This window comes from Cetorhinus maximus, chromosome 15 (genome assembly GCF_964194155.1).
Source record: "Cetorhinus maximus chromosome 15, sCetMax3.hap1.1, whole genome shotgun sequence".
Classification (NCBI taxonomy): Eukaryota; Metazoa; Chordata; class Chondrichthyes; order Lamniformes; family Cetorhinidae; genus Cetorhinus; species Cetorhinus maximus.
The window spans coordinates 27979166-28123344 of record NC_135893.1 but is presented as its reverse complement, the minus strand read 5'-3'; the positions used below and the strand labels follow the sequence as shown (position 1 = coordinate 28123344).

At 44.5% G+C, this 144179-nt stretch overlaps 1 long non-coding RNA gene across 2 annotated transcripts; it reads left to right on the top strand.

Annotated features, from left to right (window-relative positions):
• The first annotated feature begins 60531 nt into the window (after window positions 1–60531).
• On the top strand, window positions 60532–119411 carry LOC144691196 (uncharacterized). 2 transcript variants are annotated; one of them, XR_013579053.1, is made up of 5 exons: window positions 60532–60566; window positions 64011–64091; window positions 64434–64556; window positions 75954–76196; window positions 77543–78365. It is a non-coding gene; the product is annotated as an uncharacterized LOC144691196 (long non-coding RNA). The 2 variants fall into 2 exon arrangements; XR_013579054.1 differs by lacking the exons at window positions 75954–76196; window positions 77543–78365 and adding an exon at window positions 119340–119411.
• The last annotated feature ends 24768 nt before the right edge of the window (window positions 119412–144179 follow it).

Sequence of the window (144179 nt, the reverse complement as noted above, 5' to 3'; positions counted from 1 at the left end):
AGCTCCTAATTTGTGCAATAACCTTTTATGTGACACCTTATCGAATGGCTTCTGGAAATCCAAATATACTACATCTACCGATTCCCCTTTATCAACTCTGCTTGTTATATCCTCGAAGAACTCTAGCAAATTTGTCAAACACGATTTCCCTTTCACAAAACCATGTTGCCTCTGTTTGATTGCGTTAATCTTTTCTAAATGTCCTGCTATTTCTCCCTTAATAATGGACTCTAGCATTTTCCCAATGACAGATGTTAGGCTGACTGGCCTTTAGTTTCCTGCTTTTTGTCTCCCTCCCTTCTTGAACAGGGACATCATATTAGCAGTTTTCCAATCTGCTGGGACCCTCCAGTGAACTCTGGAATATTTCGACCAATGCCTCCACTATCTCTGCAGCCACTTCCTTTAAAACCCTTGGATGCAGGCCATCAGGTCCTGGCAACTTGTCTGCCCTTAGTCCCATTAGTTTGTCAAATACTTTGTCCCTCATGATAGAGACTGTTACAAGATCTTTCCTTCCATTAACTCATTGCTTATCTGATATCTTTGGGATGTTTATAGTGTCCTCCACCGATGCAAAATATTGGTTTAAATTATCTGCCATTTCCCTGTTCCCCGTTATCAATTCTCCTCCAAGGGTCTCATGGTCGCTTTAGCTACTCTCTTTCCTTTTATATACTCGTAGGAGTTCTTGCTGTTTGTTTTTATATTTCTTGCCAATTTACTTTCATAATCAATTTTCCCCCTTTTTATTAGCTTTTTAGTCATCTGCTGCTGGTTCCTAAAAAATTCCCAATCCTCTGGTCTACCACTAGTTTTTGCCACTTTGTATGCCTTAGTTTTGGATTGGATAGTCTCCTTGACCACTTTTGTTAACCACGGGTGGTTCATCCTTCTCATCGAGTCCTTCTTTTTGAACGGGATAAATTTATGTTGAGTGTTATGAAATATCTGCTTAAATGTCTGCCACTACTCATCCACTGACCTTCCCCTTAGTCTATTTTCCCAGCATGCTTTAGACAACTCTTTCTTCATACCTCTGTAATTGCCGTTATTTAAGTTGAAAATACTGGTTTGAGACCCAAGTTGCTTGCCCTCAAACTGAATTTGAAATTCTACCATGTTGTGATCGTTACCCCCTACAGGATCCTTAATTACAGTATCTCTTATTCATCCCACCTCATTACACATTATACATCTTAAATAGCCTGTTCCCAGGTAGGTTCTGCAATGTATTACTCTAAGAAACAACCCCTGATGCACTCTACAAATTCGTCTTCCATGTTACCCCTGCCAATCTGATTTGTCCAGTCAATACACAGATTATAATCACCTATGACAATTGTAGTGCACCTCTTAGCTGCCTCCATTATTTCCCAATTTATACTTTGTCCTACAGTGAGGCAACTCTTCGGGGGCCTATAGACGACTCCCACCCATGGCTTCTTCCCCTTGCTATTCCTTATTTCCACCCAAACTGATTCCACGTCAAGATCTATTGAATCTATATCACTACTCACCACCGCACTGATACCTTCCTTTATTAACAAACTACCCCACCTCCTTTTCCTTTTTGCCTATTTTTCCAGAACGTTGAATACCCTTGAATATTGAGCTCCCAGTCTTGGTCACCCTGCAACCATAGCTATCAAGTCACATTCATTTATTTCTATTTGTGCTGTCAACTCATCTATCTTGTTGCAAAGGCTGCATGCATTCAGATAAAGAACTTTAAGCTTTGACTTTTTACCATTCTTACTTATTCTGGTTCTAAATTCTGCTGCACTCTTCTGCTTATATTTTCTGCCCCTTCCTGTCACACTTTGATTATCATTCCCCTCTTCACCACACTGCTCTCTCGTTTCTTTTTGATTTTTTAAACTTCCCTTCAGTTGAACCCTCCCCCCACTAATTAGTTTAAAGTCCTATCTACAACCCCAGTTATACGATTCTCCAGGGCATGGTTCAAATGAAGCCCATCCCAACGGAACAACTCCCTCCTTCCCAAGTACTGGTGCCAGTGTCCCATGAATTGAAATCCATTTCTCTCCCACCAATCTTTCAGCCACGCATTTACTTCTCCAATCTTATTTATCCTGCACCAATTTGCATGTGGCTCAAATAGTAATCCGGAGATTATTACTTTTGTGGTTTTAATTTTTCATTGAGCCCCAAGCTGCTCGTAGTCCCTCAGCAGAACCTCTTTGCTAGTCCTACCCATATCGTCGGTACCTACGTGGACCATTCCAGCTGGATCCTTCCCCTCCCACTCCAAGTTCCTCTCCAACCCAGAAGAGATGTCCTTAACCTTGGCACCAGGTAGGCAACACAGCCTTCCAGATTCTCTGTCTTTGCTGCAGAGAACAGTATCTATTCCCCTAACTATGCTATCCCCTATTACTGCTACATTTCTCTTTTCTCCCCCCATTTGAATGGCGCTCTGTACCACGGTGCTGTGGTCAGTTTGCTCATCCTCCCTGCAGTCTGAGCCCTCGTCCACAACCGGAGCAAGAACCTTGTACCTGTTGGGCAAGGGCACTGGCTGAGGCTCCTCCAAAGTTAAATTTTGGATCCCCATACCTGTTTCACTCACAGTCACACCCTCCTGTCCCTGACCACATTCCAAATTTGAAGTAATTAATCTAAGGGATGTGACTGTCTCCTGAAACACAGTGTCCAGGTAACTCTCCCCTTCCCTGATGTGTTGCAGTGTCCGCAGTTCAGGCACCAGCTCATCGACTCTGAGCCAACTTGCTGCAGATGTGGTCACCATGGATCGCACCGGCGTCCACCAGCTCCCACATACTACAGCTGCAACACATCACCTGCCCAGCATTTAACTAATTAATTTGGGTGTTAAATATTTTAAAAGTGAACTTCTTAACTGTGCTCTTCAGCTGTAATAACATCTGATTTAAATCACTTGGCCAATCAAAAGAGACACAGAAGAGATACCCACCAATCACCTACCTGTTTTCCTTTGACTTCACACTTTGGCTCTGACAGGTAGAAACAGGTTGAAGGGGTTCTCTGCCATCAGTTTTTATCTCTCTCCGCCACTGCAGTTCTCATGCAGGTTCGCTCTCCGTGTGCAGCTGGCTGTCATTGGTATGCGCAATGATGAGGTGCAGTATGCAACTGAGGAATAGATAGGAGAAAAGAATAGAGCTTTACCACATACTTCAGAGTCATAGAGTCATTACAGCACAGAAGGAGGCCACTTGGTCCATCAAATCCATGCTCATTTTCCTCAAGGCACAAAGATGGAGACACTTAATGGGCTGGGCCTCCTTTAACTCTGATTGGCAAGCTGCAAACGCTGGTTGAGCCAGTGCTGAGGGGCATCTCACCCATTGGGATGAGCAAGAAATCCAGCTTGACCACCAAGCTGACCCAGGGATTTGAACTGTGGGGAGGGAGGCAATCTCAGGGACCATGAGCATCTCGACACTGGGTCTCCCGAGTTTTGTGGGGCCCGAAGGAGCATACATGCTCTTAATTGCCCCACACAAATCTTTTAAAAGAATGGAAAATTACCTGTCTTTGGAGTGGCCTGCAGCAATCCCCATAAGGACTACTCGTTAGCCTGCTCAATGCCTGGTACCAATGGGTGGAGTTTATGTTGTGGTGATGCCCAAATTGTACCTCAAAATTGCCTTGGGGTCCAACATGCATCATGAAAACCTGATTCGACTCCCACTCGAAGCAGGTAGACATCCGGACCACAAAAGCAGGGGGAACTTTGCAGATGTAACATAGGTGCGATGTCAGTTCATCATAAATCAAAATCTTATTCTCCCTCTGACCCATATATTCTCCAACTGCATTTCACCATAATTTATGCCACTAAAGACAAGCTCAATTAGAGCTTATTTGCAGAATGGACAAAATTACCCTTTATAATAGAGTGGGCATTGCACATTTTTAACTATTTAGTCTGACTAGATTCTTGACAGAGCAACCGCAAGTTAATATAATGATATGTTTCTCAAGTAAGCACACTAAGTCTGTAACTTTGCAGTTCCCTAAAAAAAAAACCCTGTTGCCACTTTTCCAGTTTCCCTCCTGTTTTAAGGTGTTATGTGTGGTTTGGTAGGTCTCATGAAGAGGTTCGGCCTCTTGTATAGTTTAACAGGAAGTGTTTAATAACTACTCATATATCTGTACATATATATAGTGTAAGGTCTAAGCTAGGAGCTGTCTCCATACTTGTCTCTACACATGTCGCTATCCAGTCCCAGGCTGCCCTCTAGACTCAGTTCATGTGTTCCTTTACATCATACTGTGGGCGGTATGGTCCCCAGTCCCGCTTTTACCCTTTCTATGCCAGACCTTTATAGTACACCTTCTTCTGAAGGTGCAACTTCATGCTGGAGTATAGTTCCATGGACATTAAATACCCTCCCTTACCTTACCCATACTTTATATTGGGGCCCAAACAGTGAATGTCAGCAATCTTTTGAATCATGGAGGGTCATCACAGTGAAATCCAACCAAATTACCACACTCTCCAGCAGGAACTACCGCATTGTGTTCAGAAGTAGCAATTCTGACTGATTTTCTTTTCCCCCTCTGGTTAGCCCAGGAACAAAATTCATAGCAGTTCCACCGGAATCCTGGCTTAGATCAGTCAACTTAGGGCAGACAAAGGACTGAACTTGGGTTGATTCTCTGATCCCGTTTTGAGTGTGGCTCACTGTTGGAAGTACAGGATTGGTGAATTGTGCAAAATAGGGCAGTGCGCAGAAAGGAAAATATACAAACAATGATTAACAGGAAAAGATCTTCAGGTCTATCCAGCCTGTCCCATATAACTGTGATGCACTGTGTATCACAATGTATCTAAAATATATCACAATATATCTACAATATCACAATATATCACAATATATATACAATATATCATAATATATCTACAATATCACAATATATCACACTATAGCTACAATATCATAATATATCTACAATATAGCCACACGCTGCACCTCTACCCAGAAACCAAGTGATCTCATGGGAGACGAGGACCAGAGGCAAAAGTTCCTTTCTGACATTCTTGGGTGATCGGAATTCATTCAGGAGACCACTCTGGATCTGATTAATGTTGTGCTGTATCCATCTTTTGTACAAGGTGATCTCCACCCTAACCAGATACAGGTCCAGCTCTTGCTTCAAGGAAGATGTAGGAAAGAGGGAAGTTCCAATTATTTATGAATGAATGGCAAATGGATCTGCAAACACGACCAGGACATTGATCGTGTTTGCGTATGGGTGAACATGAAGCACGAGTATACTTCACACTTTTAAAAGAAAGTGTTGCAATTGAAATATCGGACTTCTCACATCAGATTTTTGTTTATTAAAATGCCCAAGTGATCACCCCTGAAACCAAACTATCTCGTTGAGACTCAAGCTGTATCAAGCATCTAGGAAACAAGCAATATATATGTTCGCTAAGCACGCTTTGAGAAATAATGTACCATTAATACTCTTAACTTGGGTGTGTAACTGGCTTTCAGATTGTCAAGGGTCTATAGCAAACCAGAAAGGAGGATGCTGGATTCAGATTTCATGCAGCAGGATTTAAAATGATCAGAAGGAACACAGCACTGACACACCAAAGGAAGGGGTAGTGTTACAACTGAGCGACAAGCCTGACAGTTTTTGAAAGAATTAATTAAATGTCAGATGAATGGAGGTCCGAATAAACTTGGGTGGAAGCCTGTGACACAAAAGGGAAGGAAATTAATGAGCAGGAATTGCTATAGACCACCAGAATAAGAGAAGGAAATTAGTGAGGAATCATTTCAGTAAAAGGAGAGAACATTGGGGAAAGGGAAGGCTCTAATTATAGGTGATTTTTGTTACCATGAATTGAAGTGAAGTGAGGGTGGCCGATTGCCTGAAAAGTAGGTGAATTCATGGAGCTAACGCAAGAGTGCTTCCTGGCATTGAGACCATGATGTGTGATATTAATAATGAGCCTCTTCATGCGATTGTATGAAATTCCATTGACTGCCACCTTAACAAAGATAATAACCCATTTATTTATGTTTTTCACTCGAAATCCAGCCTCTTTTGCATTTCATCTCCTTTCCATCATAGGTTATAAAGACTTCAGATGTCTTGGATCTACTCACTGTAACTCTCTCCCTAAACCCCTCGAATTCTTCTCCAGCTTTGAAAACCTTTACACAGTCCATCACTTTGACTAAGTTTAAGCCCCCATCCCCCAGTCTCTCTCTCTTCCTGTCTGGTTGTCTGTTTTCCTACCATCTATTTGTGAAGCACCTTGGGACATTTCTTTATGTTAAATGTGTTATCTAAATGCAAATTATTGCTGGCATTGTTAGTGTCCTTTGTTAAAATAGCAGACAAAAGAATATGAGGTAAAGGCGAATTTATTATTAAAATTGACAGCCTGCTTTCAGTCTGAATATGTTAAAAGGTGGACAAAAATAAACTACTTAATATGTACAAGCGGGCTCAATTTCAAATTCACCTCCAATGCCAAACCCGCCTGTGAAGGCAGTGAGCCAACAGAAGTTAACTACAGAGTCAATGGTAAACACTTCACTTCGCCCGTTAGTTTTGTTCCTTACCTCCAGAGGCTTCGCGCTGCCACCCACTAAGGCAAATGGCTAGGGCTGTCAAGGCTGCCATTTTATTTTGGCCATGCTAATGTGATTTGCTGCTTGCTTGCCTTTGCGAACCTTCGCCCAACACCAGTCACAGTCACACTCAAGGACTTGTTCCAAAGTTGTGTCAACCTCCAGTTCCTCAAGATAAATGGAGCAAATTTGGAAGCTGGGGAACCGGATCATGACTGGAAACAATTCCGAAATATAAATTTGCACACGCATTGGAATATGTATTAATCAGAGAACACTTAAAAGAACATTGAAAACCTTCAGGAACAAGTAATGGCCTAAAAACTTCACTTGCTGATAGATCTCGAACCAGCCTATCCACCTCCTCACCAAACCCTTCAATCAACTCTCTCTTCAGTATCACAACTAACTTGCCCTTATACTTATTTTTCTTTTTTTATTACTTGTTCATAGGATTTGAAAATCATTGCCAAGTCTTGTATTTATTGCCCATCCCTAATTGCTCTTGAGAAGGTTTTGGTGAGCTGCCTTCTTGAACTGCTGCAGTCTATTTGGTGTAGGAACACCCACAGTGCTGTTAGGAAGGGAGCTCCAGGATTTTGACCCAGCAACAGTGAAAGAACAGGGATATAGTTCCAAATCAGGATGGTATATGATTTGAAGGGGAAACTGGAGGTGGTGGTGACCCCTTGAGCCTGCTGCCCTTGTTCTTCTAGGTGGCAGAGGTCATCAATTTGGAAAGTGCTGCAGAAGGAGCCATAATGAGTTGCTGCAGTGCATCTTGTATGTGGGACACTCTGCAGCCCCTGTGCAACAGTGGTGGATGGAGTGAGTGTTTAAGGTGGTGGACGGGGTGCCAATCAAGTGAGCTGCTTTGTCCTGGATGGTATCAAATTCCTCAAGTGTTGTCGGAGCTGCACTCATCCAGGCAACTGGAGAATATTCCACCACACTCCTGACTTGTGCCTTGTAATTAATGGAAAGGCTTTGCAGGGTCAAGATTTTTTTTTAAATTTATTCTTTCATGGGATGTGGACACCACTGGCAAGGCCAGCATTTGTTGCCCATCCCTAATTGCCCTTGAACTGAGTGGCTTGCTAGGCCATTTTAGCGGGCAGTTAAGAGCCAACCACATTGCTGTGGGTCTGGAGTCAAATGTAAGCCAGATCAGGTAAGGATAGCAGATTTCCTTCCCTTAAAGGCATTTGTGAATTTGATGGGTTTTTATGACAATCGATAATTAGGTTTTAGTTCCAGATTTTATTAATTGAATTAAATTCCACTAGCTGCTGGTGGTGGGATTTGAATCCGTGCCCCAAAGCATTAGCCTAGGCCCCCGACATTACCACCACACCACCATCTCCCCCTATCAATGGTGACCTTCCCCCCACTGCCTCCGGATGTTGATGGTGGGGGATTTAGGGATAGTAATACTGTTGAATGTCAAGGGGAGGTGGTTACACTCTCTCTTGATGGAGATGGTAATCACATCTCTTCTGTGTGACCTTTCTTGTTTCATATCTAGGACCTTCTTTGTATCTTCCTACTCCTAACCTTTTCATTGTAACATGCGACTCCTGGTAATTGAACATTCACCAAAGTGGATTAAATTTTTCAAGCACATTCATCATGTTGAATATTTAACTATCAGTGATCATTACATTTGATACTCTGGCCAGCTCCCTGTTGACTGTAATACTGAGGCACAAAGATGAGGAAGGTTCCTGACTTTTGCTGAGCTAGTTGATTTTGTGTGGGTTGGTGGTCCAGCTATTGCCATTCCTCAGCTGATGAATCAGTGCTCCTCCATATTGAACAGCGCTTGGAAGGAGCACTGAGGGTAACAAAGGCACAGAATGTACTCAGGGTAGGGGACTTCAATGCCCATCACTAAAAGTGGTTCAGTTTCACCACTACTGACTGAGCTGGCCGAATCCTAAAGGATGTAGCTGCCAGACTGGGCCTGTGGCAGGTGGTGACAGAAACAACATGATGGAGAAACTTACTTGATCTCATCCTCACCAATCTACCTGTCACAGATATATCTGTCCATGACAGCATTGGCAGGAGTGAGCACTGCACTTTCCCTCTGGGGATGAAGTCCAGGCTTCACACTATAGGCACCCTCCATCATGTCCTGTAGTATTACTGCCATGTGAAATGGCATAGGTTCAGAACAGATCTAGCAGGTCATAACTTGGCACCCATGAGGTGCTACAAGCCATCAGCATCAGCAGAATTGTATTAAACCACAATCTGTAACCTCAAAGCCGGCATATCCCTCACTCTACCGTTACCATCAAGCCGGATGGGGATCAACCCAGGTTCAATGAGGACTAGATGTATTCTAAACAGTGGAAGTAGCATGTGATAGACAGAGCTATCAATTCTACAACCAACGGAACAGGTCACAGCTCTGCTGCCCTGCCACATCCAGTCATGAAACAATTAAACAACTAACTGAAGGCGAGGGCTCCACAAATATCCCCATCCTCAATGATGGCGGAGACCAGCACGAGTGAAAAAGTCAACATTGAAGCATTTGGCATTTGCAATCATCTTCAGCCAGAGGTGCCGAGTGGATGATCCATCTCGGCCTCCTCCTGAGGACCCCAGCATCACAAGTGCCAGTCTTCAGGCAATTTGATTCATCCCACATGATATCAAGAACCGGCTACATGCACTAAACAGAGCAAAGGCCATGGCCCCTGACATATCTCAACATCATGCTAAGGACTTGAACTCCAGAACTAGCCATGTCTACGGCTACAATACTGGCATCTAATCGCTTAAGTGGAAAACTGTCCAGGCATGTCCTGTACACAAGAAGCATGACAAATATGATCCAGCCTATTAACCGCCCCATCAATTTACTCACAATCATCAGCAAAGTGATGGGAGGGGTCTTTGACAGCCCTATCAAGAAGCACTTACTTAGCAATAAACTGCTCGTTGAAACTCAGATTGACTTCCATTGGGACCATTCAGTTCCTGACCTCATTACAGCTTTGGTCCAAACATAGACAGAGGAGCTGAAATTCAGAAGTAAGGTGAGAGTGGCTGCCCTTGACATCAAGGCAGCATTTGACCCAGTGTGGCACCAAAGGGCCCTAGCAAAATTGGATCGGGGGAAAAATCTTCACTGGTTGGAATCATGCCTAGCACAAAGGAAGATGGCTGTGGTTGTTAGGGGCCAATGATTTCAGACCTAGGATATCACTGCAGAAGAGCCTTTGGGCAGTGTCCTAGGCCCATCCATCTTCAGCTGCTTCATCAATGGCTTTCACTGCATCATAATATCAGATGCGTGGAAATTCGCTGACGATCGCACAGTACTCAGTTCCATTCGAAACTCTGCAGATACTGAAGCAGTCCATGTAGCAAGGCCTGTACAACATTCAGGCTTGGGCTGGTAAGTGGAAAGTAACATTTGTGTCACACAAATGGCAAGCAATGACCATCTCAATAAAGAGAATCTTACCATTTCTCCTTAATATTCAATGGCATTACAGTCACTGAATCCTCCACCATGAACATTCTGGAGGTTACCATTAACCAGAAACTCAACCCAACCGGCCACGTGAATACTATGTCTACAACAGCGGGTCAGACTCTGGGTATTGCGCAGTGAGTGAATCACCTCCTGCCTCCCCAAAACCCTTTCATCATCTAAAAGGCAAAAATCAGTAGTGTGATGGAATGCCCTCCAATTGCCTCAATGAGCGCAGCTCATCTCAGGAAACTCACTCAAGAAGCTCAACACCATCAAGGACAAAGGAGCCTGTTTTTCAGCCCCCATCCACCACCTTAAACCTTTACTCCCTTTACCACCAGTGTACAGTGGCAGCAATGTGTACCATTCTCAAGATGCATTTCAGCAACTCACCAAGGCTCCTCCGATAGCATTTTCCAAATCCACAACCTCTACCACCTAGAAGGACAAGGGCAGCAAGCACATGGGAACACCATTATTTCCACGTTCCCCTCCACGTCACACATTATCCTAACCTGGAAATATATCACCATTTCTTCATCATCACCAGGCTAAAATCCTGGAACTCCCTCTCTAACTGCGCAGTGGGAGCACCTTCACCACACGAACTATGGTGGTTCAATAAGGCGACTCATCACTACCCAGTCAATTAAGGTGAGCAATAAATGCTGGCCTTGCCAGCGATGCCAACCCCCTGTGATTGAATAAAAAGGACTCCTTGGTTCACATTTAGATGGGTGATCAACCTGTGTAGATTGAAAGGATCCAGGAAAAGGGGGAACACAGTTGTGGTGGGGGAAGGCAAATACGCTATGAGAAGAATCAGAATTGGATTGATGCTGAACATCTCCTATTCCATTGTGGGGTTCGCATGGTCAGCATTGGGGCTAAAACCATGCAACCTGATTACTGTGGATGAAGGTTCACGTTTCCTGCTCATGCAAACTTTTACTTATTCACTTTCTTCACATTTGAAAAGGACTATTCATTCCCTGTAAAACCTCTGCTGTTTCCTGTGTTTTGATTGGAAGCCAATGATCAAATAAAGGCATAAAAGTTGATAATTGTCACACCACATAATCTAGTTGGGCCCCTCTAAGCAAGAAATCTCCAAATTTCAGATGGAAAGTCAGCCTCATCGATAAGGCATGTGGATCTTTCAATTTCTTTCTCTCCTATCCCAACTCTTGGATATTGGACCAAACCTTCTCCCTCTCTTTTCTCTCTGACAAAGCAAGGTGAAGGTCTAGAGTGCGGGCCCAAATGAAAAGAGATAAATTGGGAAGTAGTCATTGAGAGACTGCAAGCTTGGCTTTTAGATGGCTGACATGTTAGGAAGGAGCAAAGATTGAGGGAGGTGTGGAGTTCCATAGTTCTGGAAAAGAATGGGTCAGGGGAAGAGATCGCACAGTGACTTTTAATTTTAACAGAATGATGCAGGGAGGGTGAAGAGTGCATAGGACGGTATATTTGCGACTTGGGAGGAACAAGAGCTGGTTTCCATTACAAGAACCAAACTGGGCTAGTAATACTGTTTGTCTTCAATCCCCTTTCTCCTGGTTAAGTCATGACCACCACCTCTAGAATATTACTCCCATCGGTGTCATTCAGCATGAAGGTTCCTCAGCGATGGAGTAATTGGAAACCTGGTATGAGTTCATTCATTTGTACCCAACCATGTGTGCTTGCGATTTCTGTGTAATTTCACTCCTGTGTCTCGTGTAAGTTCACGATATTTTAAGAACAAATAAAAAGCAAACAAGTTCTTATGGACCCTGACTCCGAGGTGGAATAGCTTAAAATGATTTATATTGCAATTAATAAGGTACATTGTACATTAAATAATCTTTCCACAGCATGGTCCCCAGGGTCATTTTAATTGCTTCCTTTTTCATAGGGATTTTTACTATAATTAGACCTGACAGCTTAATTGGTGCAGTGCCCCTGGAGCACATTGTAGTCAGTAACATACCCAATGGAGGCACTTTCCAATAACTCTTTAGAAAGCTGAAATACAGCTGGGGCCTATGAGTGATGAAAATGTCTCTTGCAAATTTTTAGGCATAGCGTATATATACGTAGCCAATGGCATTTAGTAAAAAAAAGATATTCCAAGCCTATGAATCTATGCAAATCTTGCTGCCATTTAAACACCCCTTTATTACCCTCCCTCCACACCCTCCCCTCTTGCTAGCATGCAGCCACATACCAAATAGCCCTGTAACTCTGTTCACCGGACAGAGTTGTCAACACACATTGGAGCCAGTTGGGGGATTTCCAATGAAAATCCATTATTGCCCCTGTGAGGATTTTAGTTTTCCAATGGGCCTAACTTGATCGAAGATAGATAGGTTGTCATGCTGATGAAAAAGATGACAAACATTATGTGGCCGTACCAGATATAGACAGGACAACCCTTAAGCCGCTGAGAAGCTCAGTTTCTCACCATGTCGGCAAAGAGTCCGAAATGGGGGCTCGGGGTACGGCACCAAACCCCCGTGTGGGGATTGTCAAGGTGGCAAAACAGAATGCGAGTCTCTACACAGTTTGTAATCCTTCACTTTCTCTGCAAGGAGGTTGAATAACATGTCCTCACATCAATAGGGAGCAGCAAATGGTTTTTAATTCAGCATTTATAACAGTCTAGTGTGAATTTTCTGCCTGATTTTATTACAAAAATCTGGTGCAGGTAATGTTATTCGGCACAGCTAGCGTTTGTGTGGTTCAACTGCCATTTTGAAGTCATTGTCAAGTTTCAGCTCAGTGCTGTACTGGAAGTTGAATAGTACAATAAGGACCTCAAGAAAAATGAGGTAATTTTGTTCATGTATATACGTGTATATGTAAGAAATAGTATGCATGTATGCACATCTATGCGTGTGCAATTTGTGCTCACTGGGTGCCGAATCCTGGAGTTAGCAAATTAGTAACCTCAATTTTGGGTAATTGCTCTCATCATTTAAAAAGAGGGGATTTTATAGAGCCTGCAAGAGTGGGAAATGTGCGGTGAGTTAATTAGGTGGGATGTGAAATTTTGATTTCCTGACAGCAGGTTGCGATACAGACATAAAGTCAACGGCATGTTTGTGGTGTATCGAGTATTATGCTGGCCTCTGCCATGTTTGTACTTCTAATGCATTTGCATGCCATGAATACGCATTGGCATGAAACAGTTTTTAATAAAGTCCTACCCTCGGGATAAAGGCAGCGGCACACGGGAATCTCATGGCATACAGAATCTCACGGCACACGGGAATCTCACGGCACACGGGAATCTCACGGCACACGGGAATCTCACAGCACACGGTTCGCCTTTGTTTAAAGGCGGCCTGCACCAGTCAGCTTTGTGCAGCTGTGTGTAAGGTCAGTGGGGGGGTTTTCCTTGTTGAATTCTACAACACCAAGGAAAGGAGCAGGAGAATGGCAGCTTGCATGGAGGCTTGGAATTGGCAAGGGTGTGTCAGAGGTGAGGGAGGTTGTAGGGTGGGGTCGGGGATGTGGAGCAGTGGAAGAGGGATCCAAGTAAGGACAGAGAGTGAGGTCGGAGGCATGGAGTAAAGTGGGGAAGAGCCTGGCGTCCTAGATGTGATAGGGGTGGGGGTGGTGCAGACAGTCAGCCAAGGTAAGTAAACGAGAGGTCTAAAGGGTGTTGTCAGTACTGTCCACATGTGGGTCCATCTCAGGGTGTTGGTTGGCAGAGTCCTTACAGGGCTTTGAGTTCACCTTCAACATTTCAATTACCCGCATTGGGAGTGATCTCACATAATTTCCTTCACAATGCATTGAAGTGAAGGCCAGTCAAGCCTACAAGTTCAGTCAGGTCCCACAGAGTGGCGAGTACTACGCTGGACACTAACATGAACATTCAATAAAGAGTGAATGAAAAAAACAACAATGTTTCCTTCAATGCGTACCTACAATGTGTAGATATGCCAGTACATTTAGCCCTCTAACCTAGCCTGAACAAATAATGATGATGCACACATGAATAAAGTGAAACTAATCTAATGTGAAATATTTACAAGTGAAATTTAAATTTGAAAAACACCTATGCCATCTTTATGCTCTCAGTAAGTCTTAGGTTAATGGCAGTGAAGTTAGGCAGGAAAGTTGTAGCTGTGATGCAGATCCTCCCTGTTTGACAAAGAGACTCTTTTATAGCCCACCCATATCTGCTGCATTGTTAGCTGGAGCTGGGGTTCACCAATGAAATCTTCCCCTGCCGCGGAATCGTATGTGTTTTCCATGCACGCTGCCGGCACACGGAATTTAAATTGTAATTTTAATCCTAATCACTTAGGGCAGAATTTTGCAACAGCGGGATTTTACATTCCCGCTGAAGTCAATGGGGTTTATAATGTCTCGCCGCATTTTATGGCCCCATCCCCACCGAAACAGGGCCGTAAAATTCTGCCCTTAGAATATTAATTGTAAACGGGAAAACAGAGAGGTTGTAAGTGGGGCACAGTTCTGATAATGACGTTGGGAATGGCATGCAGCTGACAAAATGCCAGCCCAGTAGCCCGAGCAAATTATAGCATTAAGGCGGAGCAAATCTCACTCTGCTCTCTCTCTCATCAATTTGCCTCAGCCTTACACTTAGAGGGACTGTACTGCACCTGTGCGATATGTTTACCTTTCCAATACCTTACCTCCGACTGAAATTGCCAATGTAGTATCATAGTTCATAGACTGTGAGCTAAGAATTGGGCAGAGACTGCCTGAGCCCATCACAGATCACTAACATAAAGGGGAGGCTTTCATCCCAAGCATCCAAGGAAGATTTACACTCAGGTCCCTGATGTGAAAGGCTAGCATGAGTCCTATCAACCAAATATGAAGGTCACAGGTTCTCTAAAGAAATAGGGCATCAACCAGGCAAAGGCATCATCTGTTAACTGGAAGCATTTCTCAGGAGACCCTATGTAAAGGGGCATGACAAATTGTACTTTTGGTGCCTGCACAGATTAGTTTCTGTACCATTTGCAATCAAAACTATGCATCTCTGTTTTGGCACTGGCAATGCCTGTTGTATGTGGCAGTGTGCTTTCTTTGGTGTAATGCCACAGGCGTGACAGTTTTTCAAGCAAGAGTGCAATAAAGATCTGGTTTATGCTTTAATAGATACGCGTAATTTGATTACATATTGGCATTGAACTTACAGTTACATTTGTTTATGAATTCACATCAGATGGTGTAACACATGTACCTAACCAACCACTCACTAAATCAACCTGTAGCTGTATTATAATAGCATGAAATGGAGAAATAAAGGAAGAATTTTCTCCCCATCGGTGGGGGGGGGGGGGGGGGGGGGGGTGTTGTGTGGAGGCGGGTGCGCACCCAGGCCCACCCAGCGTGACACGCGCCCGGAAGCGCTGAGCACTCCCTGTGCGGGCAGGACGGGGGTGCGGGGGTGTTTCCTGAGTTGAGAGCGTGCTCTTTCATGCATGCGCGCGAAAGAGCGTAGAAACCTGCCTCGGGGAGATTAGTTTTTAGCTTAAACAGTTCAATAAAGTGTTTAAAAAAATTTATCACGTGTCCCCTCATGTGAAACTGTCACATGAGCTGGGATGGGCGCATTCATTTTAAGTAAAATTTTTCCGAAAATTTTAAATCATTCATGAAACCTCATCCTGCCCATGGATGAGGTTCCATGAAAAATATGAAGGCCACCTGGGCTCTTCGCCTGCCCGCCAACCTTAAGGTTGGACAGGTAGTTCAGCTGATTGCTTTAATTGCTTTTTAACAGGCCTTAACAGGCCTTTGAAAGGTTTGAAATCTAAATGACGCGCAGTGACGTCGGGATGCTTGCCCAACGTCACCCACGTCATTTTACATCTTGGCAAGCGGGCCCTGCCCCCGCTCGCCGAGCTGAAGATTCTGCCCAAAGCATTTTTTAAGAAATGGCCATTCTGATTGACTTATCCTCCATTCCTGCAATGCAGTATGGTCTTTCAGACGACACATACCAACATACAAATTAGGAGCAGCAGTAGGCCACTCGGCCCCTCGAGCCTGTTCCGCCATTCAATAAGATCATGGCTGATTTAATTTTAACCTCAACTTCACTTTCCTGCCTACCCCCAATAATTTTCACTCCTACTTATTAAAAATCTACCTACCTCTGCCTCAAAGATATTCAAAAACTCTGCCTCAACCACATTTTGAGGCAGAGAATTCCAAAGTCTCACAATCCCCTGAGAGAAAAAAAATTCCTTTTCTCTGTATTAAATAGAATTTTACCCTTGGCGTGTGCGGGTGCACGCCCGACATGCCCGTGCGTGAAATAAAGCGCGGTGATGTCAGACGAGCGCCCGACATCAACGTGTACTCTCTCAATATTTCGCTAGGCGGCCGCGCGATGAGGACGGAGGCGCACCCACCATTAATTAAGTGGCCAGTTAAGGCTCTTGCGAGACCAAATGGCTCCAAGTTTACATAGGCCGTGTGATTTTCAGGCCGTCGCACGGGCAAAACGGGCAAGCCACAGTTTGCAAAACCCCATCCATGGGCGGGATAAGAGGGGTCAGTGGGCTTCACAAAGCGAATAGTGAGTAGTTTAGGATATCACTTGCTGCTGCTTGCTTCTGTGAACAGTACAGCTTCATTTCGCTTCAGAGCTGCATTCGGAGGATTTAGAGGCTTCAGTTCAGGACTCGGTGTTGTCTTCCAGACTCCCGGAGGATTCACACCGCGTGGGGCCTTCCAGGTATCAGACAGCCTTCCCTTATCCTGGTAATGGGGATTGTAGTCTCCGTTGGAGGCACCTCCTCTGAGGAGGAAGAGAGGGGCAGAAGGGAGAGGAGGCCGGGTGTCCCTATTCATCTTCCAGGGGAGTGACCTGTGGGAGGAGAGGCGCAGGCGCAAGGGGCGCAGGGCCAACAGGAAGGCCAAGGCTGAAGGGGGCGCAGAAGATGCCACTATCCTGCTGCCAGTGTTTACAGGCGATGATGCAGCTACCTCAATATGTCTGAGGTGCAATGCCGAAGGAGGCTCCGTCTCTCAAGGGAGACTGCGACCTCCATCTGTCATGTGATCGACCCTGAGATTAGCTCTGACTGTGTGGGTGGACACACCATGCCAGTGATGTAGAAGGTCACAGTGGCCCTCAATGCCAGGGGTCAGTGGGGAATCTTTGTGGAGTCTCCCAATCAGCTGTCCACAGTTGTGTTAAGCTGGTGACAGAAGCTCTGTTCAGGCGTGCATTGACTTTAATTCATTACCACACGGACGAAGCCAGCCAGACACAGTGAGCCAGAGGCTTTGCAGCGACTCCTGAGTTCCCCCGTTGCCAGGGTGCAATAGACTGCACACATGTGGCCATCAATGCGCCAACGGGTCAGCTGGGAGCCTTCGTCAACAGGGAGGGATTCCACTTGATGAACGTGCCGATAGTGAGTGACCACAGGATGCAGGTTCTGCAAGGTACCCAGGCAGCTCCCATGACGTTTACATCCTGAGACACTCCCAGGTGCCGGGGCTCTTCAGTGCTCCAGCCCAGCTGGATGGATGGCTGCTGGGTGAGAAGGGTTTTCCGTTGAAAAGGTGGTTCATGACACCTCTCTGCCGCCCAAGAACAGAGGCTGAGCAGCGGTACAACAGGAGCCACGCCTCCACAAGGGCTGTGGTAGAGAGGACCATTGTCTTCTCAAAATGCGCTTCCGATGCCTGGACCGTTCAGGGGGCGCACTGCAGTCCCTCCCAGATCGTGTGTTACTGATAGTGGTTGCATGCTGCACTCTCCACAATCTGGCGCTGGAAAGTGGGGGACGCTGTGGAGGAATAAGATCTTTCCGCAGATGCACAGGCCACAGACGATGAGTCCAGTACTGAGTCTGAGGATGAGCATGCTCAGGAGAATGCTGAGGGCATGGACGCAGACCTGGGTAACCTCCAGGGAGGCAGGGTCCCCCAAGAAGCTTTGACCCAATGCTCCTTCAGCTAGCCTACCAAATAAGAGCCACCATCACATGCCAGGGCTGCAGGCTCCATATTTGATCCCTGACAGGACCAGTTCCTTGGTCAACAATGTACACTATGTGCCACTGCAATAAAGTTTAAGGAGTCACATGTCCAACATAACATCACAGCTTTCCCCGCACCTACAGGGCAAATGAAGCATCCTGAGGCCTGTTGCAAAAAATAATCTCATTTACTTCTGAGTGACAAACATAGCAGAAAATAACATTCACTGGTGTTTTACATCATACTGTAAAAAAAAACAGAAAATGGGGGAAACAAATATCACTAGTGATCAGGCCATATTGCCCCCATTATCAATGGGGATTCCAGGTTCAAGGCTCACATCAATATGGAGACTACACTGCAATGGTTGCAAAAAGCCACATTCTCGCCTCAGTGCACTGCATTCTTACCTCCCTCTGGCACCCCAACCCCAACCTCACCGCAGCTGCTTGACCAGGCTGCATGGTGCCTCTGCAGCTCCAGGGCCTCCTGCTCATATCTACTGAGGATGAGGGGGTGTGGGGGTCCCCTGCCAGTCCGTGACCTCTCTGCATTGTTATGGGATGTTTTCTCCTGAAAGGGCAGAGAAGCATTGATTAGTCCACCCTGTACCTGCAGCGCCATTGCAGCCTGGCCAACCCCACCTGAGGAAAACCTTGCAGGGCTCAGCCGATTCATGACCCTGGAGCCGCAAGGCACTCAGTCCAAGCGCCCAAGGCTCTCCCCCTGGGTCAGATCCTGCATCATTGACATTTGTCACTCACACTCTAACACGGCTGAGGTCCACGGGCGGATGGGCAACACTTAGCTGTTCTGCAAAGTGACCCATGCCAACACGGTGCTCACCCTTCCCGATCGCAGGAGATCGTTAAAGCGCTCCCGGCATTGGATCCATGTGCACCTCACCACATTGTGGCTGCTGACCTGGATGCCACCTCCTCCCAGGCCTTTTTGGTGAGGCGATGGGACCTCCTCCTCCCATCCCTGGGTCAAGGGTTTCTCTCCTCACAGCCACCTCCTCCAGGAGGGCTGCGAGGCACTCGTCCGAGAAACGCAGGCCGAAAAATGGCTGACCTGCCCGCCCGCCTGCCTTGTCCACCCACTGTGGCATCCATGCACACAACTTCTGCGTCCTTCAGTTGCAGCTTTCCAGGAGCTGCCAAGGCCGCATTTAAATTGGCCGCCAGGTCACCATTGGACGTGGCTGACAGTAAGCCCCCCCTGCCCGCCCCTTCACGCTCATTTAAAGACCACATCTCACGCTGGGCAGGCCTTAATTGGCTTGTCGACCGCCCCCGCCAAGCCCGCACGCCAAGGGTAAAATTCTGCCCCTCATTTTTAAACAGGGACCCCCTAGTTCGAGATGTCATAAACCAAGGCCCCCTCTGCCTGTTATTATTGTAAGTTAAACCATTTCTTACTGTCACGTGACAGTGTAGGCGAATCAGACCTAAGCGCGGGGAAACTTAAGGGTGGAACTTTTTAGCCTTGGCCTTGGAACAAGCATGTAGCCTCATCATGGGTCTGTAAATAATAGTTTCTTACAAGAAACTAGTCCTGCATTCCAAGTCTATTACGCATTTCAAGTTTAGTGCACATCCTGGTATTTCGAAAATGAAGATGCTCGCACGAAGTTATATCTGGTGGCCGGGTATAAACAGCGATGTAGAAAAAATGATTAAACATGGTCTCCAGTGCCAGCAACAGCAGAAGTTGCCCGTTTCAGCTCCACTGAATCTGTGGGAGTGGCCTAGTCGACCCTGGTTTAGACGACATATAGACTACGTAGGCCCATTTCTAGGTGCCATGTTTCTGGTGATTATCAGCGCACATTCAAAGTGGATGGACGTGTTTGAAGTGGGATCGCCTACATCGTCTGCACTCATTGAAAAACTGCACCAGAGATTCAGTGTTCATGGTTTACCTGAAGTTATTGTGTCAGATAATGGTACTGCTTTCACTAGCACTGAATTCCAAAGGTTCGTGAACCTTAATGGGGTTAAACACAGCAGAACAGCACAGTATCATCCCTCGTCCAACAGGTTAGCAGTACAAACCTTTAAAACAGGCATGAAGAAACTATCAGAGGGAATGCCAGAAACAAGAATTTCAATATTTTTGTTCAGCTATCGCACAAATCCTCATGCGACTATTGGTTTAACCCCTTCAGAATTGTTAATGAAGCGCTGACTTCATGAAAGATTGAGTCTAGTATTCCCTAATTTAGAGGGTAAGGTGGAGAGAAACCAGGGTAGTCATAAACTGAATCATGGTGTTCACAGTAAAGGGTGAGAGTTTACTATGGGAGAGATAGTTTTTATACGAAATTTTGCGACTGGACTGAGATGGGTTCCTGGTACAATTGTCTCTGAAACAGGACCTTTATCTTATCAAGTAGAAGAGGAAAACAGGATTGTTCGGAAACAGGTGGATCATCTCAGAATTCGAGAAACCCTCCAACAGCCAGTTAATCCACCTGAAATCAAAATCGAAACTACAACACCTGAGGTGCCAGATCGACAAAGAATAGACATGCCGGATGTCTCTGTTGAAATAAATGATTCTGAACTGCCATTGTCTAAGGATGTCCCTGATGCTGCAGTTCCTGGTCAAGTTGATCCAATGGAAGAATCTCCAGTTGTAGAGTTGCGACACTCTACCCGAATCTGAAACCTCCTCAAAGACTAAATATATAATGGCATGAATTGTTTACAATTGTATATAATATGGGTTAAGATGTTTTTGTAAATAAGAGGGTAAAACAAAATTAAAGGAGGAGAAATTTAACAATTGTAAGTTAAACCATTTCTTACTGTCATGGGGATCATGTGACTGTATAGACGAATCAGCCCTAAGCACAGCGAACCTTCGGGGTGGCTTTTTAACCTTGACCTTGGAACAAGCATGTAGCCTCATCTGCAGTCTGTAAATAAAGTTTACTGTTTCTTACAAGAAACTATTTCTGCATTCCAAGTTTATTACACTTCCCATTTAGGTATACAGAAAAGATCCCAATCACTATTTCAAAGAATAACAGTGGATTTCTTGCCGCTATTCCAGCCAATATTTATCCCTCAACCAACACAATTAAAATAAACAAGACTGTCTGCTCATTATCTCATTGCTGTTTGTGGGAGCTTGCTGTGTGCAGTTGACTGCTGTGCTTCCGACATTACACTTTAAAACTACTTCATTGGCTGTGAACTCCTTTGGGACATACAAGGTGCTATGTAAGTGCAAGCCTTTCTCCCTTTTTACATTAGCATGTATGCTGCTCCGCATTGACTGGAAGGCTGGTCTATGTTCAAACCTTCAAGGGTCAAAGTTAGTTTTCTCAGATTTAAGCCTCCACCACCTCTGTACAAGCAGACAAATTCCATGCATCAAACACTCAGTTTAGCTCCCCTGATGGTTCAGTTGAGAGGTGGAAATGAATCACAAAGACCATGAAGCTCCCCTGATTAATCCCCAATCTCTGCGGATTTAGTTCACCAGGGCAGTTGAGGAGCTATAATGGGCAACAAAATACCCAGGCTACTGATGGGAAAAATGAGCCAGGGCTCCTGTCCTTACCCTTCCCTGCTGAAAGGTTCAGATATTAGGTGAGAACGAGTTTGGCCTCCAGGACCACAGGACCTCCTGATATTTGCACTCCTGATAGTTCACACTTGCAGGATGCTGGTGGTTGGCAGATGCTGCCCATGCCCAGTAAAAGTATGGCCAGGATTTTACGGCCCCTCCGTGGAGTGTCTCCCCCCACCGGTGGATACGGTGAGTCATTTAAATCTCTATTCAGTTCGGCGGGACCGTAATATCCCACCGGGAAAGAGGGGCCATAAAATCCTGGCCTATGTCTTTTCAGAAGAGATGGGGGAAAAATGCATGTCTGATCAACAACCACTAATTTCTAGAAAGTTAACAGCTTAATTTCATTTTGAAAAGCAGAAATAATCAAGTCCTGCTGTTATGCAAATGTACAGATTCCATTTTAGAACAAGCAAGTCAAGTTAATTAAAGTACAGCACTTCCTATTGCACTATGCTTTGACCAGTTACCTGACATCTAATCCGACATGGAATCTATCAATTTGCAACGCAGGGGGATGTTAGCATATGGTAATGTTCCTGCGCTAGAAATCCAGAAGCTCCAAAAGTTCAACTCCCACCTTTTAAATTCCATTCAATTAATGAACCTGCAATAAAATGCTAGCCTCATTAATAATTATCATGAAACCACCAGAATGTTGTGAAAGTCCATTTGCTCTACTAATATCCTTTAGGAGAGAAATCTACCTTCCTCACCTGATCTGGGCTACACATGACTCCAGATCCACAGCAATCTGGTTGACTCTTACCTCAAGCCCTCCAAAGCAGTGTAGCTAGCCACTCAGTTGCATCAAATTGCTACAGAAAAAGGCACAGTGCTTGTACCCGCACCACATGTGCAGTAATGGTTCAGAAAGGCTGCTCACCACCACCCTCTCAAACACAATTAGGGATGGGCAATAAATGCTGGACCTATCAGCAATGTCACACCCCAAGAATGCGTAAAATAATGTAGCCATTAGCAGCTGGTAGAGACAATTAATTCCAGCCAACTGCACACTTCACCAAATGGGGTACACCTGCATATCCTTTAAAAGGTTTTTTTTGTCAATGTTTTGTTAGTGTGTGTAAACCCAAACAGTGTCATGCCCCAGGCTTCTCTCAGAGTCCCCTGTCCATATTGCAAGGGTTTATGCTGGCAACCCTCAAGAAGGTGATCCCATTATTCAAACTACGTCAGTCTGGGCAGTCACTTATTGCAGACCAGTTCTTCCCTCACAGAAAATGGTGGAAGATGGAAACACAAATACAGGATCACAGATTCTATCAAAGATGCTATTATTTTTATAGAGGAGTTTTATCTTCATTTCTAAGCAGCATCTCTTTGCTATCTGACACTTAACATGAATGTTGAAGCTGAGAAAAGACCATTCAGCCCACCAAAGCTCATTCCTCTTGTACCCAGCTCTCTCACCATAGAACCCAAACTGTAGTTTGAATATTTCTAATGTTTTAATCTCTGCCACACTGTCTAGCAATTTGTTTCCTGCATTAGTGCATCTTTGAATAAAGAAGTTCTCCCCAACATTGATTTTTAACAGGGGAGAGGGAAGACTGCTGAACACCAAATCAAGTGTCAATTCACAACCAAGCCATGCTTCAGGGGCACATGGAGTAGTAACTCTGCTGAGACACACAGATGAAAGAGGAAGTGGGTCACAAGTGGTCCTCAATCCAAGCATGTGGCAAGTACCACTAGTGGAAAGTAAGCTCATTGGTGAGAAGGGTGGAGTTAAAATAAAGCTACATTTCCCAATGATGATCCAAAAATGCTCACTGTTATAAATGGTCCCTACCCATACACTCAAATGATCTCAGGAATATGCACTTGTAAGCAGATTCTGTTCTATTTCCATGGTAACTCTCATAACTGATTGTCAAGCACCGCATTCCAGTGCTCGGGAAATTGTTCAAATGATTTTCAAGCACCTAATTTCAATTTGTCTTTGGGGAGATGGGCACGAGGAATGACTTCTGACAACAGTGTAATGGCACTCTCGTGTAATGGTACTCCATTCTGAGATTACTTTCTGTCACTTCACCCAGCCTTCTATCATATAGGACCTTATAAATTTATACCACATATGATAGTTTCAATGTTACTACTATAAGTATATTCTAAACAATGCAGCCATGTTACTATTAAATGGTGCCACATATCATCCACTGCTCTGTCCAAAAGGACACCAAATCCTGGAATTTTCAATATCACCTAAGATTCTACCTGCAGCACCCACCACTTTCATTCTGTCCCCCTTCAGCACTCACACATCAATGAACTTACGCCTTACAATGTTTTTGAGCTGGTATAGTGTGAATTCTTTATGGCCAACTAGGTAAATCCCAATGATGCATGAGTACTGTTACATTCTTCTATTTAATGTCATACTGATCGTATGACAAGGATTGGTAAAACAATAATCTGGGTCCTTTATTTGAAGATAAGACTAAATACAATTAATGTTAACCATAAAGCGAAGTATTCATATCTGACTCCTACCATCTGCTGCTGTAGACAGAATACAAGTCATGGGACAACCATATCACATCCTGTCTCGGTGATAATGATTGACAACAGTTTAAGATATGCTCACTTAAAGGTACATGCACATCATATCACAACATCTTTTTTCTAAACTAAAGGTTTAACCTTAAAAAATCAAACTATTTACATGGCAGCAAAAGAAAATAACATTGTGTCTGAATAAACCATTATACAAAGCAATAAATTTACAAGTCTCGCTCACTTATCCATCCAGACTTGGTTACGCTGATCTTGGCTGGAGCCTACCGTACGTTTTCAGAATGTTAGTTGGGGGTGTTTTGTTTGTGTTGCTTCTTAGACTGTGTTCTGTTCACAATAGAATCACTCGGCGTTTCTGCATACGGCATTGTTCTGATTTGACATGTTTCATCACACTGTCGTGCCATTTGGTGTTCGTAGTTGATATGACCTTGGTTCTGGACATATGCTGATTATTTCTGCTGAATTCCATGTGCCATCAGTTGCCTGTTATGCTCAAACTTTCTGTCCAATGTTCAGGTTGGGTAATTCATTACCACATGCCGGTAGTGGGTATCTTTCATCTTCCCCTGTTTCTCAGGGAATGCATCTTGTACACCTGGGAGTATCGACAAGTGACGGCTGGGGTGTATTGTCCACACTTGTCTGCTGACTAGTAATTCTGCGTTGGTTCTGCAGTATGATACAGTGCACATGTTCAGAATGGGTATACACATTTGGTTCAAATTGTGCTGCTCAGCCTATTGGCTGATGATCTGGGTTGCAGAGTTAGGTGATCTTCTCCCAGTGTAAGCACAGGCTTTCCAATGGCACTCCTTGTGGTCTGTGGCCTTTGCTATTGTCTTGATGATACCATGGATGGTAACCAAAGACAGGTCCCTGCACGCCAGTCGGCCTGCTATCACTGGACCCGTGGCATCCACAATATAAAATATCTGGGGTGGCCGGGGTGAGTGTTTGTAACAACACCAGAGTGTAATGGATCTCAGGGATGGAATCTCCAAGCCATTGTACATGGCATTGCTTCATTGAACTAACACTTGCCACTTCTATGGGTACATATATTTCAGTGTACAAAACGGAAGGATGTTTACATCTGTACAGTAACTCGTTTTGCATATAGGTTATGCAGCCCTTTCATCTGTGGGTATATAATCCAGATGGTGGCAAAAGCTTGTGTTGGTACCACTTGCCTACACATTCTTTTATGTTTGCTGTGCTGAATGTCAGCTCACTTTGTGTATCAATGGTCAGATCATCCTCATCAGCTGACCATATAGCCTGGCTAGACATTTCATGGATCTTGCCTTTAGGCTGTTTGGTATGCGCTTTTGGTTGGTTAGAATGCTGTATCTATCTGACCTCTGGTTGTGGACTCTCATGATGTCAAACCATTTGTTTTGTCCTTTGCTTTCTGCTTTGCTGCTTCCAGTGTCCTCTGGTGCCACATGCCTTTCATACAGCATTAAAAACTGAGCATTTTCTGGGTGCATATATGAGGCTACACTGTCCACATTGCTTACTAGCCTTGCCTGCATTGGCTATTGTGTCAATGGTGGATGAATTATATATAATCTGTAACCTCTGTCCACCCATTAGTATGTCATCATACTTGTGTCCACTTTGCAGTAGAGTTTCCATGCTATAACCTTTAAGTTGGTCCAAGAGGTCACTTTGCTATGGTTCCATTGGGGTGGGTGCTACTGATTATTTTGTTGGCTAGCTTAGCTGCTGTAAAGTCACAATCACGTCCCTTGACAGCGCATTATGAATTGACCAATGGTCTGTCGGATGTTGCCTAATAGACATGAATTCCAGATGGCGTATTCGAAAGGTGAGCTTTACTCATAATTGATCTTTGAGTGTCAACCATATTTTATCTGGATTTTTAAGATGGTCTTCAGACAGAGCTGACATGTTAAGACTACGGAGGCTTTCATTGCCAATAGCAATTTTAATTTTAATGGGTTGTTTATCTGGTTCGAAAATATCAGGGTCAAGCAAACATAGCTCTATGCATTGTTAAAACAAAACAAACTCAGGTACAAGGTCTACTGCCTTCCAGCTGCATGTTGGAAATTTTGTGGTCATTATGTGACTTTTTGCAGGATTTTTAATGCTATCTGAAACTTTTGACAGTTATTCAGGCTATTTGGCTCCCTGTGTTGCAGTATCTTAAATGGCCACTGCCTTAGCTGGTGATAGGCGACTGCTTAACTGCAATGGTGGTGCTGTTAAGCTCTGTTCCTTCTTTCCTAGGCTAATGGAAGCTCTGCCCACACAGCATTAATTCAGGTTCGAAAATGCACTGCAGGCTTCAAAGATGAAATCAAACAGTGAAAAAAGACTTTTTTCAGGCTTGTTTTGGCTGTTAACTGCTGTGGGGAGCTGTTCTGGATGGACTTTTTCTTCCCAGCCCAGCCTGCAGTTTTTAACTTCCCCCGACTTGTAAGGACAGTAAGTAGCAGGAATGGATTCTCTCCTGGCTGTGGAATTCTGCTTGAAGATAGACCACCTGGAATCTACTGTTTAATATCTGTTCCTGCACAAACTTCACAGCAGGTAGACTTTTTCCATTTAAGGTTTCCAAAATTCAAACAATCTTACTGGGCCTGTTGTTGCAGAGCAAGGAGCGAAAATGACCCAGGATGAAGGTACAGTGTGTAGGATCCATACAGATCTGCAGAATCACTTGCACATGGTGAGTTCTTGAATAGTTGTTTGGCTTCCATATCTGTTCTTTTCTGGATATTGAATGGTTGAGGCTTGTATACTTCTCAATCAAACCGTCAAGAACCATACTGCCACCATGTAATGTTCTTCTATTCGACATAAGCATACCAATCATATGACAAGGGTTGGTACAACAATCATCTGGGTTCTTTATTTGAAGATAAGACTATATACAAATAATGTTAACTAGGAGGCTAAATATACATGACTGACTCCTATCATCAGCTACCGTAGACTGAATACAAGTCATGGGACGACCATATCACATCCTGTTGTGGTGGTAATAATTAACAGCACCATGATGCAGATCTCCATTGTCTCACCAGGGTGCCTGGCATGCACAGTGACAGTGTGATGACTTAAACTAATGACATGTTGTTGCTCTCCCTTAGATTCGCCAACACGCACTCGAACGCAGGACCCCGAAGAGCCACCCCTGATGCCAGATGTGGTAATCTGAGATGCAATACACCTTTAAGAGAATGTGAGCAGATTGACCACGTGACTGTATTACCCAATTGCTGTGTAGAGCGGGCTACAACCAGTAGTTTAGAATAGGGTCTGGTTTGAGAAGCACACGTGTTAGTGCTCTGTGACTTATGTTAATAAACAGCATGTACTTCACCTTACATTGGTCTCAGTGTCTGCAGTATCTTGTTTACCAACTCATTCGCCAGTAGATAGGTGTGCAACCGTGTTCGCTGAGCAAAGCTACCCGACAGAAGGAACATAACACCAAAGGACCGCCAGGCTTCACATGCACGTGCATCACACCTGCTCTCTGAACCAGGCACCAGCGTAGGTACCAGTACCTCAGTCAGCATTAGATCTTCGGCTAGAATGTCGGTGCACTGCAGTGGAGACATTTCACACTTGTTTGAGGAGCAGGCAGAGGCAGAGAGTGCCCAGGGCGCCGGCAGTCAGAGGACTGCCGGAGACCAGGACGATGCTGAGTCGAAGGCAGATGATGAGCCTCTGGAATCATCCATTAAGCAGCAGATGCCAATGTCCAGCGGGATGTGCAGGAAGATCTGGCGGAGGTCCATGAGGGTATGTGTGCCATGGTCTCCATTATGGAGGAGTCCATGGGGAGCATCAGCACTGCTTTGACCCAAATAGCCGAGCACATTACCGCTTCCATTGAGAGAGTGGCGAATCTCATGGAGAAGCTGCTCTAGGGTCAGAATCAGGGGTTCCTTGGGATGCGCTCAGACCTGCAAGCCCTCACACAGGCACTGACCTCAGGTGGTCAGTGTCAGTGTGGGAGATGGATGGGGCACCCAGTATCTCAGCTGGTTGCCCATACATCAATGGCAAGGGAGGTCCAGAGTGACCTCATGTCAGCACATGAGTTGCCTGTCATCTCTGCGGGCTCCTCTCAGGGCACTCTGGATGATGGCAGCAGCTCTTCCGCCCCTCTGCCAGTCACCATGGCTTCCGATGACTCTGCGACGACTGGGGAGATGCCAGCCATGGCACTGGCCACACCCTCCCAGGCAGGGTCAGCACAGGCTCCACTGGCCAGAGGGCGACTGCCATGGTCATCAAGGCCAACAAGGCAGCAGAGTCAGCAGGTTGTCTCCAATGCCGCTGCTAGCGAGGGGGTGGTGGGGGGGCACCAAGATGTAGCACTTGTAAACATAAGTTTAAAGCACCATGAGCACAAGAGGGGCAAGTCACGGGTGATCTTCTGTTGTGTAATGTTTTGTTTATGTTTTCTGGTCCTGGAATTAAGACCAGAGAAGGTGATGTTAACTTTTTTGGATTGTCAAAATCAGATAAATTTTGTTTTTGTCCTAATGGCCTGAGTAAGCTTCATCTTTGTATTTTTTGGTGCAGGGTATGCCAGTATGTAATGCTGGATGTGAGTGGCTCTGAACTTCATTGCACAGGCACTGAGTGGACTTTAGGTTCAAATGAAAGTGTCATTTCAGACATCGGGGATGGCGGCGACAGCCCTGGCATGAGGTGGAAGCAGATCTTTAGCGGCCTAGCTGAAGGAGCATTGGATCAAGGCATCTCTGGTATCCCTGCTCCCTGAAGGATACAGAGGTCTGCCTCCATCCCTCAGTGCTCTCCTCACGGTGCTCCTCTTCTGACTCTCTACCAGATTCATCCTCTGTGGCCTGTGGAGCAGCGTCAAGATCCTCTTCTTCTAGTGGGTTCCCCCTTGCCAGTGCCAGATTGTGGAGAGCGCAGCCACTATCAGTGACATGCGCTCTGGGAGCTATTGTAGTGCTCCCCCCGGATGGTCCAGGCATGGAAAGCGCATCTTGAGAAGACCTAAGGTCCTCTCTATCGCCGCCCTTATGGAGGCATGACTCCTATTGTAACACTGCTCTGTTCGTGGGTGGTGGAGAGGGATCATGAGCCACATCTTCAACGGATAGCCCTTGTCACCCAGCAGCCACCCATCCAGACGGGCTGGAGCACTGAATAGCCTTGGCACCTGGGAGTGTCTGAGGATATAAGCATCATGGGAGCTGCCTGGGTACCTTGCACAGAGTTGCAGAATCAGCATCCTGTGGTCACACACTATCCGCACGTTCATGGAGTGGAAGCCCTTCCTATTGACGAATGCACCGGGCTCACCTGCTGGCACCTTGATGGCCACAAGTCTATTTCACCATGGACGCGGGGGAAGCCAGCAATGGCCACAAAGCCTCTGGCTCGCTCTGCCTGGCTGGCCTCGTCTATGTGGAAATGAATAAATGCCATTACTCGCCTGAACAGAGCTCCTGTACCCAGCTTGACACAACTGTGGACAGGTGACTGGGAGATTCCACAAAGATCCCCCACTGAACCCTGGAAAGGGCCGGAGGCATAGAAGTTGAGGGCCACTGTGACCTTCAGTGCCACTGGCATGGGGTGTCCACCCACACAGTTGGAGCTGATCTCAGGCCCGATCCTCTGACAAATGGAGGTCACAGTCTCCCTGGAGAGGCAGAGCCTCCTTCGACATTGCACCTCAGACATATTGAGGTAGCTGCATCGCTGCCTGTAAACTCTGGCAGCAGAATAGTGGTGTCTTCTGCAGCCCCTTACGCCTTAGACTACCTGCTGGCCCTGCTCCCCTTGTGCCTGTACCTCTCCTCCCACAGGTCCCTCCCCTGCAAGCCACATTGGGACACCTGGCCTCCTCTCCCTTCTGCCCCTCTCTTCCTCCTCAGAGGAGGTGCCGCCAAAAGAGAGCCCATTACTAGGATAACGGAAAACTGTCTGATACCTGGAAGGTTCCACATGGTCTGAATCCTCCGGGGGCCATGGAGACACCAATGAGCCCTGAAATAAAGCCTAGAAATGCTAAGAATGAAGCTCAGAACAGAGATGAAATTGTCAAGTTCAAATAAGCAACCAGCAGCAAACTATCTCCTAAGCTCCTCACTTCTCACAATGGCAATGCTGATGACCCTCTTCATCCTGACCTTGGATGAGGTTTTGAAGAATGTGGGCTGCCTGCCTCCCGTTTTGCCCATGTGATGAGCATGAAATCGCCCAGGCAACATAAAATCTGCTTCAATTGGGTTTGTAATGGCTTTAAGTGGCCTCTTAATTGATGATGGGCACGTTTCCGACTCCCGCGCGCGTCCCCGAACTGAACATTGCGCACGTGGGGGATGACATCGGGACTCTCACCCGATGTCTCCTCGCGTTACTTTATGTCCGACCAGGTCCAGTGGCACCCAGCTGCGAGGCACAAAATTCTGGCTACTCATACACAAAAACATACACACACACACACACACACACACACAGCAAACAAACACACACATACAGCCCTCCCACACACAAACACACACACACACACACACACACACAGGCCCTCCACCCCCCACCACACACACACACACACACTTGCCCCATACATGCACATCTTCCCACACACAGCCCCCCTCAACACACACACACAGACACACATACACACACACACACACACACACACAAACATATACACATAAACCCTCCACCCCCCACCACACACACACACACACTTGCCCCATACACGCACATCTCCCCACACACAGCTCCCCCCAACAAACACATACACACACACACACAAACCCTCCACCCCCCCAACACACACACACACACACACACACACACACTTGCCCCATGCACTCTCCCTACACACACCCCCCAACACACACACACACACACTTGCCCCATGCACTCTCCCCACACACACCCCCCAACACACACACACACACACACATACACAGGCCAGGATTTTGCCCTCGTTGGGCGGGCCCGGTGGGGGCAAGCAGGAGTGGGAGCGGTCGGGAAGCTGACCGCTGCCCGCGATTGGGCTGTGACCGCAATTTCATACTGGAAGGTCAATTAAGGCCCATCCAGTGTGAAATGCAGGCTGCAGCGCTCAGTGCTGCCTGTGTTGTGGGGTGGGGAGGAGAGCGAGCGGGGAACTTCACACACAGCTGCCTCAGGAAGGTGAAAATTTTTGAAAACTTAAAAATAAAGAATTTTAACATGTTAAAAAACATTTCCCCTCATGTGTCTCTGTCACATGAGCAGAGACATGTTATTAATGAAATGTTAAAATTTTTATTTTATTTTTAATTGCTGTTGGAAACCTCATCCCACCCATAGATGAGGTTTCCTAAAAAATGCGAAGGCCGCTTAGCCTTTTCGCCTGCCCGCCAACCGTAAGCTTGGACGGGCAGCGAAGAATTTCATTTAATTGGTGCTTTAATGGCCTTTGTAGGCCTGTTAATTGTCGGCGGGTGCACTGCTGACTTCCATGTGCTCGTGCCGACCAAAATATCACGCAAGTGCACAATGACGTCGGGACGCTCGCCTGACGTTATCGCGTGTCATTTAGTGCTCGTTCAGGTCGGGCATGTGCCCGCCTGGCGAGCGAAAAATTCTGGCCATAAACACAGACGCCACACACACATGCACCCACACATACACACCATCCCTCCAGACACACATACACACACACACACACACACTTGAGTGTGCAGTCCCATCACAATGACATTGATTGCTAAGCATCGCACCCATGGCATGCAATGGTTGTCAAGCTAATATTTTGCCTTTTTAAAAAATCATTCTCACACACTCCCTGAAGTGCAACCCAGCAGCATTGAAGCGCAAGGAGTTCGTTGACTGATGGAACTGTCTTCAGGGCAAGCATTGTTCAATGACCAGACCACAATTCAATTTGTTTGATATGCCTCTAAACACTATGCAAATAATGAGTCAAATGGCCCAAAGCCTTGCACTGCCCATTTAAACAGGCCACCACTTTGAAGGACCCTTGAATCGTTTTGGAGGCCGCACTCAATAAAGGTGCTGAACCTGGTTTCAGCTTTTTTTGCAGCACTCAGAGCTGAAATCATTGTAATGAAAGCAAAATACTGCGGATGCTGTAAATCTGAAATAAAAACAGAAAATGTTGGGAAAACGCAGCAGGTCCGACAGCATCTGTGGAGGGAGAAACAGAGTTAACGTTTCGAGTCTGTATGACTCTTCTTCAGAGCTCAAACTGTGTTAGGGATATTGGATTCTGGGGTTCTTTTGCAGTTGCAGAGACTGCCTAACTCACTAACTGTGTCAGTATGTTAATTACTAAATAGCAAATGATCAGTATTGACACTGCACTGCCAGTGCAATTTCGGACTGCTTGTTTATTGTCATAGCCTCATTACACTGACAGGACTTTGCTCCAAATATTAATGAAATCAGTAATTTGTATAATTTTCAATTACAAAAAAGAATTGGCCCAGCACAGTTTGTACATGAGTCATTCGTTCCTAATGAGTCCACAGTTGTGATGCCCACAGCAGATTTAAAATGTGGAAATATTTATTTCTTTCAAACTTTCTTCAAGTAACTATGTGGTAAAATATGGCATCCTTTTCATTGAATGGTGTTTACATAACCAAACCTTCCAAATTACTTTTAGTTTATTTTAATTATTATTAAGTCAGAGTAAAATATCACAGTGTGGGTTGTGTAGCGAGCTGTAGCAAATGACCCAGGTACACAGATACCCAGGGATGAGGGGTATAGTTGACAACCTGCTCCACAAAAATAAACCTTAGGCAGCTTACAGTTGCCATCAGAATGCAACAAGATTTTGTTTGCAAAGTATAATTGGTGTGCCCAGGATTTGACCGTATAAATCCAGGCTACCAGTCCGAAGGGAGACACCACGGCACTATCTGAAGTTCTTCACGTAGCCTGATTAACAGTCATTCGTTAATTACCGTCACCAAAAAAAAACAAATGAATTGGTATTTTTCAGTTTGTGGAATCTTGCTGTGTGCAAAGTTAGGCTGCTGCGCTTGTCTCTATAATCATGACTATACTCCAAATGTAATTTATTGGATGTGCAGCACTTTTGGCCGTCTTGAATCCATACTCAAACACTTGCCTTTTTAAATTGGAAATCTCACATAGAGGCTAAAGCTTTGGCTGATGGGGGATATTGGAACATTGTCAGGCTGGTGGTGGAGGGCTTGCTCTTCTCTGGTTTGAACTGAAGCACACGATTAGGGTAGAGTGGATGGAGCTTTACTCTATACTCCAGCTAACACGCAATTTGACCTTGAGTACTAAAATTCACCCCATTTTTTAACTGCTTTCTCATAAAATAAGGTACTTGATATGGCTAATAGGCAATAAAAGGTTCATCTGAAACCCTGTCTGACTTGGTCCCATATTAAACTGATCAAGCCCCATTTATATTGGTTAAAGTCCTGATCATGTGTCACTGTGCCATTTCACTTTATTCTGTCATTTGTTAATATTTTTCTTATTAAGAAATTCAAACTCTACTTCAGCCTCTTGGCAGTGTCACTTGGGGAGGTCAGAGGGTGACCGGTATGGTAAATGGATGATATCACATTGGTGCAACGGGGAGAACTCTTCTAAGAGCGTTGATGAGGTGGAGCAGAGGGAGTTTTACTCAGCATCTAACTCTGTCAGAGCTGATTTGAAAGTCGCTGATGCTAACACTGGATGTCGGAAATGAAAAAGTGTCTAAATTCGCCAGTATCAACATATCCCACCTTGGTGAACACACATGCATCCCAAATTTAAAAGTTCAATAAAAATATTAGAATTGAAACTTGAAAAAGTAACAACTTTTTCCTTCTATGACATAACACTGAGGCGTGTCTGGACATGCAGCATACTAACAGTGCATCATTAATGGCATATGCCATACATTTAACCTGGTTCAGCGGAGCTTGTGAATTCTGGTCAAGTAAGCTATGACAGATACAATGGGCCAAAACTTATTAGAAAAATAACAGTGTGTAAACAAAGCACACTGTTATTCATGCACTAATCAGCTTGCAAATTCCGAGGAAGAAGAGAACACCGTGAGTTGCGAATCTCCAGAACTTGCTGGTCGATTTGTGTCACGCCAACATTTGCATCATGTAAACAACATCTCACCGTTAACTTCCTCATTATTTTTAAGCGCTTTCTGTGTTTGCATTTTAATTTCCCATTAAACTCACAATGGAAAATTAGAACACATTATTAATAGCATTATTACCCTTTTAATGACATTGATAAAGGCAATGACAATCCACCTATCTAGCTGTTGAGTCTCAGTCCTTCAGGTAGGAAATTCTTCTTAGAGTTTAAAAAAAAATCAAGTTTTCAATCCATCTTTCCTTCTATTTCTTTCTCTTTCAGTACCTGACTTGACTCCAATTCTTTATCAACCCTGAAATCACATTGATTGAGGGGATAAAAAATTCACAAAGGCCCTGGGTGCTCTGTTTCATTCGCTACGACATTATCAACTTGCACTTTCAACAAGTTATACCACAAATTATATTTCAGCTGAATAATGCAGGATAAAATATAACCAATGGCATATGTTCCAGTAAGAATTAGGACATAAGAACAATTGGCCCAATATACCCATTTTGAACTGTTTCAGTTAGTAGAAGGATGTTAATTATAAATTTACAATATTACCCTGGTTTACACGTTGCTGAAATATTAAGCTCACATAATATTTGTATGATTTTATATATTGAGTCTTATTGTGTAATATTGTAGCGTTCCATACTTGATGATCAATGTTTATATAGCAGTGGCTGGGCCTCTTTTCCTCAGGTCACATTGAGATGGGACACTCTCCTTTTATCACTTGCAATGGGAGTAGGAGGGGTGGCTTGATATTCCCATCTTGTCTTTGAGCTCAGTCAATTCCTTCCTCCTGATACTGTATTTATGAAGAAGGGTTGTTGTCCTGAAGTCCAGCAGTCAAGGAAAGAAAGAGCTTGTATTTATATAGCAACTTCCGCAAGCTTAGGACACCCAAAGGTGCTTTACAGCCAATGAAGTTATTTTAAAATGTAGTCATTGTTGCAATCCTGAAAACCAACCTTCAGCCAGCAAACAGCGATATTAGAATGACCGGATAATCTGTTTTGGTGATGTTAGTTGCGGAATAAATTGGGGGAGGTGCCCCGCTCTTCATTGAAATAGTGCCATCACGCTTTTTTTACACAGTGCCAGACTGTCTGCCATTTTCCCAGACATGGATGGATGCTGAAATTGCATATAGAGTCACAGCATTCGCCTTCAGCAAGAGGATGCATCTGATCTCTGGAAGCACCAATTGTACCAACCTGTGCAATACAGTGGATTTCTGCTCCTTGAATGGAGCCAGTTCTGAGAGAACTGCAAGGTCCATGTGGCAATCTAATCCACTGTCCAGAATGGGTGGGAGTGATCCTCATATCTGTAGATAGGACTGACACCTCCTAGTCATGCAGAACCGTTGGAGAAGCTGGATGTGTAAATTGGATATAATCTTTTAATACTGATGTTTGTTGTACATCAAAGTTTTCTTGTAGATAGCACTGCCTTTGCGCACTGACCAGGTAACTCTCAGACATTGAACTTAAGAGGGATGTGCAGTCAGCTTCATGGATAGATTCACTGGACTTCATTATTATTTTATTAATAATTATTATTTCCTGGGGCAATATTAGGTAATAACAATGTAAATCTCAGCCATACAGACCAAATGGTCCCAGTTCCTGAGCTAGTTCATCTCTCCCCAGGGCAACAGTTAGGATGCTGCAGTTGGACTCAATGTCCTCAAGCTTGAGAGGAAAGAATCAGCCGCAGTTCCTACTCCTGATCATGTTTTAGTGACCCCTCCCCGCCCTCCGCACTGGGCAGTGCATTTGTGCAGATAGCAACAGGGATGAAAAAGAGTTGTTTGGTCACAAGGTGCTTCCCTAGCAGTTGAATAGCTCACCAAGTATCGTTGCCTGCTTTCATATATTAAGAAGAACCACGTGGGTGAGGTGGTGGGCTTCTCACAACTTTGGATCCATAACTCAACAGGTGTCAGCACCTTTTTTGGTGAGGGAGAGGAAATTTTGAAGGAAGGCAAAAAATGCATCTATCCACAAGTGCTGATGTAACTAAATAAAACTAAATAACTAAAAGCTGTGGCATGACAAGCAGAATTCAAGCTGATTGCAAGTCTACATGAAGTAGTAAAATAAATCCCTTATAAATAACTGAATCAGCAAAAATAAAGCCCAGGAGCCAGTACGATAACAGATTTATTTCTGAAGTCTTAGCAGATGACTGTGGTCCCTCTGTCCTTTGCTGTTTGTTTATGAATAGAATTATGTATTTATTATTATAGATAATTATTATGATCTGGTTTTATTGTCAATATGCATACAAGCGACCATTTCACAGCAGGTGCTGTCAGTGCACAGTCGCTTTGATTGACACTCTATTCATGCATCAAATTCAAATGCTGAAGTCACCCTTACTGAATCCCATCACCACCAGCGAGCACATTCTGTGCATAGTTGGGAATCTTTCCTCAGCAAATCCTGATGACAGAAGCTTTGTGGCATATGGACCAAATTCCCACAGAACAAAAGATCCATGCAGACATCTATCTGCGGCCCTGGTACATAAAACCTGGGCCCGAGTCTGGATGCAGAACTGCTAAGCTGTCAGTGTTGGCTCTCCCTCACTACCAGCTTATGCCCCTCATCCCTGGCAGCCAGCCATTTAAAAGCGGCACTGCCTTCTCAGTTGGAGTGCAGGGTTAGTGGACAATTACAGACCTAGTCAAGAGTTCCAGGCTGTCCTGATGGCCTCATGCATTGCCAGATGCGATACTGAACCAAATAGGCCAAAAGTTCCAGATCTCCAGTGTTCAGATAAGCCCGAACACTACAGGCCAGTCAGTTCAACCTCAGCGGGGAAGCTTTTAGAAACGGTAATTCAGAATAAAATTAATAGTCAGTTGGGCAAATGCGAGTTAATTAATGAAAGATTTGTTAAGGGCAAATCATGTTTCATTAACTTACTTGAGTTTTTTTATGAGGTAGTAGAGAAAGTTAAGGATGGTAATGCTGCTGATGTGGACTTCCAAAAGGCATTTAAGAAAGTGCCGCACTACAGAATTGCGAGCAAAGTTAGAGCTCAAAGGGACAGTGGCAATATGGATATGAAATTGGCTGAGTGACAGGAAACAAAGAGTAGTGGTGAATGGTTGTTTCTCTGACTGGAGGAAGGTCTATAGTGGAGTTCCCCAGGGATTGGTGTTAGGACCCTTGCTCTTTCTGGCATTTATTAATATCCTAGGCCTTGGTGTGCAGGGCACAATTTGAACACTTGTGGATGATACGAAACTTGGAAATATTGTGAACCATGAGAAGGATAGTGTTGAACTTAAAAAGGACATAGACAGGTTGGTGGAATGGGCGGGCAAGCAGCAGAAGAAATTTAATACAGAGAAAAGTGGTGATTTTTTTTCGTAGGAAGAATGCAAGAAAGACAATATAAAATAAAAAGACTTGCATTTGCCTTTCATAATTTCAAAACATCCCAAAGTGCTTGAATTTTTGAAGTGTAGTCTCTGTTATAACGCCAGAAATAAGGCAAAAAGCTTGTGCATAGCAAGATCCCACCAACAGCAATGTGATAATGGCCAAACAATCTCTTTTACAGATCTTGACTGAGGGATAAATATTGGCTAGGACGCCAGGAGGCACTGCACTGGTGTTCTTCAAAATAGCACCTTAAAGGGATCTCTTACATTCACCTGAAAGTGCAGACTGGGGCCTTGGTTTAATATCTCATCTGAAAACTACCATCTGTGCAGCAGCCAACCCTCAGTAACACACTGAAATGTCAGCCTGGACTATGTGCTCAAGTCATTGCTGAAGCATATAACAAACATCTGCTGATTCATAATATATTTTTGAATATCTAACCATAACTAAGCCTTTTTACCTTCGAACCATAAGATTATAGTAATGACAATAATTAATGTGCTGCTCCTCATAATTAGTGGGCTCAAAAATACTCGGCAGATTCTTTAGAATTGAAGTCACAGAGGATTGGAATAGAGAGTCAGTTAAAACACTATCCTCTCCCTTTCATCAGGGTTTACATTCAGATGTTTGAAATGAATTAAGCCTGTCTCAATTCCAGAGGACGCCAGATCGTTGCACATTAATCGGTAGCACACTGGGAGTGTAGTTCTTCCATCCTTCGATAATAAAGAGAGCCAGAAGATCACCTCGTTTTTTTCCTCATGTGATCAATTGAAACCTACTCCTGCTCGGAAAGACCGTCTGCAGATTGAAAAGTGGATCCCGGATACAGCAGGTTGGGGATCTTGATCTATCGGGCGAGGCTTCCTCAGCATGCTTTTACAGAATCCGCAATGTCATGGGCCTCAGAGAAGGAGGTGCCTGCATGGATGGCTTCTTACCTTCCTATCCTGAAGGAGTTGTGTCCATTTAGGGACATCTATTTTGCACTATTGCAGAGTCGCTTTAGAGCAGTTTTCTTTCATCTTTTGCTGCCCATCACTGATTACTTCCCAGTCGTCAATGTTCTCTAAAGGATCTTTAGGATTTGTTCATTGGGAATCTTACTGGCTTATGAAATTAGAAATTTTTAATGAAACTCTCCTGTGGCTAGGGTTAAGGCACCTTGTTAGTCATGTATAAAGATAATTAATCCACATGCTCATCATTTATTTTCTAGACCCTGGACTTCTTGTTGCTAATAATGACTGCCAAAAGTGCAAAGCCGCTTTGTTCCCCGGCAGGAATGTTGCTCACCTTGAATAGCACCAAAGCTTTGGAAAAGTGAAAAATGATATAAAATGGGACAGCGCTGAACTGATAAGTCATCTCAACTCATAAAGAACAATTCATTTTCAGCTTGTGTCATGAGTACACTGTTTGAGCCCTCCATATCCCAGTACTACACTCAAATCAATGCCTCATCAAAAGTTTCCAACAGACTGTTCTTCCCACACTCTGGTTTTATTTAGCTCTCATGCCTAACACCTCCCTTTTAATTCCTGAGATGCCAAGAGGTGGGTAGAAGAGATGGACAGATAAAAGGGGAAGGGATATGCAAGAAAGAGCATGATAGGGACAGAGAGAAAGGTAAACAAATATAGAGATTGGGAGCTATAAAGTGTGTGATAGGGAGGAGTAACAGAGAGGAATAATAGACAGAGGCAGAGTGTGAATGAGAAACTGGGAGAAGTAATAGGCAGAGTGATAAACAGAGGGACAAAGAGACGTTTGGGGGAAAAGTGCTGGAGTAGTGAGATAGAGCGTGTGAGTGTAAGAACATGTATGCATCAGGTGTGGTTGAGGGAGAACGAATGAGAAGGGAAGAAGAAAAAGATATAGCACAAATTGTTATCTGCTCCACAACATCTGTCATTCCCACTCATATTGAGGCAAGAAACAAGCTTTAAGGGTCAGGATGTGTTCCTTCAATTGGCCTCCCCTCAAGAGGTAGCAGTGTGTGTCACCTCAAGGCTTCCATCTAGTGGTTTGGTCAAGAACCAGTAAAACCTTTTCGGCACATTGAATGGCAATAATGCTGAGATTCAAGCTTGGGTGCCCAGCACAGAGTTGAGTGCTACATTATTGGACCTAAACAACACTAGCAATTTATACTGTACAATTGTGCACTGGGAGAAATGTTTGTTTTCCATAACTCAACCACGTAAGATTCCAAGAGTGGCAAATATGGAATATAGATGGTAGGAGGGTCTTTGGGCGTTGTGACTCCCAAGCACTGTGGTTTCCTGGAACTCGAACACCTTCGGGTATTGGAGAAGAATTCCTAGAACTTTTCCCTAAGAAGGCAGAAGGTTTCTCCTTATATTCTTTTCTCTCACATGAGATTATATGGCAGCGCGAGTGATGGTAGGGGGTAGGTGTGATAAGCTATAGAAGTTACATTGTGCCAGGACCAGACAATCTCGATAGACCAGCTGCTCTTTTCCCATCTTGTCGCATATGTTAGATCACAACTATCAATCTCAGTACAGTCCTCAATCCATCTATTATTTTATAATTGTAGTTTCACCTTTGCTCATTGGAGCACCTGTGAAGAAGAGTATAGTAACTGATATGTTACGGATCACTCAGTCCAAGTTGCAGTGACAACATGCACTTTTACATGCATTTTGTAGTCAGGAGTCATGGAAAGTGGTGGTAAAGGTTCTAATGTTCTTTCCATCAAATGTCTGATCAGGAATCTCTCCCTCTCTTACCGCCTGCCAATGGCATCTGTTGGAAGGATATGCAGATTGATACTCAACCTGTTTGACCACATTATGAATGCACTTATTTGCTTGGCCATCAAGTCCTGGGGTGGGACTCGAGCCCAGAGCTTCTGACTCAGAGGCAGGGATGCTACCCACTGCATCACAAGACCTAGTTTCATAACTGGCAATTATTGAATTGCTACCATTCATATACTGTTTTTCTTGCATGCCATTAATAATGTCCCCATGTGCAAATGTGAGAGAGGCAGACTACTGCATTCTTATTCAGGGTCAATCTATCTGTCCTCAACTCACTGAACCGAATACAATGATTGGTTCTTATAGTTGATGAACATCTACCAGTTACTCAATCCTACTCCTCAGGAATACAACAATCTCAATGGAACATTAATGTAATGCTCCCAGCCAATGTTACAAGTGTAATATATTTGCAAATGATGTAATCAAAATTGCTGCAAGTACCATCAACTTCTCATCTGTAGCTCTCATTTGAATATTTTCTTAGATTACTGGTGACCTTTGCCTTTGTTTTAGCTCCCTCAGTGACAATGTTTATGTACAACATTCTATTCTATTGATTCTAATGGTTTTCCTATTCCTTTTGATTCCATATTCCCACAAGTTCACTCAGTCCCACATCACGGTGTAACAATAGCATCATTGGCTGACGACTGTGTTACAAATGGATAATATATGTTCAAAATTGGCTCATTTTCCACACTGTGCAGACTAGTCTTCCTCTTTTAAACACTGCTGTAAATTGGCCGAGGTTGAAGGAAGATCAAACACTGACCTTAGAATACATTTTATTCCCCAGTCTGTCGATGTCAATCAATCATTCGGCTTCACCCAGTTGCCACTTTTCCTCATAGCAATGGTTTAATTCTCTTACCTTCTGCTTTTATCTTTCCCACTTTGTTCTCAGAATTGCTGTTCATTTTACGAGTAAAACCTAAGCTTTGCTGCCCGTTAGTCATTATTTCCACAGTGTCTTGGTAGATTAACTGATTTCGACTCGACCTATTGCATTTCTTTTTTATTCTATGAAGGCATGGGTTTAAAATTTAAGCCTTGAGTGAGACGGGAGGTTAGAAAATTCAGTTTCCCACAGAATTACAGAACAGATTCCCAACAAAAGCAATTGATGCTATATTGACTAATTCCTTCAAAAGAGGAGTTGGATAAGTGTCTGGAAGGTAATGGGACAGGAATCTCTTGGGAGCAGTAGGGTTGGGGATGATCAAACACTTCACAGAAATTCGATTGGTTCCTCTGCTGCTGAAGCTGGTTTACCAGAAAGATGGCTGCCTGTAGGGAGTAACATCCCAGGGTAGAATAGTTGAAGTGTGATGAACTCTGGAAATTATGAAGTTTTGCTTGTATATCTTTGGGGATTGCGGAGCATTTATGATAGAATGCGCCTTGTCTACTGCATGGGGTAGAGTTTGTAATAGGTATGTTGATCTGTGGAATATCAGTGGCTCATTTTGATTCTCTGGTTTCTTCATTGCTCTTCACAAACATCCCACTCATGGCGTGAATCTAATTATTTTACAGCTTCATCACTTGTATGTTATTAGAGCATCCAATTCAAGTGATATAAATCGCAAAGTAAATTTTCCAATTGCATGGTCCATACCTACCCAGGAATATTGTGACGTGATAGAAATCCTCCAAGAAATGTGCACAATATTCAGTGTGTTAAGAATTGTTGAGAAGGTCATTTACATTTAAAGCTCAGCACCAAAAGTCGGTTCTCTCAGCCAATCAGAGGACAGTTCTGGGTGCTGTGCATTCCACCTCCAGAATGATTGGAGGGTCTGCCAAGTAAATTTAATGCTTAAAGTCTCCTGCTCTTAATTCAAAGTTTCTTAGGTCAAAACATCAATTCATTTTTGGAATGAATTTACAATTAAGTTTTAGAGTTCAAATAATCAGATAATTAATTTTTAGTGCAAATAACAAGTCAATTATCAGTAGACTGTAATTGAAAATCTAAACCAAAACATTTAAAGATAAATCCACAATCAAAACAGTAGAAAGAAAGAGAATGGAGATGAGTGAAGAATGGGAGGGAAATTGGATGGTGAGAGAGTCTTTTATTCTATGGAAAACATTTTAAATTAATTTAAGATATTTCTTTCAGCAATATGTAAAGTTTACTCCTAACAAGACAATTGTTCTGTTTCTATAATATTAGTCTTTGCTTTAACACTGCAGGTTCTGACACACAAACTGTCATTACTCAATGAGCCAGGAATCTGAAATTCCCTTTCAGTCAAAAATATATTCTAGGAGCCAAAGCTATTAGCCTATGTGGCCACTATGTAATTATATCAGACATTCAGCAGGCCATACATAAAATTTAAACAATGTTCCCATTAATTTTAATGGACAGTAAACTTTGCAAAATGTTCTGATCTCTGAGCAAAAATTCCCACCATGCCCTTCTGTGCTTGGAGTACTAATTTGTAAAACTGCACCATAGACCTAAGTTGCCTAGGCCTTGTGGGCTCTATTGCCCAAGGGCTCTAGTTTGGATATGCTGACTTACCTCACCTTGTCCCATAATACAACATCAGCTAACCTAAAAAAAATTATGGTGCTCCAAGCGTGTGATAGACTGGGGGAGCAATGAGATGGTAGGAGCTGGTTATTTAATGCCAGCAGCTGTTAAAGGGCTGCTGGCTGCCCTTAAAGGAGTGACCTATTTTTCATAAATTCGATTTATGAAGTTGGTCTGATTCACCAATTGTGATGGAACCCTTGATGGACAAGTCTCCCCGGAATTGTGACCTATGTGAAGGAGAGGGTCACCCATCATCAAACTCGAGGCGGTAATGATAGTTGATTGCAGCTTGAGCACTTGCTCTAAGTGCAATACGAGTGCTGTCCACTTCGGCTCCATAGTCTCTGTCTCTCTAGTCTATGTGTCACATGTTCTCCCACACACATACTAACACACACACAGAGAACAGAAGAGATCAGCAGAGAAATCCTTTGCAGGATTAGAAACATTAAGTAGTCTTTCTCCAGGGATATCACGCTTTCCAGGATAGTATTTTACTGAGCAGAAGTGTGAAAACTGAACCACCCCTAAGGAGTTGGTTATTTTGGAATGAAATGAGCACAACGGTCAGGATATTCTCCCCTCCCCAGCCTGAAGGCTCCCTCTGCAATAGAATCTTCACTGTGGCTGACTGTCTCTCAAACCCACTGATGGAACAACTCAGTGCAACTCCCAATATAACAACCGTGAAGTGAAAAAAGGAAAAAATCATAATTGTAGAAATATTCAGAGTGGACTATTTTTGTCATGTTTTGATTGCCCAGAATGCCTGGCATACTGATAGCTTGACTGAGCTAGCCTGCTGCTTTTAGTGTGTGAAAAGGGGGAGGTGAGGGAGAGTCCTGTTTGATCCAGTTCCGTGATGTCATTGTTAATGAAACGCCAGGCTAATTGCGCACAAAATGGCCACCTCCAACGTACATCAAGGGGTTGGCTACGAGGGTGGAATTAAAAACATTGCTGGGCTTTTATTGAGCATTCAGAGTAGCAGGTAAGCTTTAGTAATCTGCTTTTTCAGCTGTTTTCCCTGGAGTTTCCTTTTTAATGATTAATATTCATTTTGGAGGGTAATGGAGGATATGGAACTTTAACACCGTGTCAGTTGTCTCCGACACTAGACTTACTGGCAGAATTTGCACCTGTGCTAAGCGAGCTAAGAGAAGTTAAAGTTGGATTTTTTTTTTTCCCACACAGTTTCTTCAGTTCCATGCGTGCCAACAGACATTTGTTACCTTGTTCAAGCTTGCCAGTTTCTTTGTGAGTCTGGTGACTGAATGTCAGCGGGGCTATGAGAATGAGAGAGGGTTATCAGAATTGAGCCTTACCCTGTTTTCACTTGACAATTTTGTGCACGCATGAGCAAGGGTCACTAGTCAGTGATTTGGAATAGGAATCCTGACCAATATTTCCTCTCCCTTTGTTAGCAATGCAATGATATGTGGTAGTACCTTCACAGAGATGAGGAGGGAATAAACTTGGGATTGTCTTGGGCTGGATGTCTCAGTACTGTACGGTAGCCTCGCGATATTAGACTAGCGCACCACAGGTGATCGGTTCAAATCCTACCATAGCATGGTGCAAAATGGACCTCAATAAATCTGGTAAATTATGGGCCACCAGCAGGGAATAGCCATGAAAACGACTTGATTGTGGTAAAAATCAAACTGGCTCACTGAAGTTCTTCGGCAAAGGGATCCTATCAATTTGGTCTACTTTGAACTCCAGTTGTACACTGTGTGGTTGATTTTTAATGCCCTCCAGGCAACCAGGAATGGACAATAAATACTACCTAGCCGAGTACCAAAAAGCCCCACAGTGCATTTACTCACTGACCCAACAGCGATGAACTTGGGAACAGGTGAATAAGCCCAGATTGAGCCAATTTGGATTCTGATGTGAGTTGAAGAGCACAACCCTCCTTCATGTGAAAACCAAAGGCCTTCTTATATGATCAGATTCAGATATTTTGATCATGTTATATTTATTCCCATGACTGTATTCTAGAAATATATATTTTCTTGTCATTATCTATAAATGAGGAGACACCTGAGCAAGTTAAGGCCCATAGTGCCGGACATGAGCACGATGCAAATGGGCAATAAGGAACAAGGTATTGTGTGAAGGGTGGTTAGGTGATGCCAGGCTTAAGTTTTAAATGCCTTGGGGTTGTAGGAGGAAAGTAAGTGTGGGACAAAAGGAATTCCACATTTTATAGGTCTTGAGAATGAATGAGTGGGAGATGTTGCAGCGAGTCATGATTTCAAAACAGTGAGGAACTAGAAAGGAGGAATATCCATGTAGGATGGCTTATTTAAAGCTTAAGGGAGAAGTGTCCCACAGCAACGACAATAATTGCATTATGAAAGCAGAGACAGTCAAAGAAATTTACAATGGAGGGAGAAAGATTGGAGGCGAAATATAGATTCCATTCCAAAGAAACTTTGACTTGTACCCAGATGAGAATGCTAAACTGCATGGAGACTACCCAAGCTCATTTCACATAGGAACAGATGTTCATAATAACCAACAGGTAAAGGTCTAGTCTACTATCGAAAGCAAGTGTTAGTTTTAACAATTGACCATGAGGGGACAGATACTTTATGAACTATCTGCATCTCATTCTAGATTAATTATCTGTAATTATCTAGAATTACAAATAATTCTATTATAATAGAATTATACTATTCTCGAAGCATCGTATTTTTCAATATCATTTTTCAGTTCTGGATTCTTCCCTGGCCAATGGAATGCATGCTCTTCCCAAGCAACCATCTGTAGGATGAATGGATATGATGCATCATGCATTTTTCAGTCTATTTCAGGAGGTTGCTCTCTCTTCCCTGAGCAAGACATTATTCTTGATATTGAGTTCATCTCTACAAAATGAAATGACTGAAGCTGATCAATGACCTTTAAATTATGTTCTTTTTTTTGAGTATCTGAAGGTTTCACCTCTTGCATTATGTAACTCAATTTCTCATAGTGGTGACTTCTGCAACAGGCAAGTCTTCTATTAACTGAGTCCGACTCTTCCTGTGCAGTTGTAGGATCCATAAGACAAACATGCTCTACCGAACAAATCAAAAGCTGCATCTATTTTCCTGACTGGTAAATAATGTGTCCAGCTGAAGTCTCATTAAAAACTATTATGAATCTTTAAATCCAAATCAATGAATCATTGTGCACAACTTTAATCTTTCCTCATTTCAACATGTCCCATTGGTAGACCAGAAATAGTGACTTTCCTGTATTGCTCCACAGATCTCTGGGGTTGACAAAGATTCACATCTCCCAAGATTATCATGAAGTGGCAGTATGAACACTGTAAGGAAAAATTATTACATCCTCCATGATACTTTGACTGAATGTTAAATATTCTACTTTTCCATCATCCTTATTTCTGCCTACATTTGTACTGATACAGGCGGTTTCTGAACTAACTTCATAGATACTCACAGTGTCAATCTGCTCTCTCATCTTTTGCTTTATTGCCCACATCTTCTGTTGCTCTTAAAGTCTCCTTTAGAAAGTTCTGTTTGTGCTGTACTCATTTTGTTAAATCCATGTCTGTTTTGTTTAAGGTGTCCCTCGAGGTCTGAAGCTCTAATTTCATGCATGACCCTATCTGTTGATCAAAGATTTGCGCAATTCCCTAAAATTGCAGGTGGCTGCTAACATTTTCACCTTGGTGACATACTTCTCCAGTTTCTCGCCCTTCTTCTTGGTTGCGAGTAGAATTTCTATCACAACTAGGTCATTTACCTTGAACTATAAATGCTCACTTCACCTCTGTGAGGTGCCTTGATGCAGTTCCATAGCTGTACTGTATAACTATACTGAGTGCCTATTAGGTATACAGTCTTTACTAAAAGTATCAACTTATATTTTTTCATCACCACCAATCTTTACATGTTCTGTGTACAAATGCAGTTGTTCCTTATGTTTCCAGAAAAATACTAAGTCCTTTGCCTAGGTTCTTAGCTTTTCTGCTGCCTGCATCTAACCTTTACCTTTTTAGGCATTCTCACTCCACCTATCACAAAGTGCTAAGAACTGAACTATTGAGTATTAAGAAATTAGTCTTAGTTGGGAAACAAAGAGTATAATTTTCAATCCTAAAAATAACATGATTTTTAAAATTTGCTTCAGTTGTGACTTGCAATTTTGCATCTTCTTTCCTCTTTGCAGATCCTGAAGCCCAGTTTTAGCTCACCAATTCTTTATGACATCAGTCATAAATAATAATCCGCATTCCCAAACAAGAACATTATTTACAAGACCTTTTGCCGTCTCCAATACTGAGCCAACTCCTGTAATGAATAATGCTGGGTTGTAAAGCACACTTACTTGCTCAGCCTGCATATTGGATGGTGTTGTTCCGGGAACCTACATTTGCTAGTAGGGGTGTTGGTTCCTCGAAGGAGTGCAGTCAGAGCCAAGTTTGTGACACCACGGGCACTCATCTGTGCAGGAGGGGAGGAAGAAGAGCAGTAGTGATAGGCATTTGTTAGCCAGAGGAACAGTCAGGCATTTCTGTGGCCGTAGATGTGGCTCCAGGGTGGTATGTTGCCTCCCTGGCGCCAGAGTCAAGGATGTCACGGAGCGGCTGTAGGACATTCTTCTGGAGGAGGGTGAACAGCCAGAGGTCATGGTCCACGTCGGTACCAATGACTTAGGTAGGAAAGGTGATGAGGTCCTGAAAGCAGATTTCAGGGAGCTAGGAAGGAGATTGAAAAGCAGGACCCCTAATGCAGTAATCTCAGGATTACCCCCAGTCCCATGTGCCAGTGAGCATAGAATAGGAGGATTGATCGATTGAATACATGGCTTGAGCACTGGTGTAGGAGGGAGGGTGGGCACCTGAGGCATTGGACCAGTTCTGGGACAAGTGGAATCTGTACAAGATGAACGGGTTGCACCTTAACAGGACTGGGACTAACAGCCACACAGAGAAATTTGCTGGTGCTGTTGGGGAAGGTTTAACCTACATTGGCAGGAGAGTGGGAATCTGAGAGGGAACTCAGATTCAAGGGAAGCAAAACTGGTGAAGGGAAGTAGAAAATTAGAAAGCAGAAATAGAAGACAGACGAAGTATAGGCAAACATCAAATAGAATCAGAATAGAGAATAAAGTTAAAAAAGCAGAGTTAAAGGCACTCTATCTGATAGCATTCGCAAAAAGGTTGATGATTTGAATGCACAGGTTGAGGCAAATGAGTTTGATTTAATTGCCATTACGGAGACGTGGTGACCAAGATTGGGAATTGAATATCCAAGGATATTTGGCATTTAGGTGGGATAGGCAAAAAGGAAAAGGAGGTGCGGTAGCACTCTTAATAGGGCACGAGATCAGTATATTGGTAAGGGAAGATCTTAGATCGAAGGATTAAGATGTAAAATCAGTTTGAGTGGAGCTAAGAAACAACAAGGGTCAGCAGACATTGGTGGGAGTTGTTTACAGGCCATCAAAGTGTAGTGGTAATGTTGGGCACGGTATAAATCAGGAAATTAAAGATGCATGTAACGTGGGTAATACAGTAATAATGGGTGACTTCAGTTGACAAGTAGACTGGGTTAAACAAATCAGCAGCTGTGGAGGATGAATTCCTGGGGTGTATATGAGATGGGTTTCTGAAGCAGTACATTGAGGGACAAACTAGGGATCAGGCTATTTTGGAGTTAGTTTTGTGTAATGAGAAAAGGCTAATTAATAACCTTGCTGTAAAGGAGTCTTTGATAAATAGTGACTATAATATATTATAATTTTGCATTAAGTTTGAATGTAGTATAGTTCATTCTGAAACTAAGGTCTTAAATCTGAAGAAAGGAAATTATGAAGGTATGAGGGGCAAGTTGGTTATGGTGGATTGGGATAATACACTAAAAGATTTGACAGTAGACAGACAATGGATAGTATTTAAAGAAATACTATGTGGTCTACAATAGACATTCATTCCTCTAAGGCACAAGCACACAAAGGGAAAGGTAAATCAACCGTGGTTAATGAAAGAAGTTAGAGATTGCATAAAATCAAAGGAAATGGCTTATAAGGGTGCCTGAAAAAGTGGTAAGCCTGAGGATTGGGAGCAATTTAGGACCCAGCAAAGGAGAACCAAGAAACCGATTAAGAAAGGGAAAAGAGTATATGAATGCAAACTAGCAAGGGACATTAAGGCAGACTGTAAAAGCTTCTTTAGGAAGGTGAAAAGGAAAAAATTTGCTAGGACAAATGTGGGCCCATTACAGGTGAGGACAGGAGAATTTATTATGGGGAACAGGAAAATGGCAGAGAAACTAAACAGTTACTCTGCGTCTGACTTCACGGAAGAAGATACAAAAAATCTCCCAGAAATACAGACAACCAAGGGACTTGTGAAACAGAGGAACTAAAAGAAATTAGTATTAGTAAAGAGGTGGTACTCGCAAAGTTAACTGGATTAAAGGCTGATAAATCCCCAAGACCAGATGAGCTTCATCCCAAAGCGTTGGAAGAGGTGGCTAGAGAGATAGTGGATGCATTGGTGGCTATCTTTCAAAATTCTATAGTTTCTAGAAAAGGTTCCTGCGGACTGGAAAGCAGCAAATGTTAAGAAAGGGGGAAGAGGGAAAATGGAGAACTACAGACCTGTTAGTCTGATGCCAGTAGTAGGGAAAATGTTAGAACCTATTATAAAGCATGTGATAACTGGACATTTAGAAAAGAATGGTAAAATTGGGCAGAGTCAACATGGTGTTATGGAGAGGAGGGGATTAATTTGAACAGCCCTGATTTCTCCTCTCACGACCTATCTATAAACAGAAAGGTGTTTTTGCTTCTTGATTTCTCCCTTTATAAGTGGTGGCATAGTTTGACAAACTTGTTGGAGTTTTTTGAGGACCTTATTTGTAGCATAGATAAAGGAGAACCAGTGGATGTGGTCCATTTGGATTTTCAGAAGAATTTTGATAAGGTCCCACACAGGAGGTAAATAAAATTAGTAAATAAAATTAGACCACATGGGATTGGAGGAACTATACTTGTATGGATCAAGAATTGGTTATTAGACAGAAAGCAGAGAGTAAGAATAAATGCATCATTCCCAGGTTGGCAGGCTGTTCCTAATGGGGTACTGCAAGGATCAGTGCTAGGTCCACAGCTATTCACAATCTATATAAATGATTTGGATGTGGGGACCAATTGTAATATTTCCAATTTTGCTGATGACTCCCACTAAACTGGGTGGGAGCATAAGTTGTGAGAAGAATGTAAGGAGACTTCAAGAGGACTTGGATAGACTAAGTGATTGGGCTAGAACATGGCAGGTGGAATATAATGTGAATAAGTGTGAAACTATTCACTTTGGTAGAAAAAACAAGAAGGCAGTGTATTTCTTATATTTCCTCATTTCCTACCCAATCTATGCTGTGGTTTCTATGATTGAGATTGTTCATTTAATGTCAATTAGTGAGCAGTTAGGGGCAGCTTGTATCGTAGGCCCCTACCCCCGAGGAGTTGCATCAATACTCCCAAAACCCATCTCACTTAGGACTCTCGGGGGTTTAGGTTGCCAACCTATTCAGTTTGTCCATGAGTCTCATGAAATGGAAAAGCAAACTTCTGAACACTGCTATGAGGACTGTTGCATATGTGCCTTGTATCCCCTTGCGTGTAAGAAATTGAGGGTGACTGATTGAGGTATTTACAATGCTAGCGTAGATATGTAAAATCTGTTTCCTCTGGAGGAGGAATCAATAACAAGGAGACATAATCTTATAATTAGAGTTAAGCCATTCAGAAGGAAAATCAGGAGGCATTTCTTGGCACAAAGGGTAGTACATACCTGGAAAGCTCACCCTCAAAAAACTGGGGATGCTGGGACAATTGAAGCTTTGAAGACTCAGACTGAGATTTTTTTATTGATAAGAGTACCAAGGACTATGAAGCACAGGAGGGTAAATGGGGTTGGGGTGCAGGTCAACCATGATCTAATTGAATGGCACAGTAGGTTAGAGGGGCTGACTAGCCAACTCTGGTTCCTAATGTTTTCATGTTACGAACATTTGAAATAGGAGCGAGTAGGCCATTTGGCCTCTGGAGATTGCTCTGACATTCAATAAGACCATGGCTGATCTGTTTCTGTTTCAAGTTCGACATTCCCATCTACACCCGCTAACCTCTGATTCCCTTGCCTAACAAGAATCTATCTACCTCCGCTTCAAATATATTCAATGACCCTGTTTCCACTGCCTTCAAAGTTGCCCAACCCTCTGAGAAAATATTTCTCTTCATCTCTGTCCGATAAGGATAGTCCCTAATTTTAAAACAGAGTCCCCTAGTTCTTGACTCGCCTACAAGAGCAAACATCCTTTCCATGTCCACCTTGTCAAGACCATTCAGGATCTTATATACTCAATTCAAGTCATCCCTCACTCTTCTAATCTGGCAGATGGAGTATAATGTGGGAAAATGTGAAGCTGTTCACTTTGGCAGGAAGAATAAAAAAGCAGAGTATTACTTAAATGGAGAATGACTGCAGAATTCAGAGGTACAGAGGGATCTAGGTGTTCTCATGGAAACAAGCCCAGCCTGTCCAACCTATCCTCATAAGACAACCCTCTCATTCCATGTATCAATCTAGAAAACCTCCTCTAAATCGCCTCCAATGCATTTAACATCCTTCCTTAAATGAGGAGACCGAAACAGCAGACAGTATTTGAGATGTGGTCTCACCAATGCCCTGTATAACTGAAGCATAACATCTTTACTTTTATGTTCAATTCCTCTCATCATAAAGGATAGCATTCCATTAGCCTACTTGATTACATGCTGTACGTGCATACTAACTTGTTGTGACTCATACACGAGAGCACCAAGATCCCTCTGTACCTCTGAATTCTGCAGTTGTTCTCCGTTTAAGTAATGCTCTGCTTTTTTATTCTTCCTGCCAAAATGAACAACTTTACAGCTTCCCACATTATACTCCATCTGCCAGGTTTTTTCCCCATTCGCTGAGCCTATGTATATCTGTCTGCAAACTCCTCATGTCTTCTTCACAACGTACTTTCCTACCTTTCTTTGTGTCATCTGCAAATTTAGCTACCGTGCCTTCACTCCCATCATTTAAGTCATTGATGTAAATTGTAATAAGTTGAGTCCCCAGCACAGACCCCTGCAGGACTCCACTAGTCGCATCCAACCAATCAGACAAAGACCCATTTATGCATACTCTCTGTTTTCTGCCAGCCAGCCAATCCTCTATCCATGCTAATATGTTAGCCCTTACACCATGAGCTTTTATTTTCTGCAATTGCCTTTGATGTGGCACCTTATCAAATGCCTTCTGGAGGTCCAAGTACAGTATGTCTACAGGCTCCCCTTTATACACAGTGCATGTTACTCCTTCAAATAACTCTAATGAATTGGTTAAACAGGATTTCCCTTTCATAAAACTATGCTGACTCTTCCTGATTACCTTGTGTTTTTCTGAGTGCCCAGCCATTACCTCTTTATTGATCAACTCTAACACCTTCCCCATGACAGATGTCAAGCAAACTGGCCTATATTTGTCTGCTTTCTGCCTCCCTCCCTTCTTGAATTAAGGGGTTTTATTTGCTACTTCCCAGGTCTGATGCTGGAAATCAGAATCAGAGAATTTTGGAAAATTAGCACCAACACATCTACTACCTCATTAGCCACCTCTTTTAAGGCTTTAGGATGAAGTCCATCTGGACCCAGAGACTTGTCAGCCTGCAGCTCCATCAGTTTGCTCAGCTCTTCCCTAGTGATTGTAATTTCACCAAGTTCCTCTCTCCCCTCCACCTCCTGATTTACAGCTACACTGGAATGTTTTTATATCCTCTATAGTGGAGAGAGAAGTAAAATGTTTGCTCATTTCATCCACTATTTCATTATTATCTACTATTAACTCCCCATTCTCACTCTCTAGAGGACACAACACTTCCTTTTTGAATATCTGTAGAAACTCTTGCTATCCATTTTTACATTTCTAGCCAACTTCCTCTCATATTCGAGTTTCTTTCTCCTGATTAACCTTTTAGTCTTTCTCTGCCGCTCGTTATATTCTGACCAATCATCTGACCTGCCACTAATCTTTGCTCAGTTATATGCTTTTTCCTTAAGTTTGATGCTTTCCCTAACTTCTTTAGTTAATCACAGATGGTGGGTCCTCCCTTTAGAATATTTCTTTATGGTAGGAATATACATATTCTGAGTATTCTGAAATATCCCCTTAAATGTCTGCCACTGCTTCTCTATTGATCTATCCCCTAGCCTAGTATTCCAGTTAACTTCAGCTGGCTCAGGTTTCATGCCCACATAGCTACCCTTCTTTAAGTTTAAGATAATAGTCTTAGACCCATTCTTCTCCCTTTCAAACTGAATGTAAAATTCAATCATATTATGGTCACTATGACCTAGGGGTGCCTTTAGCCTGAGGTCATTAATTAATCCTGTCACATTACACAAAAGTCTAATATAACCTGCTCTTTGGTTGGCTCCAGGATGTGCTGCTCTAAGAAACTATCTTGAAAGCATTGTATGAACTCCACATGCAGGTTACTACTGCAATCTGTTTTTCCCAGTTTATATGTAGATTAAAGTCACCCATGATCCTTGCCATCCCTTTATCACAAGCACCAAATATTTCTTCTTGTTTGCTTTGTCCTACACTGTGGTTACTGATAGGGAGCCAGTAGATCACTCCCATTCGTGACTTCTTTCCCTTACTATTTCTCATCTCCACCCAAACCGATTCTACATCCTGATCCCCTGAACCAAGGTCATCTCTAACTATTGTACAAATGTCATCCTTGATTAACAGTGCTACCCCTCCGCCTTTACCTAGCTTCCTCTTCTTCTTGAATGTCATATACCCCTCAACATTCAGGACCCAATCCTTGTCATCTACAACCATGTCTCCATAATGGCTATCAGATCATATTCATTTACTTCACTGTGCGCTATCAATTTGTTTACTTTGTTATGAATGCTACACGCATTCCTATGTTGCTATGCTGCTAGTAAATATCTTCCAATTTTGTGTTTCGCACCTGCACATTTTCACTTCTTGGATTTATTCCAGCTTCATGTGCAGGAATTTGGAACACGCTGGCCATGTTGCACTCCAGCAAATAGGCACACAGTATGTGCCTTCAATGTCGAGCAGGTGAGGCTGATCTGGCTCTAACTGCTCAATGGCTTGTGCATTCTGAACCCCTCCATGGTACTGAGATAAGGAAGATTCTTGGGACTGACCTTCCAAACAAAACTTCAGTCAGCTTTTCTTGGATTGTTCACTAATATTAGCAATGATAATTTCTAGACGATAGTTCAGTAGTTGTACAGTACGCATACTGTGAACTTGTTAACATATTCACCAATAATTAGGACAACTCTAAACATAAGCACTATGATGTTGCTGCACAGTGCCACAATACAAACGAGTTAGCGTGGCAGCCATATGCCCACTGGACTGATTATGATATTAATATTGGATAGGTACTGCATACGGAATGAACGACTTTCTGCAGCTACCTCCCAACTTAGTTAACAACACTGGAAAGGCTCAGTCTATGCTGTGGCGAGGGAGATATGGAGTTGACCACTTGTCCATCAGCTGCAGAAGGCAACACTATTCAAGGTGCCCACTCCTGATTGCTATCCAATGGCTCACGTGGGAAAGCATTCTCAGTCAATGTGCCCACGAGAATGATCACCTGTGGGCGGTACACAGGGGAGCTGGAGTCCAGGGAGCCAAACATCCAACACAAACAAGCAACTGTGGGAGAACTAGGAAAACTGGAAGGGTTAAAAAAAGTGGGTTTTATTTTGAAAAGGCAAAATTTTTACGAACGAAATGTAGGTGAAAAGCGAATGGGTATTTTTCCAGGGAGTGGGTACAAATGGAAAACTCCCTGGGTTAAGGTCTGCAGCCTGTTGAGATCTATGCTAAAACCTCTGCAATATGCCTTCGAGAGTTAATCAGTGAGTGCATCAGAAGGTGAAAAATGAAACTGTCTTGTAGTGTCCTGAAGTTACTGATTCTGCTAATCCTTCAGTTTCTCTGCAAAACAGTAAATCTGTTTATTCTCGGGAGATGAGGGTTTCCCTGATTAATTAATTCAGGATTTGCAGGGGAGCACAAGGTCATACTTTTCTATTGTGAGGATTTTTTAGTGCGAGCACAAGCAGGTTCACATTTTTCTCCTTTCTCTCTGGGGTCACAGCGTGGAGACAGCAGGTGATTCTGAACTCTGGGTTGCCTGATAGGATTAGACACGGAGTTTGCAAAACTGTATAATCAATTTGTCTGGTTTTAGATACTCTGAATGTGCATTTCAAAGTGTGCCTAGCCAGTGAGGTTATTTTGGTTTATTTCACCCTCCACCCCAGCCACCATCCTCCCCCTCCCCTCACCTCCCCCAAACCCACCTCCCCAGCTTTTTCTGGTCCTCTTCTGACGATGCTGACTCATACTGAGATTGCCCCAGCCCTCTATTACCTCCCCACATGGCAATTCACTGTGTGTGTGTGTGTGTGTGTGTATGTGTGTGTGTGTGTGTGTGTGCGCGTGTGTGTGTGTGTGGTATTCCATTATAAGGTATTACACTGCTTCCTTTCTCACCCAAGATATGCACATACATATATCTCTATGGCAGGAGTCATGGGGCAGCAATCAGCAATGACTGGCTTCTCAGTAAATAGCTCAGGAACATTGAGGCTCACTACCCCACCTAAATATATCACCATTCCTTCATTATTGCAGGGTCAAATTCCTGGAACTCCCAACCTAATGGAGGGAGAAGCTTCACCATACAGACTGCAGTGGTTCAAAGGCAAGGCCCACCACCCCATTCTCAAGAGCAACTAGGGACGGGAAATAAATGCTGGTATATCCAGCGATGCTAGTATCATTTGAATGAATCTATTTTTAAAAACTACCGTGGCCCAGGAGCTGTCCCGACTGAGATCAGCTAACTTGATGGGTGATTGTGTTTGGGATCTTCCTGTTCTGTGTGGAAGTGTATTACACTAAGTTGTGTGATCCAGTTGGGTGAGGTATCATATTTGCTATTGGCAACGATGGAACCATCACCAAATAATAGTCGTGGCTTCAAAGGAGGAGGGGAAAAAACTGGAACAAAGAAAAGCAGATGAGAAGAGAATGGGAAGATCAAATTCTAGAGTAAAGACCTACAGCTGAAGCCTGGGATGACAATCTTTACTCAGTATAAAATTACTTTGTATCAGGGTAAATTTATGTTGCACAATTTCACAGACACAGATACCTATGTATCCCTTCTCAGTCATTTCAGAAAAGCCTGAAGGGCTACAGATTAACCTGTGATATTTGAATACAACTCTGATGAATTGAGAAAGCCTGGGACCTCAGACTTTTGAAGTAAATCACATTACACGCCCACGGCCTAAATACAACTCCGGAAAATAAAATGTCTTCAGCATTGTTACATACAAGACTCAGGAACCAGGGGCTAGGAATGGGACTTGTGCCTGAAACGGCCAGTGAGGCGACTGCTCTGCTTGCCAGTCCACGCAACTGGCACAAGGGCTGTGCCAGGTCAGGCACTGGACCTCATCTGTTAACTGGCAAGTTGCGGACCCCCATTGGACACCCTGATGCAATTTGCCCGTTGGCCAAGCTTCGATGTTAGCAATGGCCCTCGGGTAGTGGAGGGAGGCAGGACGAACTGCAGAGGGCAGAGGGTGAGCTGACAGGAGTCCTTTACTTCTGCTTTTGGTTTTGGTTGTGGGGAAACAGAATGAACGGGAAGAGGCCTAGAGGTTTAAAGGAGCACTTCTGTTCCTCCTGGCTTCATATTCGGGTAAATAGATAAAAAAAAGGGAAACATACCTTTACTTCAGCAGCTTCCAGTGATCCTCACAATTTAACCCTTTACGACCTGGTAACATTCTGGTGAATCTGCTCCGCGCCCCCTCCAAGGCCAATATATCTTTCTGAAAGTTCGGTGCACAGAGACACCTGCCCAATCTTACAGCTGCGTCCTGCTGATATATCAAAAAATAAATCTCCGAGACAACAAAGTGAATAGCAAGAAACATGAACCTCACAGACCGTTCAAGGTGAACAATTGACTGAAGGAAGTTTTTCACTGCTCAACACTGCTGGGGAGAAGGGGAATGGAATGATGGGATTAGAGAAGATTTATGTCATGGAGGTGAATAATTAACACCAAAGCATGTCAAATTGACACTCCTGCCATTTTGACGCATTATCCATTTTGGCCGCTCCGCCTGTCACCCTGAGGGCATGGCTTCATCAGTCTGTATTCATGAGTGCTTAACCAATTCCTGCAAAAGAACAGAATTTGCCCACTGGATTCTCATAAAGCCCACTTACTCGACGAGTATTTTAATTGAACATTGCTTTGCTGCTTTTTTTTACAACTTTTAGTTTGGTATGAACAGGGGCAAACATTGATACAATCGAGTCTCTCAACCTACTTATGCAGGCCGGCTTGGTAGGGTTACGCTCTTCAGGATTAGGGTGTTCATGGAGGAGCAGGGATAGGTTTAGTTTATCAGGCAGGGTGCACAGGAATCCCTCTATCTTGTTTAGGGATCATCTTATGGTTGCCTCACTATTCTTGCAGTGTGTTGATCAGCCACTTCCTGTGGTAGGTGAATGAGATAATTGGTGAAAATGTGCCATTCCAAACCCCCAGTGGAAAAGGTTCTGTAGTGTCACCTGTGTGTCCAGGTTCTAAATTCTTCCTATAATAAAAACAGAAAATGCTGGAAAACTCAGCAGGTTTGGAAAATTCAGCAGGTCTGGCAGCATCCGTGGAGAGAGAAACAGAGTTAACGTTTCAAGTGCAATGTAACTCTTCTTCAGAACTTTATTGTCTCAGCTTTGAAGAAGGGTCAGTTCGTAGGGAGGGGTTTTGCAGGGAGAGGGGTACCGGGGGTTGACAGCAAAGGCAGGGAGGTGGCCCCCAGCAGGCACCCCCCTTCCCAATGTCCAGTCCCTCGATCAGACACTGAGTGCTTTTGATCGAGGGACCCCTTTCCTCTCACCTCCCCCTCCCCCAGAAGTGACCAGGTACAGTTTTACCTGTAATGCACAAGCATGACAACAGACCCACCTGCAGCTGGGTTAATACCGGTGGCAGCAGGATGAGGCTCTTAAGTGGTCATTAATTGGTCAATTAGCGGCGGGGCAGGAAGTTCAACCATGGGCCTTCTCACCCAGAACTTAATTCGGGTGGAGGCGGGAAAGCAGCAGGGTTCAGGTACACAGCCATCCCACCTAAGTACGCAGCCTTCTGGCCTCCAAGATCGCCACCAGCAAGGGCACAAGATTCCGCCCAGCCTTTCCCTTACACAGCTTGCTAAATTAATTATAAAATTTGCAAGCTGAAAGTATTGAAAAAAATAGTTGCCAGGCTTTCCGAAATACTCATCTGAAAAGATTTCAGAGATCAACGGAAGTTGGCTTTCCATGTGGGAAAAATAAATAGGCTCAGAAATAAGTTCATAGCATAAGCAAAGACGCAGAAAAATAAAATATTCTGTTAGTTAAAATATTCTGTTGAAGTTTATTGGCAGGAATTCTGAGGCCTTTCACCTGGTGGAAATACCCCATACCTAACGTTGTTATGGCTGTCACAATTTTTTCCTCGGCCTACCACTGTGCTTCAGAGCATCTCTCTAAGTCTGTTAGTAGGCCCTTTTAAGATGTAAATTGGGGTCCTATCATGTACATAGGGTGCCATTTGTTATTTCAAATGTAAAATAACCAGACAGAGGTCAGTCCAGCCAAAGATGAGCCCAAGGGTAGGTTCTACTGTATTTTAATGGGGTTGGTAGGAACAGGAGTGCTATATAAAACCAGCCAGGACCACCACTGTCAGAGAGTCATCTGCCTCCTCCCCCACACGGCGAGATGGAAATATCCTTCCATGGAGTGTCCTCTTCTGGCTCAAAGGCTGACAGGCTGCCCAGGGTTACCTGGAACTGATGGAGGTCCAGGATTGCTCATTGCCACCTGCAACCTGCTGACTGAATGCTAATCGTGCCCTGCACTCAGCATGGACCCGCCTTCCACCAGAACAATTGGGCACCAGCAGGCTCATTCAAAGCCAAGGGTTTTTCCGCCCCCGCCTGCCGTCGGGATCATCCGGTCCCGCCGAAAGTCAATGGACTTTTGGCTGGGCTGCCGAATCTCCCGCGGTGGGTCCTGCCATGAGGGGGCCCAAAAATCCCGGCCAGAAGGTTTTGGGTTCAACTCCCTCTCCAGGGATCTGAGGAAGCCTGGGCTTTTAGGTGGACATAAAAGATTACATGGCACTATTTGAAAAAGAGCAGGAGAGTTCTCCCAAATGTCTTGCCCAATATTCATCCATCAAACATTCCAAAGACAGATTATTGTGTCATTATCCCATTACTGTTTGTGGTAACTTGCTGTATGCACATTTCCCCACATTACCACAGTGATTACGCTTAAAAAATAATTGGCTATTAAGTGTTTGGAATGTCCTGAGACCATCAGATACGCTATAAAAATATGCATTCTTTGTCTTTTTAAAGTCTGCAGCACAGAAAAGCCTACTCCATTGTTTTCAAATTCCCAATATACCTATAAATTCAAAGTATTTTTGATGTCTGGCTAGTTAGCCTACTAAGCTTCTCTTTAAGAAGTCGAGAACAAATGTAAAGCTTTACCTCAAAAAAATTATTGTTTACCCATCATTGGGGCAAACTGGAAAGGAAATACAGACATCTGTTTGCACTATAAGGGAAAACATACTTGCACTTGACTGAGGATAATACTGAGACACGCTGGTGAATGGCCTGTGGCATCTCCCATTAATTGATGGAATGATTGCCTTGGGGATTACTATGGGTGAAATTTTATGGCCGCTCCTGCTGGTGGGATCTTCCGTGCCCACCGAAGTCAATGGAGTTTTGAATGGCTCGCCACCTTTTCCAGCCCCTCCCCCGCCACACCGGGGCCGTAAAATCCCACGCCAAATGAAAGCCCAGACCTTTCGGAGAGGCTAAGATCTTCAAGTAAGCACATTAAGCACACTAAAGGCAATTTTGTATGAGTTTAATCACATAAAATATGTACTTCTTTATTCTACAAACCTCATTTTGATCTTTTAGTTGTCTGACTGAGGTGAATGGCTCCGAAAGAATTTTCAAAGAGTGGTTTGAGTGATTTGATTGGGCCACTGCTCTGTTTGAGTAGACTTTGGATATGTCATTTTTGACTTGATTTTGGGTAAAATGTTTTGTAAATTTTAATTGGCTATTTTAATTCTGACTTTCATAGATAAGTTGAAAAGCTCTTGAATTGTGTGCATTATTGGTTTATGATTGCCCATAATTTTTGAGTGAGTGAATGAATCTTAAGTGTTACACTGATAGGGCACAGTATGACATGAAGTGTGATGAACATTGAAGTGGGACAGTGACAGACAGAAAATGAAGCATGATGGAAGGGAAGTATGTGCAAGCATACCATTTTAATGTATAGATTCTTTTATTAAGTGAGTTACTGAAATAATTGGTAGACATGATGGAATCTATCCAATTCTACAATATGAATGAGTTGAATTAATATGCTTAATTGTAATAAAGGGGAGCCACAATTAAATCTAAATTCAGCCATTTTGCAGTGTGAGGTTCAATTGGTGATCTATTTTTTAACTTATTTTCCATCGTCAGTTTGTTTCAGTCACAGAATCCATCGGTAGCAACTTACGGTACTAAAGTTTCACTGACACCCTGTTTAAACGCAAAATCCAATTTTCAGCCTATCCTGTCTTCAAGTCCAATTAAAAGGTAGCTGCATCTTATTATGTTCTGCATTAAGTCATATTGATGGCCTATTTTCAAATCCCACTGATGCTCCTGAGTTATATTCTCCCTTTTTAATTTTCAGCTTCAATTGGTAGCTTCTCAAATTTGCGGGCAGGATTTTCTGGTCGTCGGCGGGCAGACCTGGGAGCAGCCACGAAATGGGCCTCCGCCCGCGATTGGGCTCTGACCGCGATTTCATGGTGGGCCAATTAAGGCCCACCCAACGTGAAACACACTCTGCACTGGACGGGAGGGGCTGAGCGGGGGTGGGGGCCTGTCGGCCGCCGGGTCCAATGGCAACCTACAGCCGGTTTAAAAACGGCCCAGGCAGCCCCTGGAAGGCTGCCATGGAGGGCGTCCGCCGAATCGGCACTAGGGACCCGAGTGCAGCTGGACATGGCAGGCCAGAGGGCAGGTCGGGTGGGCACTCAGCCCCCCGCTTCTCTGAATAGTGCCTCGCCGCCCTGTTGGAGGAGGGGACTGCCAGGTGTTCCCAGGGATGGGAGGAGGAGGCCACCGCACCTCACCAAGGCGGTATGGGAGGAGGTGGCAGCGCTGACCAGCAGCCGTGACATGGTGCGGCGCTCCTGGATGCAGTGCCGGAAGTGCTTCAATGACTTGCTGTGCTCAGGAAGGGTGATTACCATGTTGGCATGGCAGTGTGCAGATGTGTTGGCTGGCCATCCCCCCAACATGGACCTCAGGATGCTGGAGTCTGAGTGCCAACTGTCAGTGACTCCAGAGCTGGCCAAGGCTGGCTGCTTGAACTGAGTGCCTTGCGGCACCAGGCGTCATTTGCACCTGCGTCACACCCGCTCCCTGAAGCAGGCACCAGTGCAGATACCAACACCTCGGTGGGCATTAGAGCGGTGGCTAGTATCTCGGTGCACATTGGTGAGGGCACTTCACAATTGCTTGAGGTGCAGACAAGGCATAGAGTGCCCAGGGCACCGGCAGTTGGTGGACTGCTAGGGACCAGGACGATGCTCAGTCGAAGGTTGATGATGAGCCTCTGAAGTTGTCCATTAGGCGGCAGATGCTGGATGTCCAGCTAGATGCGTGGGAGGATCTGGTGGAGATCCTTTGTGGCCTGTGCAGCTGCGTCAAGATCCTCTTCCTCCAGTGAATCACCCCTTGCCAGTGCCAGATCATGGAGAGCACAGCATGCAACCATAATCGGTGACACCCGCTTTGGGGGGGTATTGTAGTTCTCCCCCTGAACTGCTTAGGCATCGGAAGCGCATCTTGAGAAGACCTATGGTCCTCTCTACCACCGCCCTTGTGGAGGCATGGCTCCTATTGTAACACTTCTTTGCCTCTGTTCTTGGGTGGCTGAGAGGCATCGTGAACCACTTCTTCAACGAATAGCTCTTGTCACCCAGCAGCCATCCATCCAGTCGGGCTGAAGCACTGAAGAGCCTCAGCACCTGGGAGTGTCTCAGTTTGTAAACGTCAGGGGAGCTGCCAGGGTACCTTGCACAGATTTGCAGAATCTGCATCCTGTGGTCACATACCATCTGCACGTTCATGGAGTGGAATCCCTTCCATTTGACGAAGGCACCCGGCTGACCTGCTGGCGCCTTGGTGGCCACATGTGTACAGTCAATGGCACCCTGGATGCGGGTGAACCCAGCGATCGTTGCCAAGCCTCTGTCTCACTCTGCCTGGCTGGCCTCCCCTGTACAGTAAAGAATAAATGTCAGTACCCACCTGAACAGAGCGTCAGTCACCAGCTTGACGCAACTGTGGACAGCTGATTGGGAGACTCCACACAGATCCCCCACTGACCCCTGGAAAGAGCCGGAGGCATAGAAGTTGAGGGCCACTGTGACCTTCAGAGCCACTGGCATGGGGTGTTCACCCACAGAATCAGAGCTGATCTCAGGCCCAATCATCTGGCAAATGGAGGTCACCGTCTCCCTTGAGAGGCGGAGCCTCCTTCGGCATTGCACCTCAGACATATTGAGGTAGCTGCACCACCGCCTGTAAACCCTGGCAGCAGGATAGTGGCATCTTCTGCGGCCCCTTCCACCTTAGACCACCTGCTGGTCCTGCGCCCCTTGTGCCTGCGCCTCTCCTCCCACAGGTCCCTCCCCTGGAAGCTGCTATTGGGACACCTGGCCTCCTCTCCCTTCTGCCCTTCTCTTCTTTCTCAGAGGAGGTGCCTCCAGTGGAGACCACAATCCCCATTACCAGGTTAAGGGAAGGCTGCCTGATACCTGGAAGGGTTCACACAGTCTGAATCCTCCGAGGGCCTTGCAGACACCAATGAGCCCTGAAATGAAGCCTGGAAATGCTAAGAATGAAGCCCCCAACACAGAATAAGTTGCCAAGTACCAAAAAGCAACCAGCGGCCAACTATCTCCAAAACTCCTCACTACTCATACTGGCAACGCTGCTGACCCTTTTTACCCTGCCCTTGGAGGAGGTTTGTGAAAATGTCGGCTGCCCGCCTGCCCGTTTTGCCCTTGCGAAGAGCTGGAAATTGCATGGGCTAGAAAAAAGTCACAATCAATTGGACTGCTAAGGGCCTTAGGTGACCACTTAATTAATGGCGGGCGCTGCTCCGGCACCCGCGTGCGCCCGCCAATCGAAATATTGCACGAGTGCACGGTGACATCAGGATGCTCGCCCAACGTCATCGTACACAATTTTACACCCAATCGGGTTGGGCACATGCCTACGGGAAGTAAAATTCTACCCTGCATGTTCCATTGGCCATAACTAGTCCGGGTCTTGTTCATCCAATTGCTCCTGTTGCCTTCCATCTTAAGTTCAGCAGCTCTGAAGTGATATCTACTACAAACCCAAGTATAACTCATTCTTGCAACTCATCCAAATGCATTTCAATCCATGATCAATCATTTCTTCCCATACTTTGGAATTTCAAATTTTCCACCCTCAATCTGATCTCAGAATGTATAGTTTCCTGGTAGAATTATGGAGGAATATCATTGATACAATTACAAGAATAGAGGGTACAATCTTAAGAGCATTCAGAATTTTAAATATAAAATATATATCTTGTGAAAACTTACTCTCAAATGTTGGTACTGCAAATTACATTGAGATAAAATATTCCGCAAGGAGAATGGACACAAGATTTCAATCTAAGACCAGCGAACCAAATAGGATGATTTTCTCAATGAATATATTGCCTGATGTATGGTATGTATCTACTGTTTTAACTGGTCTTTATTTCTCTGAATGCTATGCAAACCAATGAAGATTCATAATGCAATAGCACACTTATCAACACTAATAATATGAGAGGCCATATCAACTGAACAAGTTAAAGACATTGCACTGTGTGTTGGAATTATCAAAGCATTTGTGAAATTGTTCGAGTAGATAAGGCACTGATGAAAATTAACTGGAGCAAACAGAGTGATTACATTCTTATCGCTTACAGACACGAACAAGAGGGATACTTCAGGTCAATAGAGCTCCTTCCAAACTCTGTGCTCTCAGTCACAGCCAATCAAATTATTTCCAATTTATCTCTTACAGATTCTGAAGTGCAAGGGTTTCCTGACCAACCAAGAGTTTGCTTTGAATGCCAAAGGTCAAAGCTATCAAGGAAGAACTAAAGTCAGAGTAAAGGATCAGAAAGCCCTTGTGTTAAAGCAAAAGGTCAGTGTTCACAACCAATGATCACTACTCAAACTTGTGTCGAGAGTTGAATGCTAATAGCTTGATAGTACAAATTATGGGTGCATCAGATATTTGTAGAATTAAGTTACTTATTCTGTAATGGAACTATTTTTTAGAATTATAATGCAAAATATGAACATTACAATGATTGCAGGTAGCTTATGCTGGGAATGCCATTATTATCAATAAGTTGAGTAATATTTTATAATTGAACGATGATTGTGCCTATATTGGTAATTCTGTACAAGATGAAATACTTGGTCCGCTGAAATTCTATAATCAGACCCAGCTGTGTATTCATTAGCAATAATAATTATAACATGCTGAAACATTTCAAAGTGCCCAGAGCAATGAATTAGATTTTTTCAAATGCAGTCACTATTATTATGAAGATAAATGCAACATCCATTCTGTCTCCTAGAAAAAGTAATCAGACAAGTGATCAATCTGATCTCCAATGGCATTCATTGAAGGACAGGAACCAGGAGAACTTCCAGCTCTCCATCAAGTTTGAAATCTTTAATCTGTGCCAGAAGGACAGGATGAGGCTTATAGTTTAGCATCTCAAGAGCTACTCAGGGGTATCAGTGGTAAAGCAGGGTGTGAAATTTGCCATTTGAGACTGTTCCAATGGAAAGAGATGATAATTTCCAGTCATGTATATTTCTATGTTTCAAAGGAATTTGGAGTGTCGTAAATAACCATGGCCTCTTGGAGCTTAATTGATTAGCTAGGAAAGTCAAGATATGAATTTCCCAAGAATGAAGGCCACAGTTTTTATTTCCTCTGTTGTTCTTAACCCTGAACTTCCCCCTTTCCCCAAGGAGAGTGGTACACAAGGATGCACAGTTTGGTAAATAGGATGGGCATCAATGGGGCTGGCAGTCTATGTTTACTCATCTTTATGCGTATATATACAAATCAAAACCTTCAACCCTACAACATTACATCAGTACTTCACAGAAGTATCAATCTAAATTATGTGCTCGAACCTCGTTATGGGGACCATCTGACTCATTGATGAGGGTGTCAATAACTGAGGAAATCTGACATTATAGCTAATGCCAATTGTCCATTATTAGACTTGGGACATTGAGAGGAAAATTTTAAAAAATGATCCAGCAAGCACAATGTTGGGTGGTGACAGCCCATTAACAGAAGGGTCATAACATGGTGGGAGGCTTTAAATGATACATGACTTCAAACCATGTCCTTCCCTTAGCAAACGACATTGTTTAAATACTGGTGGTATCTACTGTTGTTGAATTAGGATTTATATATAGACCCTTCTTCAGAACTAAGTTTTGACGTAAGGACTACATCTGCAATGCTAATGTATCTATTCCCTCAACAAGTGCTAATAGAAATGCACTCGCAAGTCAAAGACTGTAGGCTGCCAGTCCCTCACCTGATGCCCACAACACACACTGCCCTATATAATTCTCTGCCACTACTCTTTACCCACCGAGACACCTTTTTGAGACACCTTACCCTTCTAGGGTAATCTGAGGTAGACTGGGCACTTTTCAGGACCAAAAGTGGTGGCCCTAGGCCCATTCATGAGTTTGTGTGATATAAAGCGAGCAATGGTCTGATTGGGGTAGCCATTATCCTGCTGGGTAGCATTGATGCGCCGTACATCAGCATCAAGCTTGCATAGTAAGCAAATGGCTCAGGCCCTATTTATGAGATTGCCAATGAGGTCAATCTTATAGCTTGTGAAACTATAGGAACCCCAATGCATATATTGACCAGTGAAGATAGGCTTGCAGTAGAGAGTAGTAGTAGAGCAGTAGCAAATTTCTCAACTAGCACATCAAGGAAAGGGAGCTCATTTGATTGCTCCATTTCAAAGGTGAATTTGAGCGCAATTTGAGTCTCAAAAATTTGGGCAACAGGCGAAGCTAGCCACTTCACGCTACTACTACGCAGTCGCAACACGAGGGGTATTCTCCACTAACAGGACCCTGCCATCAAGCAAAAAAGACATTCTGCCAATTGCACAAATGAGTTATGTGGTATATGAATTTCAATGCTGGTGTGATGCCAGGTATGTAGGCCGTACCTCCCAACAACTGGTGGATCATATCAAACAGCACGTCCCTTCAGCTGTGCGCAACAGGCAAAGTACCGACTGTGTTCAACCAGCCCGTGCTTGCAAAACTCAGGACATAATGTCCAACACTTGCTAAACAATCCTGGTTGCGCTAAGAATTACACTGACAACCAATTTAGGATTATCAGTCAGGCTCGCAATGTGGCTTGACTACACATACTAGAAGCTACATATATTCACACACGAGGCCCTGTCCTTTGCAAACAAAAAGAACATGTCCACGCATTGTGCCATTTTCAACTAAACAAAAGCCATTTCCTGGCTCATTCATCCCCTATGGCAATGCCTTGACCCATCAGAGTCGACTTGCCTGGTTTGAATTTAAACAAAGTTTGGCTGTTAACTGTTCCTTGGTGCATTCCCCATGGCAACACCTCTACCAATCAGACTTCAATTGTCAACCAATCAGCACCCTCTTCTCAAGCAGTATCAATTGTTGTTCTGTTGTGAATCTGCCCTGATGAGTACAAGATGAAAAGCTTTGACAACATACCTCCTTATTCAGTAATACTCAAGTTCTATACTGCCAAGCGACTAAGAGAGAGATAGGTAGAAGGTAGATACTCGAATTACAGATTTTAGAAAAGACAAGCAATCCTGTGCTCTATAATAGCATTTTCTTAATTAATAAAAAATGAATTATTTCACAACTGGTGGTATTATTAGTAGATGGGTTTTCAGTCATAACTTTTAAAAGTTGCACTCGTAGTATGTTCCTGAGGATATCCCAAAAGTGCATCACATCCAAACATATTACGGTCACTGTTATTATGTGGGTAAACACAATAGCCAATCTGCACAGAGGATGGTCCCACAAACACCAGCTAAGATCAATAGACTAATCTGTTTTTGTTCAGAATGGAATAGTGGTCTGAACAAAGCAGAAGTCCCTGCATTTCTTCAAATAGAGCTATGGGATCTTTTACATCTAGAGTCTCAGGTAGCTAGTTTAACATTTCATCCAAGAGAAAACATCTTCCACAGTGTAGTGCCGTGCTGAAAGGCCAGCTGAGACTATTTGTTCAAATCTTGGAGTTATGCTTGAACTCAAACCTTCTGTCTCAGGGTAAGAGTATTACCAACTGGGTCAAACTGACATCATAGATTCATAGAATGTTTACAGCAGAGAAGGGGACCATTCAGCCCTTTGTGTCTGTGCCAGTTGTCTGCAAATTCACCTAATGCCACTCTCCCACCTTTACTTCTTAGCCCTGCAAAGTTTTCTTCTTCAGATAAAGATCTAATTCTCTTCTGAAAGCCACGATTGAATCTAAATTGAATCACCAGGTCAACAAAAAGGCAGGGAACCTATGTCAGTCGCCATCAATATCATCTCCACTCTAATCCAGAACAATGTCCACTTCTACAACCGCCAGAACAAGTATAATTCTACTGAACATCTCTTTAGAATTTATCCGACCTCCTGGAGCACAAATTATTTATTAAATTAACTGATCTAAGCCATGTGCCTACAGTACCTTTAATTAAAGATCTTTCTTAACCCTTTACATGTCTTTGTTTTGTGTCCTGCCAGGATTTTTAATATTACAACTAATTTGCCAGGGTATTTATAACTGTCATGTTGAAAGGATTATATTTAATATAGCCAACAGTGATTAGACATTTTTACAATTTACTAATTTAGGTTACTCTTAAACTTATGTTCAGTGCTGGATTTGAGAACTTCAGGCTTCACACACTTGAACGAAGCACCTGGGAGGTAATACGAACATACGTAACGAATATGCAAACATCCAAGTTAGGAGCAGGAGTAGGCCACTCGGCCCCTCGAGCCTCATCTGCCATTCAATAAGAGCATGGCTGATCTCATTTTAACCTCAGCTCCACATTCTTGCCTACCCCCTTGCTTATCAAGAATCTATCTACCTCTGCCTTAAAAATATTCAAAGACTCTGCTTCCACCGCCTTTTGTGGAAGAGAGTTCCAAAGACTCACGACTCTCTGAGAGAAAAAATTCTTCCTCAGCTCTGTCTTAAATGGGCAACCCCTTATTTTTAAAAGTGACGCCTAGTTCTAGATTCTCCCACAAGAGGAAACATCCTCTCCACATCTATCCTGCCAAGACCCCTCAGGATCTTATACATTTCAATCAAGTCACCTCTTACTCTTCTAAACTCCAGTGGATACAAGCCTAGCCTGTCCAACCTTTCCTCATAAAACAAGCTACCCATTCCAAGTATTGTTATCCTTTAGGGAAGGAAGTCTGCCGTCCTTACCTGGTCTGGCTTACATGTGACTCCAGACCCACAGCAATGCGGTTGACTCTTAAATGCCCTCTGAAATGGCCTAGCATGCCACTCAGTTGAATCAATCCACTACAAAGTCTCAATAAAGGAATGAAACCGGACAGGCCAACTGGCATCAACCTAGGCACCGGAAACAACAATGTTAAACTCAGCCCTGTCGAACCTGCAAAGTTCTCCTTACTAATATCTAGAAGCTAGTGCCAAAATTGGGAGAGCTGTCTCACAGACTAGTCAAGCAATAGCCTGACAAAGTCATCCTCAGGGAATCATATCATATAGATAATATCCCAGACACCATCCCTGGATATGTTCTGTCACCGGGCAGGACAGACCCAGCAGAGGTGGTGGTTCAGCGGTATACAGTCAGGAGGGAGTTACCCTGAGAGTCCTCAGCGTCAACTCCGGACCCCATGAAGTCTCTTGGCATCAGGTCAGACATGGGCAAGGAAACCTCCTGCTGATTATCACATACCACCCTCCCTCAGCTGGCGAATCAGTACTCCTCCATGTTGAACACCACTTGGAGGAAGCACTGAGGGTAGCAAGGGTGCAGAATGTACTCTGGGTGGGGGACTTCTATGTCCATCACCAAGAGTGGCTCAGTAGCACCATTACTGACCGAGATGGCCAAATGCTAAAGCACATAGTTGCTAGACTGGGTCTGCAGCAGGTGGTGAGGGAACCAACAGGAGGGAAAAAGATACTTGACCTCATCCTCACCAAATAGCCTGCCGCAGATGCATCTGTCCATGACAATATCGTTAGGAGTGACCACTGCACAGTCCTTATGGAGACAAAGTCCCGCCTTTACATTGAGAATACCCTCCATCGTGTTGTGTGGCACTACCACCGTGCTAAATGGTATAGATTTTGAACAGGTCTGGCAACTCAAGGCTAGGCACCATGAGGCGCTATGGGCCATCAGCAGCAGCAGAACTGTACTCAAACACAATCTGTAACCTCATTGCCCGGTGTTTCCCGCACTCTACGATTACCATCAAGCCATGGGATCAACCCTGGTTCAATGAAGAGTTCAGGAGGGCATGCCAGGAGCAGCATCAGGCATACCTAAAAATGAGGTGTCAACCTGGTGAAGCTATAACACAGGACTATTTGCATGTCAAAGAGCATAAGCGCCAAGTGATAGGTAGAGCTAAACCATCCCACAACCAATGAATCAGATCTAAGCTCTGCAGTCCTGCCACATCCAGTCGTGAATGGAGGTGGGCAATTAAACAACTCACTGGAGGAGGAGGCTCCACAAATATCCCCATCCTCAATGATGGGGGAGCCCAGCACATCAGTGCAAAAGATAAGGATGAAGCATTTGCAACAATCTTCAGCCAGAAGTGCCGAGTGGATGATCCATCTCGGCTTCCTCCAGAGGTCCCCAGCATCACAGATGCCTGTCTTCAGCCAATTTAGTTCACTCCACGTGATATCAAGAAATGGCTGAAGGCACTGGATACTGTAAGGCTATGGGCCCTGACAATATTCCGGCAATAGTGCTGAAGACTTGTGCTCCAGAAATTGCTGTGCCCCTAGCTAAGCTGTTCCAGTACAGCTACAACACTGGCATCTACCCGGCTATGTGGAAAATTGCCCAGGTATGTACTGTACACAAAAAGCAGGACAAATCCAATCCAGCCAATTACCGCCCCATTAGTCTACTCTCAATCATCAGTAAAGTAATGAAAGGGGTCATCAACGGTGCTATCAAGCAGCACTTGCCTAGCAAAAACCTGCTCACTGGTGCCCAGTTTGGGTTCCACAAGGGCAATTCAGCTCCTGACCTCATTACAGCCATGGTTCAAACATGGACAAAAGAGCTGAACTCCCGAGGTGAGGTGAGAGTGACTGCCCTTGACATCTAAACCGCATTTGACTGAGTGTGGCATCAAGGAGCCCTAACAAAACTGGAGTTAATGGGAATCAGGGGGAAAATTCTCCACCGGTTGGAGTCATGCCTAGCATAAAGGAAAATGGTTGTGGTTGTTGGAGGTCAGTCATCTCAGCTCCAAGATATCACTGCAGGAGTTCCTCAGGGTAGTGTCCTTGGCATAACCATCTTCAGCTGCTTCATCAATGACCTTCCTTCCATCATAAGGTCAGAAGTGGGGATGTTCACTGATGACTGCACAATGTTCAGCATCATTCACGACTCCTCAGATACTGAAACAGCCCATGTCCAAATGCAGCAAGACCTGGACAATATCGAGGCTTGGGCTGGCTGACAAGTGGCAAGTAGCATTCATGCCACACATGTGCCAGGCACTGACCATCTCCAATAAGAGAGAATCCAACCATCGCCCCTTGATGTTCAGTGGCATTACCATCACTGAACACCCCAATCTCAACACCCTGGGGGTTGACATTGACCAGAAACTGAACTGGACTAGCCAAATAAAAACCGTGGCTACGAGAGCAGGTCAGAGGCTAGGAATCCTGCAACAAGTAACTCACCTCCTGACTCCCCAAAGCCTGTCCACCATCTACAAGGCACAAGTTAGGAGTGTGATAGAATACTTCCCACTTGCCCGGATGAGTGCAGCTCCCACAACACTCAAGAAGATACCACCCAAGACAAAGCAGCCCACTTGATGCCTGACGCACTGTGGCAGCAGTGTGTACCATCTACAAGATGCACTGTAGGAATTCACCAAGGCTCCTTAGGCAGAACCTTGCAAACCCACCACCACTAACACCTAGAATGACAAGGGCAGCAGATACATGGGAACACCACCACCTTGGAGGTTCCCCTCCAAGTCACTCACCATCCTGACTTGGAAATATATCGCCGTTCCTTCACGGTCGCTGGGTCAAAACCCTGGAACTCCTTCCCTAACAGCACTGTGGGTGTACCCACACCACATGGACTGCAGCGGTACAAGAGGCAGCTCATACCACCTTCTTAAGGGCAACTAGGAAAGAGCAATAAATGTTGGCCTAGCCAGCAAAGCCCACGTCCCATGAATGAAAGAAAAAAGGTATTAGTCTAGTAAACCTTCTCTGAACTGCTTCCAATGCATTTGCATAATACCTTAAATAAGGAGACCAATACTGTACACAGTACTCCAGGTGTGGTCTCACCAATGCCCTGTGTAACTGAAGCATAGCCTCCCTACTTTTATATTCAATTCCCCTCGCAATAAACAATAACATGCTCTTAGCTTTCCTAATTACTTGCTGTAGCTGCGTACTAGCCTTTTGCGACTCATGCACTAGGATGCCCAGATCTCTCTGCATCTCAGAGCTCTGTCATCTCTCACCATTTAGAAAATATGGGCCTGAAACTTGCGCGCGCCTGACCCGAACGCACGTAAAATTGTGCGAAATGACATTGGGTGTGCATCCCGACGTCATCACACGCATGTGCAATACTGAGGTCGGCAGGCATGCGTGGGAGTTGGAGCAGCGCCCGCTGATGATTAAAGGGCCAATTAAGGTCATTAAAAAGTCTATTAACCATGATTTTACATTGCCCGTATCATTTTTAGCTCATCGTGCGAGCAGAATGGGTGACGGAAATCACGTTTTGATCATTTCCTCATCCACGGGCGGGATAAAAGGCCCCAGAGCAGCTGCACTTTCTCTGTTATTGCCGGTTCGTTGCTGTGTGAGGACAGAGTTGTCCCAGAGTTTCTTTGCATCTTGTTTGATTGTCGAGCCTGCCTTTCAGCATCTCAGGTCCCCATCTTCCCGGGAAGGTTCCCCTGAGTATTACAGCACAGCGCTCCTTCATTTTCAAGGCACTGCTCCTCTGCATCCCATCTAATGGGGATAGTGTATTCCGCTGATGGAACCTCCTCTGAAGAGGAAGAGAGGGGCAAAAAATGAGCAACAAAAAAGAGAATTGAAATGATAAATTCTACTTCAAATTAAATTCTGACAGTTGTACAAAGGGATGCAGGTTCAAACTGATTTGAGGGACATTGTCACAAGGCTATGCTCTTATTTTTTGAAATATGATTTTTCAACTTACGACTTGCTGGAAATTTTGCAATTTGAACTGAGATAGAGCAAACTGCTTAAAAATGCAAGGCCACATTCCAAGGTGAAGATGACAAAACAAACAAATCACGTTCAGGGGAGTGTGAAGAGAGAGACATTTCCTATAACCCAGACACTCATTAGAACTCATAACTGTCCAAGGAAAGGACATTAAAAATGCAAAGTGCTGGATAATGAAACAATGGCTGCCACAGATAGGCACACCCAAACCCCTTGGAAATAAACAATGGGTGAAGTATTCCAAGGCAAAGCTTCCCAGCCACTAGAGAGAGATTGCAAGTGGCACAGGAAGTGTCAAGAAAGTCTTCAGCAGAGAAAACAGGCTGAAGGCTGCTCTCTCTCCCTCTCCCTCCTTCGGAATAAACATGTCACCGGTGTTCGAGAAGCCAGCTCTACCAGAAACCTACCAGCAAACTGAGATTTCATAATAATTGCAACATCTTCTGCATCTGACCACATCTTAGAAACCAGCTAACCCAAATCGGCCGCAGCCTTTAAAATGTACACCTCAAGGACAATCAAAGGACACTTAGCCATATATTCTTTTACCTTTTCTTCATTGGACTCTAGCTCCCCTTATGTGTGTGTGTGTGTGTGTGTATCTACGTATGGGCCTGAATAACTGCATGAGGGCCAAATGCTTGACATTGCATTTTCATTATTTTTCTCAGGTTTAGTGATTAATAAATTTGCTCTTTCTTTGACTCAAGAAAACCCTGCTTGATTGGTTTCTTATTGCTCAGAGCTTAAATAGTTAAATACGTCCTGATTTGGAAAAGGTGTATTCTCGTGAAAAAGAAACTTAAACCTTTGTTGTGGCCAACCGAGGAGGTTGAATAGAGGGGAGCCAGTTCATGCTTTCTCATCAGGTCCTAACACACTTTAAGACTGATGTTAGAAAGTTCTTCTTACAAAAGAAAGAACTTATATTTATATAATGCTTTAGCCAATAGCCTACAGCCAATGAATGACTTTTCAAAATGTAATCATTGTTGTTTTGTAGGCAGGCACAGCAGCCAATTCAGGGAATCTAAAACACGGGGATCACAGTCTCAGAATAAGGGGATGATCATTTGTCACTGAGATGAGGAGAAATTACTTCACTCAAAGGGTTCTGAACCTTTTGAATTCTCAACCCGGAGGGCTGTGGATGCACTATCGTTGAATACTGGGATAGACAGATTTTTGGTCTCTCGGTGAATCAAGGGATATGGGGAATGGGTGGGAAAATGGAGTTGAAGCCCAAGGTCAGCCATGATCATGTTGAATGGTGGAGCCACAAACAGCAAATGAATGAATGAACAAACAAAAAAATAATCTGTTTTGATAGAGTTGATTAAGGGATAGATATTGGCTAGCAGAGCAGGGCAATTCCCTATCTTTCTTCAAAAAAGTGCCATGGGATCTTTTATGTCCACCTAATCAGGCAGATAGTCCCTAAATTTAACATTCATATGAAAGACTGCATCTCTGACAATACAGAACTCCCTCAATACTGCACAATGCATCCAAGTGTAAGTTTAGATTTTGTGCTCCAGCTCTGGATTGCAGCTTGAATCTATAAATGTTAGGGTCAGAAGCAACAGTGCTTTCACTGAGCCACGCGAACAAAGAAGTAATCAACAATGTGGACTTTGACTTTCATCGCAGAGGCTGGAATCCTTTAGCGAGAAGTTGTGTGTTGTCATGGGAGGACTATAGGTTATTTCTGGATGGATGAGCTGAGATGTGTGTCACTTAAGAGTTGAGTTCTGAGGGTAACAAATATGTTATAATGCAAGAAGTCTGAGGCAGGTTCAAAAGAGTGAAGTACAGTGCCTAGCAGGACAGCGCCACAAGCCTGAGGGTCAAGTTCCAATGCTGCCTGTCAGTCAAATCTGGCAGCTGCATTTGAGTTAAACTTTGAGAGTTCTTAGAAGTACCAGTGGTGAGATTATCTTCCAGTTTTGCATCAATGCCCCACCCCCAGTCAATATATGTTTAGATCCTCAACATACATTCTAAATATGCAAATAAATTTCAATTTAACAAAGATGAGCAATTACACTTTACAAATGGAGACGGATCTTGTCTAGGGTATAAGATGTTAGATTACTTCTCTGATAGGATACCCTACACTCTTCAGGCAGAATTATCCTCCACCTACTGCAGGGTTAAGCCTAAGTTAGCAACAGGGAAAACCACTAGGATATTTTCATTTCCTCCTTCACTCCGTAATTCAGTGCATAGATAACTCCTGCAGCTTTAAAGGCTGGTGGTTGACTGACAACCAATTTTCTGTCAGCGGAGTTCATCTTTTAACTATAAGGAAGCTGCCCAATGACAAAGTTCCCTAGCCAACTGAAGACCTTCAGAAGGTTACACAAGAGGCCTCTTCCCCAGGGCCTCAAAACTCGAGGAGAGTAAAATCCCATTTGAGTGGGTTGCAAAATGGGCAATGTTGCATCTGCTGTCCGCCTTATGCATGCTGGATATTCAGACTGAAGTCAAGGGAACCAAATATTGGGCACTACATATAAGAGGCGGCAGGTGTGATACCGCCTGCTTTGCATCCCCAGCCAAGTTGAATTTCATTCAGAAGTACTTATCTTCTTCAGTCATCCTTTTCCCACTCATTTGAATCTTGATTTCAATATGGTAAGAAAAGCAGGAGAGGAAAATGTACAGGAGTCTGTTTGGAGCTGTGAAGTCACAAGAGACTAAAGTTCAGAGCAGCGTTGCTGTACCAAGGGAAGAAAGATTGCAGCAAAGCGAGAGGCATTGGAGGCGAGCAGTAAAGAGAAAGGATCCATCAGACAACTGGGCTTTTCTTATATCCTGTAAAGAATTGTGAGAGGGTTGCTGATGGGGAAGCATTATCCAGATTGCGAACAGAATGGGGTTTCCGAGGAACATGGCATAAACTTTCCGTTACCCACCTTGTTACTTTGCATGAAAAACTTCAATGTAGCCCACTTTTTAATTTTTCTCCTTCCCTCACAGCCACAGCTTGCACAAACTGCCAGCTATTCAACCATGACAACCTCACCATGCAAGCATATGAGATGATGCTCGATTGACATGATCTTGGAGGACGAGGTAGCATACAAGGAGGCGGCAGAAGCTAAACAAGATTAGGTCAGGCCTGCCTGCACATCCTGACCTCCAGGGAAGAGGCAGTCATGGCCATTATTGGAATGGCTGTTGCTGTGGTTGTGGCCAGGGGCGGGGCTGAAATCATTAAATGTATATCTGCATACATACTCCTCCTCCCCACATCCCATGTTCTCCTCATCCCACTGTCTTCTAATTTACAAGCTGTGGATGGTGCAAGCATACACCTCTTACTACCTCCGCCTCCCCCCACCCCCCCAATCGGATTGGCCGGCAGATCTCAGAGGCAGGACACCCTCCCTTATAAGCTCTGCTGAGTGTTAAATGGCTGCGGACAGTCAACATTGGCAGGGAAATGCTGATATCCGGAAAATCCTGCCCATTGGTTCCACTGCAGGGGACTCAGAGGAGAACTTTGTTGATGCAGCCTGCAGAAAATTGCTGGTGAGATTGCAGGACAAAATGCTTGGTGCATTGGGAAACCTGTTCGAAAGGGTGCGGTCAATGCCAAGGAGCAAGTGCAATAAGTTATATTTGTATAGCGCCTTTAACATAATGAAATATGCTAAGATGCTTCACAGGAGAATTATAAAACAAAATATGAGACTGAGCCACATAAAGGGATATTAGATCAGATGACCAAAAGCTTGGTCAACGAGGCAGGGCTTAAGGAATGTCTTAAAAAAGGAAATGAGGTAGAGAGGCGGAGAGGTGCAGGGAGGGAATACCAGGGCTTGGCGTCTAGGCAACAGAAGGCACAGCCACCAATGGTGCAGCGATTAAAATCAGGGATGCTCAAGAGAACAGCATTAGTGGGGAGCAGAGATCTCAGAGGATTGTCGGGCTAGAGGAAATTACAGAGGTCAGGAGGGATGAGGCCATGGAGGGATTTAAAAACAAAGATGAGAATTTTAAAGTCAAGAAGTTGCTTGACTGAGAGCCAATGTAGGTCAGTGAGCATAGGGGTGATAGGGGAATGGGACTTGCTACGACTTAAGACACAGTGTCATGACAGTGGATCACAGCCCAAATTACTTACAGGCGTATTGAACTTCTTTGAGGGAGACATGTTTGTTTTAAAACAAGGCATACAAGCAAAAGCTGGCCGAGACTGTAAAGTAACCATTTTCTGGAACATTCCTATGTGGATTATTCTTGACCGACTAGTCCAGAGAGGCCCTGGAATGTCGCACCTAAAAAGGTGTCAAGGCCCACTTCAGACAGATACTTTGAAAGGAGAGATACAATGCAACAGGCTGAACTCTAATCGCCTGTGATTGCAGAGACAATGGAGACTGATTACCACCTCAGCAGAAACCATCTCCTGTTGAGTTATCTCTCAGAATATGGACATGATCTGAGTTGAAAGAGAACAGATTCTGGGCAAAAGACATGTTTGTTTTTCCATTCCAGGAATACACAAGGGAATGGGTTAAAAAGCCAGTTCCAAACCTCATCTGTGTGCTATAGTGTTCTAGTTCTGGTGCACTAGTGTGTGTTGTAAAGGTCACAGCAGAAGAATAGCAATTAGACATCCCTGCACCTTAGACGTAAAAGTCTCTCTCTCTGTGCTGGAGGCAAGTCACAAGTCAGCAAAGCCACAGTCAAAAAGGAAACAGGACAACTTCTTCAGCTAACCTGGAGAACCAAGCATCTCCAAGCCAACTGCTCAACAGCCAAATGCAGTTCTACTGGAATCACCCAATATAATGGCCACAACGTTTTGCCATCTACTCCTCACGGATAAGCAGCATCTGATTGTCGATATCGCAACTTCCATTGCAGAACAAACAGTTGCCATCCAATGTCTGAGTGCTGCAGTGGAAGCTCAGGCTGCTGCCTTCATGGCTGTGGATTACAATGCTCAAAGAGGCTTGCAGTGTGTCACAGCAGGTCAGCAATCTGTCCTTCAACAGATTGTTAGGATTACTGAGGTATGGCCCATGGGAGTGGCTGTAGCTCCACAGAGCAGGAACCCGCTTTCAGGGTGACAGCATTCATCCTCCCGCCCCCTGCTACTCTACCAGTGCCTGTACTGATCCCGGTCAGCCAACCTGCCCAGACTTGTGTCGCCCGCGCCGAAATCATGCAATCCACAGCCGGGCCTTCTAGAACAAGAGCTGCCCAAGGTCGTTCTGCAAAGCCACCTGCAGTCTCTCCCACTGAAAGTCAACAACCTTCCACCATCCATACTGCAACTACTGGGGTAGCACTGTATAGGAGCACTAGAACAGGCAAAGGAACAAAGAGGACAAGTTCTAAGGAACTGCACAAGGGTGATTAGTTGACTTCTGTCTGCAATACGGCATGATTTCATGTATAAATTTGGTATGGAATGTTTATTTTGTGGTGTCCTTAATTTTTGCAAGGTCTACAAGCAGACACCATGATGGTCAGTTGTAGAGGGAGGGGAAGGTGTCGGACTCTTGATGAAGAGAAAATTAGAGTTGTGGTTACTGGTATTGTGCTTGGATGAGTTCTTTGCAGACAACCCAGCATAAATTGGCTGTCTTCTCTCTTCCTATTCATCCTCCTCCTCCTCCTCATGTTCCTGCACCTCAGCTTCTCGCTCTATAGGTGGTGGCAGGTGTTATCCCCTTCCCAGTTTGTGCATCATGCAGCAGGCCACTACAAATCCTGACACCCACTCTGCTAGGTCCTCCAGGAGGGTCCAGGCAGCAGAAGCATTATGTCACAGTTTGTTGGCAGCACGGATTTCATTGTATGTATGTTGTACATGTGTGTGGGAGTGGAGGCATCCATGGAACGCTCTCATTGTGCAGCAGCCCCCATTTGATTTTGTCGTGAGGGCTCAAATACAGCTGGCACAGCAGACTGCCACAGAATAAAGGTATCATGACTGTTGCTAGGATACCAGGCACTAATCTGCATGATACGCTGCCTATTATCACACACCAGCTGGATGTTGAGGGAGTGGAATCCCTTTTGGTTTCAGAATAGGACAGAGTTGAGACCGATGTCTGAAAAGTGATGTGGCTTCAGTTTATAGCATCCATGGGGAAGGCTGTAATCGTAGTGAAGCCACGTACTCGCTCCACTTGCTGGTCTCTGGCAAGACGGAATGAAAATGCAGTCAGCGCTCCTTGAATAATGAGCTTTGGTGATCTCCTTTCCACAACAGTAGGTGGCAAACGGCAAGATGATACACATATCACGGGCTCTTGCCTGGTAGGAGCCAGACGCATAAAGGTTCATCACCACTGTCACCCTCACAATCACTGGCAATACAGAACTTGCCCTGCTCTGGGGTGGAGGTTGTATCTGCAGCAGATTGCAGATTTCCGTGAGGGCATCCTCATTATAGCTCAGACGTCTTGCACATTGTTCCTCACTGTGATTCAGGTGGAAGAATTGCTCCCTGAACACTCTGGGTTGCTATGGCCTCCTGCTGTGAGCCCTTCTCCTCCTCCCTCTTCCAGCAGCTTGTCCTGCTTTGCCTGGCCTCTGATCATTCTCACAGCCCCACTTTATTCCAAGGAGGAGGTCTACCAGCGCACCCACGTCTGGGAAAAATTGGGTTGTGCAGAAGTTTTGATGTCAGCAAAAGTCCTTCGGCATCTGCCACACCATTCCCTGCGGACGTTTGCAACTTTAAAGAGCTTTGGAAAGCACCAACCATTTGCAGAATCATAATGTTAGGGAGGAGAGCACCCCTCCCTGCAGCACTTGGCTGTTAATTGGCTTGCGACAGGCCTTCCGCCCCCATACGGGCAGAAAGTTTGTCTCCGAGAGCTGCTGGCCAAACAAATGGCCGGCATCTCTCTGGTCCCAGCAGCACCACTGGGAGCAGTGGCCGCTCCTGGGACTGCAACAGTCCCTGAGGGCCACGATTTGCAGTGGAGCTGGACTTTAAGCTAAGTCCAGGGTCTTGTCTGGGCCAGGCTGGCAGGCCAGGCCGAGGGGGTGGGAGAGTGGGTGGACGGGGCACGGGGAGAGTAGAAACGCGGGATGGGTCGGGTGGGGTGGGGGTCATAGGCGAAGAACTTGGGTGGGGCATCCGATGAGGATAGAGGGGCCTGTAAAGGGGGCAACCTCACCACCACCTTGAACAGCCAGCCCAGTAAAACCCAGCAGGCTGGATACTTGGATCCAGCCTCCCACCATTACAATAAAATCTCAGCGGAGGAGGCCCTTAGGTGATGACTTGCTACTCAAGGTTCTTGCTTGGGCTTCAGACAGGTAGATGAGCCTCTCGATACCTCCCCCATCGCTGGTGAAGTTGCAGCAGGCGCAGTTGGGTAGCTGCTGAGAACAGTGCTGATGGTGTGGCATCCAATTTCATTCCCCCCACCTCACCTTCCAATGTTCCCCAGGGGATCACAAAATTCAGCCCGAGGAGAAAGATATAGGGCGGGATCATTCCAGATTTGCGCTAAGCGTGGTAACAGGTGGGAAAAAGAAGGTTTTACCTGCTGGCCGCAATGGCAGCTTTTCACGCCGTATCATCCCAATCCCGCCGCATTAATCATGCATTCCCAGGAAGCATGCCGTTTCGACGGCGGGCCAGATCTCATTCACCCACCATGACATCACCTCGCCTCTTTCTCACGCCAGGCGCCATATGTAAAGTGCAGCCGCATGCACACCTCTCAGCGCTCGCAGATCAGGACTGCTGCACAAAAGACATGGCCCTAAAAGGCAAGAAGACTACAGCTGCCTGATTCAGTGATGCATCCCTGGGGTGCCTCTGGATACAGCTGCAGCCCACCGCAATGTCCTCTACCCCCGCTCTGGCCACAGGAGGCCCATCAGTGTCACCACTCCAGCTTGGGAGGCGGTGGTAGAGGTGGTCAGTGCCAATGCTGCGCAGAAGAGGTCGGCCATCCAATGCAGAAAGAGGATGAATGATCTCATCCATGTCACCAGGGTAAGGAAACCATCTCAGCACTCTAAACTCACACTCACAAGGCCATCACATGTTCACTGGCATCTCATTCACTGCCAGCTCAAGGGACATCACCACTTACTCTCTCACACACACTCTCACATCTCCATTTGGCCTCATCTCCTCTGGAGACTGTCTCCTCAGCCCTCACCACCTTGAGGCCACTTACACAGATCAACATGTGTCACCACACACACCCTGGGATACCCTCCTTCCCCAGTAATGCCCTAGCCCTGCAGTCTCTTCCATTGCCTGCAGCCACTTCTCCCCCTTTCCTCAAGCAAGCCATAGCCCTGCAGCTATTGAAAAGCCACCCTCACCTTACAGCTGGTCTGGTAGGTAGAGACCTGCCCGTGAGCCGCCTAAAAGTGATGTCGTGCTGCCTGCGAAGCCTGGCCCTGATGATTGTGAGCGTTATCCAAAGCAAGTTAGGCAAACAAGCCTCGAAGTGCCAAGTGAAGTGCAGCTCACCAGGTGCACGTCGCTTATGTTCAGTGGTGAAACACATCAGTGTGCCCGGATGATCCAGCATGGGGGGATGATTCCGGCAAGCTGGGCTTATAATGATATGTAAATGTATTACAATGAAGTTCCCGGTGTGCAGCAGCGGGAAACGCGGCCCACCATTGATGGGTGGAGCCGACAATTGCAAAGTGGTTTCATGACATCCCGAAACTGATTTTTGGTCTTCCCCCTATATTGTCCACTCACGCCTGCCATGATGCCCAATGCCAGCGGGCACAGGAAATTGCACCCGTGGATAAGCACTAGAATGATCAAATGCGGTGGAATTGATAAGTCCTAAATGTATGACCGTGGCATAATGGGCAACACCCTGGACACTGGCTCCATATTTCAACCCCTTTGTCACTGAGAAAAAAGAAAAGAAGTTATGTGAACAGCAGATGACCATTACACATGGACAGAAGTAGCAAGGGAACTCTCAAAATGGATATTCCAATCACTTCTGTCCTTACTGGATTCAAGCCCAGTTCCTGGAAGTGAAAGCCCACACATTCCAAGTGAGAAAGATTTCCATCTGTACACGAAGCAAACTGCAAACTTAGAATCAAAGAAATTCTTGCACAACAGTTGATTGAAAACACAGGCATGACAACACTTCAACATTCTTTGGGGGCTCTCACATGAAGGTGTGATTTCTCACCCTCACACCTGAGCAACATGTTCCCTCCCCCTGTATGAGAGCATTCCCAGCATTGCTCTTAACTTTCTGTCACTAGAAAGCAACAGGAACCATGGAGGTGGAACAAATCCTGTCATTCACAGCAGCAGTGAACCCCCCCACCCACCACCCCCCTCTCCCCCTCTTATCAAACCTATGAGACCTCAAGTGAAACCATGGTTTTTATTAAAGGGTTTCATTGCAGGTATGAATGCTGGAATGCCCCACGGCATGGATGAAAAATCAAAAGACCTTGGGAATGTTATATTTAAACAGGTTACCGAAGCGAAATGGGGAAAAATGAGGTGAGAAAGAAGAAAGAGTGAGAAGGAGGAAAGAAGAAGTGACTGTCAATGACTGTTGTCCTCGGTGACCAATGTTATTGACACACCAGCCTTATTAATGATTGGGCAGCGCAATTATTTGGCTTACTAATGAAACTTTTATCTCTTAAGAGTTGTCCATCACTGATATTTTTTAATATCTGAGGTCAAGAAGTCAGATTGAGATAATGTACCATTCACAAGAGAGAATTGTCTAATGTACCTTCTGTAACTCATTTAAAAATCTATATAAAATAAAACACTGGTAGAGTGCTCTCCAAATGAACATTTGGTAATTATTCCATATCAGCCATACAGGCCAGAAAGGGTCAAACGCTGGTCTCTACTGAGTTAGCTGTTTCTGAAGCCATGGTTGTAGGAGAGTTATGAGTGGAGCTGAAGGTGGGAAGTGGAATCAGGCAGGATTCCCACACTAGATCTCTTTCATGGCAGATGTGTGCATATGGGTTTTGGGCAAAGGCATGATTGGCCTTGGCTATGGTGCCTTCCACAGTTTAATACCCTACAGAAATGCACTGTTCAGTCTCACACATAAAGAATGGTGCCAGAAGACTGTTGACATCTATAATCACAGCATAAATCACTGCTGAAGAAGAGGGGGAGAGTTCTCTCCAGTGTCGCCCATCCAACATCACTAAAAAAGGATTATCTGGTCATTATCACAGTGCGGTTTGTTGGAGCTCGCTGTGTGCAAATTGGCTGCTGTGTTTCCCAAATGACAATAGTGACAATATTTTAAAAGTATTTCACTGGCTGTAAAGCACTTTGGGATGTCATGAGGTCATGAACAGCACTATATAAATGCAAGTATTTCTTTCTACTTTACATAAGATCATCACACATCGTCCAGGCAACACACAAGTTCATAAAGGCAATTACTCTGCTTTGTTGGTACAACATCTCCCCTTGCTGCACAGTTGTCCCTGAGTCTGAAGGTCAAGGTGTGAGCTGCACATTGGGGTTTGAGTACATAATCCAGGCTTTGTCGTGAAATACTGAGAGAGCGCTGCAACTTTGGAGTACGTTACTGTCTAACAGATGAGAGACTAAACCCAAGTTGTGTCTAACTTTTAAACATCCCATGATACTCATTGAAGAAGGGTAGGGGGCTCCCCCAACTGTCCTGGCCAACATTTCTCCTTCAACCTAAAACAGACTAACTGGCCATCTAAATCATAGTTTGTTGGTTATAGCTGGTGCAAAATGGCTGCCTATATAACAACAATCGATGCACTTTAAAAAGTAATTAATTATGAGAAGTGCTATGAAATGGCACGATAGATAACCTCTACAGATGCTGTCACACGAACGCTGAATTTCGAGTAATTTTATCTTTGGGAGAGGGAAGAACAAATGTTTTATATTAAGTTTGGCCCAAAATAAAAGTAAAATATATTTGATTTAGGATTAACAGCAACCATCATAGGGAGGCCTCCATCCCATCTGTCTGGGCTAGCTTCTTACCCAGGTCCCAGGAGTGAGAAGATGGCCTACTAACACACTGCACCACCCGGTCCCTGAGTGCTTCCAAGAATTTGATTTAAGAAGGCTTGTCACGAAAGTGTTGGGAAGTTGTACCATCTGTTGCAAATCTGCACTCAATACTCAACTATTGTGTTAATCTGAATAATGATGTTTACCCTCTGCACAGCCTCGGATATATTTGTGTTATAATTCTTTCCTCATTTGGGCTAATTTACACAGTTTGCTGTCAATCCGCATCCAGTTTCTCATGAAAGTGTCAGTCACTTCAGCACATGATGTACATGTGAATTATCCACTTTGTGATGTGATGAATTAGAGGAACTCAGTGACTGAATGTTACAGATTCCCTTTACCATTCCCAAACTCCTTTCTTTTGTTTTAATTTTAATGTAAGGTCATGGCATTTCTCCAGGTTTTACACACGTGCTACAGCTGTTGTTAGGGCAGGAGCCTGGGGCGTTGATGGGAATATTTAGAGGAGTAGCTAAGTAAACAAAGAGAGGACATGCTTTACTGTAGTACAAGAGATAATGACAGCTCATTGTGTGCTGGTTCTGCTTTCTCTCTTCACCAACACTCCATTATGTATAGGGACATTATTTATTTTCAGGATCCTTTAAACCCACCGAATGAGTGCAGTGCTTCCCTTCCTGAAACAAAAAGCTGACGACTTCAGCTAACACTACCCACAATCCCTAAGGCCTTCTGACTTGTTGACAGGAGCGCAACGATTTAACAGCGAGTCAGCTCACATCAGTTATTCCCTCCCTTCCACTCCCAAAGGCTCATGCTGGGCTACAGAGCTATAGGAGCCAGCCACCCTCCTGCATTTTGTTCAGTAGCCATTCTCTCTGTGTGAAGCTATAAAGCACTGGCAGACTCTGACAATAGGGAACATCACACTCAAACCCATTCCTTGTCTATCTCAGTGTCACAGAGGAACAGGAATAGGCCAGTTAGCCCTTTGAGCCTGTTCCAATATTCAATAAGATCATGTCTGACTTGTGACCTAATTCCATATACCCATCTTTGCCACATATATCCCTTGTTATATGTGGTTAATAAAATTCTATCAATCTCAAATTTAAAATTAATAATTGATCTAGCATCAAATGCCATTTGCAGAAAAGAGTTCCAAACTTCTACCAATCTTTTGTGTGAAGAAGTTTTTCCTAATTTCATTCCTGAAGGGTCTGGCTCGAATTCACAGAATAAGTTCCGTACTCCTAGACTCCCCAGCTAGCAGAAATAGTTTCTCCAAATCTACTCTATCTGTGCCCCCTATTAACTTGAATAATTCAATCAAAATACCTGTTAGCTTTCTAAATTACAGGTGCTCCCACTCCTAATTTAACCCTTGGAGTTCAGGTATCATTGTTGTAAATCTATGCCAGACTCCCTCCACGGCCAATATATCCTCCCTAACATTCACATGTACATGTGTGTAGGCACAGACATATACCCACACACATGCAATCAAACCTTCCAGCAGGAGTTGCTGGGCAGCTATCAAGCCTGGGAACCTGGGCTGATTTCTCTGTCCTTGGCCAGGGCCAGTCCTATTACCTTTGCTACCTTGATGGCTGAGTTCACCAAGTTTAGTACTGACTGGGGATCAGACCTTATTGTGTGGCTCAGTTCCACACTGGGCAGTGTATTTAGCAACATGCTCTTCACAGTCCAATATTTTGAATTCCTTTTATATGTGCTAATCAGGGTGCAGGTTGATGTTGTTGAGCACTGCCAAACAGTATTCTTCTCTTTGCACCCTGTGACAGTATCAAGCACTTCCAGATCATATATAGAATGGACCACATGCATAAGGTCTTCACTACATGTCTCTGAGAAATCCCCATACTGCACCGAAATAATATTTTCATCTCCTACACTCCAGCCTTATTGTCTCTTCATCCAATGTGGAAGCTTAGTGGCCACTAATGCCAAATTTGAGGGTCATTTTGAGCTGTAGTCTAAATTCTACTGGAATCTTAATTAAGAATGCCTCAACTAATTTCACTAAGTACCTATGACAGCTGTCAGAGAGAAGAGACTTTCATCTATCTGTCTTTGCGCATTTGAACAAAGACCCCAGAAAACTACATCTGTCATCCAGTCCCCTTCAGTCCTGATTTTAATCCACAAATATGTTATAACTCCACTCTGTAGACTAACAGTCCTCAAAGAGTTGTACAAAGCAAATCTCTGCTTTTATCAGAGTTGTTCTCTATTTTATTTCTTTCCCTTAGCTACACAGTTCTCCTCAGGAAAAAACAGTGGGGAAGCCCATATCAGCTCTTCTTTTTATTCAGAAACCTGGATGAATACCAAGGTCCAAAGGAGTGGAGTGGAAAAATCACAGGAGCATACATCATACAGCACAGAAGGAGGCCATTCAGCCAATTGTTCTTATGAAGGCTCTTTTGAAAGAGCTGTAGAATTCGTCCCACTCCCCTATTCTTCTATACCCAAAGCTCTGCATGTTTTTTCCTTTTCAAATATTTATCTAATTCCCCTTTGAAAGCTGCTGTCAATTCTGCTTCCACCACCCATTCAGGTCACAACAACTCACTGTGTAAAAATAAAGTCTCCTTCTCCCCTCTCCCAATCCCAGTTCTATGGACAACTATCTTAAAGTAATATAGAGAAATGTAGTAAGAAAGAGTTTGTGGTTTAGTGCTGCCTGCAGTGTTCAATTGTTTTGTGTTGGATTATGTGAGCCTGGTAACTGATCTATGCTCACTGTGCTTGATTGGTTAAGCCTGGGTGTTGACTCAGAGTAAAGTAAACAAACACCACAGAAGCTGTTACAAGTTGCTAGAGCTGGGATGAGCATGGTGCAGACATTTTGTGAATGCAGAGATATTTTAAAACTCTTGTAAATAAATCTGTTCCACAGAGCCAAAACAGAGAAGATATTTCCTCTGTTGGACGATACAACTTTTTGAGGACTGTTAGTCTACAGAGTGGAGTTATAACATATTTGTGGATTAAAATCAGGACTGAAGGGGACTGGATGACAGACGTAATTTTCTGGGATCTTTGTTCAAATGCCCATTCAAAAGGGCCCATAATCTGAATAATCTTTTTCAGGTTAATAGAAACCTGGATCCCCAAAAGGCTGGAATGTTGGCATAATTGGAGTTTTCAAGATTGAGATTGATAGATTTATTTTAATTTAGGGTATCAAAGGATAGGGAGGTAAGGCAGGTAAATGGAGTTCAGGTGTAGCTAGCTATGATCTAATTGAATGAGCAAGCTCCAGGGACTGAATGGTCTACGCCTGTTCCTACCCCCCTATGTAAGTGGGGACAGGATTAGCTCGGCTGTGTTGTACTAAGAGTTGAAGGGCCTACAAGCTGTCTACATTCATGCATGAAGAATGATTACGAGGGAGAAGTAGCAAAACTGGCTGGAGTGAACTGCACTGGCATGAGTCAGCACCTTCAGGGAGGGAGGAGAGAAATTGGAGGAAAAGGAATCGTCAAAATCTCTCAAGGGCATTGGAAGAGCTAACATCATCACTGGGAGGCTCCATCACATTCTGGGAGAATCAGAAGTAGCTTCAACAACAGAAATGTGAATGCAAAACAGCACCCCTGCTACCCCACCCTAGAACAGAACAGAAGAAAACCTCTTTAAACTGTAGCTACGGTAGCTAGAAGCTTTTCCCTGACCGAATGTCAACAGAGGCAGACATACAGAGTTTATATACTGATGACTGCGATTCGAGACAGCTGCAAATTGAGCGTCCCTTGTACTTCAAGCAGGAGTGCAGACAAGGCCTTTTGAAATGCATTGATAACCCAGTTCATGTTTGTGTGTATAAATAACGGCAGGCTGAGCTCTTTGAGTCCAGTCTAATCTCCAGATACTGGCTGCGCTGTGCCCCGTTCAGTGACGACTGCTGGCTTGCACTCAGATGCACACTGTCAGTTTATCTTTCTGCCCCGTCGACCGACAATACGCTTTTCAACACCTCCAGCCTGTACTTTGATAATATCTTTAATTATTTTGCCAGCACATTCCTGAGTGAAAATATGTGACTGCTGAAAAACAACCAAGATGCTTGTTCACATGTCTTAGAGAACAATGTGTGAATTTAAAATAAGACACTGCATGGATTGAGAGCTGTATGTGTTTGTGTATCTGTGTGAGAAAGATTTTCTGTGTAACCCTTTGAGTGCTGGGTATAGTTATTAAGCTGTTAAAACTTGGATGAGCACTAGGACTGCCTTTTCACTGCCTGGCCAAGTAGGTCGCACTCTCGCTTTCAAGTCAAAAGGTTTTGGTTCGACCCTCGCACCAATAAATATAATACAGACTGGCACTTCATTGTAGCACTGAGAGAACATTGCAATATTAGAGCCACTGTCCTTTGGATGGGACATTAAACCTAGGTCCTGTCTGCCTGTTTAGGTGGCCATTAAGTCTCCCATGTCAGTACCTATATTGAAGAGAGTTTCTTAGTGCCTCCTGGGCTAATGATCCTCCTCAGTAAACACCATCTAAAACTAATCCACCACCACTGCCTGTATATTCCCCTCCAAGTCACACACCATCCTGACTTGGAAACATATCACCATTCCTTCACTGTCACTGGGTCAAAATCTTGGAACTCCCTTCCTAACAGCATTGTGGATGTACCTACACCATATGGACTGCAGCAGTTTAAGAAGGCATTGGTGGAAAATTGCTGGGATAACTGACTTTCTAGAGCATTCTAATTGTGCAACCAGTTGGTTATGGAAAGCTTTGGGAGCAGATCACCGTTCCACACCCCTGGCCTGGGATAGATCCATGTTTCAACATCCTTCCCTTTCCCAGATTCCAGCTTCAGACAACATCCATTCTGCTAGTGGTAGTGGCACACCTGCAACTCTCACAATTTCCAGCTAGAACATCTCAATAAGCTTTCAGCTTATTAGGGGCTTATTAGTCCCTATGGAGGGAATCTTACTCCCCCTTCACAACTGCAAACACTACAGTCTCACTCTCGATCTTAATTGGGGGTAACGTTTCCCCTATGTGGCCATTGCTTGCTGGTTTTGACCAGCATCTAGGTTTGTCCATAAATGTGTTGATTGTTCATGGCAATTGTGAAGGGAGGAAATGCTGGCAGATCAGTTCTATGTTGAAGAAATATGCTTCTTGTCAGGTTAGCGCAGCACACCATTTATGCTGATCAAGAGGGAAAGTCCTGCTGGAGTTGAAAGAATATATAATACTGGATGTGCATCTATAATGTGAAGTGCCCTGCTGATACAAAGGGAGGGATAAAGCAATGAAAACACTCAGCCTGACATGCAATAGCTGGGTATAAAAGCACTTCCTGGCAAAGCATTAAGACATACAAACCAGAAGATTTATTAGCTAGTCTCGTACTCTTAATCACAACACAGTGATCCTTTTTGGAAACTAAACTCCAGCATGGAGAATTGCCACTTTGTTGGGTAAGATACAGGAGTGCTACCAATGCCCATGGAACTGTACTAAAACCTTCAGAGGATGAAAGTGGGAAAGGAGTTAAAGGTTCAAAATTCTGTACAGTATATTATCAAACAATGAAAACCTTGACAAACTGTTTACAATCCAAGGTAACTAATCACTGCCAAAGCCTTTAGATAAGTTTGTATGTTTTTTTCTGTGGTTACCGATAAGAGGTTGAGTGCAATGAGCTACATTCTAATGGATTAGATGAACAGCTGATGTTTATCAAAAAATGTTCACACAATTATAGAATTCTTCTTTTATGCAAGTAACGGTACTATTGAGCAAGCGACCACGAACCTGAAAATCCATCCATCAGGGTTTGCTACTGTAGTGGATCACACAATGTCCTTGCACCTCTGGGATCTAGGTTCAAGTCCAACCCTACCTGACCAGGTGAAAATATCCTCCATCTACTGCCTTTGAGGATCCCACGTGAAATAATGCTGGGCAGAGCCAATCCAGTTCATCACATTTCACACAATAAAACCCTAAATTAACAATCTCAGATAGATGGGCCATAGGATGGTTGGCGTGTGTCATCTTCAATTGTTCAATTATTCGGTGTTTGATTACGTGTGTTTGCTAACTGTTGATTGCTCCCTGTGTGTGATTAGTTAAGCCTGGGTGTGGTCACTTAGAAAAAAAATTAAACTGAGGCTGTAAGCATGAGACAGCAGACATTTTAAAGCATTGAATAAAACCCCTGCGCAAGGATATAACTTGGAGTGTATCATCTCTGCATATCTCCAAGGCATTAAGCACAACAGCATGGGAAATTGAAAAATGACACAGTTGGAAGTACTCTTCTGAGATTGGGGTTGCAGCATGTTGTTGGAGAAAATTAAAAGGAAATTTATATCACAGTTTATTGTGTTATACGTGCTCTGTGAGTGTTTCAGAGATTATTAGCCATTTGAGATTAATCACTGGCAGTGTGGAGCTAAGGAGGTTTCAGTGATGGTCAGGGTCCCTGTCATGTACCGGTGACTAGGTGTCCAAGGGGCAGGCAGCTTCCATGGTGCGGATGATGGTGCTGCCTTGGTCCATCATGGTAGGTACCTTGCCCAGGGGTTCAGTCCTAGTGTTAAGTTGAATTGACTTCTGTTCTCAGCCATTAACAGTCCTCACCTTGATCAACACAAACTTCACACAATAGGAAAGATTATTGAAGACAACCAAAAAATTAATTGGTTGCCTCAATTAACACAAATATTTAAAGAGACAATACTAGGACAATAAAACTTGCATAAGAAAAGTGCTTGTATTTCCCTGATGATTAATGTACCTGATATTGGTACTGACCTATTTCGACAAAATAGGTCCTAGTTTCTAGCTCAAGTTTCTGCCAGGTTAGCTGCTTTCAGCTGAGGTGGTAGTAGAGATCCTACAGTGGTCACAGCATCCGGTGTAAGGTGGAGAATATATAATAAAATGGACAGCACAGAAACAGGCCATTCAGCCCAACAGATCTGTGTCGATGTTTATGCTCCACATAAACTGCTCAACTAACCCTGTCAGCATAACTTTCAATTCCTTTCTCCCTCATGTACTTATCTAGCTTCCCCTTAAAAGTATCTATGCTACTTGCCTCACTACTCCATGATCAACATTTGAAAAACTGTCCAGGTAAAGATGTTTCCCCTGAATTCCTTATTGGATATATTAGTGGCAATCTTATATTTGTGACCCTGAGTTTTGGATTCCCCCACAAACAGTAACATTTTCTCCAAGTATATGCAGTCAAATTCCTTCATAATTTTAAAGAGGTTGTCTCCTCGGCCTTTTCGTTTTTCATGAAAAGGGTTCAATTCTGATCAGCCTTTCCTTATAACCTCTCTGTTCTGGTATCCTCCTAGTGAAATGTTTTTGCACCTTCCCCAGTGGCTCAATATCCTTTCTGTAATATGGAGATCAGAACTGCTTATAGCACCATGTCAGGGTTTTCACTTCTGATCCCTAGCCATTGATTCTGCTGGAAAGCCCACATGTGGTTACCAGATGAGGACAGGATTGGCCTGAACTGGGATGCTCCCATGGGCTAGTGAGAGGGAAAACCATCCGGGATTCCTGCTCCAGCTACTATCCATTGACTCTTGACGTACCTGATGTGACGCTTAAGACTGTGACTGCTCGAAACATAGGGGAGAATTTTCCCCCAGTTGGCGGGGTTGTGCGAGGGTAGGCAGGGGCAGGGGTGGGTGTGGACCTAATCGATGCCCCCGTTCGGGTCTGCGCCTCCATCTTACGTGGGTGGGCCAATTAGGGCCCAGCTCAGCATGACGCACACCCAGAAGCGCTAAGCACTCCCTGTGCAGGTGGTGGGGGGGTGAGTTCCTTGAGTCGGCACGAAAGAGCGCAGAAATCTCCTTGAGGCACCAAAGTTTTAAATGTGAAAAATTTTAATAAAGAAAAAAACTTTAAGACATGTCCCCTCATGGGACAGTGTCACATGAGATGGGACATGTCAATGAACTTTAATGAAAAGCTTTATTTAGTTTATAAACCCTTCATAAAACCTCATCCTGCCCGTGGATGAGGTTCCACGAAAAAATGGGAAGGCCACCTGGGCTCTTCGCCTGCCCGCCAACCTTAAGGTTAGACTGTCAACTTCCTCAATAGGTTTAATTAGTTAATTAATGGCCTTAATAGGCATTTGACAGTTTGGCAAGCGCACAGCTGACTCGGCTGCATGCCCGCCAAACTGAAAATCTAAATGACATGCGCCCGACGTCACCGCGCGTCATTTTATGCCTCAGTGAGCGGGCCCTGCCCCCGCTCGCCAAGCCGAAAATTCTCCCCGTAGTGTATTTCGCTCCCCAGCATCACCTGCCTTGGTGAGCACAACATTTACAAAATGAAATCAATTCTCCTCTTTAGGCATGACTAAATTACTTAAGTCCTAGACTTATCAGATCCATTAGTGGTTGCAGTTACCATGCCAACATGCTTTATATTGGAACAGAGGAGAGGAAGCATGCACAAGAGGTGCAGGCACAAGAATATAAGGTGCAGGTAAGTACTTCAGACGGCTCCAAGATTCTATCCCAACACAAAGCATGCTAGAACAGGCCCTTGTGATCAATGGCAGACAGAATCTTGCATCATTATCAAGCTGTGACACTCATGCTCATTCTAGGAATGTAGGATTTTACCACAGGTTAATCACAAGCATCCGACAAACTAGAAGTGGCTGCAGATGACCCTTTCTGAGGGTCCATATGGAGTTTCCTGATCACAACAGAAATGTACAAAATAACAACAAGAACCTGTATTAAGTAGCAATTTTCATATATAAAACCTCCCAAGACACTTTAGAGAAAAGTAATTGGAAAGAAAAATCTGCATTTCTAATACATCTTCCAAGACCTCAGGACATCCAAAGGCCTTCAAAGCCAATTAATTATATTTTTTTGAAGTTCACTTAATGTTGTAATGTAGGGGAATCTGCTAGCCAATTTGTGTACAGCAAGATCTTACAAACAGCAATAAGATAAATGACCAATTAAAATATTTTCCTGATGTTGGCTGAGGGATAAATATTCGCTAGGACACTGGGGAGAAGTGCCTGCTCTTCTTTGAAATAATGTTCTGGGATCTTTCATGTTCACATGACAGGGCAGATGGGGCTTTGTTTCATGTCACACTCGAAAGACCAGTCCTCCAATTGTGTAGCACTCCCTCAGTACGCTCCCTCTGTACTGAAGCATCAGTGCTCAAGTCTCTGGAGTGGGAATTGAACTCATAATCTTCTGAATCAATGATGAGAGTAAAGTGGAGAAAGGCAACTTAGGAGAGTAATTCCAAAGCTTGAAGGCTCGTGGACTGAAGAAACAACCACCCAAAGTCAGGCAGTGGAGGTACACAAGAGGCCAGAGTCAGATGAACAGAGCTCTGAGAGGGTTATATGGCTGTAGGCTGTCCTTGTAATGGAAAGGCTATAGAATCTGAGCTCATCCAAGGTTCAAATGGGATGCCAGAGTTCCCAACCGTCTGTTTCATGCCGACACAGTGTGCAGTGGTGGGGGGATGGGAACGGTGGCGGGGTGGGGTGGGGTGGGGGGCCGTGGTGACGGCGGTGGGGGGGTGGGGTGCACAGGGAGGGGCGGTGATATGGAATCATTGACAAGCGTAGGAGTCTGTGCCAGAGCCCAAAGCAATGTTCAACAGAAGGAAATTGCAGCTCATGGATGAGCGGTCAGACAGCGCAGAAACACAGTGGAGGCCAAAAGATAGAGCTGGATGTCATTGTTAGCAATATTTTTTAGTTTATGGGCAAGGGCTGAAATTATGGGCATGATTTTCCCTTCGTCGTGCGGGCGCAGCGGACAGGCCTGGGAACGGCCGCAAAACAGACCGCCACCCACGATCGGGCCCCGGCCGCGATTTCACGCTGGCCAATTAATGGCCAGTCAGCATGAAAGGTGCGTTGAGAACCTCAGCGCTGCCGGGGTGGGGGGCGGGAGGAGGGCGAGCGCTAAAGTCTGTGCATGCACGGGGGAGTGCGGACTGAAAACTCCCTGAAGGCACAGAGCTGCCTCAGGGAGCTGAAAAATTTTACAATCGAAAATAAAAATAAGGGATACATGTCCCCACATGTGACTCAGTCACATGAACAGGGACATATTAAAAATGATGTTAAAAAATTTTAAATTTTTTTTAAACTACTGTTGGAAACCTCATCCCGCCCATGGATGAGATTTCGTAAAAAATGCAAAGGCCGCTTGGCCTATTCGCCCGCCCGCCAACCGTAAGGTTGGATGGGCAGCGAAAAATACAAATTAATTACTTGCTTAAGGGCCAATTGTCGGCGGGTGCGCTGCTGACTCTCGCGTGCGCCCACCGGCCGAAATATCGCGCGAGTGCGTGATGATGTCGGGACGCTCGCCGGATGTCATTGCGCACTATTTTACTCCCGAGCGCGCCTACCCGCGAGACATAAAATTCCACCCTCTGTGCCTGTTAATATAGAATTCAAACACAGGGCTGAATTGTTCAGTGGGAATCAGGACCCTGATATCAGGTCCATTTGGGGGTCCTGAGCCCCCACAAATTGACAGAAACCTTCCAAGAGGCGGTTTCCTAATTGACCAACTCTGCATTTGCCAGACAGTGGGCGGGTTCCCGAGGCTAGAGTGAAAAATAGGGGGTGAGCCATGCCGGCAGCTACCCAATGCATTCCGCCTCTAGGAGACTTTCTAGGATGGCCAGACATCTGGGTTTGAACTGGACAGTGTGTTTTTTAGCTGGTCTGGCCACTGACCAGTACTGGATAGCTTCACACCTGGTATTTTGACCTGTAGTCTACAAGACTAGGCTCCTGTTGGTGTTCACTAAGGTAAGTAGACAACAGGTCAAAATACCAGATATGAAGCCATCCTGTACTGGACAGTGGCCAGACTGGCAAAAAACACACTGTCTAGTACAAACTCAGATGTCTGGCCACCCTAAAATGTCCCCCCAGAGTGGGAATGCATTGGGTAGCTGTCCCAACATCACACCTATTTTCCATCCTCCACCCCTGTCTCCAACCCCATCTCCATATGACAAGGAATATTCAACTCACCAGAGTCAAAAAGGCTTAAAGGTTAAATCAAGCAACATACTCATGGCCAACACCAAGATCACATAAGGTGTGGCCACAGAAGATTTCAGTTGGACAGGGGTGGCTGGAGGTCATTGGGGAGGTACAAGAGGAAATGGTCAGAGGTGGACTTGTCTGTGGTCAACACCATGGGAGTTTAGAGAGACCAGGGGAGAGGGCAAGATTGAGGGACAACCACATGGAGGAGTGCTCATATTGAAGAAGTTCTAGGAGAACAGGAGTGCAGTAAAATCAGAGGAGGCAGAGCAAAGAGTGTTGAGGTGGAGACTGAAATCACTGAGGCTTCTCAGAGAGGAAAGGAGGGAGAATCTCTCAATAAGAAACACAGGATAAGGCTCAGAATAGCAGTCAGAAGAACGAGAATGTTAAAGGAGGGGGCGAGAGGGGTGGAAGCAAAATAAATCATCTTGTTGTACATTGTCAACTTTATTAAATGATAATTAATAAAAATGAAATGCAGAGACAAAGGAACATATATAAAGGCCACTCATTAATGACTCTCTCAGAATCATAGGCAGTCATGAATGTAATTCCCAAATCACCAATAAAAATCTCAAAATACCATTTAATTAAAAGCGAGTTTGAGTTGAGGTCACTGTAAATCAGAGGCCCTGTTGTTATGCCCTAAGTCACATCTATGCAATGTACACCAGGGATGCTAATCACTGTTCCAGGGATGAGGGATTACAGTTATGTGGATAGGCTGAAGAAACTGGGGTTGCTTTTGTCAGAGCAGAGACGGCCAAGAGGTGATTTGATGGGGTGTTTAAAATCATGAAGGGTTTAGATGGAGCCTATAAAGAGAGGGGTGGTCTTGTGGTGCAGCGCTAGTGTCCCAAACTCTGGGCCAGAAACTTTGAGTTCACATCCCATTCAGGACTTGATGGCTGTGAAAAACACATTTGTAATGTGGCCAAACAGTATGATAATCAGTCTGTAAGCCCTTCCAATACACCTGATGATAGCTGGTAAACGTAGGAGTGTTTCTAAGTCAGCCATACTGCAGAAGGCAATGGCAAATCACTGTGGTACTTTGCAGGACCAGGGAGAGAAATCACAGGCCCTGGAGCTTCTCCTGTTTCTGGACCCCTTATTCCCTCAATCATACATGATAATTTTTCCCCTTTCAAGATGCACCAATCAATTCACCAAACAATCACAGAAAGCTCTAGTAAAATGAGAACGACCATTGTCGGCATCTGGTTACAAATATCGTCCGATTATACAAGCACCATGTGTCATTAATATTAACAGCAGCAACGATTTAATGCAGTGTTAGTTTGTGTGTGCCCTATAGGTGATCCCATGGCGACTATTAAACAAACCAGAGAGTATAAATTTTACTTTAATAGCATTGTGCAATATTGTTAACTTGACAGGAAAATATCCCACCAGTTATTTAGAACATTGTGCAGACAATAGCACTGATTTCAGTGAGTGCCTCAGCCCTCATTAACATGTTCTGCACATTGCACCATATGGGCGCGGTGGCAGTAAATTCAGATTTGCTTGTCTGGTTGGCTTTTCAAAAAGAATCGGAGCCACGAAGCTGCCGGAAGGTGGGAAGCAACAGCCGTTCCTATTCGCAGCTGCTGCCAGTGAAACCGACCTGAAAGACGGGTTGATAAACAATTGGGACTGTCAGGCTGATGGTTCCGACCTTTTTTTTAAAGCTGCTCTTCCAGGTCTGCTGCTCAGCCTGGATGCCACTTACAACACCAAGCCCGAGAACCACCCCCCCACCCCACCCCACCACCACCAGGCCGCCGTGCCCCGACGTTTAGCACTGTCTGCACCCCCACCACCCACCACATCTCCAAGGCCCTGGTACTCTGCCAAGCATAATCACGGACCAATCCAATGGAAGTCCATGGTTGCCAATGCCCTCTTAGGGCATGGTACCTTAAGGAGGGGGAGGAAATAAAGGGTCAAAAATCAGAGGGCACAAATTCAAGGTGATTGGCAAAAGAACTGGAGGCAACATGAGGAGAAAGGTTTCATTGGTAAGGATTGGTTAGGATTTGCGAGGTTGGTGGAAACGGATTCATTTAGTAGCCTTACAAGGGAATTCGATAACTGCTTGAAGGAGAAAAAATGCAGGGATATGGGGAAGGAGCAGGGCCGGACTGTTCCTCAAAAGCCCCAGCACAGACTTGATGGGCTGAATGACCTTTTTCTTTGTTCCACTGTCCTATGGTTCCATGATTGACGTAAGATATACAAGATATGATAGCCTATATAATATGCCCAAGGTCTGCTATTCTATATAAAATACATAGATGTACAATGTACGGAGTCCACCATTCTATAATATAAAACAGAAAATATCAGAAATACTCAGCAGATCAGGCAGCATTTGTGGAGAGAGAAACAGAGTTAACATTTCAGGTCAATGACTTTTGAACACAGGCGGAAAAAGAGATGACATGGATTTTAAACAAGTGCAGAGGCAGGGAAAGGGTGGAGAGGAAGAAAGCACAAAATGGAAAGTCTGTGATAGGATGAAGAGAAGAGATATTGAATGACAAAGGGATGATGATGCAAGGCAAAAGCGAATGGCAATGGGACAGGTAAAGAAACAATAGCTGGATCTAGAGGGGGTGAGAATGGGAATACCAAGAGCTGCTCCAGGAAAAGAAATGGAGGCAGCGATTATGATCGGAAATTGTTTAACTCAGTGCTAAGTGACTAAACAAAAAAATTAGGTGATGTTCCTTAAGTTTAAGTTGAACTTCACTGGAACAATGCAGGAGGCCGGAACAGAGAGGTCAGAGTGAGAGTGTATGGACAACTAAAATGACTCATGACGGAAAGCTCAGGGTCATGCTTGCAGACTGAACAAAGGCGTTCTACAAAGTGGCCACCCAATCGTGTTTGGCCTCCCCAAAGTAGAGGAGACCAAATCATGAGTAGCGAATGCAGTCAACAAAGTTGAAAGAAGTACAAGTGACTCTGGGTGGAGGACTTCAATGTCTATCACCAAGAGTGGCTCGGTAGCACCACTACAGACTGAGCTGGCCGAGTTCTAAAGGACATAGCTGCTAGACTGGGTCTGTGGCAGATGGTGAGGAACCAACAAGAGGGAAAAACATACTTGACCTCATCCTCACCAAGCTGCTGCAGCTCATCTGTCCATGACAGTATTGGTAGGAGTGACCACTGCACAGTCCTCGTGGAGAAGAAGTCCTGTCTTCACATTGAGGATACCCTCCATCGTGTTGTGTGGCACTACCACCATGTTACATGGGACAGATTTCAAACAGATCTAGCAACTCAAGACGGGGCATCCATGAGGTGCTGTGGGCCAACAGCAGCAGCACAATTGCACTCAACCACAATCTGTAACCTCATGGGCCAGCATATACCCCACTCTACCATTACCACCAAGCCAGGGGATCAACCCTGGTTCAATGAGGAATGCAGCACGAAGGCATGCCAGGAGCAACACCAGGCATACCGAAAAATGAGGTGTCAACCTGATGAAGCTACAACACAGGCCTACTTGAGTGCCAAACAGCATAAGCAGCAAGCTATAGACAAAGTTAAGCAATTCCACAGTCAATGGATCAGATCAAAGCTCTGCATTCCTGTCAGATCAAGTCGTGAAGGGTGGTGGACAATTAAAAAACTCACTGGAGGAGAAGGCTCCGCAAATATCCCCATTCTCAATGATGGGGGAGCCAAGCACATCAGTGCAAAAGATAAGGCTGAAGCATTTGCAACAATCTTCAGCCAGAAGTGCCGAGTGGATGATCCATCTCAGCCTCCTACAGAGGCCCCCAGCATCACAGATGGCAGTCTTCAGCCAATTCGATTCACTCCACTTGATATCAAGAAACAGTTGACAGTACTGGATACTGCAAAGTTTATGGGCCCTGATAATATTCTGACAATAGTATTGAAGGCTTGTGCTCCAGAGCTTGCTGCGCCCCTCGCCAAGCTGCTCCAGTACAGCTAAAACACTGGCATTTACCTGGCTATGTGGAAAATTTCCCAGGTATGTCCTGTACACAAAACGCAGGTCTTTACTGCTCCTTTAGTCTACTCTCAATTATCAGTAAACTAATGGAAGGGGCCATCAACAGTGCTATCAAGCTGTACTTACTTAGCAATAACCTGCTCACTTATGCTCAGTTTGGGTTCCGCCAGGACCACTCAGCTCCTGACCTCAGTACAGCCTTGGTCCAAACATGGACAAAAGAAATGAACTCCAGAGGTAAGATGAGGGTGACTGCCCTTGATATCAAAGCCGCATTTGACTGAGTGTGGCACCAAGGAGCCCTAGCAAAATCAATTTGGAGTCAATGGGAATCAGGGGGAAAACTCTCCGCTGGTTGGAGTCATCAGTGTTTCGTCATGCTTCCATCATGTGGGGATGTTCGCTGATGATTGCACAATTTTCAGCACCATTCGCAACTCTTCAGATACTGAAGCAGTCCATGGCCATGCAGCAAGACATGAACAATATCCATGCTTGGGCTGACAAGTGGCAAGTAACATTCGCACCACACAAATGCCAGGCAATGACCATCTACAGTAAGAGAGAATCTAACCATCGCCCCTTGACATTCAAAGGCATTAACATCACTGAATCCCCCACTATCAACATCCTGGGGGTTACCATTGACCAGAAACCGAACTGGACTAGCCGTATAAATACTGTGGCTACAAGAGCAGGTCAGAGGCTAGGAATCCTGTAGTGAGTAACTCACCTCCTGACACCCCAAAGCCTGTCCACCATCTACAAGGCATAAATCAGGAGTGTTATGGAATACTCTCCACTTGTCTGGATGAGTGCAGCTCCAACAACACACAAGAAGCTTGACACCATTGCTTGATTGGCACCCCATCCACAAACATTCACTCCCTCCACCACCGACGCACAGTTGCAGCAGTGTGTACCATCTACAAGTTGCACTACAGGAACTCACCAAGGCTCCTTAGCCAGCACCTTCCAAACCCATGACCGCTACCATCTAGAAGAACAAGGGCTGCAGACACATGGGAACACATGTGCTCTGAAGGAGGATCATACGGACTCAAAATGTTAACTCTGTTTCTCTCTTCCCAGATGCTGCTAGACCTGCTGATTTTTTCCAGCATTTTCTGTTTATGTTTCATAGGAACACCACCACCACTTGGCAGCCGAGATCCACTGAAAAAAGGGGGAACTTTTAAAAACTCAGCCAAAGCCAGGAATCATCTTTTAATCACCCTAACATACTCTGAAAATGTTTGAAAGGGCCCAAGTCTTTGATTTAAAAATTCCATGCAAGAAATCAACCTTTTGAGGTCGGGTCCATGATCACTGCGGGAGCCTGCTAATACCCAACAAGTGGAGGAAGAAGTATTGAAAGAAGGCTTACTGTAGTGCCATCTTTAGAAGTGAAATTCCCTGAGCTGAAAATCAACCATGGATAATAAATCAACTCTACCAGATCAATTTGGGTTAATGCAAGGGCCAAACCAGTCTCAAAATTGGAAGTCATGGAGAGGAATTTTTTTGAGTTACTGGAGTACATCGGGATTAAGTAGGAAATCGGAAGAAGTCCAAGTTAACACATTTTTATACTTATTTGGTGAAATTGCCCTGATGATGAAATAATCCAAATTCAAGGCCTTGATGAACCTTCAACACGCTCTGATGAAATATTAAATGCCTTTGATAAGTACTTTCACCTTCAAGTAGCGGAGCTTAAAAAGACAGATAGAACACCCCCAATGAAGCAATAAAAGGGAAAAAGACAATACCCAAACAAACCATACGATGGTGGCAGACCATGTCAGCACAATGAAGTGCATGAGCCAAAGTGTTTGGTGCAAGGGAAAGAGCACATTGAGAACCAGCTGGAGACTTTAACACAGATCTCTTTGAAATAGCCGACACATTACCCAAACTGCAACAGCAGGTGGCAGTGCTTTTTTAAAATGTATTTGTCCTTGGGATGTGGGTGTCACTGGCTAGGCCAGCATTCATTGCCCTTGAGGGCATTTAAGAGTCAACCACATTGGTGTGGGTCTGGAGTCATGTGTACATCAGACCAGGTAAGGATAGCAGATTTCCTTCCCTAAAGGGCATTAGTGAACCTGATGGGTTTTTACAACAATGGCTTCATGGTCATCATTAGCCTTTTAGTTCCAGATTTATTATTGAATTCAAGTTCTACCATCGTGGGATTCAAACCCAGGTCCCCAGATCATTGCTCTGGGACTCTGGATTATCAGTCTAGTGGCAATATCACTACACCACCACCTCCCCCTGCTAAGCCAGCTGACTCTGATTGAAGTGAAAGTTGCAGAGCGTTCCAAGCTGCGAGCGGATAACAAAGACACAAGTAACACAAGTAAGCCACATGGCTGAAACAAGCTAAGACTTTGCCAGAGACAGACCTAGCTAACAATGGAACCAAAATGAAGGACAAGGACAAAGCTCTGCTGCAGGCGGAATGAGAAAAAACAGATATGAGATCGGAAAATGTTCGTATCAAAGCTGAATTGGAGGACTTGAATCACAAGATTCAAGCACAGCATGTACCTTTGAAAATGCCTGATAAACTAAAATCTTCAATGAACCAAACTGTTCAAGATCTGAGCATAACACATTTCTGAGGTGTCACAACATTACAAGGAGGCTTTGAAAGAAACAAAAAGATTGAATGTTGAGAAGAATGAAATATGCGAAAACATGAATCATGTGCAGACTCAGTACGTATCACAAGAAGGAAATAACAACTCTGAATTCCATTGTTGGAAAATTGAGGAGGGAATTGGAAGAACTCAACCAGAAATACGGCCAGACACAACAGCAGGCAGAAAAGGAACACAAAGAACCTGCTGCCTTGAAAGACTCTTGGAATAATGAAAACCTGTCCCTGGAAAAAACATCAGGAGTTAAAAAATATGTTGAATACTACTTCAAAAAAATCTGTGTTGGAATTATCAGTCGCAACAAAGCGACACTGAAACACAGGGTGAGAAGGTGAGAGCTGAAGAAGAAATTAACAGTTGAAAGAAGAGCTGATTGTTCTTCAAGACCTAATGCAAAAGGAGTACAGAACCCTTCAGCAGCATGAAGAAATGAAGACTGCCTTGAACAGCAAAATGAAGGAACAACAGAAAAATGTCGAGGAGACTCTGTTGAATTAGAAGAAAACGCAAGATGAGGCAATTCAGCTTCGCAAAGAAAAGAAAAAACTGTTGAAGGACCTTCACACACTGCAAGGATCCTTCAAGTCGTAGTTTGTTCCTCTGGGAAATTATGGAGAGAAGCAAAATGAATTTAATGTCACTCTGAAAGAACTGAAGAGCCAGTTGGCAGAAAAGATTCAGCAATGTTCTATATTCCAGGAGGAAAACGCCAGTCTGCAATCAGACAACCAGGCACTGAAAGAGGGGATACATTTCTGTTGAAGAGTTTGAGACAATAAAAACATCACTGACCAACAGAGCTTTGAAACTGCAGGAGGGAAAGGGGAAGATGAAGAATTCTTGTATAAAGGAGCAATAGAAAGTAGAAAACTTGCAGCTACAATTTGACAGTCAGAAAAAGAGATCTCTACCACTTCTGCTGCAAACCCAAGTGAAAGTAGAAGTTCTCACAAAAGAGCATGAAAAGTCTCAGAAGCAACTAGCAGAAGAGAATTACAGAATGTGAGCTTGAAGGATAGCACAGAGGAATTAGGCTCTGATAAGGGACACTGTACCAGTGTCCACGTATGAAAGATGAGTTTGCTAATGAAAAGCGAGACCTGATGATAACACTAGAGTATTGCTCACAGAAAGTTGGACACTCGAAAGAGGACTTGAAATGCCAAAATGATAACCTTGTAGAAGCAAATTCAACAATGTTGGCTCTATAGTGAGAACTTGATGAACTTCAAGGGGAGAATTTTGCCCGCGTCGGCGGGGGGGAGGGGTTGTGTGGGGGCGGGTGGGAGTGGGGGCAAACCCGATCGGCGCCCCCGATCAGGTCCTGCCGATTAAGGCCCGCCCAGCGTGATGCGCACCCAGAAGTGCTGAGCGCTCCCTGTGCGGGCGGGCAGGAGGGGGGAATTCCATGAGTCAGGGCTTGCGCTCTTTCGTGCGCAGTATGGAAGAGCAAACCCAGACTTTAAAAGCAGAAAAGAGAGATTCTAAGAAAAGATTGAGGATCTAACGAATGAATTGAATGAGTCTAAGGAGCAGTCAGTGACCATTGAAGAAAGATTCCAAAAGGAACTGAATGCCCAGATGAAGTTGTTAAGCTTGTATAGGGATTCCACAGATACCTCTGAAACAAAGACAGCTAAACTCACCAGAGTTGTTGCTGAGCTGAATGAAAAGCTTGATAAGGTGGAAAAAGAATTGGAAAATAAAAGAGTAAACAAATATTTGAGCGAAATTGTGTAACAAGTGGAAATTAAGGTTCCATTTTTGAAACATCAACTTCCAGGAAGATCATGGCACACCATGGAAAAAGAAAACTTGAGTCCACTTTATGAATGAACGGAGTGAACAGTCTCTGGAAGGAATGGGACAAATCCATGGAGTCCAAACGGTTTGTCGATAAGGAGAAATTCAACTCCAAGGAGCGCAAAAAGTGAATCAGATGAAGACAACCAAATGTCTGAAACACAGCGTACTACAACTTCAACTCCAAGCTCTCAATGTTCAACCACACAAGCCTCCAGGCCTCTTATATGGACACGTAAAATAGGAGCAGAAATAGGAGCAGAAGTTCAGCCCCTCAAGCCTGTTCCACCATTCAATAAGATCATGGTCGATTTGTTTGTGTTTCGAATTCCACATTCCCATCTACCCCCAGTAACCTTTGATTCCCTTGCCTAACAAGAATCTATCTACCTCTGCCTTAAAAATATTTAATGACCCCGCCTCCACCACCTTTTGAGGCAGAGAGTTCCAAAGTTGCACAGCCTTCTGAGAGAAATAAATTTCTCCTCATCTCTGTCCTAACAGAACGACCCCTAATTTTAAAACAGTGCCCCCTAGTTCTGGAATCACCCACAAGAGGAAATATCCTTTCCACATCCACCTTGTCAAGACCGTTCAGGATCTTATATACTTTAATCAAGTCACCCCTCACTCTTCTAAACTTCAGTGGAAACAAGCCCAGTCTGTCTAACCTTTCCTCATAATTCCTCTTACTGAGACACTGAACAAACCCTTACAAAAATATATAACTTTTGCAATTAGGAATTCTTAAGAATTTATCCCTAAACAACTTTCATCAATGTTGAAAGTGTAATTATAAATATGCCTTTTAATTGGGAAAAGTAATTGTCTGAAATAACCAAACCTGAATGGTTTAAAATGCAGCAAACAAGATATGGTAGCAGGAGAAGACTGTCCCCTGTAACTGGATGCTCCCATTAACCATAACCTCATGGTGTTTATAACTTCCTTTCTACATCCTTTTGGACCTGTTCCAAACACCTGTCCCATCTTTAGTATCTCTAAATCGTTTTGTACTGGAAGACAGTGTGATAAGAGACTAGACTGACGCACACCTGGATTGAATTATAAATAGCATCTATTTTGTTAAACCCCCTATTTAAGAATCGCTGTGTACATTCCTCAGTGGTAAACCTGCTGCTGAGTCTCAGTGCAAGGGGGGTACATGCTAAAGCTGCGGAAGGGTCAGTGTTGGGCAAATACCAGGAAGACTTCCTTCAGACACAGGATGGTCAACATTAAAACAGCTCTATGATGTGATGTGGTGAGGTGAAAGCCTTAGATTAATTCGAGATCCAGTCACAAATCATCTTTGTTTCCTGGATGGATGCTAATGAATGGAAATTCATGGGTGGTTACGCCCATGGGCAAACACAGCTGCGATTTTCCAGTAAGCTACCAGCTGCTTGTCAGGTCGCACAGACTGTGCAGGCTCCTGGAGTTACCTGCCTTCACTCAGCTGACCTCAAGTGAGGTGGCAGTAGAATGGCCCAGTAACCCTGCAATTAAAAGGAGGGAAATGTCCCAACCAGTATCCCCCCGATTACTACCTGGTGATTATCTGGTGACCCTTTGCATATCGGGTGAAGACAAGGTGGGGCTCAGGTATTGTGCCCATCGCTGTTGAATAGGTCACTGACGCTCTCTATCAGGCCTCATGCAGGAGGAGTGGCCACTCGGATGAGGTGTTAATAGGAAACTTGCAACAATATAATGCAGCACCATATGTAGACAAAGGAAGAAAGTTGGAGAATGAAAACAGAATATCCACAATGGGGCCATCATTCTGTGAGTATTTGACCTGAATAATACATTTTTTAAAACATTGGCTGTGGACGTAAACTCACTTGGGCAACTCTTGCCAATGATTCTGAAGCTCACCGATATTTTTTTCTGTGGTATTCTCGCCTAATCTCCCCTCCTGAAGGCAAAGCTTCTTGCTTGGGAACAGATTCACAGGAATCTGTGGTTGGCCATGACTTTAATTATCAACAATTCTTTGCAAGTGAGCTTAGACAGTGAATGGCGACACGCTATTCTGCCAAAGAGAGCATCACATACTTAAACACAATCCTGTGTTCAACCAATGTCTGAATGCACAGTCCAGGCAGGGTTTTGTGTGTCGGAGCCGGGGTGGGGTGGGGGGGAGGGGGGAGGGTACAGTGGTGGGGTGTCAATGAATAATGATCAGGAGTGAGGCGCTTGGCCAACTGCTCCTGTCCCCAACCCACGAGTCCAATATTAACACTCAACCACTGTTACAGCAGAGATCAGTTTCCCCAGCGTAGATCTGGGATGGGATCTATTGAGAAGTCCCTTGATCTCAACAAAGGAAATGAGCCTGAAGAGGGTTAAACGTGAGCAGTACATCACTAACTGCTTCAGTTGTAATTAATTGGCCCTGACGCACTTATACTATAAATGTACCAGGTTTGCACGTCAAGTGACAATGGATAATAGAAACCCACACTGTGCTGCTTGCTAAAGTATGGTAAATGGAGTATTATGTGCTTTTAATATGTGATAGTTTTGAAATGCTGCCAAGATAAGCCTTACAAGTATAACCTCGATGCTTTTGAATTAATTATTTTGAGCTGACACATAGAACATACATTGTGCGAGTCCAAGAAATTATAACACTGGGAGCAGGCAGCCAGCAAGCGTCTCTCACGGTATGTCAGCAATGTATGTGTCTGTTTTCATTCTTCTGCTAAATACCTTTAAGAAAATGACAATGGGCTCTATAATATGCAGCTATGCAGCGTGCACTCAAGCGGATCAAATATGAGCTCTGGCTTTTTTTTTTGACGTGCGGAGGGACGTTCAGCTCCCATGTTAAGGAAGTAATTGAAAGCTGATCTAATCTCCTCATTCCCCCTTTATGGATTTTGCCAAGTTCATCCAGTTGCAGCCAGCAGGAATTTGGGAACGTACACTTGAATAATGGCTGGGAAACGGCAGCAAAAGCTCATCGAGCTTAAATTCATTCCACAGGTCTTTATTCAGTGGGTTTTTTTGCTGAGAAAATGGAATCAGGAGCCCTCCAGCAGTTGATTGTGGCTTAAATGGGAGTAAGAGCAACAGCTTGCACCTTTAACATAGTAACACATCCCAAGGCATTTCACAGGAGCAATTATCAAACAAAATTTGACATTGATCCACACAGGGAGATATTGGGATAGATGACCAAATGCTTGGTCAAAGAGGGAGCTTTTAAAGGAAGAGAGAGAGGTACAAAGGTGGAGTGAAATCGGGAGGGAATTCCAGGGTTTAAGGCTGAGACAGCTGAAGGCACGGCCACTGAGCGATAAAAATCAGAGATAAGCAACAGGCTAGAATTGAAGTAGCACAGAGATTTCGGAGGGTTACACAGGGCATGCAACCCTTTTTGGAGTGATTTAAAGAGAACCAATCTGAATGAATGCACCAGTGCACTAATGGAAGGTGTTACAGCGTGAGAGGCCAGATATTTTAGGCTTGTACCTTCTGCCCAAACTGATGTCCCAGTTTCAACCAATTAATGTGAGAGGGTGCTGAGAGAAGGCAAGAGATAATTGGGGAAATATAATTTAAACCTGAGATGTTGCTCTTCCTAATGGCTTGGTGTCTGAACCTACCATCTTGCACATCATGCAGATTAGGAGGTCACTATGTTAGCTGATTTTAGATGCAGCATTAGTAGTATTGGCTTCAGCACCTTAGGGGACATTCTAAATCAGATAGGATTCTAATCCTGGTAGTTATCCAATGTCCACTACTGGTAAATCTGTTTTGTTAATGTCGGGTAAGGACAGGATGAAGCTTGTCTGTGATGCCATCTGTGGTTGACCAGATTGCCAATGTTCACTGAAGAATAATCACATGGTTGAGATGCCAGAGGCTGGCTAGTGCCCATTGGATTATGCCCAGCAAAAGTGGCTGCCTTCAAAACAGTAGGGAAGAGGACCGATCCAGGATACTGTGGGTGATACACTAAGGTTTTACAGTTATAGGTCATGGCCTGTGATTTGTATCGAATCATGAGTTCATACTCAGAGAATATGAGAAAGTGATGAAGAAAACAGGATGAAATGTGGAAAGGTAACATATTTACATATACCTCTCCCTCACATGCCCACAAAAACTTAAAAACCTTGTGACCAGAGGCCTGATGCACTTTAAGAAATATCAATGATGTGAAGACCCATTGTGAGCATCAAACACTCTCAGGCCACAGGTTAGAAGCAGAGTAAAGTGCCCTCAGCTTTAACCAACAATGTGTACTAGATAATAAAAGTAGAAAATGCTCAAAATACTTAGTAGATCATCGACCTGAAACATTAATTCTGTTTCTATTTCCCCAGATGCTGTTTGATCTGCTGAATATTTCCAGCATTTTCTGTTTTCCATTCAAATTTCCAGGACCCACAGCATTTTGCTTTTGAAGTGTGTCCTAGCCCTTTGAGCACTTCATACTGCACCAGTGTAACATTTATCCATTCCCCTCACGTTGTGAGATTGTCACAAGTATCCCAAGGATCGCAGAATTGAGGTTGCTTTGGACTAGGGACTAGATGAAAAGTGACAAAAACTAATTTCGGGCCTTATAGAAAGCAGGCAAAGTTGGTTCTTGCCCCATCAGTCTCAGCTGGACTTGAACCCAGTTTACAAAGGCGAAAGGCTCCTATACAATCAACTCGCCCTGAGATTAAAATAAATAATGCTGTCTGACTCTGTAGTAGGTGGATTTCACCAATATCAATCTGTAGGAGGCAGGAGAAACAGTTAAAGTCCATTTCTCAAACTTTCCAAGCGCATCCTCCAGGTGATTTGACTAGGGAGCAGCAGTGACATGTCTATGAGTAATAGGCTAAACCATCCACGCTACCAGCCACAGATGTGTTGTCAAATCAGGGGCAGGAAGCAAACAAAGAAAGAATAGGCAATAACAGCAAAGTTTATTTTTCCTGTCCTGTGAGTATATGATCTGATGAATCATTAACTATCCTGATGTCTTACTTAGGATGAAACCATGCTCTCTACTTTTTGTGTCATTATTGGCAGTGATTCCAACAGCTAACAAAGCAAAGGCTGCTCTTGCACAGCACTCCCCGATGGATCAGTGAATGAATGCACTGCCACATGTGGTACCAAGCTATGCAGAAAGGGAGATCTCAGGTTTGATGAACTGTCCTTAATGTCTTAGCTCATCTCAGCAGATGCAGCTCATGTGATGAAAGAACTCTTGCCCAATGTAACCGAGAGATCGTCCAGGACATCTACTTCTGCTCCCTATACAGTGACCCCAGCTGAAAAGTCAACACAAGTTGACATTGAACGAGAACAGGAAGCAGACTGGGCTGGGCTACCTGCTGTGTTTACCTTGCACATCAAGAAACACCTTCGGAAGAGGTGGAGAGAAAAATATAAAAGGAATCATAATGTACTTCTCTCAGTAAAACAAGTCATTACACACAGAACTAGGAGTTCAGCTCCAAGGTCAGCTTCATGGCACTAACACTGATGATCAAACTGCACTGCGCCCTTTGAACTTTCGATATACAGCAATTACTAACTCTGCATGTCAGACTCATTTGATGAGACATTAAGGTGTGGATTTTTTTATGATATGTAGGTGGTTTCTAAAGTGCAAACAGTTGATTTGGTAATTGGAAATAAGAGTTTACGATCTAATTTCTCGGAACTTTAAGTTTGATGCATGAGTCAAGATGTGTTGTAGATAATTGTAGGTAATACTTTAAATGTACAACACTTCCTACAGCTAACTTTTATCTCTTACCCTTCTAACTTTCTCAATTCCATTGGGGCACAACTCCTCAGGTGCTGACTATCCTTCTCAAAGGTAATTATAGGAATGAACAACCAATGTCGGCCTTGCCAGCAACACTCACATCCCATGAGAGAATCAAAAAGAGTACTGCAATTTAAATGTGAGCTTTGGGTGGTCCTTTCAATCATGGAGACCCTCACAGTGAAAGTCTTCATCCACGGTGATCTTCCTCTTTTTAACCCCAAGTGCAATGGTTCCAACCCGGCAGCTATCAGCTAACTCGGCCTGGACCTTGAACTTGGAGCTGTCTTTGTGTGACTTAGTTCAACACCTGACACTGACCAACTTAGTCACTGGGGCATCCTGGTGCACAATGCTGACGAGTCTTCAGTTTAAGGAATTTATTCTTTCATAGAATGTGGGCATTGTTGGCAAGGCAAGAATTTGTTGCCCAACCCTGACAGAGTGGCTTGCAATACCATTCAGAGTCAACCACATTGCTGTAGGTCTAGAGTCACATGTAGGCCAGACTAGGTAAGGCTGGCAGATTTCCTTGCCCAAAGGACATTAATGAACCAGATGGGTTCTGTGGTCACCGTTACTAAGGCTAGTTTTCGATCCCAGAATTATAATTAACCAAATTTAAATTCCACTAGCTGCTGTGGGATTTAAACTCATACCCCCAGGATATTAACTTGGGTTACTGGTCTAGTGACATTACTACTACACCACCTTTTCCCCACTTTAATCCTATTCCAGTAAATGTCAGTGCCTTAAGAAGAGGAAGGGAAAAAAAATCAGGAGTTTTTTTTAATCATAACCCTTTAAGCATCTGGTCTGTAAAAGGGTTCTGGTGGTGACACTATCTCTTCAATTCAGGCCCATTGAAATAGATCACAGGAAATCTGCATGTGGAGCACTCCCTTATCAGAATTGTCTTGAAGTGGAGTTATCTGTTCTCCGCATTAGTCTATGGTGACTTGTGACTATCTTTTGGCAATGCCATTTTCCTGTTTCAAGATATCCACACACACACACACTGAATTCTAGCAATTAAAAAATATGTATAAGAATGTATTGGGATTAGAATAGAGTATATTCAATTACTTTTCAACCAATACAGCACATGAATAAAACCCACTGCAAATTTCTGATATGCCATTGTTAATTTCTTCAAGTTACTCATGCCAGTAGCAATGGCAAGCTGATTCAACAGGGCAATGCCAGGGTGTGGAGACATCCCCCCAGCCACCCCTACCCCAGTCACTTCCCCAAGTGGAGCATTTATTGTGTGCGAGCCTGTTCACTGACTGTTAGCAGGTTATTGCATGATAGGGGACATCAAGTGGAGCTTATATCCACATGTACAGACTTTCCCAGTACAGGGCACTGAATAGCAATCAGGAGAAGGAATGTGGCTGATTTTACCCCCACCCCCACCCCACCCTCCTAAGGCTAAAGATGCTTAGGCCAATCAAAGGTTCAACTACCTTTGAAATGGGCTAACTCATCTGCACAGATCAGACGCTAAGCCAGCAACCTGTCTAACTTACAAAGCTCGGAGCTACTTTAGACAGTGCCTTTACCAGACGAGCCAATGAGAGAGCTCAAATAGTGAATGAAAATCTCGATCGGCGCCATTGCACAGCTACTTCCTCTTAACAGAGCCACAAAATGGCGGTCAGACTTGCTTAGCTGTGGCTCACCTTTTCGAATTGACTCAAACATTCTCAGGAAATAAAGGGCGTAGCAAGGGCACCACAGCCAATGAATAAAAGATTGTTTGGAATCAGGATTTGGTTTGTAAAATGCTTAAACCCTCATTAAATAATTATACCCACAGAGAGATGGTATACCTGGCAGCTGAACAGTTTATTCCTAGGAGAATCAAGCCACAGAGGGCAGCAAAATGTGAATTTGACATGTTCCTGCTGCATTCCATTGATTTTTTTCCTCTCTCTCTCTCTCAGTTAATTTATAGCTTTCAATTTTTCTTGAGATGTTGCCAAATGCCAATTTTTTTTTTACTTTCAGGGAGTGGAGAATTTACTGTCGCTGAACTCTGTGAGACTTTAATTAAAGTGACACAGCAAGTAGGAGTTAGCATTTCTATAGGTCGATGCTTATTCACTAATCCCCTCCCACCAAATACACATAAACTTCTTAATTTATCACTACTCAACCATTGAGGAGGATTGACATGAACTGGGCTAGTTCCAAGGTAATTGGGTCCCTTTCAGACATCCCAAAGTTTAGCCAACGTCTTGGCTCAATGATAGAGCTCTCGCCTCCAAATCGGAAAATCATGGTTCAACCCCCATTTTCCAATGGTTCGAGAGCACAACTCAGGCTAAGACTTCAATGTGGTGCTGAAGTGCTGCACTGTTAGTGGTGCCGTCTTTCGAATGAGATGTCAAACTGAGGCCCCTTCTGCCCTCTCAAGTGGGTGTAAAAGAATTCAAGGTATGATTTGAAGAACAGCAGGGAGCTGCTCCAGTGTTCCAGCCAATTTTATCCGTCAAATCACTCATCCAGGTTATTTGGATATGTATCTCATTGCCAATCATGGGGCCTTGCTGTGTGCAAAGCGGTCGCTATGTTTCCAGTCATGAAATAATCTGTACTTAATTGGCTGTGAACAACTTTGGAACAACCCTGTAATATACCTTAAAGTGATAGCATATTGCTATCCCTTAAAGGCTTTTACAATTCTAGGCACAAGTGAACATGTATAGATGGATAGAGAGCTTCAGGACATCAGAACTGCAGAGCTGTGTGTGTGTGCTCTGCTCTAGGCCGAAGTGAAACTGAGGCTGGACCACATGACAAACTTCCCTTAAAGTGATGGCATGCTGCTATCCCTTAAAGGCATTACAACAATCCTGAGAATACAAAGGTGCTATATAAATGCAAACCCCTTCCTTTAGATGGGCCGCTCCCTTTAAGGAAAAGAATGGCAGCAGGTTAACACAGTGCATCCTGCTATGGAGTGTGAATCCCTAATGTCTTTGCACCACCCAGTTGCTCACCTCAACTGCATCACTCAATTCGATGAGAGGGTCTTTGGACCTGGCAGCATCTCAAGAAGATTGCAGAACATTCAGAGGCAAAGGATCAATGTAGCTAGCCAGTTCAGAGGAGCATTGCTAGAGGTCCAAGAGCAGGGGTGCAGTTGGTATGGTCAAACCTCTGTCAATCCACTTCCCTCCTAATCACTGTGGGCACTGAGGAAGTGACACCTGTATTTGTGGCCGTACCCACTGCAATAATAAATTATAACAATAAATACATAATACAGCCACTGCAAGGATAGGATATACCATTGATCAGTGTCCAATATTTGGTGGCTTCTGGTTAATTAGTCGTCATATGAAATAGCCTTGCTGAGAAGATTTTTTTTATTCGTTCGTGGAATGTGCGCATCATTAGCGCATTTATTGTCCACTCCTAAGACCATCCCTGGACCATCAGGTGGGCATGTGAAAATGAGGGTAAACTGGTGGCAACTAGTGCCCAATTTAGCCTCTAATCTGTTGGGATGGACACATTGGTGGTTCCTGTGTGTTTGGCTGACGATATTAGAATCTCGGTTTGATCATCACAATGTTCTTCACCCAATGAGTGGTCAACACATGGATGGGTTTCTGGGCAGGGTAATGAAGACAAAAATCTTGGAATCAGTTCTGAAACAGTTAGATGTTGTGACAGGAGGAGGGAAATCTTTACTCAATGGCTGAATAATCAGGCTACATCAAAAGACCTAATCCAAACTTACCTTGTGAAAGGGAAAGAATCCATCTACTGTTCATGCAAGGACTTAGCTGGTAACTATGCCACCCAGTCTGGAAATGAGCCATCCGGGCCAGGAGGGACAAGTTTGATTCCTGGTATCAGTCAATAGATCTTGGCAGTAGGCAGTTTCTTATTCAGTACTAGCACTCATTCACTAGGGATAAACAAGGAGAAGAAACAGTCAATGGAATTCAGAAAATAAAACAGAGAGAGAGGTAAAAGAGTGATTTCACCCTCACACACAAAAAGCAATGGACCTCCATTTCCCACCACTGGCACTGAACAGAGGAGAAACCAACCCTTTAATAAACCCATTCCCTATAGTTCCTTGGTAAAACAGGTGAAAACATTGGGTGGAATCTTGTGCCCTCCCATGTGATGAGTTTGGTGACGGGGGGCATTTAATCAGGCAGGAAGGTGCAGGGTGGGGACCCTGCCGCCTTGCCATCTCCATCCTGATTAAGTCCGTGATGGGAAAGCTTGTGGGCAGCCTCCCCATCCCGCTGCCAATTGAGGTCCTTAAGAGGGCAATTAATACCCACTTTAAGGGCCTCTTCTCGCCACTGGTATTAACCCAGCGGTGGGCACGGGGCTCACCATGTGAGCAACATGACAATCAAACCTTGGTGTGTTTGCTTGTGGGCTCCCATGGTAGTCTCTCATTCAAAGGCACTCAGTGCTTGGTCAAAGGACCAGGCACTGGGAAGGGGGGGCCCATTTACATTCAATACCTAGCCCTCGCTGCCAACCCACTTCCCCGCAACCCTCTTCCTGCAACCCCTTCCCGTGATCACTGTGCCTGGGTCCCTCCTTGATCCGAGGCCTCGGGTGGGTGTGGTGCCAGCAGCAGACACCGCATCCCCAGTGGCGCTGCTGAGTACAGAAAAGCTGCTTACCTTTGATTGGCTGACAGGCAGAGCTTCCTCCCCTGGTGTCCTTGATCCTGGGGGAAGGCCTGCCACTCACCTGTGAAGTGCCTGAGTGGCACAAGATGCAGCCAGCCTTCCCAAAAACAGACAATGCAAAGCTCTCACCGGCTCTCTCCCCAGAGCGGGCCGAGACCCCTGTCACCTTCCGAAGGTTCCGCCCATTGTGCATTAATTATCAGGTCATTCCACGCCCCATAGGCAAAACATTAAGTTCCGTTACTGTCTACTACATATACTTAAAGCAAATATTGTTGGAAATATACAGCAAGCCATCAGCACCCAGGTGAGTAAAGACTATAAAGCCTATACCGTAAGGCACCATCAAGCTGAAAAAGAGTAGGAGAAAAGATGAGGTAAATCAAAAGAGAAAATGTCTTGCTTTTGTATGCCACTTTTCATGGCCTCAGGTCCCCCAAAAAGGTAATTTTGAAGCATTGTCACTCCTGTAATGTAGGGAATTCAGCAGTTATTTTGTGTACAGCAAGGTCCTATGAACAGCAGTGTGGTATTGAGCAGGTAATCTGTTTTGGTGGTGTTGGTTGAGGATTAAATATTTTCCAAGACACCAGGGAGAAACCCCCTACTTTTCTTTAGAATAATGCCAGTCGTTCTTTCATGTCTACCTGAGAGTGCAGACAGAGGGCCTTGGTTTAACATCTGAAAGACAGCACCTCTAACACTGTAGCAATCCCTCAGTACTGCACTAGGAATGTCAACCTGGATTTTTTGCTCAAGTCCCTGGAGTGAGTCTTGAATGCCAGCCTTCTGGCTCAGAGGTGACAGCGCTATCACTCAGCCACAACGGCCTGGGCAAATCAGGCAGTAGCGATTAGCTAATGTCAAGCTTATGGATTGAATCCTTGCGGGTTGCACGAGGAATGGAAGTCTGGAGGAGGTAAAGTATTCTATGGTTTTGAAGTCCTGTGCAAGAATAGGTTAAAGTAAGATTTAAAGTCGATCTGAAATAAAGACAAAGAAGAGCATAGTGAAATCCCCCTAAATCATTTAGCCCAGCCTTTCTCTTTCGGGTGCTGTGCACATCCAATGTTTTCTGTTTTGTCTTATGGCTCCAGTCTTCACTGGCCTGTACAGACAGTCAAATCACTTGCCTTCTCCTTTAACTGTTCATCTCCGTCAGAATCTGGTTCATGAAACATCATACTGTAAGCCGTTAAGTGGCTCTAAGCTGCCCTATTGTTGTGAATATACAGCTGCATTTTTTCCCATAAATGAATTTACTATTGTTCATACTGGGACTGCTTGTCTAACCCATGGGGTGACATCAAGAAGATATGATTGTTTTCTTCTCTTGTTTTCATGTTTTCTCCTCTTTCCTTCTTCATTCCATGAGGCAGTGATCCATGTTGGGATATAGAACTATGGATATCTGGTGCTCCCCTTGCCTCTAGTGCAGATGGTAACATAGTGGTTGTGTTACTGGACTAGTGACTATAGCCTAATAATCTGAGTTTAAAGCCCATCATGGAAACTGTGGAATTTAAATTCAGTTATCTTTAAAAAAAATGAATAATACTGATCATTTAATTATCAGATTGTCATTAAAAACTCATCTGGTTTACCAATAACCTTTAGGAAAGGAAATCTGCTGTCCTCGCCTAGTCTGGCCTATATGGGACTCCAGGCTTAACTGACCTCTGACCTCTGAAATTTCCAAGCAAACCATTCAGTTTAGGGATGGGCAATAAATGCTGGCCTTGCCTGGGTGATGTCCACACTCCATGAATGAATTTTTAAAAAAAAGAATAGGTCAATCTTCGTATGTGAACCTGAATAATGGTTGTAGAATCTGCAATTCTCTCCTCCAATAGGTTGTGGATGCTGAGACAATTGGCGCTATCTAGACTGAAGTCAATAGATTTGTGTTAGGTAAGCTGATCAAATGTTTTGGCTGCGTAGCATCCCTGTCTCTGAGCCAGATACTCCAGGTTCGAGTCCTATCCCAGGACTTGATGATCAAGGAAGGTGTCTTCATAATGCAGCTAAACACATTGAGTATCAACCTGAAAATCCTTACATCATACGCCAATGGCAGTAAGAGTGGTAGAGATTCCTGGTCAGCCATGTGATGGAAAGAAACTTGGAGCCTCTACCATCACTACTCATATTTCCAGACCACAGCATGCATGTAAAAGTGCATGTTGCCACAGCAACTTGGCCTCCCTGAGTGAACAGTAACACTACCACCACCAAGTGTATGAAGGAATGTGGAGATAAAGTGCAGATCAGCAATAGTCTACTTGAATGGTGGAGAAGGCTCAAGGAGCTGAACAGCCTCCTCCTGTATTGGGAGGAGAAAGAAAAATGCGGACTTTGTAACATTAACAGAAGGTACACTGAAAGTTCTATAGGAAGACAATCTTCAACCAATAAGTAGAGTTGACCTCACTCTGCACTGCTGTTGATGTGCAATTCAGTTTCCTAACAATTATTTGGAAAAAAATGAAAATGTTACAGTTCAATAAATTGCTGACTGACAAGCAATGTCTAGGCTCACACTAGATGAATGGCTACTTGGCTGAGATGCTAGAGGGCAGCCAGCACGGTGAAACCAAGGGCAGGATTTTTAGATCGGCATGCGGGCGCGATCGGCGAGCCTGGGAGCGGCTAGGGAATGGACCGCCAACTGCAATCGGCCCCCAAACGCGATTTCACGTTGGCTGGCCAATTAACGGCCAGCCAGTGTGAAGCGTGTGATGAAACGCTCGGCGCTGCCGGGGTGGAAGGGGGAGGAGGGTGAGTGCTGATGCAAGCATAGGCATGGGGGAGCACGAAATGAAATCTCCCCGTGTATGGAGGTCTCCATAGGGAGGATGGTGGACGCCATGGAGACCCTGGTCTAGCAGAACGTGGAGACGTATGCTGACCTGCACTCCGCTGCAGGAGTCATGGGTGAGTCCGAGTCCCCTTTGCCTGTGAGCCCCTCAACATCATCCTTTGTCACCATAGAGGGAGCAGCTGGCCAAAGAGTGATTCTGGAGGGAGAAGTGTGTGTGTGGCAGGGCCTTTTAGAGTCTCATGCAAGCACTCTCCCACCACCATACTCACCTCAATGTCCTGAGCATTTTGAATGCTGCCTGCTGGGGTTTGCTTTCACTTGTCCATCTGAGCTGACCTGCACCTCCGCCCACCCAATGATCACACTCCCATGGAGCACCTGATCTCACCCACCACGGTTGTTGTTTCACTTTCGATTTAGGCAGCATGGTACGGATTTGATTTTTCATGTGTTTCCCCCATTTTTTCCCCTCCCCGAGTCACACATTTCCTCTTTCCCATCACAGTTGACCCCCCAGAATCACCTTCCATCTCCCCTCCGTGACTTGGCAGCCACAATCTTTTTCCTTAAGGGATGTCCAGGTGAATGATCACATTCCCTTCCTTCCCAACAATCCCACCCACATCCACATTCACCTCCCCGACCTCCTTCTTCCCACCCCCAGCTACCATCAAACGCTCAGCCTCCCATCCTACCACCTCACTCTGCCCTCGGTCATTCTCACCATTCCCTCATACCACGACCACCCTCAGTTTGCTCCCCAGGAGGCAGTCACCCAATCTCATCCCCCTGACACCTTCATTCCACCCTCCCAACTTCAACCTCCCAACACCTCTTCCTCTCCCAGTCAATCCTAGACCTTCCTCTCCCACTCCCTCGACCTTCATCCGTTGTGAGCATCAACGGTAATTTTCCAACTTCCATGCGCTGCTTTCCAGCAGAGCCATGTCCATGAGAATCCACCCAGTATACCATAGACGTTCCTTGAGGGTCCCATTGCTGTTGGGCTCCCGCATCTTCTGCTCCTCGGATGTCCGTGATGTGAGCGAGACCCTGGTGCTAAGTCCTGATTTTTGCATGTCACACTTGTCAAGACGTGTTCTGCACTGGCGTGTTTTCTCGTCGACATGGGTATACAGTCCAGCAGGGGAGGGATGAGTCCAGCGCGCTGGCCTTATCATGATATGCTGATATATTACATTCAGGTTCCCGATGTCCGATGGTGGGAACGCAGCCAACCATCGACAGGCTGAGTGGACGATCGCAAACTGGTTTCATGACATCGTGAAACCAATTTTCGGCCTTCTCGCCATATTGTCCGTTCACGCCATTGAACACGCCCAACGCCAGCGAGCACGGAAAATCCCAACCAATGTTCTATTACATAATATGTAGAAATGGATCTTCCTCCGTGTTGGCTCAGAGGTATCTGGGGTACAGAGCATGGCTGTGCCATTAAGCTGTTGATTCAGTTAAGGCCATGCTCCAAGTTGGCGAATTCAAATCATCCTAGCTGATTGCAAATTGCTGAGGTAACTCGAAGCACAATTTTAACTAATTCTAAATTTCATGCTAATGGTCAGTGACTGGTTTTATTATCTTTTAATAAATAAAATGTTTTGCATCTGTAACAAAGCATGACATCCGATGTGTGATATCTTCTATGTGACATCTGAGGTGTCATATCTAGGTGACTGCTGGACAACGTTATTCCAGCCTCAGTGAAAGGATCCTGTTAAAATATGGGGTAGATTCTCGTCTTCACCACCTGGGTAGTGATCTAGTAGAGTGGATTACCTGCTCATTGTAGATCCTGTATAATTTTCATTGTATTGAGAAGGTTTTGACACTCATGATGCAAGTACTGGCCCAGCTGAAATCATTCTTGACTCTGGGTCAAGAACTTGAATATTTGCACGACATAACACAAATACGTAATACAGGGTAACCTTCCAGAGCAGAATGGTAGAAATTGTGCATTGCTGAAGATGCCGTTCTTCAGATGAGACATCAAAGATCTATGTACCCAGTCTGGTACTTAAATAAATTACATTACCACTTGGGGAAAGGCAAGAAGTTCTATCAGTGTTTAGGCTAAGATTAATCCGCCAGCCAATACCATGAAAAATTGACTGGCCATTTATCTTTGTTATTTGTGGTATCTTGCTGTGCGGAATACAGGAGAAGTGGAAAAGGAGGAGGCCTCGAGCCTGCCTTATCGCTCAATTAAGTTATGGCTGATCTGCAATTCGACTCGATTTGCCTGCTTGTGCTGCTATCCACTGATACCCTTACCTACCGCCTATTTCTGTCCTCAATGCTACAAGTGGCCCAGCATTCATGGCCTTTCAGGTGAGCAAATTATAGATCTCAAAATGATTGCTGTGTTGCTCACATAACAAAAGTCACTGCGCTTCAATGTAACTCATGAAGCACTTTGAGATATTTCTGGGGGATGTGGCAAGAAGTTATTTAAATGCAAACTCTTTTTTCATCCCTAATTGTCTGGTTGTTTATTCGTTGCAGGCTTATTCCAGTATCTATGTTGCCTATATATCCCAAGCATTTGGATTTCACATGGACAATCAGCATTCTGAGGTACATGTTTATATTTCTGTGTTCATGGACAAGAGTCAGTGCTGTGTATACTTGCAGTTGCTGCTGGTCTGGATTCTCCAGCCCTGTCAGATAGGAAACAGGAAGAAACATAGGAACAAGACTAGGCCCCTTGAGCCTATTCCACCATTCAATTAGATTATGGCTGATCTTTATCTCAACTGCACCTATCTGTCTTGGCTCCATTAAATTAGTGTTGATTTTTATGTTATTGAAATATGGAAATGCAGGCTACTTATCTCTTGGAGGAATAACATGGCCTCCAAGAAAGTATTTAATGACAAAAAAACTGTGTGACTGTTACTGGAAGGATTGATGTGGTTTGTATGTTGTGGGCGGAGACAGCAGCTGCAGGGAATGTGCAGAGAGTTTTATTGCAGGTGTTGATCGCAGGAGTACATGGCGGAATGACAGGCTTCATAAGATGTGATAGGGATGATATTAGCAACAAGCTGATTGACTTGTGAGAGACAAGTGGAATGATGGTGGCCCAGGAATCGGGGCATGATCCCTGGGCAGCACACACTGCATGGCAGCAAATTTCTCCTCCAACCTCATTAGGGTAGTCCCGGTGAGTACATCCACAGCCCAGCTGCAGCTCGCCAGGCCTGGGAAGACAGGGAAAATAGCTTGGATCTTGGCCAAGGTACTCGGGACAGTTGGTAGAGGAGGTATGGGGGGGACCAGGGGTGGCAGACGGCAATCAGGCAGTGGCGGTGTCCAGTTGTGGTCCACAGTTCTAATGTGGAGCTAAGCGAAACACTCCAGCTCATCTTGGCTTCACAACAAGGTGAGCGACTTTGTTTTTGCGTAGCAGCCTTGAACATTATATGCAAATGCAATAGGCTAACCATCAATTTCAGGTGCAACAGCAACAACTTACATTTATATAGCACTTTCACATAGTAAAACGTCCCAAGGTGCTTTACAGGAGCATTATAAAACAAAATGTCACACCGAGCCAGATAAGAAGATACTGGGTCAGGTGACGAAAAGCTTGGTCAATGAGGCAGGTTTTAAGGAATGTCACAATGAAGGAAAGTGAAGTCGAGAGGCGGAGAGGTTTAGGGGAGGCTGAGGGCCCAGGCAACTGAAGGCGTTGTCAGCAAAGGTGGAACAATTAAAATCGGGGAAGCTCATGAGGCCAGAATTGGAGGAGAAAGCCCTGGATGCTTATGCAGGTGCCCTAACTAATACGGTGGGTGGCACACTGCAGGTACGGAATGAGTGCTCCATGAATTGGATGTCAGGCATCAAAATTGACACAGTGCAATCCAATTTCGAGCTGTTTACCAGATTACCAGATAACACATTGGTTTCAAATTGTTAATTTTTTTATTACTCCATGCGACGCTTCTAGTTATTTCTTCCAGGTATTGAGGAATAGAAGTAAACCAGTCAGCCTCTTGAATCTGTTCCACTATTCAGTTCGATTGTGGCTAATCTGCATCTGAATTCTATTTACCCACCTGGGTACCGTAACCCTTAATTCTCTTACCTTCTCAAAGTCTATCAATCTTAGTTTTGAAATTTTCAATTGGTCCAGCCTTAACAGCCTTTAGCGGGAGGACATTCCAGATTTTCCTTTATGAGATCAATCTGCATATAATTAAATGCCTTCTCCAAATTCATTTTAAAAATATTTGACAAAGTTTTTGTTCTTTTGTCTGGAAATTTAGCTTTACGCTCTTTCCTTTCTCCATCCCTCCCTTCCTCCATTTTACCTGAAACCATGGGCGGGATTTTCCAGCCCCGCCCACCAGCCAGATCTTCCACTGAAGTCAACAGACTATTGATTGGCTTGCTGCATCCGCTGTGATGGGACCCGCCGCGCCAGGGCCAGAATATCCCAGCCTAAGTTAGGATCTCTGGGTGGACTTGTTCGGTCTCGTTGGTGGCGGGCTTCATGGTGGAGTGTGAGCGGACAACATGGCAAGAAGGCCAAAAATCAGTTTCACGCCATCGTGAAACCAGTTTGCGATCATCCGCTCAGCCCATCAATGGCGGGTTGCATTTCCTGCCGACACGCGTCGGGAACCTAATTTCAATGCTTTAGCATCTCATGATAAGCCTGGAATCGTTCCGCTCCCACCCTGCATGGATCATCTGGGCACGTCGGTGTGATTGCACGCCAACACGTTTCACAGCCGTACATAAGCGACATGCACTAGGCGGGCTGCACTTCGCTCAAAACTTTGAGGTTTCTTTGCCTACCTTGCTCCGGGCAGCACTTGTGGCCATCAGTGCCAGGCTTCACAGACAGCAACACATCACTTTTAGTGGGGCTCACGGGCAGGTGTCTACCTACCAGACCAGCTATAAGGGTTTTCAATGCCTGCAGGGCTAGGGCTCGCTTGGGGAAAGGGGAGAAGTGGCCTCAGGCAAGGGAAGGGGTGCAGGGCAAGGGCTGTACTGGGGAAGTGGGTATCCCAGGATGTGTTGGGGGGCACATGTAGATCTGTGCAAGTGGCCTCAAGATGGCGAGGGCTGAGGAGGCAGTCTCCAGAAGAGATGAGGCCAGATGGAGATGTGAGGGTGTGTGTGAGAGAGTGAGTGGTGATGTCCCTTGAGCTGGCAGTGAGTGAGATGCCAGTGAATGTGTGATGGGCTTGTGAGTGTGTGAGTTTAGAGTGATGACATGGTTGCCTTACCCTGGCAGCACGGATGAGATCATTCATCCTCTTTCTGCACTGGATGGCCAACATATTCTGTGCAGGGCCAGCACTGACCACCACTGCCACCGCCTCCCATGCCGGAGTGGTGAGGTTGCTGGACATCCTGCGGCCGGAGCAGGGGTGGAGGACATCATGGCGGACGTCCAAAAGGCATTCTAGTGAGGGAATCACTGAACTTTCCTTGGCTTTCGGGGCCATGTCTTCATTGAGAAATGTGCACGCAATTTAAACATGGTGCCTGCCTGAGGAAGCGACAAGATAATGGATTGGCGGGCCAATCAGAGGCCTGCCGCCAGTGAGACGGCGTGTTTCCTGTGGCTGCATAATAAATGAGGCGGGAAGGGGACAATATGGCGTGAAAACAGCTTCTTTCACGCCCACTAGCACACTTAGTGCAAATCTCGGACGATTCTTCCCTCTGTATTTTGTTCTCATTTTTTGATTTTAAAACATCGTTAGGTCCAATATAGCTGTTCTTTGCACAGGAGCGTTTTGACAGAGTGAGAAGGGAAAAGCTATTTCCTCTGGGTATGGAGTCAGTGATGAGGGATCATCAATTTAAAGTTGTCACTGGGGATGAGGGGAGAAGTATGGAGAGATTTCTGCATTGAGCAGCTTGTTGGAGAATGGAATTTTTTGCCACAGGGAGTAGCTGAGATGGAAACCATTGCATATTTAAGGCTATGGGTAATGTAGAAGAACAGAGCAGTGGGGTTAGTTCTGGATTGACACACAGGCACCTCTGCGCCTACTTCCATTTCATGTAAATTAATGAGGGATTAATTAGTTATGTAATTGTAAATGTAATTAATTAATTAGTGAACTTGAGGGTCACTGTTTGTTATATATTGTTGTATCGTCTGTAAATACCTGTAAAGAGCTAGGAACTAATTGTTGTGTGCAAGTGTTCTAGGGTGGCATATTTTCGTGGTTGCACTAGACATTGATGGTGTAACAGAAACAGTTCAAACCGGTCCTTCCATTGTACAAGGCAACAAACATGGCAAGTTAAAGATAAAGAGTTCTGATCTTTTCAAGCTTAAAGTGTGATCTGGGAAGCCAATGACATCAAGAACACATTGCACCTTTACATCAATAATCCAGTTAACAGCAAAAACAGAAAATGCTGGAAAAACTCAGCAGGTCTAACAGCATCTGTGGCATTTTCTCTCCACAGATGCTGTTAGACCTGCTGAGTTTTTCCAGCATTTTCTGTTTTTGTTTCCGATTTCCAGCATCCACAGTATTTTGCTTTTATCAAGTTAACAGCATTCTGCATGGATTCGGAAAGAGAGGTTCCCACATGGACAGCCTCATAGGCTTCTACAAAAACTTAACAACCCAAGTGATCAATATGTGAGACAAACATTCAGGTCAGGTAGTAAAGGGTAAAACCCTGGAATCATGAAAGGAACAACTGGAGGCTACAGTAGGATGACAATAGGCTCTCTCTGGTTGGAATCAAGGTGGACTAAATGGTCCTTTCTTCCACAATTATCTTGTGATCTAATGTAAGGGAGCTGAGTGGTATTTATATGCATTAACAGCTTAATTAAAAAGGACTTTAAGTTGTTGACACATCCGAGTTCCCTGCTTGTTATGTGTTGCTGGAAATCCACTCAACCTGATACTAATACATTGAACTAACGTTCTATGATGGCACAGCTCATGAGAACATTAACACGTTGGGACTAATTTTCACTGTCCACACTGGATGGGAGCAGGGTGGAGCACTTCGCTAATAGTGGTGTTGAATGTATCACCGTAGGATCCTGTCTGTTTTCGGTGGAATCCTTGTTAAAAGGAATGCAAATCCAGGTCTTGAGACATGCAGAGGACCCCAAGACAATTTTCAGGTACCAACTGACAGCTTGTGCCCCTCGCTCACTCGGCCCACAGGTAGGCTGAGAGTGGCTTAACTGAGTGCCTACAAAGTGACTACGGCACGCCATTCACAACACTGGCAATGGTTTAGGTTTGTTAAGTATTGTTGTGTGGCCTGCAGGAGCATGAGTATCCTTCAAGTGCCACAAGAATGTTGTCATCCATGGCTGGCCTTCCTGTGCCCACTCACCCCCTTTAAACTTGACCCTCTGGTGCAGCTCTGCAAAGAAATCGCCAGACATCCCACCCCACCTGATCAGTGAGCTGCCTCTATGCTCATATGGAACATTAGCAGATACTGGTTCTCTATGAGTAAAGAAATAAAGAACTTGCATTTATAAAGCACCTTTCATGCCCTCAGGACATCCCAAAATGCTTTATTGCCAATGAAGCACTTTTGACGTCTAGTCACTGTTGTAATATAAGAATCCAAACAGCCAATTTGTGCATAGCAATCTCCCACAAACAGGAATGAGATAATGGCCAGATAATCTGTAGGTGGAGGGATAAATATCAGCCAAGACATGTGGGATAATTCCCATGCTCTTCTTCAAAGAACTCCCGTGTCCTCTCCTTCTTCAGTGGTTCAAAAAGGTGGCTCACTACCACGTTCTTAAGGGCAGTTAGGGATGGGCAATAAATACTGGCCTTGCCCACAACCCATGAATGAATAAATAAATAATGCCGTGGGATTTTTTTTACATCCACCTGAAAGGGTAGCTGGGGCCTCAGTTTCATGTCTTACCTGAAAGACAGCACTTCCAACACTGCAGCACTCCCTCAGTGCTATGCTGGAGTGTCAGCCTAGATTATGTTGCTCAAGTCTCTGCAGTGGACTTGAACCCACAACCTTCCGAGTCAGAAGCAAGAGTGCAACTAACTGAACAGTGAGCCACTGTTCATTTTCATAAACAGAAATCTCTGGGTTAACATTGAGAAATTTTCTGACTTGCAGATGCCAGGAACACCAACATGGAGATTCTACCCATAAGTGATTGGAAACTTACCTTCAAATAAAGGAAATAAAACAAACTTTGGAAAATTAATTCAGTACATCTGTGAAGGATACCATGGTGAAGTGGGAGATGGGAGAGGACAAGAGTGCCAGCATGAATTAATATGATTGGGGAGGGAGAAAACAGTGCAAACAAAACATGGGGAGAGAAAAAGCAAAATGGACAGGTTAGGGTGGTGAAAGAAGATCACTTCGGCTGTCCATTTTGTGGACAATATTGAGTGTACTTACAAACAATGAGCCATTGGTGTCAGCCATTTGTGGATTCAAATCCCACCCCACTGACTTGACCACATAATCCAGGCTGACACCCCAGTGAAGTGTTGAGGGAATGCTGCACTGTCAGAGGTGCCACCCTTCGGATGACACATTAAAACAAGGTCCTTCTGCACTCCAGTGGATATAAAAGATCCCATGGCACTATTGCAAAGAGCAGGGTGCTCCCCCCAGTCTCCTGGCAAACATTCATCCACCAGCCAACACCTCAAAAGCAGATGACCTAATCAGATATTTAGTTACCGTTTGTGGAATCTTGCTGTGCAAAAATTAGCTTCCTCGTTCCCTAGATTAGAACAGTGACTACAATTCAAAAAATACTTCATTGGCTGTACAGTGCTCTCAGTCCATTAAAGGCATTCCATAAATGCAAGTCTTTCTTTTTGTTTACAGTATCAAAGATCTATACTGAAAAAAAGTGTATGTTTTTAATTATCTGTTTTATTTGAGATTGTCAGCTTTTTGAAACTGTTGCTTGTTTCTTAGGTTAACATGGATGTGACTGTGTTAACTCAAATGTCCCAGCGTGCCCAGAGTTATTTTTAAAAAATCCCCAAAAACCCAATTATCTTGGTAGAGGGAAGATTTTTTTTTAGACTTGTGACATGCGATTCAATTCCATCTTTTCGATTCTGCATGGAGCGCCAGCGGCTCAGCGGCCTCTATTTTAATCTCAAGCTGTACACTTTTCAGGTCTGGTGTTGAGAATTGAGGCAAAGAGCCCAGTCAGCAGTCCATCACTGTGACCCATGTCCTACCTGCAGCCAGCGCAAAAAACAAAATATTTTCCTTAATCCCAACCCTTGAGTGCAAGTTATCATGTTACCCACATTGTGAATGGCCTCTATTTTCCTGCTGAATTGAGGCACTTTTAAATATACAATGCGAGTTATGTCTTATTGCAAATGAATAGTCAGCCTTAGCGAAGGGCCACAGCAACATTTAATGAATGTATTTCAGTTTTTCTCTGCTGCTTTCTCAGTAGGTGCTTTTGTGTGAGAACAGTTTGCTTTAAAAGCTGTGTTAAAATCCCTTGAAAAATGTAGTTAACTCCTTCCGGAATTGAGAGGCCTGATTGCAAACTCATTTCTCCCCTCTCCGCTCTTAAGGGTTCTGACTTATGTGCCTACAAACTCGGACGCTCCCATGACTAGCCATGCAAAGTGGGTGGGGCAGGATGAATTCTCTGTACCAGAGTGGTGAGGCTTGAGGATTTCGAGATTTTGGACCTTGAGGCTCACTACAATGCAGCTAACATTGAAATCTGCTAATACTGTCAAGCATTTGCATAGTCTCAGCAGCCCTTAGTGCATGCAGCCTGCTTGGTCAGGGGTCCAGGGATTGCTGGGGACGATTGGAGGTTGGGAACAACAGCGATCCAGGATTTAGGGTTGAAAGCAAGAAAGGTTCGGGATCAGGAGTGACAGCAATGGGGGAGAGTGGAGGCTGGTGTCAGGAGTCGCAATGATGGGGGGAGGGAGAGTGGTAGTCTGGCAATTGTGTCCTCTGCTTTGGGGTTAGGTGCTCCCATGCAGGGTTGCCAACCCTCCAGATTGGCCTGAAGTCTCCAGGAATTGAAGATCAATCTCCAGGACACTGTTGTGTGCAACCCTGGAGAGAAATCATCAGGTCATTAAAAAAGATTGTTTTTTCTTTAATTTTCTTTGAACATTTCTCTTTACCAGTTATGAAAATATTGAAAATGGAGGGGAAAAAGGTTGTTTGGCTGACAGTCGCGCATCACCCAATTGGCGTAGGAAGGCAGTACGTCACAAGGATGGATGTGTTGGCCGAATAATGGCTGGAATGCGAGGGAAAGTCATGTGATGAAACCTCCAGGAATACATTTAATCACTGTTGGCAACCCTAGGTATTCCTGATGGCTCCACATTCAAATAAGTTACTTTCTAAGTTGGCTGCTGCATTCCCTAAGGCTGGTTTCCCTAATTGCAACTGGCAATGATGCTGGCTGTCTAAGTGGCAAATTAATATTGCAGAGGGGGTCTCAAATAATCATAAGGATATTTATTTGCCCAGGGAAATAGTCAAACACCTGTTTCTCAAGTGAGTAAAGGTGGCATGTTTGTTTTCCTTTTGCAATATCATGAGTGGCGCTCTTTTGGCAGGAAATTTTCCTGCACTTCCTGCCCACCCCATATTAGATGCTTCGTAAATGTGTGTCTACATTTATAAGTCATCTTGCACTAATATTGAATGAGTACTGTCAGTCATTTCTGCCTGCGCGTCATTCTTTATGTGTGAGTCTAAACAATATTGGCAGGCTGTTCCACCATGGAGGACCATTACAGATAAGCTTGATCCTGTTACCCTCTCATGTGTATCTTCCAATGGAGGATGCTGGAAGGCGATTAGAAGCAGGAACCCTGCCTATATTTGTTGCCTCTCCGTTGCTGAGGATTCCTAATGCTCACTCTAACGCCCTGGCTGCTGTCCCAATAGAGATGGTCCAATTTAACGCAAAGCAAGAAGTGGCAATGGTAACCCTACAAAGTGACTAACTGAGACACATATTCCATGCTCTGGCCTGTGGCTACTATCAAAATATCCTGAATGAAATATTTCCCAAAGCCTTTCACGGCCAATGGCATATACATATAAAATGTATATACGATATAGCTTCCTTACATATAATGTAAAACACAGGCTTGGTTCTTTTGAAATACCGCCTTTCTTGACCTTCTAAGGCCACATGCCAAGAGCAGACAGGAGGCAGGCGTGTGGCCTTCTCTCAGGTCTGAAGAACCCAATTACAATTAGGTATCTACACATCGAGTCCCTCACTCCTATTCAGTAGTCTCATCCACTCCACTTGAACAAGGTGTCTGGAGATAAAAACAAAAAGCTAGAAGCTACTGCGGATGCTGGAAATCCAAAACAAAAACAGAATTACCTGGAAAAACTCAGCAGGTCTGGCAGCATCGGCGGAGAAGAAATCAGTTAACGTTTCGAGCCTTCATGACCCTTCGGCAGAACTGAAGCATAGAAGGTGTCTGGAGTCCCACTCGCCGAATCACATTTCTTATTGTGCCAATGCAGAAATACCATTTCTCGCAGCAATTCTCCTTATGCCATCTATATCCCTGTTAAATGCAAATAATTTTACAGCATCAGTTCATTCCTTTGAGGGACTGGAGCCACAAAAGTTAGTATACATAGTAGATATCCAAGCAGACGCTAATGGCATAGGGAAAACAAACACAATAGAGTAGCAGCTCTCGATGATCAAAATACAACACAGATTGCTAAATTTCAAAAATTGGAAGCTGTTTAGCAACAAAAGCTGCAAATTCTTGCATTTACTTAGGCCATGGACACAGAAAATGTCCAAGGATAGTTGGCAGAAATGTGATCAAAACCAACAACTTGTATTTATATAGCACCTTTATCATAATGAAACATTCCAAGCTGCTTCGCAGAGGTATTGTAAAATAAAATGTGACACTGAGGGTGGAATTGTCCCAGATTTGCACTAAGTGCGGTAACGGGAGGGAAAAAGGACGTTTTACCCGCTGGCCACAATGGCAGGTTTTCGTGCTGTATTGTCCCAATCCCACCTCATTAGTCATGCATTCCCGGGAAACATGCTGTTTCGCTGGTGGGCAGCCTCCGATTCACCCACCACGCTGTCACCTCGCCGCTTCCTCATGCCGAGCGCCATATTTAAAGTGCAGCCGTGCGCACGCCTCTCAGTGCTTCCAGTCCAGGAGGGCACTGGCCAAGAAGCGTGCAGCCCCCCAATTCAGTGACGCATCCCTGGGACATCTTCTGGACACTGTTGGAGCCCACCATAATGTCCTCTACCCCCGCTCTGGCCGCAGGAGGCACATCAGTGTCACCGCTCTGGCTTGGGAAGTGGTGGCAGAGTTGGTCAGTGCCAATGCTGCACAGAAGAGATTGGCCACCCAGTGCAGAAAGAGGATGAATGATCTCATCCATGGCACCAGGGTAAAGCAACCATCTCATCATTCTAAACACACACTCACAAGCCCATCACACATCCACTGGCATCTCACTCACTGCCAGCTCAAGGGACATCACCACTCACTCTCTCACACACACTCTCACATCTCCATGTGGATTCATCTCCTCTGGAGGCTGCCTCCTCAGCCCTCACCCTCCTTAGGCCACTTACACAGATCAACATGTGTCCCCACACACAACCTGGTATACCCCTATTCCCCAGTGATGCCCTCACCCTGCAGCCTCTTCCATTGCCTGAGGTCACTTCTCCCCATTTCCCCAAGCAAGCCCTAGCCCTGCAGCCATTGAAAAGCCACTCCTGCCTTACGCTGGTCTGGTAGGTAGAGACCTGCCCATGAGCCCCCCCTAAAATTGATGTGGTGCTGTCTGTGAAGCCTGGCGCTGATGACTGCGAGTGCTGCCCGAAGCAAGGTAGGCAAACAAGCCACAAAGTCCCGAGTGAAGTGCAGCTCGGCAGGTTCAGTTGTGAAACACATCTGTGTGCAATAACGCCGGTGTGCTTGGATGACTTCAGCGAGCTGGGCTTATAATGATATGCAGATGTATTACAATGAAGTTCCTGGCACGCGGCGATGGGAAACGTGGCCCGCCATTGACGGGTGGGGCGGAGCAGCAATTGCAAACTGGTTTCACGACGTCATGAAACTGATTTTTGACCTTCTCACCAAATTGTCCATTTACACTGCCAAGCACGTCCACCACCAATGGGAGTGGATGATTCCACCCTGAGTCACCTAAGGAGATATTAGGACAGATGACCAAAAGCTTGGTCAAAGAGGTAGGTTTCAAGGAGCATCTTAAAGGAAGAAAGTGAGATAGAGAAGCAAAGAGTGGTAGGGAAGATATTCCAGAACTTGGGTAGCTGAAAGTGCAGCCAACAATGGTGGAGCGATTAAAATCAGGGAAGCCAGAATTAAAGGAGTGCAGATACCATGGAGGCTAGGGGACTGGAGGAGATTACAGAGTTGGGAAGGGGCCAGACTGTGGAGGGATTGGCAAACAGGTTTAGAATTTTAAAATTGAGGCAATGCTTAACCGGTAGGCAATGTAAGCAGTGACCACAGGGGTGCTGGGCGAACGGGGTTTAGTGCGAGTTAGGACAGAGGCAGCAGAGTTTTGAAGACCTCAGGTTTACAAAGGGTAGAATGGAGGCCAGCCAGAAGCTCCTTAGGTTAGCCAAGTCTAGAGATAACAAAGGCATTCATGAGGGCTTCAGCAACAGAAGAGCTGAGGCAGGGGCAGAGTCGAGCAATGGTGGAAATAAGCAGTCTTAGTATGAAGCTCATCTCAGGATCAAATATGATACCAAGGTTGTAACCAGCCTCAGAGATTTGCCAGGGAGAACAATAGAGTTGGTGGCAAGGAATGGGGTTTGTGGGAGAGACCAAGAACAATGGTTTAATACTTGCTGATATTTAGCTGAAGGAAATTTCTGGTCATACAGTACTGAATGTCAGACAAGCTGCCAGGCAATGTAGTGAGAGTGGTGGGGGGAAGAGGAAAAGGCTGGACATTGAGCCGAAGGAGATATTAGAAGAAATGATCAAAAGCTTGATCAAAGGAGTGGGTTTTAAGAAAAGCCTTAAAGGGTGAGAGTGCAATGGAGAAGCAGAAATATTTAGGGAAGGAAATCTGGAACTTGGAGCCAAGATAATTGAAAGCAAGGGCTTAGTGGAGCAAAGGGAGGAGATGCACAAAGGAGCAAAATCAGAGGAATGGAGACCTCGGGAGTGTGAATTTATGGGGTTGTCAGAGATTAAAGCATGGATGAGGCCATGAAGGGATTTAAACATGAAGATCAGAACTTTAATTTTGAGGCTTGATCACCAGGAGCTGATGTAGATCAGTGGGGACAGGGGTGAAGATTGAAGGGGCAGTGCAGGATACATGTGGGCAGCAGGGTTTTGGGTAGGCTGGGCTTTGTGGAAGGTGGAGGACATCAGAGGATCCTTGGAATCGTTGAAGTCTGTAGGTGACAAAAACATGGATGAATGTACCAGGAGCACAAGAACACAAGAATTAGAAGCAGGAATAGGCCATTTGACCCATTGAACCTGCTCCGCCATTCAATAAGATCATGGCTGATTTGATTGTGGCCTCAACTCCACTTCTCTGTCTGCCCCCCATAACCCTTGACTCCCCTATTGATCAAAATGGGCAAAAGGGCTGAGCGAGAGGCAGGTTGAAATATCTAACTGAGCGACTGCCTAGCAGACCCTATTATCCTTCTGGTACCAGTAACTGTTTTCTTGCAACCTGTCATTTTCTTATAACCTGGAGATCATCACTAGCTTGAGACCTACAGCTCCTCTGCAGAGAGCACAGAGCTGAATTTGTTGACATATGTACAGCATGACTTGAGAAAGCAAATATGCATAACATGATTGCATTTATATAAGGCTTCATCATGTTTAAACATTCTCAAAGCTTTTCACGCAAATAATTATGTTTGATGTGTGCTGACTGTTGTTAAGCTGACAAATCTGTTAGTCATTCTATGCCAGCAACATTCCACAAATAATAGTGAGAGGAATCCAGTCAATTTGTTTTGTTTTGCTGGTATTGATCGAAGGAGGAATGTTGGCCAAGACATTGGGAAAAACATAAACCTAACCCTAACCCTAAAGCTCTCTTTTAACTAATGCTGTGGGGCCAATAATGAATCATTGGATTAGGCAAATGGGCCCTCAGTGCCATGTCTTGCCAGAAAGATGGCATTGTTGACATTGCTCAATTGTGTAAAGGGTTGTCAATCTAGAGCATGAAATCAAACACAGGCAACCTGGCCTCACAGTGAGAGTGCAACCAACTGAGTATAGTTTGCTTACTAAATTACCAAAGAAATAAATGAACTTCTACTCACCCTGCCCCAGCAGGGTGAGCCCATTTCCATATGGTCGGGAAGCGCCGGACCTGATTCAACAGCCTTTGGCCATTAATTAGCTCAGGTCAAGACTCTCCCCCGCACCTGGGAGGATGTCCTTCCTCCAGAGCTGCCCTCCAATCAATGGCTGGCATTTCTACAATCACAGCAGCACCACCAGGTGCAATGGTCACAACTGGAACTGCAATCCAGTCCTCCTGGAGGATCGTCGCTGAAGCTGGATAACAAGGTGAGTGGGGGGACTTCACTGGGGTCAGTCTGGCATGCCCCCACGAGGGTGGTTGGGGGGGGTGGCGGGATGGTGATGGGGTCTTGATTGAGGGGGCAGGAAGGATAGGAGGCGATGGATGGGAGTACCATGGAGGTGGCCTCTATTGGGAACAGTGTGCCCACACATGAGGGAACCCCCTACTCCTCTCCTGTAACAACCTGGCACCCTTGCCACATGGCTGGTAAAATACTAATGGCGATGGGAGGAAGCCCTTAAGGACCTCAATTGGCTCAAGGGCAGCTGAGCTGCCTGAGGTCTCCCACTCCGCTGGTAAAACACCAGCGAAGGTAGGTAGGCAATGGGCATGTGCTCCCAGCCATGTTACTCAATTTTACATTTCCCACTTCGCCTGGCATCTTGCTTCTAGGGGCTATAAAATTCCAACCAGCAATTCCATTTCGGCCATAGGCTGCTTACCAAGGAACCCTTTCATGGGTTTGGTGCAATATTGATTTACTTGAGTGATAATAAACATAGTTCCCAAAGCTACACTCTGGAATATTCACCCATCCTCATATCTCCATAACTTAAACTTAGCCTGCTGCCGTCAAAATCCTACTCATGGGACTATGCTCAAGATTGAGTGAACCAATGGTCAATCTATGGAACAGACTCCCTAAGGAGACAATGGAAGCAGGTGGTATTGATTCATTCAACTACAAATTAGATAGATTTCTTGCAGAAAATAATCTCTTGGAATACAGTATGTGAGTAATTTGAGACATGGCATAGTAAGTGTAATTGAATTGTGAGAAAGAGGCAAATTTGGACATATGGTTCCAAAAGCTCTCCAACACCGGATTTTACCTCGTGCCAGTTCTGGACCTATTGTGGACTGATTGATAGAGATTGACTGCTATAATTAGTCAACAACTGTGTCATCATTGTATCATGTGACTTACCAGGATGGCCGAGGGCTAACTAGATGATTTTTTTTTTCACATCTAGCAATTGCGATGCTCCTAATCTTGATTTAAACATCAGTTGCACCTCGCTTCTCCTTTCCACCTGGCAGCTGAACCCCAGGGGGGACAGTCTGTTTCATTTATTACACCATAACCTCTCCAGTCCGGAATGCTTAGGGCCTGGTCATTTCTGGATTTTGGAATTTTCTGGATTATAGAATGATGTTATAATGCGTAATGGCAAATATGTGAACCGGAAAACACAATGGATATGAATATTAACCTGAAGTATAAAACACAGATGAAACATTAAGAAACAGTGATTAAAATTGTATTATTTATCCAAACACTGTGTCTTCCATGTTTCCATCCCCAAGGTACGCTACTAGGATGGTGCCCTGAGTTGCTCAGGTCTGCTCAAAAGATTTCCAGACAACTAGAGTTTCCGAACAATAGAATATTTTTCTTAATTCTTTTGTGGGATGTAGGTGTCGCTGGCAAGGCCAACATTTGTTGCCCATTCCTAATTTCTCTTGAATTGAGTGGCTAGCTGGGCCATTTCAGAGGGCAGTTAAGAGTCAACCACATTGCTATGGGTCTGAAGTCACATGTAGGTCTAACTGGGTAAAGGATGGCAGATTTCCTTCCCTTAAGGGCATTAGTGAACTGGATGGATTTTTACAAAAATTAATACTAGTTTCAGTCACCATTATTAGCCTTCAATTCTGGATTTTTTTATTTAATTGAATTTAAATTCCATCAGCTGCTATAGTGGGATTTGAACTTGTATCACCAGAGCAAGAGCCTCTGGATTATCTATCCAATGATGTTATCACTGCACCACTGTCGCCACTAGATACTGGGATTCTTGGACTCGAAAGGTTACAGTGTATACATATATTTATATGTATCCCAATAATCTCCTGTTCCTAATCAGGTATTTATGCAGTTCCTTTTGAGGGCGTTAATCACTTCAGTCTCAACAACTTTGATCGGAAGTCCTTCATTCACAGCCCAGAAAACTGGAAAGAAAAAGAACTGTTTAAAACAAAGAAAATACTTTATAACACCAACAGTAATCAGTAGTTGTTGTAATTATTACAACTTGGAGTTCGAACCAATGATGAGTGAGTGGCTGAATGTTCATGCATTCCATTAGAGGAAGACACATTGCCCCTGCACAACTGTCAACTGTTCCCACTCACCGCAGTACCAAGCAAAACAAAATTAAAACAAACCACTGACACACCATAACCAACGGCAGTAAAGCAAATATTTACAAGGGAAATTTGTCAATAGAGGGGTTTAGGAAAAAATGTTGTAGGCGTACTATACACAGGCTTACAGTAGCATTTCTGGAGTACCTCTCTTCTGTATAACAAAGGCGGCATTCTCAATTTATTTATAGTTTGTAATCACCATAATTTTATGTTAATAACCTGAATCTAGCAGAATTTTAAACACTGATATTTTTAACTCTTGGAAGAGTGCATCAGAATTTTAATTTACAAGCAGCACAAATCCAACCCAAGGTGAAAGCTTGCTCTGTCTGCCGGCTGTAAGGGTCTTGTGCAAAATCAGTTTGGGAGATGTCCATCCTGTTCCCAGTGTATGGAGCATAAAAATGCCCCTGCGTTGGCACCAGTTGGCACCAAGGGGGTCAGGTGCACCCATTCCTGGCATAAACTGGCAAAATTGTGAATCTCCCAGCCCTAGATTTCCTGCCCTGAATGAAACAGGACGGAGCGAAGCGGAATTTTTATCCCACGGCCCTAGCTAGAAACTACACGTGTGTGGATGGTAAGAAGACCAGCCTGTTGTGTAGTCTTCAAATACTCAAGCTGAGATATACTTCTCATGGTGCAATGGCAGTGGAACATCAGAAGGGCAGGGTCTATACCTGCCCGTGATTTGTGTACCTGACCGCAACCCATTGCCAGTGTCAGAGTCATTTACTTTATTTAAGCAGGCTGTCACATTGTTTGCAATACAGCTGGGGTGCTTTGCTTTGTGGCTGGGAACTCCTTGGGACATGTTTCCACGGAAAAAACTGGTTCTATCACGTGAAGAATTTAAAAGCTTCTTTCTTTCAATCACCATTTTCAAATGTGTCCATTTCCAAGCAATCGATTGCAATAGGAAATAAAGCCCATTAAAGCTGCTCTCCATGTCCCTGCCAAAGCTTTTGAGGGCTGGCGTATTATGTGTCAGCCTCCAAACACACCACAAATTCTGATGGGTGGAAAAAGCGATGAGATCCCGGCATAACTGGATCCTGCCCCAGTTTCCAACCTCACCCACCCAAATTTCACTGTGATTTGGCAGAGGAAATTCAGGACCTCAGTGTGAAAACATATGCATGATGAACAGCTATTCAGGCATGGTACCAGAGAATGGCTGGCATCTGTGGAATGGAAAATTAGAAGAAGAGAAAGTGAGTAAAGAGGTAACGTTCCTTCATTAAACCTTTCAGTGCTGATGGAAGCCCATCATCATATTAAAATGAAACTACAGGGTAAGTAAGAGCAACTCTGGTCTCAAGTTAAATAGTAAGAAATGTGAAGGCGTTGGAGAGGGTAAAGCAAAGATTTATAAGAATGGTCCCAGGCGTGAGAATCTTCAGTTATGTGGATAGTGTTGGTTGCTGGAGGAACTCCGGCTCAGAATTCATGAGCTGGAGTCCGAGCTCCGGACGCTGCGGCACATTCGGGAGGGGGAGAGTTACCTGGACGCCTTGTTTCAGGAGGCGGTCACACCGGGTAGATTAAGTACCTCATGTCCGGTCAGTGGTCAGGGTCAGCAGGGTGTGACTGCAAGTGAGGCAGGTAGAGGGATCCTGTGCTCAGGAACAGAGGAGCCTCAGCTCTTGATCTTGTCCAACAGAAACGAGGTACTTGCTCCCTGTGTGGATGAGAAAAAGGGCTGTAGGGAGGATGAGCCAGCTGACCACGGCACCGTGGCACAGGAGGACATTCAAGAGGGGGGAGCAAAAAGACAAGTGGTAGTTGTAGGGGATTCTATAATTAGGGGAATTGATAGCATCCTTTGTAAGTAGGATCAAGAATCCAGCATGGTATGTTGCCTGCCCGGTGCCAGGGTGAGGGACATCTCTGACCGGCTTGAAAGGATATTGGAGAGGGAGGGGGAGGATCCAGTTGTTGTGGTCCATGTTGGGACAAATAACATAGGTAAGGCTAGGAAAGAGGACCTGTTTGGGGATTATCAGGAACTAGGAACTAAATTAAAGAACAGGTCCTCAAGGGTTATAATCTCCGGATTACTACCCGAGCCACGTGCAAATTGGCATAGGGACATGAGAATAAGGGAAGTAAATATGTGGCTAAAGGAGTGGTGCGGGAACGAGGGGTTCCATTTCATGGGGCACTGGCATCAGTATTGGAACAGGAGGGATCTGTACCGTTGGGATGGTCTCCACCTGAACCGACCTGGGACCAATGTTCTAGCGAAAAGGGTAAATAGGGTGGTCAACAGGACTTTAAACTAGAAAGTGGGGGGGGGGTGGGGAGGGTAAAACTCCAAGAAGTATGACTAATGGGAAACAAAGCAGCAGGTTAGCGTGTGGTGGGGTGGATTCAACTTCATGGAAAATTATGAAAAAACTGAAAAGAAAGGAGAGCCCAGAAGAGGCTATTAAAGTCTCCAGAACACAAAATAGGAAAGAGTGTTTGGAAAGGGCTAGGAATCTAACTTCAAGCACATCAGATAAAGGAACGACAATGAGAAAGGGGATGGGAAATACAGGACTGAAGGTCTGAAGTATTTGAATGCACGCAGTATACGAAATAAGGTAAATGAGCTTGTGGCGCAGATTGAAATTGGCAGGTATGATGTGGTGGGCATAACGGAGACATGGCTGCAAGGGGATCAGGACTGGGAGCTAAATATCCAAGGATAGACATCCTATCGAAAAGATAGGCAGGTTGGCAGAGAGGGTGGGGTTACTTTGTTAGTAAGAAATGAAATTAAATCGATAGCAAGAAATGACGTAGGGTCAGAAGATGTAGAATCTGTGTGGGTAGAGTTGAGGAACCGCAAAGATAAAAAAAACCATAATGGGAGTTATGTACAGGCCTCCGAACAGTAGTCAAGATGTGGGGCACAAGATACACCAGGAGATAGAAAAGGCGTGTAAGAAAGGCAAGGTTACAGTGATCATGGGGGATTTCAATATGCAGGTAGACTGGGAAAATCAGTTTGGTAGTGGATCCCAAGAAAAGGAATTTGTAGAATGTCTACGAGATGGCTTTTTGGAGCAGCTTGTGGTGGAGCCCAGTAGGGAACAGGCAATTCTAGATTTAGTGATGTGTAATGAGGCAGATTTGATAAGGGAGCTTAAGGGGAAGGAACCCTTAGGAGGAAATGACCATAATATGATAGAATTTACCCTGCAATTTGAGAGGAAAAAGCTGGAATCAGATGTAACAGTATTACAGTTGAATAAAGGCAACTACAGAGGCATGAGGGAGGAGCTGGCCAGAATTGACTGGGAGATGAGCCTAGCAGGAAAGACAGTGGAACAGCAATGGCAGGAGTTTCTGGGAGTAATTTGGGAGACACGGCAAAAATTCATCCCTAGGAAGAAGAAGCATACTAAAGGGAGGATGAGGCAACCATGGCTGACAAGGGAAGTCAGGGACAGCATAAAAGCTAAAGAGAAAGCATACAATGCGGTGAAGAGCAGTGGGAAACCAGGGGATTGGGAAGCCTACAAAGACCAACAGAGGACAACTAAAAAAGAAATAAGGAGGGAGAAGATTAAATATGAGGGTAAACTAGCCAGTAATATAAAAGAAGATTGCAAGAGTTTTTTTAGTTATATAAAGTGTAAGAGAGAGGCAAAATTGGAGATTGGGCCGCTGGAAATGACGCTGGAGAAGTAGTGGGGAACAAAGAAATGGCAGAGGAACTGAATAGGTACTTTGTGTCAGTCTTCACGGTGGAAGACACGAGTAACATTCCCAAAGTTCAAGAGAGTCGGGGGGCAGAGGTGAGTATGGTGGCCATTACCAAGGAGAAGGTGCTAGGAAAACTGAAAGGTCTGAAGGTGGATAAATCACCTGGGCCAGATGGATTACACCCCAGAGTTCTGAAGGAGATAGCTGAAGAGATAGTGGAGGCGTTAGTGGTGATCTTTCAGGAATCACTGGAGTCAGGGAGGGTTCCAGAGGACTGGAAAATCGTTAATGTAACCCCCCTGTTTAAGAAGGGAGTGAGGCAAAAGACAGGAAATTACAGGCCGATTAGCCTGACCTCGGTCATTGGTAAGATTTTAGAGTCCATTATTAAGAATGAGATTTCAGAATACTTGGAAGTGCATGATAAAATAGGGCAAAGTCAGCATGGTTTCATCAAGGGGAAGTCATGCCTGACAAATCTGTTAGAATTCTTTGAGGAGGTAACGAGTAGGTTCGACAAAGGAGAGCCAATGGATGTTATCTACTTGGACTTTCAGAAGGCCTTTGACAAGGTGCCACACAGGAGGCTGCTCAGTAAGATAAGAGCCCACGCTGTTAGAGGCAAGGTATTAGCATGGATAGAAGATTGGCTGTCTGGCAGGAGGCAGAGAGTGGGGTTAAGGGGGTCCTTCTCAGGATGGCGGCCGGTGACTAGTGGAGTTCCGCAGGGGTCAGTGTTGGGACCACAACTTTTCACTTTATACATTAATGATCTAGATGAAGGAACTGAGGGCATCCTGGCTAAGTTTGCAGATGATACAAAGAGAGGTGGAGGGACAGGTAGTATTGAGGAGGCGGGGAGGCTGCAGAAGGATTTGGACAGGTTAGGAGAATAGGCAAAGAAGTGGCAGATGGAATACAACGTGGGAAAGTGTGAGGTCATGCACTTTGGTAGGAAGAATAGAGGCATAGACTATTTTCTAAATGGGGAGAGAATTCAGAAATCTGGAGTGCAAAGTACTTGGGAGTCCTAGTCCAGGATTCTCTTAAGGTTAACTTACAGGGTGAGTCGGTAGTTAGAAAGGCAAATGCAATGTTGGCATTTATTTCGAGAGGACTAGAATATAAAAGCTGGGGTGTGTTGCTGAGGCTTTATAAGGCTCTGGTCAGACCACATTTAGAATATTGTGAGCAATTTTGGGCCCCGTATCTTAGAAAGAACGTGCTGGCCCTGGAGAGGGTCCAGAGGAGGTTCACGAGAACGATCCCAGGAATGAAAGGCTTAACATATGAGGAACGTTTGAGGACTCTGGGTTTATACTCGATGGAGTTTAGAAGGATGAGAGGGGATCAGATTGAAACTTACAGAATACTGAAAGGCCTGGATAGAGTGGACGTGGGGAAGATGTTTCCATTAGTAGGAGAGACTAGGACCCGAGGGCACAGCCTCAGAGTAAAGGGAAGACCTTTTAGAACAGAGATGAGAGAAACTTCTTTAGCCAGAGAGTGGTGAATCTATGGAATTCATTGCCACAGAAGGCTGTGGAGGCCAGGTCATTGAGTGTATTTAAGACCGAGATAGATAGGTTCTTGATTGGTAAGGGGATCAAAGGTTAAGGGGAGAAGGCGGGAGAATGGGGTTGAGAAACTTATCAGCCATGATTGAATGGCGGAGCAGACTCGATGGGCCGAATGGCCTAATTTCTGCTCTTATGTCTTTTGGTCTTATAGGTTGACGAAGCTGGGATTGTTCTTTTTAAAGAAGAGAAGGTTGAGGAGAGTTTTGATAGAGGTGTTCAAAATTATGATCATCCGGACAGAAGAGATAGGGAGAAACTGTTCCCATTGGCAGAAAGGTCAAGAATCAGGGAATACTGATTTAAAGTTATTGGGAAAGGGACCAGAGGCAACATGAGGAAAATGTTTTATAAAGAGCGAGTTGGTAGGATGTGGAACGCAATGCCTGAGAGTATGCTGGAGCGATTTTCAATCCCGGCTTTCAAAAAGATGTTGGATAATTACCTGAAGAGAAAATATTTGCAGGGCTACGGAGAAAAGGCAGCGGGGAGGTGGAATTGGTTGAGTTGCTCTCACAGCAAACCAACATGGACATGACTGACTGAATGGCCTCTCTCTGTTCTGGAAGCATCTGTGATTCTATGAAACCTCTTTGTTTGTTTTTATGGATTCATATTGAAAGAATCCAAGCTATCATACTCATCCTGATGCTTTCTATCCATCCATCTCAGGGTAGTCATTACCCTGAGGCGGCATAAGGTCCCAATTATACTTCATGAAAATTAAGGAAACTTATTTTTTTCTTACTGGCCTCAGTGAAATGGTAACTCAACTGTAAGGGATATTCACTGAGGACAGAAGGAGAAAAGAAAGGGGTGGGGCGCTATTAGATCCAAGATTCAAAAATTAGATAGTACATTTTCTGATTACATGCTCCCGGCATGAAGCCTCACCCATTGGAACTGCATGTTGGGCAGCTGCACAAACAGAGCCTATGATGGCCTGTCCATTTTCTGATATGTGGTCCCAGAATGTGCAGCTCCATACCAAGAGTGGTATGTGGAAAATTTACCCCTCGTCCCTGTACATGAGTAGCGTGCCAAATTGAAATGGCCACTGGACTCTTTCCATTATAGCCAATTAGGCTGACAACCGTTTAACAGACCACTGCACATCTGAGTGAATCTAACACTGCACCATGGAGATGCACAAGAAAACACCATTCAGCCCATCAAATAAGCTCCTTCCTTCACAGCGTGTGTAATACATTCCCCCATTTAATCTCCTGAGGGTAGTCTCTACATAAATGCTCCCAGATTCCCACAGGTAATCACGCAAACCCACAGAATATTTATACATGTCCACATGGCCACTCTTCAACCCTGGCCTACTGGCCTCATAATCCTACTTACGGGACAACTCTCAAGAATCCTGTTTTCAACTATAAAACATCAGTTACATCTGGCCCGTAATTCTCCAAAAGGAGGTTTCAAGGCCTCAAATAAAGCTTAGCAACACTATCAATTTCAAAAGCTCTTTACCAGATATATGAGGTTCAATTAGTAATTGATTAATGGGCATTATTGAGGGTGGGGTAAGTGTTGAGAGGCACCGTGGGATTTGAACTCCTGCTGCCTGGCAGCGATGGAGGTCAAAGATGTGGGGTGGGGAGTGTGGCGGAGACAATGTAGTGTGTTTCTGATGTGTTTCTTTCCCCCACCATCTTAACTTGGCTGAAGGCTGAAATCAGGCACAGGAAAGTCTCGTGTTCATGGGGAGGGTGGCAGGGTTGGGGGTTGGGGTGGGTGGCGGGTGAAGGGTTGAGTGGAGGGTGGGGGGCCAAATCCACGACCATCTAGAAGGACAAAGGCAGCAGGCACATGGGAACACCACCACCTGAAAGTTCCCCTCCAAGCCACTCACCATCCTGACTTGGAAATATATTGCCGTTCCTTCACTGTCACTGGGTCAAAACCCTGGAACTCCCTCTCTAACAGCACTGCAGGCGTACCTACACCACATAGACTGCAGTGGTCCAAGAAGGCAGTTGACCATCGCCTTCTCAAGGGCAATTAGGGATGAGCAATAAATGCTGGCCCAGCCAGCATCGCCCACATCCCATGAATGAACAAAAAAAAACTTTGTTCATCCAATTGGGAAACCCTGCCAAATCTCCATGCCCCCAGTAGTCGGTAGTATAGAGATAGGGTTTGATGTGAAAGCACACATGAGTAGCTGCTGAGTTCCTTGTAAATAAACAGAATGTGTTCCACCTAACAAGTGTCTGCTGGTCAACTTTATCTATAGACTAACTCTGTCATCCCTCAACAAGTGTCCAACTGGGATTCACAAGTCCCAACAGGGAGAATTTCACATGTAATGGTTATTCTAATGTATTTGGTTTGGAGTTTCAATCCTCGTGGAGCTTGTCGGAGATGTTATTGAGCAGTAAGAAGGGTTTAAAGGGAAGGAAAGATCAGTAAAGTAGAGGGAATGGACTGAGCTGGTGTGAAATAGGAACACTAGAAGGAAAAATCAGTAAAACTTAAGAAATGACCAGTAATGGTCAGAACTGGTCTTGTATAGCTTAAAATGGAACTCCAATACAAACCAGTACCAGTCATTTCCCAAGTTTTACTGTGTTTTTCCTTCTGACTTGTATTAATATAATGCCTCTCATGTCCTCAGGATGTGTCAAAGTGCTTGAAAAGCAATGAATTATTTTTATAGTACAGTCATTATAGCCAATTTGCATACAGCAAAGTCCCAAAAACCGAAAATGATCTAAATGACTGGCCGGTCTGTATGTTGTGGGGTTGGATGATGGATGAAAATTGGCAAGAATACTAGTAGAACTCATATGCTCTTCTTTGAATACTGCCATTGTTTAGTTTACGTGCCCTGGCAGATGGAATCTCAGTTTACTCATCCAAAGGGCAGTGCCTCCAACAGTGGAGTGCTTCCTTCCTCAGTATTGAAGTGAAGTGGTAGCCTAGCCAATGCAGAGTGAAGCTTGAATCTACAGCTTCTAAGTCAATTTGGAGTGCTATCAAATGAAGTAGACAAGAATAAAATGAATGGTTTAATATTTTCAATGACCCTATGCAGGCTGATGGAGTATGCAAGGAAATGGAGGATACAAGATGGAAGGTGGACTAAGTTTAATCCACAGTGAATAAGAGCTCATAACTCAGAAGGACCATTTTATTAAGTCCACTGGGTAGACCGCTGTGTAATATGTTTATACCGCAGGCAAACATTTAGAGCAGTTTCAAATTTATCAGCTACAAATATGTTCCTTTGATGTGTTTTAGAAATTAAACACTCTCAGCAGTCAAAGGGCAGCAGCTGCCTTGTCTGAGAGTTTTAAGCCAAATTCAATTCCTGGTCATGCCCCACAGCTCTCAGACACTACATAGCATTTCATAGAATTTACAATGCAGAAGCAGGCCATTCAGCCCAACTAGTCTGTGTTGGTCTTTATGATCCACACAAGCTACGTTCCACCCCTACTTTATCTCACCTTATCAGCATAACCTTCTATTCTTTTCTCCCTCATGTTATGTGGCTTCCTCTTAATGCTATGTTATCTACCTCAAACGTTCCATGTGCAGGAAGTTCCACATTCTTAAGGTAAAGAAGTTTCTCCTGGGTTTGTTAATGGATTTATTAGTGACTATCTATAGCCCCTGGACAATGAATTTAACCCCAACACAAACCAGTTTGCACTGACTACACGGAAAGCCCTTGCAGCGTAATGTTCTCAGTGTGGTTTCACTGACCTTTTCATCACTATATTGCCTGGTTCTTCCTTCTCCTCTGGTGAAGTTGATGACTCCTGCAAGGACATGGTTCAGTAAGTCCCAGCAGCCCACTGACACCTCAGCCAAGTGACCGTCTATGAGCCTCGTTCACCCTGAGTAAATATCAAGTATCTTCATGGCATGTGGCCAAAATTGGGCTGCAAATTGCAGGGAAGGAAGCATACACCCCAGATCCCAATGTGCATGCCAGTAGGAGACAGCTAGCAGCAGTCTTTCGATTTTATCAAATCAGCAGAGTATTCAGTTCTGGCCACGCCACTTGCTCTACAAACACACACATACCTTCCAAGCAACAGGCATTTGATATATTGGAGACAAACCATGCCAAATTCTTTTCTAGCTCAAGGGTGATGAGGACCTTTTCCCCTAATTAGTGCCCCTATCAACATCCTGGAGATTACCATTAACCAGAAACTGAACTGAACTAGCCATATAAATACTGTGGCTACGAGAGCAGGGCAAAGGCTAGGAATCCTGTGGCGAGTAACTCACCTCCTGACTCCCCAAAGCCTGTCCACCATCTACAAGAGACAAGTTAGGAGTGTGGTGGAATACCCTCCACTTGCCTGGATGAGTGCAT